Source organism: Bos indicus x Bos taurus, chromosome X (assembly GCF_003369695.1).
Source record: "Bos indicus x Bos taurus breed Angus x Brahman F1 hybrid chromosome X, Bos_hybrid_MaternalHap_v2.0, whole genome shotgun sequence".
NCBI lineage: Eukaryota > Metazoa > Chordata > Mammalia > Artiodactyla > Bovidae > Bos > Bos indicus x Bos taurus.
The window spans coordinates 145,964,363-146,092,946 of NC_040105.1; the positions used below are offsets into that span (position 1 = coordinate 145,964,363).

The 128,584-nt window shown below is 36.8% G+C and overlaps 1 protein-coding gene across 1 annotated transcript; it reads left to right on the plus strand.

Annotated features, from left to right (window-relative positions):
- The first annotated feature begins 3,505 nt into the window (after positions 1-3,505).
- KLHL4 (kelch like family member 4) lies at positions 3,506-106,843 on the plus strand. Its single transcript, XM_027534617.1, has 11 exons — positions 3,506-4,132; positions 44,497-44,664; positions 45,117-45,253; positions 50,691-50,887; positions 54,442-54,654; positions 57,114-57,300; positions 63,940-64,164; positions 69,129-69,291; positions 73,267-73,479; positions 105,008-105,179; positions 106,393-106,843. The coding sequence occupies exons 1-11, from the start codon at positions 3,714-3,716 to the stop codon at positions 106,450-106,452; spliced, it is 2,154 nt and encodes a 717-aa protein (XP_027390418.1). The 5' UTR covers positions 3,506-3,713; the 3' UTR covers positions 106,453-106,843.
- Positions 106,844-128,584: the final 21,741 nt, after the last annotated feature.

Here is a 128,584-nt window from a genome sequence, read left to right on the forward strand (position 1 = left end):
AATTACTGGAAAGAAGTAAAACTAAGTATTCCTAAGTACAGTTGGATAATGTTAACTATGGAGGTGCCCTAGTAGCTAACTAATTTAATTTGTTGGCCAGGATTTTACTCAGAATGCAGCATCATTAGCGCATATAGCTGCTAAGCTGGTGTGAGTTTTCAGTTGGTTTAAAGACTTGTTCCCCAACCTGTATAATTATTAATGATTTAGAAGGGTATTTTATTTTTTAATTTTTTTAAAATTTTATTTTATTTTTAAACTTTACATAATTGTATTAGTTCTGCCAAACATCAAAATGAATCCGCCACAGGTATACATGTGCTCCCCATCCCGAACCCTCCTCCCTCCCCACACCATCCCTCTGGGTCGTCCCAGTGCTCCAGCCCCAAGCATCCAGTATCATGCATTGAACCTGGCCATAGCCATTTTTGCATTTTCTTTTTAAAATTCCAGCACTTATTGAGATAATAAATTCTGTGATAATAAAATAATTTAGAATCTTTCATTCATTAGTTCTACTTGGTAATTATGAATATTGACTATTTAATATTTCATTAATTTCATGTATATTAAATAGTATTAATAGATAGCAAGTAGATAATAAGGAAATGATTAATAAAATATAATTCCTATCTTCACATACAACTTTATTTTTGTTTGAATATGCTTAAAGCTTTCTTTTATAATCAGAAACTTCAAAGGGACCCTCATGCTTCATAATGTATTATTCTTTTTATTTTCTAGATGATTTATATACTTTTTTAGTCATTCTAAAATTTTGTGTCCAAAAAAAAAATAAAATAAAATAAAAAATAAAATTTTGTGTCCAATATCTAAGAAAATGGTCATAATCTACATACTTTAAACAAACAAACAAAAAAAAACACTCTTGGTAGAATCATACAAAGTATTGTATTATCAGTGATTAGATTTTGACAAGTATTGTTTATAAAAGATACACAGGGAAATACACAATTATATCTGAATTGTTTACAAGCTCAGGAAATATATAAAAAATTAGGTTGCTGATTCTTAGTATCCAAGAAGATATTATTTAGAGCTACTTAGATGGCCAATGTAGTGATTCTTCTTGTGCTTACTACGTACTGTTTGCACTTCTATTGTAATACTTTATACATTCTGCTTGGTATTTGCAGTTTGTTTACCCTTTGTCCAATATTGTGTTTTAGGCATACTGGGGAATAAAAAGATCTTAAATATAAATCTTGACTCTAGGCATTTGTTTGGAATGTTATCTACCCAGATAAGAGAAAGGGAATTTATGTTTAGTTGTCAGGACTCACTGTGCCTGGGACTCATCAGAACTATTTGAGATTCCCTTCAATTATTTATATGTTAAATATCAGCAACTGACATTACACTCACCAAGAAGAGAGGATGATAGAACTAAAAATTGAGGTTTAAGGAGCCTATTGGAAAACGGATTGGGAAGTTGGAGAAAGGAGTAATGTGTTTGTAACTGGTACAAAAATCAGCTGTATATCTATCTGTGTATTTATTAATTTCTTAGTACTAGAAAAATATAAATAAATAAATTAATAGATATTGATTTATTATAAGGAATTGACTTGATTATGGAAGCTGACAGGTCAGTTTATCTTAATCAATCTTAATCAGCTTAAGATTGTAGTCAGCAAGTTGGAGACCCAAAAGAGCTGATGGTATAGTTCTAATCCAAAGGCCTTGCAGGCGTTGAGACCCAAGAAGAGTCAATATTTCAGTTTGAGTCTGAAGTCAGGGAAAAAAGATAGTGTCCCAGCTTGATGGCAGTCAGGCAAGGGAAATTCCCTCTTGTTTGGGGAAGTGTCAGCATTCTGTTTATTCAGGCTTTCAGCTGATTAGAAGAGGTCCACCCACATTATAGAACTTCCCTGGTGGCTCAATCAGTAAAGAAACCACCTGTAATGCAGGAGATAGCCTCCAATATAGGACACCAGGGTTCGGTCCCTGGGTCGGGAAGTTCCCCTGGAGAAGGAAATGGCAACCCACTCCAGTATTCTTACCTGGAAAATCCCATGGACAGAGGAGCCTGGCAGACTACAATCCATGGGATCACAAAGAATTGGACACGACTGAGCGTCTAAACCACAACCACCCACATTAGGGAGGACAATCTATTAGTCTATTGATTTAAATGTTAAACTCATTCAAAAATATGCTCACAGAAACACCCAAAACAATACTTGACCAAATAGCTAGGTATCCTGTAGCCCATTTAAATTGACACAGAAATTTACCACTATACATACACAAAAAAGAGGGGAAAGGAAATGGTATATTAGATTTACAGAAAACTGCATGTAAATTTTCTATTTATAAATTTTTAAAAATTCATTGTAAGTATAAACTTGGAAATTTGTTCAGCCACTCCATATTATATATTAAGAAACAGATACAAACAAGTAAATGACTTGTTCAAGATAATACAGTTCATTAACCATAAAACCTGAACTAGAGTCAAAACCTTATAATTTCAGCATTCTTTCTAAGGATACAGTGGTACAATTCCCCCTTATCACATGTGTGCATAACATGTAAGCTATAAAGTTCAAACTAAATTTCAAAATGGTATTGGTGAATATATTCTTTATACATTACTATTATAGAAACATTTACCCCTGTACAAAGTAGAGATTCTGAATCAGAGATCTCAAAGTACTTTGTGCACAGTTATTACTGAGATATGTGACAATTTGGAGTTACTTCAAAACATGCCTTTTGCGCATCCTCTCATACGAACTTTTGAACAAAGAAAATAGACCTTTAACACTGCCTGTGAGAGTAAAGAGCATGATAAGGAAATGTTTATACAGGCATGGAGCCAGAATAGACTATTCATTTTCAAATTTTGGTTCGTGAGAGAAGACATGTCTTCCTACCTATGAGCTTAGAAAAACACTGTTCTCTTCTTTCAGGTGTAGACTTAAAATACTGTTAATACATCCTTTAGTGTTTTTTAGCCATAGGTAACCAACACATTATGTTTCTGAAATTGTTCAGGTTTTCAAACAAATATCTCTATAAAGACAGTCACATTTTCAGACATTTTGTAAAGAATAACTATAAATGTGCATGAGGAGACTGGTGACAAGGTACTTTTTCTTAATGAACTACTTTCAAATTTTCCATAAGAACACCAAAATAGATCATAATGAATTCCTTGTTACAAATTCTCCTAGGACAAAATGTCACATTTTTAGAAGTGGGCTGCCAGGAAATAATATCTGACAGAGGGTGGGGTGAGTGGAATTTAGAAACAAGTGTTTTTAAACACTTTGCTTTTGTTCACTTGCTTGGACTTAAAAGCCAAAGCTACTATACTTCAGTTAGGAAAGAGCTGGGTTAGATATTTGCAAGTCCAGGCGGGAAGGCTGGGAGTTTGCAAATCTAGCAGCTGGAGTCTGTTGTGGTGGCTGCTTTCCTGTGCTAAGCTGATTTACTTGTTTAAGGTCTGACCTCATCATCCTGTCGGTATGGGGTCCCACCTACACTGTTAGCTGCCGCTTTCTGCTTCAGCTGGAAAGCTGGAAGTATTCGCAGTGTATCACAAACAGTGGGGGAGGGGGGGAACAAGAAAGACTGCTCTCGACACTTCTGCTTTTGTTAGTCCTACAGAAGAGGCAGAGAAACAAGAGATAACAAAGGCTGTTTCCTTTCTGTGAGAGAAGGCTTTCGTCTTTCCTCCTGCAACAATGTCAGTGTCTGGCAAGAAAGAGTTTGATGTAAAACAGATCCTAAGGCTACGCTGGAGATGGTTTAGTCATCCTTCTCAAGGCTCACCCAACACTGGAAACTGCCTTCAGCAGGAAGGATATGAGCATAGAGAGACCCCGGTTCAGGGCAGATTGAAGAACCACTCTTGGGACAGAAATGGACTGAAAAAAAGCAACAGTCCTGTCCACCACAGCATACTACTACCAGAGCCAGAATTGGCCCCTGCCCATCAAAGACCCCTTCAGAACTGGCACTCAGGAAAACTGATAGAACATCTTCGAGCAAATGAAGATACTCCTAAAGCAGTTTCATGGAATTTGTTCAAAGAAGCTTATAAGAAACACCCACACGATGTGGAGATGATGGCTGATGACAATACAGAAGATTCTACAGCAGGGTAGGAGTTTTTGAACACATAACAAAGTCATAGCTTAGATTAACTTATCCTCTAAAGTGCTCATTTAGTGTTTAAATAAAAGTTATAATAATTTCTGAATTTGTATTCAGCCAATCAGGGTGTTCAAGTAATCCCCTTATCTAAGTCTATAAAAGAATATAGTCATAGTACATACTTTTGGTAATTAAGGGGAAATATGCTTTAGAGTTGTGAGTTTAGTTTCTCTATTCCATTCTGATTCTGTTAAGAATTCTGTTTCAGTTTTTAGAGATTAGCAATTATTATAATTGTTACTTTTCTGTATATATCCTCTGTGGCTTGAATGTTCAGATTGTTGTGTTTCTTTCTTTCTTTGTAAAATTGTGATGAATTACCTAGAACTCTTTCTGACTTTGTCAGGCCAGCTCTGACTGCTCAGCACATCCTTGTCTATTCCTTAGTACATAGTTGCCATACTGATGCTTGATAAATATTATCTTTATGTGAGAGTATGGAAAAGTTTCTTTTGGCATTTGAGATTTATTTCAAGTAGTATTAGGTTCCATAGCTAGTTTGCATTTATGAAAATATTTTACATAAAACAAGTAATGAGATGCTGCTTATGGCAGTGAGATCTTAAAGTAGGAAATGGAACATATCAACTATTTTTAGAATATTAAAATATAATAAGAAATGATAATAAAGTATTGTGTAAGTATAGCTCATAAAATCTTTGACCTCATTTTTATTTTTGTGTCTACCAGTATTGTTTGATTCTATTTTATATTTTGGTTTTTTGGCCACAAGGCATGTGGGATCTTAGCTCCCAGACCAGGGATCAAATCCACACATCCTGCATTGAAAGGTGGAGTCTTAACCACTGGACCACCAGGGAAATCCCACACCAGTATTGTTTGAGTAGAAGAAAAGTATGTTCCCTCCTCTAATGCTGTCTAGCATAATTTAATCTAGTGTATTTTAACTTTATTTTCCTTTTTTCATTATCAGATTTTATTTCCTCAACATGTAGACACAACTAATGATTTTGATAATGTAATTACAGTGTAAAAGGCTATAGTAGAAAACATATTTTTGAAATGGCTTAAATTTTATAGCAGTTCAACATGAAGGTATGCGGATTTATTTAGAAATCTAGATATTTTGTATACTGTCTATAAGTGTGGGCTTCCCCTGTGGTTCAGATGGTAAAGAATCTGCTTGCAATGCAGGGGACACAGGTTTGATCCCTGGATTGGGAAGATCCCCTGGAGAAGGGCATGGCTACCCACTGCAGTATTCTTGCCTGGAGAATTCCATGGACAGAGGAGCCTGGTGGACTATGGTCTATGGCATCATAAGCGTAGATGAGAAAGACTGGCAAATTTGCTTCTAGATAAGTTTTTTCAGTACATCTACCTTGACAGTTCCGTGCTTCCATGATTTCTAAGTATAATGAATAGAAAAAACAACATAATAATATTATGACAAAAGGCAAAGCAACTGTGCAAAATGATGTTTTACAGGAACTCAGGCTTTCTATATGAAATGTAAATAACTGTGGGGGTTACAGGTTGTATTTAGTACAAATACTTAGACTTTGAAAATAATGTGTAGTCCATACTTTAGATGAAGGAGGTTTTCAAATTATCTCTCCTTATCATGAACAGCAATTTTAAAAACTTCTAAATTTGGAAGTTAATATTAAATACATCTGACTGTTCTGTGGGCTACCCTTATAGCTCAGTCGGTAATCTGCCTGCAATGCAGGAGACCTGGATTTGATTCCTGGGTAGGGAAGATCCCCTAGAGAAGGAAATAGCAATCCACTCCATTATTCTTGCCTGGAAAATCCTATGGACAGAGGAGCCTGGAGGGCTACAGTCCATGGGGTCGCAAGAGTCAGATACGACTTAGTGACTGTTATAGGGAAATTAAATTATCCACTGTGAATTCCCGACAAAATTTTTTTGAGGATCCTTAAATTGATTTTCCAGCATGAGAATATATTTATTAAGTTAAGTTAGATGCTAAATGAAAATGATAGATAAAATGTCAAATATAAAGTGTCAGCAAGTAATATTTTAAAAATATATTTCTCCTTTTATTCTTTACAGTGTTCATATTCTAAAAACCATCCATTAAATATTCTATGGTTACAGTGTAAAGTTAATATTTTATTAAAATAAATACAGGAAGTGGTTTTATAGATGTGCCAGGAATATTTTAAGCTGAAGAGAAGAGGTAAATTGAGCACTTAATTAATTGAAAATGATGGTTTATTAATCTATAATTACCCATTCTGAATTATTTCATCTTGGGTAAAAAAAGTTTGATAAGGAACTTTCTTATTTACCACTTCTCTAATGCCTCTTTTTAAGCAAAATTGGGGAGCAGGAAGAAAAGATCCTGCAAAGTTGGCAGCAACCTACTATCCCCTCAGTAGAACTCTTGTGGTTAAATAACAAACAAAAACGGCAGTGTGGAGAACACAAGGTGAGTTCTAACACTTGGGCAAAAGTAAGGGTCCTTAAGTCAACCTGCTTTCTACAAATATTGCAGGGAATAGAGAATGGACTAATTTACTAAAATATAATATAGTTGAATAACCTATAATTAAAAACAGATAGTAAAGCCAAGATATTAAAGTTATATTAGTACATTGGCTAGGGGATTTTAAAACTCAAATACTTGGGGCTAGTGCACTGGGACGACCCAGAGGGATGGTATGGGGAGGGAGGAGGGAGGAGGGTTCAGGATGGGGAACACATGTATACCTGTGGCGGATTCATTTTGATATTTGGCAAAACTAATACAATTATGTAAAGTTTAAAAATAAAATAAAATTAAAAAAAAAAAACCTCAAATACATTCTATGTAATTGAATTTTAAGTTTGTATTTCATTTAGGAGCAGCTCTGTATCATGGTCCCACACTGTGAGTATGCACATATCAGTATGCCTGTCATCAGAGGCCTAGGCTCAATTACCATCTCCTTTTTGCCCTCAGTTCAGTCAGTTCAGTTGCTCAGTCATGTATGACTCTTTTTGCCCTAGTTATGTACTAACTCTGCATCTTTGCTTCCCATAACAAGCTTGCTTGATGTCCTTTCTTTTCTTATATCATCCTTAGAATTCAAAAAATTATACTTTTTGACAGTGTATTATGATCATGATTTTATATGACAGAATATTGTTATACAGTTATATATATATAAACTGCTCATACAGAGATGATTGTGTAAGTACCCAGGAGTATAAAGTTGTTCAACTGCATTTGCTGAGACAAATGTGGTTATCTCTTCATTGTGCTTGAGAACATGGAATAAAATCCTGATGATCTGTGTATGGGCCCAGAACAACATGCCCTAGTACGAAGTTGAAGATTCACAAGGATGTTTAGTTTTAAGGAATTGACAGCAATCGGGATCCTACCCTCACCCTATATGTTTTTGTGTAATTTGTTATTTGTATGATCTATGATTTTGTGTATCTTTGGCAGTATTACTCTGTTAGACAAGCAACAAAATTCCCTCCATTTTACACCTTTTGGATTTTCAAGTGAGGTGTGCCTAAGGAACAACAAGAAAGATGTCACTATAAAATGTGATATCCTGAAGAAAGGGGTATTGAATGAATAAGACTTAGAATTCATTGATAATTCATTCCACAAATATTGAGCACCATTGTGTGCCAGGTATACTTCTACATACTGGAGATAAATCAGGATCAAAACAGAGAATATGTTTTCATAGAGTATACATTCTAATAAGGAGAGAAACAATAAAAACAAACCAAATGTAGTACTTTAGTAGTTGTAAGTAGTATGAGGAAAAAATAATTAGAAGGAAGAGAGAGAAGAAAGAATCCTACTTCAGATAGGGAAGGCCTTTCTGATGAGGTAACATTAGAGCAGAGATCTAAATGAAGTGAAAGGGCAGTCATGAGGATGTCTGACAGAAGTCAAAGCAAGTGAGAGGTTACTGCTGCTGTGCCACATGGGAGTCCATAACCTCCATTCATATTTTTACTTATTCAAATCAATACCACATTTCCTCACACAATCCACTGATTAATGTTTCAAACATTCTCAATTTAAGTGGTGAAATAAAAAATATGCCCTGCCTGCTGCTTATTACAGTGACTTTAAGATCACATGCATATCCTCATGGCCACAGAGGTGACTTTCCAGTCATCCTTTAACCATGGTGCCATTTTGTCCTCTGGGGATCTGGCTATTCAGCCAGTAGACTATATGCTTCAGGTACAGAGGCCCCATGCCCTTTGTGAAAATGGACACATGATGGTTTATTTGTTTTCTTCACAAAACAATCCAGATAGGTCCAAACTAAATGCATTATGTGTCTTCATCCTCAACACAAATCCACCTGTAATATGGAATATGCTTGGGGAATATTTATGCATAAAAGAAATCTTAAATAATGAAGCTTACTGTAATATCTTTTCTCATAAAGTAGGAAGTAAGGTATGTGAGTATTTACAGGGAGCACTTTCCAGAAAGACAGAACGGCAATTTCAAGAGCCTTGAAATGGAGTGTGCTTCATATGTTCAAACACAAGAAGGCTAGTGCAGCTGGAGGAGGGCTTTCAAATGGGAGGTTAATAGCAGATAGCTTTGAAAAAGCAACAATAACACAGCGTTAAAAATAATAAGCATCTTTTATGGACATTTACTGTGTGCCAAGCACTAAATACATATATTTTCTCATGTTCCCAAGAAAATTTTTGAATGCAAAGAATGTTCACGTCTTTCTCTTGGGTACTATTTTATTGCATATCTGTTATTGTTGCTTATCTTCTTTCAAGACAATATTATGTGGCTTTATAAAGTTCAGAGTTAGGCTTGCTTTACTTAATTTTACACTGCATTGCTGAGTAGAAACTGTTACTTCAAAGGAAAGAATAAGGAACAAACTACAATTTTATTGTTGTTTATATAAAGTTTAAGATTAAATCCCTTTGTCTATGGGTTAAAATGTACCATACAAAACTACACAAGTTATTCAATTGCTTTATTAAACTAACAGCATTTTTAGAGCATGTTAACACATGATTTAAATATAGTGCAATGTTTCCTAATATTCCTAATTTCTAATGGAACTTGTGTTGGTTGATTTTGAATCCTTGCTAGGCACAGCCCATTTACTGAGAGTGAGGCACCATGGTCTTCATAACTCATTCTTAGCAGTGTGGTATTGTGCATATATTTAAGTTAACATTAGTTAAAATGTATTTAATATTTGAGAAATTTGGGGCTCCTTTCTATCTAGGGATCTGGCAATATGTTAAGACCATGTTTCTTTAACTATTATGATTACACACCTATAGTTGTTATTTCTGATATTTGAAAGACAAGAATCAGTTTCCTTCTGCATTTGGAAATTTAAATAAAGAACTCAAAGTATCTGGTGCTACTTAATATGTGATTTCAAGAGCAACATATTGATTATATTGACCTGCTACACATTGCCTAAATGTTCAGACATTTAATACTTTTAGACTTAATTTTTTAAACTTGTATATCTCCTTTCTGACTTTCATTAAGACATCGACCCCTTAATACTAATATTTTTTCTTCTTTCCTATGACCTTATAATTAAAAATAGTTTCAATGCTATATATATATATATACACACACACACATACACACACACATACACATGTGTACACAAATATGTAATGTGTATGCATGTATGAAAAGGAAAAGTGTTAGTCACTGTTGTGCCCAACTCTTTGTAACCCCATGGACTGTAGCCTACCAGGCTCCTCCGTCCGAGGAATTCTCCAGAGAAGAATATTGGAGTGGGTTGCCATTCCCTTCTCCAGGGGATCTCCCTGACCCAGGGATTGAATCCGGGTTTCCTGCACTGCAGGTAGATTCTGTACTGTCTGAGCCACCAAGGAAGCCCTGTTTTACATGTATGTTATTGACATATATGTATAATATACACATGCACATATAGGCAAACATATATACATATATACATGTATGTGTATATGTATATCAGTGTGAAATTCTGACATTTGAAGGAGATAAAAACTAAAACCAAGGTGAAGGATTGGGAAACATTGAGTCCTTAATAAAGAAACATAAGTAAGTGCTCTATAAGCTGAACCTGAAACATCATGTTCCATAAAGTAGAAAATCCTCAAAAAAAATAGTCATGGGATTATGTTGAAGGGACACAGGAGCCAACTGAAAAAGCTCTCAATGGCCAAAGCTGGAACAATTTTAACAAACAAAAAAAGTATTATAAATCTAAGTGATAATAAACATTCATAAATCTGTATTGATATCGATCAATAACTAAATAAATTAGAGAAAAAACAAATCTCTTACACAGAAGAATTCCAAGTAATTTGTGTACATACTCTTCCTCAAGGAGGTGGAGCTGAATACTGTGCCTTACGTGTGGGCTGCACATAGTGATAGCTTTTTTTTTTTTTTTGAATATTCAACAAGTTTTAATAAAACAGGGAAACACTGGGATACAATAATAACTGCAAATTCCATAATATCATATTTCTATTCAGTGTGATTTTTTTTAGTTCTTTTTTTAAATATAAATTTATTTATTTTAATTGGAGGTTAATTACTTTACAATATTGTATTGGTTTTGCCATACATCAACATGCATCTGCCACAGGTATACACGTGTTCCCCCATCCTGAACCCCCCTCCCTCCTCCCTCCCCATACCATCCCTTTGGATCGTCCCAGTGCACCAGCCCCAAGCAACCAGTATCATGCATCGAATTTGGACTGGTGATTCATTTCATATATGATATTATACATGTTTCAATGTCATTCTCCCAAATCATCCCACCCTCTCCCTCTCCCACAGAGTCCAAAAGACCGTTCTATACTTCTGTGTCTCTTTTGCTGTCTCGCATACAGGGTTATCGTTACCATCTTTCTAAATTCCATATATATGCGTTAGTATACTGTATTGGTGTTTTTCTTTCTGGCTTACTTCACTCTATATAACAGGCTCCAGTTTCAGCTTTTTAAAAAGTGAGTATGGTCTGGAAGCGTTGTAGGGGAAGAATGCATTTACAGTGAAGAAACCTGAAGAATACTTGTCTCAGCCAGGTAATCTAGGTTAACATGAAAACTGCTTAGTCATGTTGACAATATATACACTTGGTATGATGTGATGAGAATGGTACTTAACTTCTGTCCTCTACCTCCAAAAACTCATCATTCCCATCCCAATCTAATCATGAGAATAACATTAGAAAGACCCAAAAGAGAGGACCTTAAAAAAAAAAAAATACCTGGTCTTTAGTACTTAAACTGTCAATGTCACCATAAACAAGGAAAGTCTGAGAAACAGAAACAACCAAGAGTAGCTTAGGAAGACATGGTGAATAAATGTGATACGGAACACAAAAAAGGACTTTAGATAAAAACTGAGGCAATATGAATAAAGAATGGACTTTAGATAATAATGATGTATGAAAATTTGTTAATTGTAACAAATGTTCAGACTAGTGTAAGATGTTAATAATAGGGGAAATTTGGTGTGTGCTTTATATCATTATACTATCACATGGTTTTTTAAAAATGTACAATATTTTAGGAAAGGATATCCTGTAAGGTAAGGGAGTTAGAGAAGGTGAGGTTCAGAAAAAGAATGAGACCAGCACTTTACAGGAACAGATCACCCTTAATGAGGTGAGAAGGGGCAGCAGTCAGATTAGCGAGGTGCTACACTTAACCATGGAGAAGGCAACGGCACCCCACTCCAGTACTCTTGCCTGGAAAACCCCATGGATGGAGGAGCCTGGTAGGCTGCAGTCCGTGGGGTCGTGAAGAGTCGGACACGACTGAGCGACTTCACTTTCACTTTTCACTTTTCATACATTGGAGAAGGAAATGGCAACTCACTCCAGTGTTCTTGCCTGGAGAATCCCAGGGACGGGGGAGCCTGGTGGACTGCCATCTATGGGGTTGCACAGAGTTGAACACGACTGAAGCGACTTACCAGCAGCAGCAGCACTTACCCAAGAAAAGAGTAAGTATATATAGGCATGTATGTGGAAAGTTACTGTCTTAAGGGGGCCTGTTCTTCTCCAAGGTTGTCCAGAGTAGTTATCTCTTAAACGGCTGGGGCAAGGAATTTTGGAGATCAGCCAGAGTCTGGACTGGCTGGGAGCTGGACATAATCAACCTTAATGTCCATTTCTTTTTGGGGGGCGGGTTGAGAGAGTTCTTTGTTTTCTGTAGAATGGTGGGGAAGACCTGGAGGGGAGTTTTAACTCCAGGCTATTTGGAGCCCATGTAACTTTCCTTCATATCCAATAAATAGATTTCATAAATGAATACTAGGAGACCACCCAATTATAAGAATTTAATACGTGTTGTTATTTGTTTTGCTTATTTTTGTTCTTTGGCAACTGATTAGAAGGATATCAAATCAGAATCAGTGGGCTGTTATTAAGTTGGTGCAAAAGTAACAGCAGTTTTGGACCCTGAATTTTAAATCATTATAACTAGGCTCAGATGCATCTTTATTAATCAAAATAGGAATCATTACAATCAACATATTTTTTCAATAAGAAATGTTCATGTATTCCTGTAGCAAAAAAAAAAAAAAAAAAAAATCCATGCTTTGAAATTTGGTGAACTCTTGGAAAGCATTTTCTATGTCCTGCTGGTTGTGGAAGCATTTTACCTGCAAAAAAGTTGTCAAGATGCTTGAAGAAATGGTAGTCAATTTATGAGAGATCAGATGAATATGGCAGATGAGGTACATGAACACACATGACACACATGTCATGGAGGAGAATTGGACCCTTTCTGTGGACCAGTGCCAGCTGCAGGTGTTACAGTTTTTGGTGCATCTCACCAATTTTCTGAGCATACCTCTCAGATGTAATAGTTTCACTGGGAAAGCTGTAGTGGATCAGGTGGGCAGCAGACCACCAAACAGTGACCATAATCTTTTTTTTGGTTCAAGTTTGGCTGGGAAGTGCTTTGGAGCTTCTTCTCAGTCCAGCCATTGAGCTGATTATTGCTGGGTTTTGTATAAAATCCACTTTTGGGCACACGTCACAATCTGATCGAGAAATGGTTCATTGTTGTGTAGAATAAGAGAAGATGACACTTCAAAATGACAGTTTTTTTTTATTTGCAGTCAGCTCAGGATGCACCCACTTTTTGATCTTTTTCACCTTTCCAATTTCCTTCAAATGCCAAATGACCATAGAATGATCAACATTGAGTTCTTGGGCAACTTCTTGTGTAGTTGTAAGAGGATCAGCTTCAATGATGTTCTCAGTTGGTCATCGTCAACTTCTGATGGCCGACCAATGTGTTCCTCACCTTCAGGGCTCTTGTCTCCTTTGCAAAACTTCTTGAACCACCACTGAACTGTACATTCATTAGCAGTTCCTGGGCTAAATGTGTTGTTGATGTTGCAAGTTGTCTCCACAGCTTTATGACCCATTTTGAATTAGAATAAGAAAAATGTTTGAATTTGCTTTTTCCTGACATCATTTCAATAGTATAAAATGCATACAAAGTAAACAGAAAGTAATAATTCATTAGCAAAACCATAAAGCAAGAAATGTGCATAAAATGATGTATAACATAACCACAGTCATTTAAGAATGTATTCCAGTATCAAATGGCAAAGTTCAACAATGCAAAACTAAAATTACTTTTGCACCAACATAATACCTCTTCTAAAGCCCCTTGATGAAAGTGAAAGTGGAGAGTGAAAAATTTGGCTTAAAGCTCAACATTCAGAAAATGAAGATCATGACATCCAGTCCCATCACTTCATGGGAAATAGATGAGGAAACAGTGGGAACAGTGTCAGACTTTATTTTTTTGAGCTCTAAAATCACTGCAGATGGTGACGGCAGCCATGAAATTAAAGGACACTTACTCCTTGGAAGGAAAGTTATGACCAACCTAGATAGCATATTGAAAAGCAGAGACATTACTTTGCCAACAAAGGTCCGTCTAGTCAAGGCTATGGTTTTTCCTGTGGTCATGTATGGATGTGAGAGTTGGACTGTGAAGAAGGCTGAGCACCGAAGAATTGATGCTTTTGAACTGTGGTATTGGAGAAGACTCTTGAGAGTCTCTTGGACTGCAAGGAGATCCAACCAGTCCATTCTGAAGGAGATCAGCCCTGGGATTTCTTTGGAAGGAATGATGCTAAAGCTGAAACTCCAGTACTTTGGCCACCTCATGCGAAGGGTTGACTCATTGGAAAAGACTCTGATGCTGGGAGGGATTGGGGGCAGGAGGAGAAGGGGACGACAGAGGATGAGATGGCTGGATGGCATCACTGACTCGATGGACGTGAGTCTGAGTGAACTCTGGGAGTTGGTGATGGACAGGGAGGCCTGGCATGCTGCGATTCATGGGGTCACAAAGAGTTGGACACGACTGAGTGACTGAACTGAACTGAATACCTCTTCTATGGAAAAATCCTATACATTGGCAACCAGATAATATCCTAAAGGCAATCCTAGGAAAATCAGCTAAAGTTATGATAAAAACTAAAAGAAATTTCAGTTCCTATCCCAATGATATTGATTATGTGTAACATTTGGTGTGGACCAACTTTTAAGGCCATCATAATTGATAAAGTCATAGTTGGAAACTCAGTCACTCCAGAATAAATGAATTAAAGTCAGTCAGTCAAGTCCAACTGTTTGTGGCCCCTTGGACTATCCAGTCCATGGAATTCTCCAGTCCAGAATACTGGAGGGGGCAGCCATTCCATTCTCCAGGGGATCTTCCCAACTCAGGGATCAAACCTGGGTCTCCTGCACGGCAGGCAGATTCTTTACCAACTGAGCTACCAGGGAAGTCCTTGAATCACTCCAGAACACCGTGGATACTAATGAAGTGGCATACATTTTTTGGTGCTTTCAAATAAAAACATAGTCTTCTATGTTTTTTCTATTTCTTTGTATTGCTGTCTGTGGTTTATATTTCCAAAGGAAAATAATGGTACACATAAAACACACTTCTATACATAAAAATCTTTACTATTCCATGCTAAAATGAAAGATACAGCTATTGAGTATATTTTATTCATGGTGATTATATCCCATTAAGATTATAAGTTCATTAAAGAGAGTGAAAATGTATATCCATTGTGACTAATAATTAAGATTTTTAAAATAGACTTTAAAAGAACTATCTAATAAAATGTAACCAAAAGTGAGAAAATCTAAATCAAATAGTTTTCATTGTCTAAAATTTTAGGATGGAACAAGTTATTACTGAAAATGTATCCCACATAAGCTTTTGCTCTGAAAACATTATAAAATATGCATTTCCAAAATCAATGTATAGATATAATACATACCACTAGCCTTTGCACTGACGGAGAACAATACCAGTGATCATATTATTGAAGATATCAGAAGTGAGTGCTTCATTACTCATGGTTAATCTTTCTTAGCCTGTTGCTGCCACCTGCTGCCAAGTCGCTTCAATCGTGTCCGACTCTGTGTGACCCCATGGACTGCAGCCTACCAGGCTTCTCTGTCCATGGGATTCTCCAGGCAAGAACACTGGAGTGGGTTGCTATTTCCTTCTCCAATGCATGAAAGTGGAAAGTGAAAGTGAAGTCACTCAGTCGTGTCTGACTCTTAGCGACCCCATGGACTGCAGCCCACCAGGCTCCTCTATCCATGGGATTTTCCAGGCAACAGTACTGGAGTGGGGTGCCATTGCCTTCTCCCTCTTAGCCTGTTACTGTTAGTCAAAGTGACTTATCCTTTGCATACTTTCAAATGTTGTTTGACAGAACGGAACTGTTGCCCTCCTCACGTACTGTCTATTGCTGTTGTTTCTTCAAGAGCCATACTAAACGCCTTGTCAATTTTTTCAGCGGTTCTTTAACATGGGTGATTTGTTCTTGGTCATTCCAGTGCTAGCTCAGTCAATAGAAGCTATCTGTTAAATATTTTTGTCCACATTTTCCCTGTAAAACTGTTAATAGATTGCTTCAACACAGTGGCATTTAAATGTCCTTTTTTGGTGAATGTTGATCATATTAGCTATAACAATTCCAATCAGCAATTACATGTTTAACAGATGATCACATAGCACTTTAGGGCAGCACAACTATTTAATTTGGCCTGAATTCTGTTGTAACGTTCAACAAATATTTGTTTAACTAAGATGTTGATATTTGTTTGTGTCTTCCATTCAGCAAGTGTTTATTGAACTGGCACTCTGAAGATGAAAGATAAGTAATAGAGGCTGACTCCCACTAGAGACTTACAATACTGTTGGGGAGATAAACTGCATCCACTTGGAAAGTTTTATGGCAATAAAAAAAGAGTGTATTGCAAAAATAGTTTAAGTTGATTGGTCATTAAGACCAATAGGCATTCAGAGACAAATAATTCTTTTCACCAGAGCAACTGTAGAAAGCTTCATGTAGGAACACCGTCTGAAATCAGTCTTAAGGATGGATAGCATTTTGATGCAGATATGGAAAAGAATTAATTCTAGGTAGGAGGACAAACACAATGCCTTGAAACAGGAATTGAAACATGGTGTGCTCAAATGGCAGATTTCACTTCAGTTTGGCTGAAGTGAATGATATATTTTGGAGAATAGCATAAAATTAAACAAGAAAGGAAAGTTAGGCATAGATTATGGAAGATCTTAAAAGACAGAAAAAGAATCATCTGGACTTTATCTTAGAGGTCTGGGTTTATTAACCTCCAAGAATTTACTGAAGTCTTTTGCATCTGTGAATAATTTTGCAAAGAAATTCCACTTGCTTTCTTCAGATTCTCCAACGTTCCATTACACCAGGGGAAAAAAAAAAAAAAAAAAGAACTATTAAAACATCTCCAGCTGGCACTGGAGCTGCAGCTGCATGGTGCTGGAGAGATTTTGAGGAGATACCCCACCTCCAAGGGCAAAGGAGAAGCCCCCAAAAGATGGCAGGAGGGGTGAAATCACATTTAGAATGAAACCCCATACACGCCAGAGATGCTCAAAGCGCTCAAACCTTGTTTGCACCAGGACCCAGAGACCCCATAGAGGCTGAGTTTGACTGTTTTGTGTTTGAGTGTCTCCTGTGGAGGTACAGGTCAGCAGCAGACTGCTGCAGGGACAGGGAGTCTGGGTACAGCAGACCTGGGTATGGCATAAGCCCTTTTGGAGGAGATCGCCATTAACCCCACCATAGAGTTGCCAGAACTTACATAGGACTGGGAATACAGATTCTTGGAGGGCACAAACAAAATTTTGTGTTCACCAGGACCCAGGAAAAAGGAGCAGTGACCCCAAAAGAAATTGATGCAGATTTGCCTGTGAGTATCCAGGAGACTCCGGTGGAGGCTTGGGTTGGTGGTGGCCTGCTACAGGGGTGGGGACACTGAGTGTAGCAGTGCATGCATGGAACATTTTGAAGGAGGTCGCCTTTATCTTCATTACCTCCACTGTAGTTTGGCCTCAGGTCAAATAACAGGGAGGGAACACAGCCCCACCCATCAACAGAAAATTGGATAAAAGATTTACATCAGAGGGCAGACAGAATGGAAACAACAATCACAGAAAACTAACCAATCTTATCACATGGATCGCAGCCTTGTCTAACTAAATAAAACTATGAGCCATGCCCTGTAGGACCACCCAAGATGGATGGATCCTGGTGGAGAGTTCTTACAAAACGTGGTCCACTGGAAAAGGGAATGGCAAACCACTTCAGTATTCTTGCTTTGAGAAACCCATGAACAGTATGAAAAGGCAAAAAGATAGGACACTGAAAGATGAACTCCCCAGGTCGGAAGGTGCCCAATATGCTACTGGAGATCAGTGGAGAAATAACTCCAGAAAGAATGAAGAGAAGGAGCCAAAGCAAAAACAACACTCAGCTGTGGATGTGACTGGTGATGGAAGTAAAGTCTGATGCTCTGAAGAGCAATATTACATAGGAACCTGGAATGTTAGGTCCATGAATAAAGGCAAATTGGAAGTGATCAAACAGGAGATGGCAAGAGTAAACATCGATATTTTAGGAATCAGTGAACCGAACTGGACTGGAATGGATTAATTTAACTCAGATGACCGTTACATCTACTGTGGGCAAGAATTCCTTAGAAGATGTGGAGTAGCCATCAGAGTTAACAAGAGTTGGAAATGCAGTACTTGGATGAAGTCTCAAAGAGGAGAGAATGATCTTTGCTCCTTTCAAGGCAAACAATTCAATATCAGAATATTCCAAGTCTATGCCCCGATAAGTAATGCTGAATAAGCTGAAGTTGATTGGTTCTATGAAGACCTACAAGACCTTCTAGAACTAATACCCAAAAAAGATGCCCTTTTCATTATAGGGGTGTGGAATACAAAAGTAGGAAGTCAAGAAATACGTGGAGTAACAGGCAAATTTGACCTTGGAGTACAGAAAGAAGCAGGGCAAAGGCTAAGAGAACACACCGGTCATTGCAAACACCCTCTTCCAACAACACAAGAGAAGACTCTACATATGGACATCACCAGATGGTCAATTCCAAAATCAGATTGATTATATTCTTTGCAGCCAAAGATGGAGAAGCTCTATACAGTCAGCAAAAACAAGACCAGAACCTGACTGTGGCTCAGATTATGAAATCCTTATTGCCAAATTCAGACTTAAATTGAAGAAAGTAGGGAAAACCACTAGACCATTCACGTATGACCTAAATCAAATCCCTCATGATTATACAGTGGAAGTGAAAAATTAATTCAAGGAATAAGATCTGATAGACAGAGTGCCTGAAGGACTATGGACAGGGGTTCATGACATTGTACGGGAGGTAGTGATCAAGACCATCCCCAAGAAAAAGAAAGCAAAAAGGTCTGAAGAGGCCTTACAAATAGCTGTGTAAAGAAGAGAAATGAAAGGCAAAGGAGTAAAGGAAAGATATACCCATTTGAATGCAGAGTTTCAAAGAATACCAAGGAGAGATAAGAAAACCTCAGTGATCAATGCAAAGAAATAGAGGAAAACAATAGAATGGGAAAGACTAGAGATCTCTTCAAGAAAATTAGAGATACCAATAAAACATTTCATGCAAAGAGGGGCACAATAAAGGACAGAAATGGCATGGACCTAACAAAAGCAGACGATTTTAAGAAATGGTGGCAAGGATAAACAGAGGAAATATACAGAAAAATATCTTCATGACCCAGGTTATCACGATGGTGTGATCACTCACCTAGAGCCAGTCATCCTGGAATGTGATGTTAAGTGGTTGTTATGAAGTATCACTATGAACAAAGCTAGTGGAGGTGATGGAATTCCAGTTGAGCTATTTCAAATCCTAAATGATGATGTTGTGAAAGTGCTGCACTCAATATGCCAGCAAATTTGGAAAACTCAGCAGTGGCCACAGGACAGGAAAAAGTCAGTTTTTATTCCAATCCCAAAGAAAGGCAATGCCAAAGAATTCTCAAACTACTACACATTTGCACTCATCTCACATGCTAGCAAAGTAATGCTCAAAATTCTCCAAACCAGGCTTCAACAGTTCGTGAACAATGAACTTCCAGATGTCCGAGCTGGATTTAGAAAATGCAGAGTAACAAGAGATCAAATTGGCAACATCCATTGGCCATTAAAAACAAACAAACAAACAAACAAGAGAGTTCCAGAAAAACATCTACTTCTGCTTTATGGACTATGCCAAAGCCTTTGATGGTGTTGATCATAACAAGCTGTGGAAAATTCTTCAAGAGATGGGAATACCAGACCACCAGACGTGCCTCCCGAGAAATCTATATTCGGGTAAAGAAGCAACAGTTAGAACTGGATGTGTAACTACAGACTGGTTCCAAATAGGGAAAGGAGTACGTCAAGTCTGAATTTTGTCACCCTGCTTATTTAACTTATATGCAGAGTACATCATGTGAAATGCCAGGCTGGATGAAGCACAAGCTAGAATTAAGTTTTCCAGGAGAAATAACAATAACCTCAGATATGCAGATGACACCACACTTATGGCAGAAAGAAAAAAAGAACTAAAGAGCCTCTTGATGAAAGTGAAAGAGGAAAGTGAAAAAATTAGCTTAAAACAACATTCAGAAAACTAAGATCATGTCATCTGGTCCCATCACTTCATGACAAATACATGGGGAAACAATGGAAACGGTGACAGACTTTATTTTGGGGGGCTCTAAAGTCACTGCAGGTGGTGACTGAAGCCATGAGATTAAAAGAGGCTTGCTCCTTGGAAGAAAAGTTATGACCAACCTAGCCAGCATGCTGAAAAGCAGAGGCATTAGTTTACCAACAAAGGTCTGTCTAGTCAAAGCTGTGGTTTTTCCAGTGGTCATGTATGGATGTGAGATGTGAACTATAAAGAAAGCTGAGCATAGAAGAATTGATGCTTTTGAACTGTGGTGTTGGAGAAGACTCTTGAGAGTCCCTTGGACTGCAAGGACATCCAACCAGTCCGTACTTAAAGGAGATCAATCCTGAGTATTCATTGGAAGGACTGATGCTGAACCTGAAACTCCAATACTTTGGCCTCCTGATGCAAAGAACTGACTCTTTTGAAAAGACCCTGATTCTGGGAAATATTGAAGGAGTGAGGAGAAGGGGAAAACAGAGGACGAGCTGGTTGGATGGCATGACTGACTCAATGGATATGAGTTTGAGTAAGCTCCGGGCGTTGGTGATGGCCAGGGAAGCCTGGCATGCTGCAGTACATGGGGTTGCAAAGAGTTGGACACGACTGAGCGACTGAACTAAACTGAACTGAGAACATAAAAACTATGATTTTTTTTTTTAATCAAGGTCTGGTTGAATGAAATTTCAGTACTCAACACTTCACTATATATTTGAGTTAGTGATTTTTAATTTCTAAAAATATCTTTTAGATTTATTTTATTTTTTATTGTGACAGGAACACAACATTGAGATCTATCTTTTAAGTACACAATAGAGTATAGACACAAAGTTGTACAGCAGATCTCTAGAACCTATTCTTGTTGTATTATTGAAACCATACCCACTGAACAGCACCTTTCCATTTCCTACTCCCTTCCAAATACCATTCTACTCTATATTTATGAGTTTGATTGTTTTTTGTACCTCATAAATTTGAAATAATAGTTTTGTCCTTTTGTGACTGGCTTATTTCACTTAGCATGATGTGCTCCTGATTTACTCATGTTGTTATATAAAGCCCAATTTCTCCAAGGTGAATAATACTCTATTGTGTGTCTATACATAATACAACACAGTAATACTCTACTACAATAATACTCTGTTGTATTGTATATAACACATTGTCTTTATGCTTTAATCCATCAGTGGACACTTAGGTTGTTTCCATGTCTTGGATATTGTGACTAATGATGCAATGAACACTGTAGTGAGGATACCTCCACAAGAAAGTAATTTCAACTTTTTTAAAGATATATATCCAGAAGTAGAATTGCTGGATCATGTGGTAGTTCTATTATTAATTTTGAGGGGGAAGTTCCAGACTGTTTTCTGTAACAGCTGCACCATTTTACATCTCCACCAACATTGTACAAAAGTTCCGATTTCTTCACATCCTCAACACTTGTTATCACTTTTGTTGTTGTTGTTCTTTTTATCATCATAGTCCTTCTAACAGATTTGAGATAGCTCATTGTGAGTTTGATTTATATTTCCCTGATGATTAGTAATGTTGAGCACCTTTTTATATACATGTTGGCCATTTGTATGTCTCCTTTGATGAAATGTCTATTTAAGTTCTTGGCCGATTTTTAAATTAGGTTATTTCTTTGCTATTGACATGTGAGTCACTTAGATAATTTAGATATTAACCCTTATCAAATAGATGGTTTATAAATATTTTCTTCCCTTATGTAGGTTACCTTTTGAGTCTTATTTCCTTTGCGATGTAGACACTTTTTAGTTTAATGTATTCCCACCCATCTTTTTTTTGGGTTTTGCTGGTGTTTTGGTATTATATCCACGAAATTATTGCCAATACCATTGTCATGAAGCTTTTCCTCCATGTTTTCTGCTAGCAATTTTATAGTTTCAGGTTTTCATTAAAATGTTTAATCCATTGAGATTTGATTTTTGTGTTTGGCATAAGGTCCAGTTTCATTATTTTGCAGGAAGATATCCAGTTTTTCCAACACCATTGTTAAAGAGGCTAGCCTTTTCCCAATGTAGGTTGCTGGCAGCCTTGTCAAAGATTAGTTAACCACATATGCGCGAATTTGTTTTCTTGGCTCTCCATTCTGTTTCATTGGCCTATAAGTCTGTTTATGCCAAAACCTATGCTGTTTTAATTGATGTTGCTTTGTAGTGTATTCTCAAATCAGGATGTGTGTTGCCTCCAGGTTTTGTTATTTCTCAAGATCTCTTTGGCTATTTGAGGTCTTTTGTAGTTCCATATGAATTTTAGGATTTTTTCCTATTCCTGTTAAAAAATTCCACTGGGATTTTGATAGAGATTGTACTGAATTTGTAGATAGCTTTGGATTTTATTGGCATTTTAACAGTTATTACTTTTTTTCCAATCTGTGAACATGGGATGTCCTTCCATTTCTTTGTCTTTAATTTGTTTCACGAATGTTTTATAATTCTCACTTTATTAATCTTTCATCTTCTTGATTAAATTTATTCCTAAATGTTTTATTCTTTTTGATACTTTCGTAAGTGGAATTATTTCTTAATTTACTTTTTAGGTAAGCTTTTGTTAGTGTAGAAACAAAGGACTTTTATATATTAATTTTTTATCCTGCAACTTTACTGAATTTGTTGATTAGTTCTACCAGTTGTTTTTTTGTTTTGTTTTGTTTTGTAAGAGTCTTTAGGTTTCTCTACATTTAAGAGCATGTTGTCTGCAAACATAAATACTTTTTCTTCTTCCTTTCTAATTGTGATTAATTTTATTTCTTTTTCTTCTTAATTGCTCTGGCTAGGACTTCCAGTATTATGTTGATTTTAATGGAGTGTGGGAGGCAAATCATTTTCAGAGATACTAGTTAAATGAGCTGTTCCTGAAGCAATTCTCTTTCCTCATAGTGCAAATAAGATATTGAACTTCACTGTGCCTAAGAATCTTCTGGGGAGCTTGTGAAAAATGTAGCTACTCAGTATCTACTATCAGAGTATTTAACTTACTTATTTCAATTGAGATTTAAGATTCTGAATTTTAACAAACTTCTGAACCAAACTTAAAAAAAAAAAAAAGACACTTGGTCAGCTCCTGCAAGCCCAATTTGTCAGAATTCCTACAGGATCCTAATATTTGATATATTAATAAACATGCAATAAACAAAAATGTTGACCAAGAAAATGTCTTTAAAATAGCCAACAGCATTAATTTAACCTTTTGTTCTTAATGTGTAATAAACTTTATTAATTTCTGTGAAAGGATGTCAAAGAAATAAAAACATAGATCCTACCCCTACAGAGTTTACAGTTGGAGTGAAAAAGTACACCCCCTCAATAAAAATGTTAAAAGCAATTACAAGGCAGCAGCTCAGTTCAGATCTCCTAGTGTTTAATATTGAAACTACGCAGGATAATGAAGATGGAAGTAGGATTGATGACTCAGGACATGTTGAAATGCAAACACAAAGTTTAATCCAAGAATAGAAACAAATTTCAACCACATGGAAATTTTTTTATTATTGTTAAGTTTTCAACCCAGAAACAAAATAACCAGTCACAATTTAACATCACTGTGGTCCCTCAACTCAGGTGAGCAATTTTGAAGGCTGGACAATGATTACTAATATAATGCTATATATACTATAGATACTTATTGAAAATACTGATTATATTTTGGAACATTACCTGCAGACTTGCCATCACCTGCTCATTCCCATAATTAATTCACTGCTCTTCTCTCTCTTTCTCCTCACATTTTTTTGGTACTTGAGAGTTGCTCTCTTCACCTTCTCTGTTACCTTTGCTCTCTGTATAAGCTAATACACTAAAAGTATGTAAGTCTAAAATTGTAACCCAAATTAAAGCAGTAAAAGGGAGAAATAAGGTTTTGTCATTTTAAATTATCTAGGAAATGAGATGAAAAATTAAGCATTTCTTCACAAATTATGAATCTGATTAAGATAATTTTAATAATAGATTTAGTAATCACCATTCAGACTATTTGGCTGATCTAAATATTTGGCTTGCTTAAGGATAAAGCAAATTTGATAGCAATTACCATACATCTTGATAATATATCAAGATAATTTTATTTCTATATTAAAGTGCTACATATGATCAAAACAAGTATATATGCTATAATTATTTTCATTTGTTATTTTCTTAACAATTTCATAATTACTTCATAACCATTTTCTGGAGAAAAAGGAAATTTATGCTCTGATTATTTTTATCCATTTTCAGCTGACTTAAGTGTCTATAATAATTGCACATTTACGTATATCAGGATTTTGGTTAGAAAGATCTTTAAATAAATGGACACTGTGAGAAAAACCTAAAACATAGAATGACTACAGCTCATTAGGGGCAAAATTGAAACAAGAAGTAAAATTTTCTGACTTCTGTACTTTAACCATTCTATTCTCTCATCAGCTTATTCAACCCCTTTCTTCTGGTAAGTCTGTGAGTGTCCAAACATCATTATAACTGATGTTTAAAAGTGTCAATGTAGTTTAAAGTAATTGGCCTCCAATTAAAATAAATAAATGTATATTAAAAAAAGTGTCAAGGTAAGGCTGATTACAGAATTTCTTATAATTAAATATGTGAAATAACGGTTACATTTTAAATCAGATAACTGCCACATCAAATACATCAGTTCAGTTCAGTCACTCAGTCATCTCTGACTTTTTGTAACCTCATGGACTGCATGCAGCAGGCCAGGCTTCCCTGTCCATCACCAACTCCCAAAGCTTGCTAAAATTCATATCCATTGAGTCGGTGATGCCATCCAACCATCTCATCCTCTGTCGTCCCTTTCTCCTCCTGCCTTCAACATTTCCCAGCATCAGGGTCTTTTGCAGTGAGTCAGTTCTTCACATCAGGTGGCCAAAGTATTGGAGTTTCAGCTTCAACATTAGTCCTTCCAATGAATATTCAGGACTGCTTTCCTTTAGGATGAACTGGTTGGATCTCCTTGCAGTCCAAGGGACTCTCAAGAGTCTTCTCCAACATCACATTCAAAAGCATCAATTTTTCAGCACTTATCTTTTTTTGTAGTCCAACTCTCACAACTATACATGACTACTGGAAAAAACATAGCTTTGACTAGACAGACATTTTTTGGCAAAGTAATATCTCTGCTTTTTATTATGCTAAGTTGGTCATAGCTTTTCTTCTAAGGAGCAAGTGCCTTTTAATTTCATGGCTGCAGTCACTATCTGCAGTGATTTTGGAGCCCCCCCCCAAAATAAAATGTGTCACTATTTCCATTGTTTCCCCATATATTTGGCATAAAATGATGGGACTGGATGCAATGATTTTACTTTTCTGAATATTGAGTTTTAAGCCAACTTTTTCCACTCTGCTTTTTCATTTTCATCAGGAGGCTCTTTAGTTCTTCTTCTCTTTCTGCTATAAGGGTGATATCATTTGTGTGTCTGAGGCTATTGATATTTCTCCTGGCAGTCTTGATTCCAGCTTGTGCTTCATCCAGCCTGGCATTTTGCATGATGTGCTCTGCATATAAGTTAAATAAGCAGGGTGACAACATACAGCCTTGACATAATCCTTTCCTAGTTTTGACCCAGTCTATTGTTCCATGTCTGGTTCTGTCACTTCTTGGCCTGAATAAAGTTTTCTAAGGGAGTAGGTAATGTGGTCTGGTATTTTCACCTCTTTAAGAATTTTCCAGGTTGCTGTGATTCACACAGTCAAGGGCTTTAGCATACTCAATGAAGGAGAGGTAGATGTTTTCCTGGAATTCCCTTGCTTTTTCTATGATCCAACATATGTTGGCAATTTGACCTCTGGTTCCTCTGCATTTTCTAAATCCAGCTTGAACATATGGAATTTCTTGGTTCATGTACTGTTGAAGCCTGGCTTGGAGAATTTGAGCATTACTTTGCTAGCATGTGAGATGAGTGCAAATGTGTGGTAGTTTGAACATTCTTTGGCATTGCCTTTCTTTGGGATTGAAATGAAAACTGACTTTTTCCAGCCCTGTGGCCACTGTTGGGTTTTCCAAATTTGTTGACATATTGAGTGCAGCACTTTCATAGCATCATCTTTTAGGATTTGAAATAGCTCAACTGGAATTCCATCACCTCCACTAGCTTTGTTCGTAGTGATGCTTCCTAAGGCCCACCTAACTTCACAATCCAGGATGTCTGGCTCTAGGTTAGTGATCACACCATCATGATTATCTGGGTCATGAAGATCTTTTTTTGTATAGTTCTGTGTATTCTTGCCACCTCTTCTTAATATCTTCTGCTTCTGTTAGGTCCATACCATTTCTGTCCTTTATTGTGCTCATCTTTGTATGAAATATTCCCTTGGTATCTCTAATTTTCTCGAGGAGATCTCTTGTCTTTCCCATTGTGTTGTTTTCCACTAGTTCTTTGCATTTATCCCTAAGGAAGACTTTCTTATTTCTGAGTTGTTTTATTGTGCAATCATCAGCTCTGGGCTTAAAGAAAAAAAGTTTGTCCTTTTCTCCCTTTTAAGAAGCCAAGACTCCTTTCTCCTCTAGGGCTCTGGACCCCTTTCTCCTCCTTGGGGACTTCTTATCAACTTACCAAGGAATTGAGCCTGTCATTCCTCCTCTTTTGTTTTAGGGGAATTATGTTGCCAAAGGAAAGGGTCATCGTTTTCATTCCATAACTACTTCCTGTTGTGATGTGGCACTGTCTCTGAACTGTTGAGGCAACATATTCTCCTAACACTCAAATTGAGGGGCCCCAAGTAATCGTTTGAGAAGGCTGTGGCACTTGTAGGAGCCTGGACAACCATTTGTAATCTAAAACCTTTCACATTGTTAGAAACAAACCCCATTATACAGTTAAAGATGTAAGGCAAAATAGTCATTAAAACAACTTAAAACCTAATCAAAATTAAGTCACATTATGTCCATAGTTCAGGTACAATGTGCTATATCAGTCTATCTTAGTATTGTTAGATGTCATCAGATCAAGAAGAAGCATCACATATGATTGTTGTTGGTGAAAGTATTCACAAAGTTGGAAAAAGTCCTTTTCTTGAAGTGGAGAAACCAGCCATGCAAAGCCTTTCCCTGAGGGGGAGGTTGAAAAGCTGAACACTGAGTCACATAGTTATTTCTAAGGTTTTAAGATCTATGACAATATTTGTGCACAAAAACAGTCTGAGACAGTCCCTTCTTCTTAGGGTCAGTTTGAGCCCTCATTAAAGCTATGGGGAAAACTTTAAACCCCAACTGTCTTGTGTTTCCTTAGTTAGCTTATGTAGATGCCTCTTAATAATATCGTTAGACTTTTTAACTTTTTCTAAGGTTGGGGTCTCCAAGAACAGTGTAAGTGATATTCTATTCCTAGAGCTTTCAACACCCCTTGGGTTACAGCAGCTTTAAAGACAGAGCCATTGTCACTCTGAACTTTAGGGTTTAAGATCCCAGTTACATAATGAGAAGTCAGTACAGTAAGATTTTGCACATTAGTAAACTTATGAGCTTTAGGCATTAGCAAAACAATGGTAGTAATTACCCTCAAGCAATGTGGTGGCCATAGCTTTTTTTTTTTTTTTTTAGTAACAAACAAACTAAACTGTGATCCTGCAGGCAAGCTCAAAGTTGGAGCCTGCAGGAGTTTGAAGAGCCTTTTGAGTCTCTGAGGACCAAACCAGCTTGTCAATTTAGGCCTGTTGAGTTTCAGTTATAAGTTTATATGACGGCCAGGCAAGTTCCCCATAACCCAGAATCCAAATGCTGCAATAGCCTGTAATGCCCAAGAATCCTCTCAATTGTCTTAAAGTCATAGGTAGAGGATGATTTAGTATAAGTTTAACTCTAAAAAGTATCCTTCAAATTAATGAGTGAAAAATATTTGGTTTATTCAGGAATTTCAGACAATAAAGTATAAGAAGTAAGTATTTATTATTTGTATATTTTGAACAAGTGTCCATTTACCATTTGACTATTTTACACCCAGAATAGGAGTTAGGACATTTTACATACTTTTGTACTATAAAACATAGTTAAATCATCTTGTTCATTCTGTTTGCAGAAAATATCTAAAACATTCAGTCAATTCAAGAATAGATGTTTGCTTTATATAATAAATTGTCTATCATCACACAGAGGCTTCACAGAACACTCAGTTGTGCAAGAACAAGACAAAGAGTATCTCTGGTCAAAGAATCATCTATTCCTTTGGCTTCTGCCCATTAGTAGTATGGGTAATCAAGAACTGAGATCATATTTATGTTGTTATTCTAAAGTACATCAAAAAATAAATAAATAAAGTACATCAATGTTGCAACTTTATTCAAAAATGAGGAGGTAATTAAAATAACAGTTTATCTGAAAGCTAACCAACAAATACACTAAAACAATTAGGTCTTATTCTCTTATTTTCCTCTGAGCAATATAAAATTTGTGATAAATATATCTATGTAAAACTTTCAAGATAATTTTTAAAGTTACACTGTAACTTTTTCTTCTTTAAGCCCAATTGTCAGAATTGACATAAAAGTCTTACAATACCCTTTCTTAGTTAGTCTTCTGTTGATGGCCATACAATTAGTAAGAGTTTGGTCATCACAGATTTTGTTTACTTTTGTATTGAAAGTGGCTTGCAAAAATAAATGGATAAAAATTGCTGGCTGTACTCAAAATTCTCTGCCATTAAAATGAGAAGAAAATACTGGGAAAAATATGAAAATTCATGAAACATCAGGTATTGCTTCCAGTCAAGCTCAAATAATAGGTATTTACCCTTAATAAAATTATTTCCTTTTATATTTACAGCATAACATGGATTTTTACATATGCATGAAAATTCCAGTCATCATTTAGCTAAAACATCAATCTGCTGAAGAGTGTGAAAAAGGCTCATGTGGGGGATATACTTGACAAAATTATTAAGCAGCATTTCTTTGTCTTTCATTTTGAATGATACACTGAGAGTCTTTCTAAGGTTCTATTACTCAGCCATTAAAAAAAATAAAATAATGCCATAAAAAAACTGTATAGACAGTTAATTAAGTCATTCTTAAATAGATTGATCACTTCATACTTTAAAAACATAGTTTAAAAGTATATGTAAAAGAATTTAAGCATATATGTACCTATTTATTAAAATTTTATACCAAATCACTTCTATGTTTTTATAAGTAAACAGAAACAATTTCTTTTGCTTGTTGAATGCTGATTGCTTAATTCTGAAAGTGTACCTAAGAAGCACTTATAAACTAATGGACTATTAATCATTTGTGATGATTAGACCATTTAAATCTTTAGTACTTTTAAGGTATTTCTTATTTTGTACTGATGTATGCAGTACCATTAGTGAAGGACACTGAAGGCTTGGGATACATGAGATGATTTATTGAGAGTAGTGAGAACAGTATGCATTGTGACATCAAAACACACTCTACTTATTGAATTCAAGACAGTTATTTAATTTCTTTGATTTGTAAAATATCTTTATGTTGAGAAATATCTTAATTACTCATCTTTGCTCCCACTGCTATAGTGCTAGACCCCAGAAGGCATGCTTTGACCCTTGTGTGCACACACACACAAAAAAAGAAACTTATTATATCTAACACAATAGTATGTCTTCTCCTCCCTACCTCCATCACCCTAAGAATAAGAATAGCTCTTGAATTTATAATAGCAGTGTTCAGATTAAAAAAAAAAAAAGAGCCATTAAGGTCAAGGTCTTACCTACACTGCTGAAAAATAGTCAAGTGAATATGTGTGTAACAGAGTAAATTAAATATTTCTAGATATTTTTCCAATTTTGCTGCTTTAGTTGATTTGTGGGAACCAGGACACCATTGATTTGGTGCAAGTTGTCCTTTAAAAATACAACTGTTTGACTACAAAAGAAAGATGCAATAAAACAAGATAGTTTTTATATATAATATTAATTGAGTTAGAAATAATATTTTTACCAGTGATTTGGGTTTTTTTTTAATATATTGTATATGATTTTCTAGTTTTTCAAATTTAAATGGAAATTCATGAATGACTATGATTTTCATCTCAAAGGTCCAATAATAGTGTTCAACTTACACACACACACACACACACACACTCACTCTCTGTCTCATACAAACACAAAAACACATGCCCTCTTCCCAGAAAAGGTCAAGCTTTCAAAAACTGTACCTCTTTTCAATATACAATTGAATAATATGATTTGTTTTACTCATAAATATTTAAATAAATCTTAACTAATTTCAGATTTTACTTGTCTTTTTAAAAAGTTGTTCAATATCTAATTATTTTTTCAATAGCTACAATCACTTTCTTCTCATTTAATGGAAACTAGAAGCACATTGCCAGAAAAAGAGAGCCATAGAAACATTTATAGTTTTTTGGTTTTTATGATTAATTCAAGTTTTCTAAGAATTGACTCCAGAGTGCTACAAAAGTCATCATGAATTAGAAAGACACTCTAATATGAGCCCCCAAATGTTCTGTCTGACTATATTATAAAGTCAGGGTTGGGTTCGGAACCAACTATGTAAAAAAGATAAAGCTTACCTGATTAGGTATGAATGGTGAGTAGTATTGGTAATGGCTAATTACCCATTATAATGAGTAAGTAATATTGATGTTAATTTCTGGAAACTACTGCATTTTGTTACTGTTCAGTCACTAAGTTATGTTTGAATCTGTGACCCCGTGGAATGCATCACCAAAGCTTCCCTGTCCTTCACTCTCTCCCAGAGTTTGCTCAAATTCATGTCCATTAAGTTGGTAATGCTTTCTAACCGCCTCATCCCCTGCTGCCACCTTCTCCTTTTGGCTTAAATATTTGTGACTCTTTGGAAAAGACCCTGATACTGGGAAAGATTGAAGGCAGAAGGAGAAGGGGACAACAGAGGATGAATGGTTGGATGGCATCACCGACTCATTGGACATGAGTTTGAGCAGGCTCCAGGAGTTGGTGATGGACAGGGAAGCCTGGTGTGCATGGGGTTGCAAAGACTCTGACACAACTGAGCTACTGAACTGAACTGAACTTTCCAGTATCAGGGTCTTTTCCAGAGTTAGCACTTCAAATTAGGTGGCCTAAATACTGGAGCTTCAGATTCAGCATTCAGTTCAGTTCAGTTCAGTCACTCAGTCATGTCCGACTCCTTGCAACCCCATGAATAGCAGCACGCCAGGCCTCGCTGTCTATCACCAACTCCCGGAGTTTACACAAACTCATGTCCATGGAGTCAGTGATGCCATCCAGCCATCTCATCCTCTGTTGTCCCCTTCTCCTCCTGCCCCCAATCTCTCCCAGCATCAGGGTCTTTTCCAATGAGTCAACTCTTCGCATGAGATGGCCAAAGTATTGGAGTTTCAGCTTCAGCATCAGTCCTTCCAACGAACACCCAGGACTGATATCCCCCAGGATGGACTGGTTGGATCTCCTTGCAGTCCAAGGGACTCGCAAGAGTCTTCTCCAACACCACAGTTCAAAAGCATCAATTCTTCGGTGCTCAGCTTTCTTCACAGTCCAACTCTCATATCCATACATGACCACTAGAAAAACCATAGCCTGGACTAGATGGACCTTTGTTGACAAAGTAATGTCTGCTTTTTAATATGCTATCTAAATCGGTCATAACTTTCCTTCCAAGGAGTAAGCATATTTTAATTTCATGGCTGCAGTCACCATCTGCAGTGATTTTGGAGCCCCAAAAAAGAAAGTCTGACACTGTTTCCACTGTTTCCTCATCTATTTCCCATGAAGTGATGGGACCAGATGCCATGATCTTAGTTTTCTGAATGTTGAGATTTAAGCCAACTTTTTCACTCTCCTCTTTCACTTTCATCAAGAGGCTTTTTAGTTCCTCTTCACTTTCTGCCATAACGTGTCATCTGCATATCTGAAGTTATTGATATTTCTCCCGGCAGTCTTGATTACAGCTTGTGCTTCTTCCAGCCCAGCGTTTCTCATGATGTACTCTGCATATAAGTTAAATAAGCAGGGTGACAATATACAGCCTTGACATACTCCTTTTTGTATTTGGAACCAGTCTATTGTTCCATGGATAAGTCCTTCCAATGAATATCCAGGGTTGATTTCCTTTAGAATTGACTGATTTTCTGTCCTTGTATACCAAGGAACTCTCAAGACTCTTCTCCAGTACCACAGTTTGAAAGCATCAATTCTTTTACTCTCAGTCTTCTTTATGGTCCAAATCTCACATCAATACATAACTACTGGAAAAACCATATCTTTGACTGTATGGACCTTTGTTGGCCGAGTGATGTCTCTGCTTTTTAATATGCTGTCTAGGTTTGTGATAGCTTTCCTTCCAAGGAGTAAACATCCTTTAATTTCATGGCTTCAGCCACAGTCTGCAGTGATTTTGGAGCCCCCAAAATTAAAATCTGTCACCTCTTCCATTTTTTCCCCTTCTATTTGCCATGAAGTGATGGGATCAAATTCCATAGTCTTTATTTTTTTATTGTTGAGTTTTAAGTCAGCTTTTTAACTCTCATCTTTCACCTTCATCAAGAGGGGTGTTTAGTTCTTATTCATTTTCTGCCATTAGCGTGGTACTACCTGCATATCTGAGGTCCTTGATATTTTTCCAAGCAATCATGATTCCAGCTTGTGATTCATTCAGCTCAGCATTTCACATGGGGTCCTTCCTCTGCATAGAAGTAAAATAAACAGGGTGACAATATATAGTCTTGACATATTCAGTTCCAAATTTTGAACCAGTTCATTGTTCTATGTCCGTTCTGTTGCTTCTTGACCCATATAAAAGTTTCTCAGGAGGCAGGTAAGGTGGTCTGGTATTCCCATCTCTTTAAGAATTTTCCAGTTTGCTGTGATCCACACAGTCAAAGGCTTTAGTGTAGTCAATGAAGCAAAAGTACATTTTTTTTTCTGGGATTCCCTTTCTTTTTCTATGATCCAAAGAATGTTGGCAACTTGATCTCTGGTTCCTCTGCCTTTTCTAAACCCAATTGTACATCTGTAAGTTATTGGTTTACATACTGCTGAAGTCTACCTTGAAGGAGTTGAATACAACTTCACTAGCATGTGAAATGAGAGCAACTGTATGGTAGTTTGAACATTTTTTTGGCATTGCTCTTCTTTGGGAATGGCACGAAAACTGAAGCTTTCCAATCACAAGGCCACTGCTGAGTTTTCTAAATTTGCTGAAATATTCAGTGCATCACTTTAACAGCATCATCTTTTAGGATTTGAAATAGCTCAGCTGGAATTCCATCACCTTCACTAGCTTTGTTCATAGCAATGCTTCTTAAAGCCCACTTGACACTCCAGAATGTTTGTCTGACTCTAGGTGAGTGGCCACACTGTTGTGATTATCCTAGTAATTAAGATCCTTATTTATTTATTTATTTTTGTATAGTTGTTCTGTGTATTCTTGGGCTCCCCAGATGGCTCAAATAGTAAAGAATCTGCCTGCAATGCAGGAGACCCAGGGCTAATCCCTGAATTGGAGAAGATCTCCTGGAGCCAGAAATGGCTACTCACTCCAGTATTCTTGCCTGGAGAATTCCTTGAAGAGAGGAGTCTGGTGGACTACAATCCATGGGGTGGCAAGAAGTTGGACATGACTGAGTGACTAACACTTTAACTTTTTTTTTTCTTGTGTATTCTTGCCACCTCTTCTTAGTCTCTTCTGATTCTGTTAGGTCCTTACTGTTTCTGTCCTTTATCTTGCATGAAATATTCCGTTGATCTCTCCAATTTTCTTGAAAATATGTATTGTCTTTCCCACTGTATTGTTTTCCTCAGTTCCCTTGCATTGTTCACTTAAGAAATCCTCCTTATCTTTCCTTGCTATTCTCAGGAACTTTACATTAAGTTGGGTTATATTTATCCCTTTCTCCCTTGCTTTTCACTTCTCTTCTTTCCTCAGCTATTTGTAAGGCATCCTCAGACAACCACTTTGACTTCTTGCATTTCTTTTTCTTTTGGATGGTTTTTATCACTGCCTCCTGTACAATGTTATGAACCTATGCCCATAGTTCTTCAGGTACTCTGTTTACCAGATCTAATCTCCTGAATCTATTCGTCACATCTACTCGATAATAATAAAGATTTACTTTAGATCACACTTGAATGGTTGAATGGCCTAGTGGTTTTCCCTACTTTCTTCGATTTGAGCCTGAATTTTGCAATAATGAGTTCATGATCTGAGCCACAGTCAGCTCCCAGTCTTGTTTTGGCTGACTGTATAGAGCTTCTCCATCTTTGGCTGCAAAGAAGATGATCAATCTGATTTTGGAATTGGCCATCTGGTGATGTCCATGTGTAGAGTCTTCTCTTGTGTTGTTGGAAGAGGGTGTTTCCTATGACCAGTGTGCTCTCTTGACACATATATTTTGAACCTAGAAAGATGGTATTGATGAAATTATTTGCAGAGCAACAATGGAGATGCAGACAGAGAACCAACTTGTCAACATAGTAGAAGAAGAGGGTAGCATGAATAGAGAGTAGCATTGAAACATATACTTTACCATATGTGAAATAGATAGCTGGTGGGAATTTGCTGCATGACTTAGGGAGCTCAAAGCTGGTGCTTTGTGACATTCTAGAGGGGTGGGATGGGATGAGAGGTGGGAGACAGGTTCAAGAAGGAGGGGGCATATGTGTACTTATGGCTGATTCATGTTGATGCATGGAAGAAACCAGCCCAATATGTAAAGTAATTAAAAATAAAATTTTTGTTTTTAAATAAAATTAAATTAATGATAAATTTTTATTTATTTAATTTATCCAATTAAAAATAAAAAGATTTTTAAAAAATCAGTGAATGTTAATTATTGCTTTCACTTTTGTTTCATATGTAATCTGTATATCCCAATGAAGGTAGTCAAATGCTAGTGCTGAACATGCTGTGCACTTTTCTACTGCCAGGCTTCTGGCTCAAAATTGCTATTACTTCACTCAGGGAAGACCTTCAAAAAGGGTCTCACTACAACCAAATGCTAACTACTTTCATTTTCTTTGTCAAGTCACTGTCAGGTGAAGTCTAGAACTGCCCTTCAGACTAACTCTGAGCAACTTCTTCCCAATGACTCAGTTCCCAAGTGCAGATTTCTCTTTTCTCAGTTTTCATTCCCCATACCAGGTTTTGTAAATGGCCTATGATTTTACTGGTGTTTAACTTTTATTCCTAGTCTACATTTTACTTTGCTACTTCTACCTTCCTTCTAACACGTTATGAGAAGTTTAGCTAGGCAAAATAACAGCAGTACAACACTTACAAACTTTTGTTCACCTTGTTCTCCATTCCTAAAATGTCTTTCTCATTCTTTTCTGTTCAGCCAGGCCATGTCCATCCTTCAAGGCTAAGCTCACCTGTATTCTTACTGTATCCTTCTAAAGCTATCCTATTTTTTTTTTCTGCTGCTTTCAGTGATCATTGTAGTACTAGATAGTGATTATCATAATGAAATTATTATGATTGTAGTGTCAGTGCTGGTGCTTTTGGTGACTATGATAGCTAATATTTAATGAGTACTTCCTGTTGCATCATTTTAAGAAAATCTTTGGAGTTGGCACTATTTTACAGATAAGAGGAGTTGGATGACCCAGAGGAATGGTATGGGAAGGGAGGTGGGAGAGGGGTTCAGGATGGGGAACACATGTACACCCATGGCGGATGCATGTTGATGTATGGCAAAACCAATAAAATATTGTAAAGTAAAAAAAAATAATAAGTAAATAAAATAAATAAATAAATAAAATAAAAAAATTAAAAAAAGAAGAGTTGAGCATTAGGGAAGATTAGTAACTGTCTTAAAGTAATTAATTAAGTATTGGAATGGAAATTAAGACTTTATTTGAGTAAAAGGTCTAAGTTCTTAATGACTACACTACATTGCTTCCTCTCAAATTTTATTAATTTTTAAAACGAAATTGATGTAATTAATATTTAATAAGTTGTTGACATCTCTTGTGATTTTGTCATTTATTATTATTAAATGCATGTAGTTTCTTTCAGCAAATGTTTATAAGCTAATGGCAAAAAGAACCTGACATTATCATATTCAATTTTATATATGGCTTACATTACTTTTCTAGGACTGCCATAATGAAATACCACAGACTTGGTTATTTAAACAATACAAGTGTCAGTTCAGTTCAGTTCAGTCGCTCAGTCATGTCCGACTCTTTGCAACCCCATGAATCACAGCACACCAGGCCTCCCTGTCCATCACCAACTCCTGGAGTTCACTCAAACTCACGTCCATCGAGTCGGTGATGACATCCAGCCATCTCATCCTCTGTCGTTCCCTTTTCTTCCTGCCCCCAATCCCTCCCAGCATCAGAATACTTTTTCATAATTCTGAAAGCTAGAAATCCAAGAGCAAATAAATTTTAGAATCTCAGATGAAAGTGATTTCGACTTTGATGCATCATTTATAATAATTAAATAACAACAAAATTTTGAAATATATTGTCTGAAATATTAACAACTGATAAGCCTTCATATATGGCAAATGTTTTGGATTGAATGGAAATATTTTAGTCTCTTGTTTTATATGATCTATATATAATATTTCTTTATAAATAACAATTTCAGTAATTTACAACAGATAATATCTTAAAATATGATCACATATGATATTGGGCTCACCAAAAATTCGTTCAGGTTTTCCCATAACATTGTACAAAAACCTGAATGAACTTTTGGGCCAACCCAATATATTAAAAGACTTATTTGACTTGACACAAAAGAATGCATCATTTCTCCAGAGAAAAATCTACTACTTACTACAGATTTAAAATTTTGCTTAATTTACATCACTCAAAATTATGATATCTGCATGACTACAAGGTTATATAATGTGCATAGCTATCTTAGAAATAAGAAGTTTTAAGTTTGTGATTTGCTGTTGAGATTTAATTTATCCACTTCCAAGACTCCAAATATAGTAAAGTTCAAGCTGTGTTTGTGCTCAGTCACTTCAGGTATGTCAGATTCTTTGTGATCCTATGGACTGTAGCCTGCCAGGCTCCTCTATCCATAGGATTCTCCAGGAAAGAATACTGGAGCGGGTTGCCGTGCCCTCCTTCAGGGGATCTTTCCGACCTAGGGACTGAACCTGTGTCTCTTACGTCTTCTGCATTGGCAGGTGGGTTCTTTATCACTAGAAAGTTCAAGCTACAATAGCATTTAAAAAGTGCATAAATTATACCTTCATCAGACATTTACTGAATGCCTTCTATTTGCCAGGAAAAGCACATGGATGAAGCTTTAAAGCTCTCTAAAAGAGTCAGTACAAATATTTTATTTAAGGAATAAGGTTGTCCCCTGGATATAAGAGAACAACTTTTAGTATGTACAAGCATTACCATATACAGAAAAATATAGAAGTTAATTTTTCTCTGCAGTTTTATATTACCTCAGTATGAAAATGACCTTTTCTATGATGAGTTTTAGGAACTAAAGCAACACCATTAGAAGACATTTTAGGAGCTAAGGCAGCACCATTATAAGAAGGCTAAGTTGCCATTTAATTTCCATGGCTCACTTGAAAAGTAGAACTTACAAAAGAAAAACAAAAAGTATGAAGATACTTGTGAAATACTTAAATATTAATTTATGCACTCTGTTAGCACCACCTGGTTCTTTTTTTTTTAACCTTTTTTTTTAATGTGGATCATTTTTAAAGCTTTTATTGAATTTGTTGCAATTTGGTTTTTGTTTTATGTTCTGGTTTCTTGGCTGTAATCGAACCCATACCCCTTGCATTGTAAGGCAAAGTCGTAACCATTGGACCACTAGGGAAGTTCCTTGCTCTGTGTTATCACAGCATTTGAACTATAGTAAAAGACACATTCTCTAAAATAACTACATTCAGATTTTCAACTTAAAACTCAGAAGCTTGCCAGTAATGTCTTTACAAAGTATACTTTCATTTTTTAAAGTTTATATTTCCAAACAGCTTTTCAAAGTGGCCACCAAAATTATCACACCCTCACCATTTTTTAAGATACTGCTTTTCATTTGTTCTTAAAGTAATATTTTACAAAAGAGCTTTGCAGCAAAAATCTCAAAGTTTTATTTTTCTGATATCTATTTTACTGCTAATCAGAAAAATAGGGAATTAAAGTATTCTTTTTTAAAATATAAATTTATTTATTTTAATTGGAGGCTAATTACTTTACAATATTGTATTGGTTTTGCCATACATCAACATGAATCTGCCACGGGTGTACACGTGTTCCGCATCCTGAAATTAAATAAAAATCATATTGTAAAGCTTCTGTGATGTCAGCACAATGATGAGTTAAGAAGCTCCAGACCTTTGTCCTCTATGTAAATATCAAGTAAACAATTACAGATTGATTTAAAAGGCTTTTGGGGAGCTTTGGAAGGAAATCAAGGATATACAGCAGTCAAGCACATCCATAAAAAGTCATATTCAAATCAATAGGAAATTTCATTGCATTTACACTTGCTCTTGTACCAGGGTGGCACAACACAACTGGACGTAGGCAGCTTATTTCTTGATTTCTCCCTCAAGTTACAAGAAATATGTGAACTTTTTTGCTACATTCTTCCCTATCCACAAGATATGCAACAAACTGATTTCAGTATTGCCTAACTCAGTGTTCAGATGAGAATACCAGTGTGGTTTGAATTCCAGGTTAGAAGTCACAGAAAGTAGTGGCAGATACCCATCTCACATGCATGTGAAAAATGTAGAAAGACTATAGACCCGTGGAAACCGGGGGGCAAGAGATTATAGGCAAAGGAATATGGTAGAATATTTAAGGCCCAACAAAGAAGCAGAGATGAGACTTAGAGAAATTAAGACATGTATAAGCAGGTGTGTGTATGCGAGATTGGTATTAAAATGCGCATATGCAAGTCCACAGATATACATTCTCAAAAAAGGCCTGAAAAAACTTCATCCTTCATGCTGGGCAGATTAGTGAAAGACATTCCCCACACTGAACTATCATGCAAAGATTAGGAAAAGTGGCTGTTTTTCCAAACACCCAGTTTTAACAAAAGATCATAAGACATGCAAAGAAACATGGAAACATAGCTGATTCAAAAGGAGCAAAATAAATATCCAGAAACTGACCTTAAAAAGTCACATGTTTTAAAATTTCTAGACAAATAACTTAAACAACTTTCTTAAGTATCTTCAAAGAGCTAAAGGAAAACACAGAAAAATAATTTAAAGTCAGAAAAGCAATATATAAACAAAATAAAGATATCAAGAAAGAAATAGAAATTAACAAAAAAAAAGCAAACAAACAGAAATTCTGGACCTGAAAAATACAATACTGAATTGGAGAATTTACTAGAGAACTTCAATAACAGACTTGAACTTGCAGGAAAAAGATCTGTGAATTTGAAGAGAATTTATATGAACTTGTGATCATAAGACCAGTTAAATGAACAAGTTATATGAATTTGTGAGTCCTTACAATTATACAGTGGAAGTGACAAATAGATTCAAGGAATTAGATCTGATAGAGTGCCTAGAAATATGGACAGAGGTTCATGACATTGTACATGAGGCGGTGATCAAGACCATATCCAAGAAAAAGAAATGCAAAAAGGCAAAATGGTTGTCTGTGGAGGTTGTCTGAGGAGGTCTTTCAAAAAGCTGAGAAAAGAAGAGAAGCTAAAGGTAAAGGAGAAAAGGAAAGATACATCCATGTGAATGCTGAGTTCCAAAGAATAGCATGAAAAGATAAGAAAAGCTTCCTAAGTGGTCAATGCAAAGAAATAGAGGAAAACAATAGAATGGGAAAGACTAGAGTTCACTTTAAGCGAATTAGAGATACCAAGGGAACATTTCATGTAAAGATGGGCACAATAAAGGACAGAAATGGTATAGACCTAACAAAAGCAAAAAATATTAGTAAAATGTGGTGAAAATACACAGAAGAATTACACAAAAAATATCTTCATGACCCAGATAACCATGACGATGTGGTCACTCACCTAGAGCTAGACATCATGGAACCCAAAGTCAAGTGGGCCTTAGGAAGAATCACTACAAGCAAAGCTATTGGAGGTGATGGAACTCCAGTTGAGCTATTTTGAATCCTGAAAGATGATGCTGTTAAGGTGTTGTGCTCAATATGCCAGCAAATTTGGAAAACTCAGCAGTGGCCACAGGACTGGAAAAGGTCAGTTTTCATTCCAATCCCAAAGAAGGGCAATACCAAATAATGTTCAAATTACCACACAATGGCACCCATCTCACATGCTAGTTAAGTAATGCTCAAAATTCCCCAAGCCAGGCTTCAACAGCACTTGGACCAAGAACTTCCAGATGTTCAACTTGGATTTAGAAAAGGCAGAAGAACCAGAGATCATATTGCCAACATCCACTGGGTCCTAGGTAAAGCAAGAGAGCTCCAGAAAGACATCTACTTCTGCCTTATTAACTATGCCAAAGCCATTGGCTGTGTGGATCACAACAAATTGTGGAAAATTATTCAAGAGATTTGAATACCAGATCATCTGACCTGTCTTCTGAGAAATCTATACGCAGGTCAAGAAGCAACAGTTAGGTTCCAAATTGGGAAAGAAGTTTGTCAAGGATGTATATTGTCACCCTCCTTACTTAACTTATATTCAGAGTACATCATGCGAAATGCTGGGCTGGGTGAAGCACAAGCTGGAATCAAGGTTGTCAGGAGAAATATCAATAACCTCAGATATGCAGATGACACCACCCTTATGGCAGAAAGTGAAGAGGAACTGAAGAGCTTCTTGATGAAAGTATAAGAGGAAAGTGAAAGGGCTGGCTTAAGATGCAACCTCCAAAAAGACTAAGATCATGGCATTTGGTCCCATTACTTCATGGCAAATAGATGGTGAAATAATGGAAACAGTGAGAGACTTTATTTTCTTGGGCTCCAAAATCACTACAGATGGTGACTGCAGCCATAAAATTAAGACACTTTTCCTTGGAAGAAAAGCTATGACCAACCTAGACAGCATATTAAAAGGTAGAAACATTACTTTGCTGACAAAGATCCTTCTAGTCAAAGTTATGGTTTTTGCAGTAGTCATGTATGGATGTGAGAGTTGGACCATAATGAAAGCTGAGCACCAAAGAACTGAGGCTTTTGAACTGTGGTGTTGGAGAAGACTCTTGAGAATCCCTTGGACTTCAAGGGATCAAACCAGACAATCCTGAAGGAAATCAATCCTGAACATTCATTGGAAGGACTGATGCTGAAGCTGCAGCTCCAATACTTTTGGCTACCTAATGTGAAGAACTGACTCATTGGAAAAGACCCTGATGCTGGGAAAGATCGAAGGCAGGAGGAGAAGGTGATGACAGAGGATGAGATTGTTGGATGGCATTACCGACTCGATGGATATGAGTTTGAGAAAGTTCCTGGAGTTGATAATGGACAGGGAAGCCTGGCGTGCTGCAGTCAATTGTGTCACAAAGAGTCAGACATGACTGAGCAACTGAAGTGAATTGAACTGGTATGAACTTATCAAATCTCAGAAACACAAAGAAAAAAGTGAAAACTGTGAATGGAACCTTAGAGAATTAAGACTATCATCAAACAGAACAATATATTCAGAACTAAAATCCCAGATGGAGAAAAGAGAGAAAATGGGCAGAAAGTTTCTTAGAACACTTAATAGGGTCTTGGACATATGTTATCAATGAATACTTGAATGGAAAGGTGTTTAAAATGTTTCACAGTATCATACCATATATTGTTCATTTACACACACAAAAAAAAATGTACTTTAAGTAAACAAAAATCTGGCAGTTACCATCTTAAACAAGTAATCAATCATCTTAGCATCACCAGCAGTGGGGCAGCTTGATATTCTGTATCTCTACTGATGCACTAAGAGATGCACCACAGAGTGAGAAATTGTAATTTAAATCTACTAAGAAAAGAAAAACAAACAGAAAAATCCAAGTTTTATGACATTATACAAGAATTCAGAATGGTTGAAAAAGCTAAAGGTCATAATGGAAAAAAATGCCAGAAAGAAGTATTCCTTATTAAATTAAGAGGAAAGACAAAATAAAAAAGAAAGAGAGAAAGAGAGAGAGAGAGAAAAGACATAACCTGATGGATGTATAAATTTTGACTAGATCCTCGATGAGGAAAAAAAAAGTTTTAAAAGACATATTAGAACTATAGGGGCAATTATTCCATATAAATCTATCATATTAGATTTTACTGAGCTATTCATCTCAGGTGTTGCAATGGCACACCTTAAGATGTGAAGTGAAGTGAAGTGACTCAGTCGTGTCGGACTCTTTGTGACCCTGAGGGCTGTAGCCCACCAGGCTCCTCCATAATATGTAGAATATTCTTATTCCTAGTAATAGCTATGGTGAATGATGTTGGATTTGTGATCCCTGAAGAAGATTTAGCTTTGGGACCAGGGACCAGGCTTGATCACTCAAAAGCTTTTGTGTAGCAGAGTTTTATTAAAGTATAAAAAGAGATAGAGAAAGCTTCTGACATAGACATCAGAAGGGGGATGGCAAGTGCCTCCAGTCACTAGTCTTATCAAAACCTTATATACTTATATCAGACCCACTCCCACAACATACATCTTAAATTATCAAGATTAGAACTAACAATAGAAAGGTCTTACCAGACCCACTCCCACAATATAATTTTAAGATAACAGGATTAGTCAGAATGTTCTTAAGAAGGAGAAACATGTCCTTGAGCAGGATACATTGTTGCGATATAGTTTAAGATGAGTTGTTGTGTTGTGTAATCATTAGCTCTGAGCTGAGAGAAAATAATGTCTTATGTGACTAAGACAAAGCAATGTGGAAAAATTGTCCTTTTCCCCTCCTTGAGAGCACTGTGCCCCTTTCTCCTCCTCAGGGACCCTGGACTTCTTATCAACCTACCTAAGAATTTACTCTTTCACTAGGAGATAAATGCTTATATATTCAGGGATGAAGTGTCATATTGTCATAACTTACTTTCAAATGATTCAGTAAAACAGATAAAGTACTTGTGGTAACAGTTAAAAGTTTGTGGGTCTTGGGGGACATTATATTTTCATTCTTTCCCTTCAATTTTTCTGCATATTTAAAAATTTCAGTGTCAAATATTTTCTAAATTCTTGACATTTGTCAAAACCATTAGCATAAATTCATCTCTTCTATGATTGTGATTTGTGAAAATACAAAGTTGTAACCAGTCAATTAGTAAATATTTATTGTGCTCCTACTTATATACTTAAAAAAGAAGAAATAATGGTAGTGAATTCCCAAAATTTGAGGAGAGATATAGATTTGAAATACAAGTATCTAAATGAACTTTTTTTAGGATAAACCAAAGACACCCAGACAAACTATAATGAAACTGTAAAGGACAGAGTTGTCTAGAAAGCAGCAAGAAAGAAGCGACTCAGTACATACAAGGAATTATCAATAAAATTATCAATAATTTTCTGAGAAGAAACCTTGCAAGACAGAAGGCAGTGGTATGATATACATTTGTCCCTCAGTATCCATGGAGAATTGATTCCAGGACCCACCACAGATACAAAAATCTGTGGATGGGTTCAATCCATGGATATAAAGGGCTTACTCTAAATAAAGTGCTGAAAGAAAAAAAAATCTTGAATATTCTGTATCTGTAAAAGTGGTCCCTTTTACATGTGGCTCAGTGGTAAAGAATCCACCTTCCAATGCAGGAGACACAGCACACACTGTGATGTCAATAAAATTTTTTAAATGTGGTTTGTATTTTGAAATTTATGTTTGTGCATATAAAATTAGCATGACGTCTGCAGCTGTACTACACATAACTACATCCATGGTTACATTCCAGATATAAATACTAACCATGACACTTCACTTTAATGGAGGTTGCTGCTAAGTCACTTCAGTCGTGTCCAACTCTGTGCGACCCCATAGATAGCAGCCCACCAGGTTCCCCCGTCCCTGTGATTCTCCAGGCAAGAACACTGGAGTGGGTTGCCATTTCCTTCTCCAATGCATGAAAGTGAAAAGTGAAAGTGAAGTTGCTCAGTCGTGTCTGACCCTCAGCGACCCCATGGACTGCAGCCCACCAGGCTCCTCCATCCATGGGATTTTCCAGGCAAGAGTACTGGAGTGGGGTGCCATTGCCTTCTCCATAATGGAAGTTATGGAGCAATAATAGTAAAATACTGAGAATTGGTGGGCAAATATTGTTTACTTTAATTCAATTTATTTCTTTTAGGAGTGATGTACCTAAATTTCCACTGGATATTTGCACACTCACTAGGAGAAACAAACCATATTCTCACACTTATGCCCCTTTCAGACTGGCTACACAGCATGCTGAAGACATGAGTGTTAGCAGATTTGAGGAGCAGTTCCATGCTGTAAACCATGCACAACAAACTCTTCAAAAAATGGAGAACTACTTGAAAGAGAAACAACTGTGTGATGTGTTACTCATTGCTGGACATCTCCGGATTCCAGCCCATCGGTAAGTATACTGAGTATAGCAAGTATGAATGAGAAAGTATCAGTCCATTGATTACAAATTGGAGCTTTGAGGAAAATAGATTTTTATGTCATTATATTAAAAATGCATTAGCCCATATGATCCATGTCACCCTGTGATATTTAGAAGAGCTAAACATAGAGAAATTAATGAAGAAAAGCAGCACAAATTATCTGCATTAGCCCATATGATCCATGTCACCCTGTGATATTTAGAAGAGCTAAACATAGAGAAATTAATGAAGAAAAGCAGCACAAATTATCTACAGAAAATAAACTTAATTTACTTTTCTAATTTCACTATAATTTGCTGAAATATGAAATATATACACAGAAAGCATTCTTATCAGTATTACACATTTACTGACTGTATTTCATGCTTTTCAGTGAGATTATGGACTGTTTTAAGTTCCTATGAAACATTCCTATTTCTAGGTTGGTTCTTAGTGCAGTGTCTGATTATTTTGCTGCGATGTTTACTAATGATGTGCTTGAAGCCAAACAAAAAGAGGTCAAGATGGAAGGAATTGATCCTAATGCACTTAATTCCTTGGTGCAGTATGCTTACACAGGTAAGTGCTTGGTATGTATTAACTCATTCAATCCTCACAATATCTCTGTATCTTATAACTCACATTATTATTAGCCTGTGAGTCTATTATTAGTTAGTGAGAAAACTGAAGGATAGACCAGTTAAGTAAATTTCCTAAGATAGTAAGTGACAGAGTCAGCATTTAAATTCAATAGTATAAAAGAGGAAGAGGTAAATAATATGCTATAAAATTTGGGGCCATGAGAAAATATAGCTATATTAACACAAAGAGCATGTCTGTCTGTCTCTCTCTGTGTCTCATGTTGTGGATACATTCTCATTTGTAAAACTAAGAGTGGAAATGGAATATTCTACCTCTATAGATTTAGTTTCATTTCTTGAAATAATAATGTCATATTTACTCAAACCATAAAACAAAGGTAACAGGAACAGTTTGGGGGCCAAGAAACATTTATTCATTCATTCATTCCAAATTTATTGAGGAATGATTGACAAATATAATCATATATATTTAAAGTATACAACTTGATGATTATATATACATAGGGCTTCCCTGGTGGCTCAGACAGAAAAGAATCCACCTGCAAAGTGGGAGTCCCAGGTTCAATCCCTGGGTTAGGAAGATCCCTGGAGAAGGGAATGGCTACCCACTCCAGTATTCTTTTCTGGAGAATCCCATAGACAGAGGAGCCTGGCATGCTATAGTCCATGGGGTTTCAGAGTCGAATATGACAGAGCAACAAATACATGCACACACATATACATCAATTCAGTTCAGTTCAGTTCAGTCACTCAGTCGTGTCCGACTCTGTGACCCCATGAAGTGCAGCACACCAGGCGTCCCTGTCCATCACCAACCCCGGGTGTCCACACAAACCCAGGTCCATTGAGTTGGTGATCCCATCCAACCATCTCATCCTCTGTGATTCCCTTCTCCTCCTGCCCTCAATATTTCCCAGCATAAGGGTCTTTTCAAATGAGTCAGATCTGGTGGCCAAAATATTGGAGTTTCAGTTTCAACATCAGTCCTTCCAATGAACATTCAGGACTGATCTCCTGGTTGGATCTCCTTGCAGTCCAAGGGACTCTCAAGCATCTTCTCCAACACCACAGTACAAAAGCATCAATTCTTCAGCACTAAGCTTTCTTTACAGTCGAACTCTCACATCCATACATGAGCACTGGAAAAACCATAGCCTTTTTAGACAGACCTTTGTTGACAATGTAATGTCTCTGCTTTTTAATATGCTGTCTATGTTGGTCATAACTTTCCTTCCAAGGAGTAAGGGTCTTTTAATTTCATGGCTGCAATCACCATCTGCAGTGATTTTGGAGCCCAAAAAGCAAAGTCAGTGGCTGTTTCCACTGTTTCCCCATCTATTTGCCATGAAGTGATGGGACCAGATGCCATGGTCTTCGTTTTCTGAATGTTGAGCTTTAAGCCAATTTTTTCACTCTTCTCTTTCACTTTCATCAAGAGGCTTTTTAGTTCCTCTTCACTTTCTGCCATAAAGGTGGTGTCATCTGCATATCTGAGGTTATTGATATTTCTCCCGGCAATCTTGATTCCAGCTTGTGCGTCTTCCAGTCCAGCATTTCTCATGATGTACTCTGCATAGAAGTTAAATAAACAGGGTGACAATATACAGCCTTGACATACTTCTTTTCCTATTTGGAACCAGTCTGTTGTTCCATGTCCAGTTCTAACTGTTGCTTCCTGACCTCCATATAGGTTTCTCAAGAGGCAGGTCAGGTGGTCTGGTATTCCCATCTCTTTCAGAATCTTCCACAGTTTATTGTGATCAACTCAATCAAAGGCTTTGGCATAGTCAATATAGCAGATATAGAGGCTTTTCTGGAACTTTCTTGCTTTTTTGATGATCCAGCAGATGTTGGCAATTTGATCTCTTGTTCTTCTGCCTTTTCTAAAACCAGCTTGAACATCTGGAAGTTCACGGTTCATGTATTGCTGAAGCCTGGCTTGGAGAATTTTGAGCATTACTTTACTAGCGTGTGAGATGAGTGCAATTGTGTGGTAGTTTGAGCATTCCTTGACATTGCCTTTCTTTGGGATTGGAAGGAAAACGGACCTTTTCCAGTCCTGTGGCCACTGTTGAGTTTTCCAAATTTGCTGTCATATTGAGTGCAGCACTTTCACAGCATCATCTTTCAGGATTTGAAATAGCTCAACTGGAATTCCATAACCTCCACTAGCTTTGTTTGTAGAGATGCTTCCTAAGGCCGACTTGACTTCACATTCCAGGATATCCGCCTCTAGGTGAGTGATCAAACCATCGTGATTATCTTGGTCATGAAGATCTTTTTTGTACAGTTCTTCTGTGTATTCTTTCCACCTCTTCTTAATATCTTCTGCTTCTGTTAGGTCCATACCATTTCTGTCCTTTATTGAACCCATCTTTCTTGAAATAGACTAGAGATCTCTTCAAGAATGATGGGCTCAATAAAGGACAGAAATGGTATGGACCTAACACATATACACACCTACCCATATAATGGAATGATTATCAAGATCAAGGTAATTCACACATCTCATATAGTTAACCCTTTTTCTGTTGTTTTGTTGGTGAGACCACTTAATATACACTTTTACCAACTTTCAAGTATGCTGTACCCAATGCTAAGTTGCTTCAGTTGTGTCCAACTCTTTGCAACCTTAGGGACTGTAGCCTTGCAGGCTCCTCTTGTCCCTGGGATTCTCCAGGCAAGAATACTGCAGTGGGTTGTGTGCCCCCTTCCAGGGGATCTTTGTGATCCAGGGATCAAACCTTCATATTCTATGTCTCCTGCATTGTCTGATGGATTCTTTCCCACTAGCAACACCTGGGAAGCCCATAGTACCCAATACCATACTATTAACTATAATCACCATGCTGTACTTCATATCCTAGAACTTGTTATAACTGAAAGTTTGTACCCATTAATCTACATTTCCCCATCTTCCCTTCATACCTCTATTTCATATACAAGTGATACCATATAGTATTTTTCTTTCTTTATCTTATTTCAGTTAGCATAATGTTCTCCAGTTTTATCCATGTTGTCACAAATGGCAGAATTTCCATCTTTCTCATGGTTGAATATTATTCTTGAGTGTGTGTATCACTTTGTATTAATTCACTAATCTGTCAATGGACATTTAAGTCATTTCCATATTTTGTGAATAATGCTGAATAAACATAGCAGTTCATGGGGCCGCAAAGAGTCAGACACGATTTAGTGACTAAAGAAAAACAACAAAACATGGGAGAGCAGCTACCCCTTTAAGACCCAGTTTTTCTTTCCTTTGGAGTGGAATTACTGGACCCCATGGTAGTTATTTGGCCACCTGATGCGAAGAACTGACTCATTTGAAAAGACCCTAATGCTGGGAAAGCTTGAAGGCGAGACAAGAAGGAGATGACAGAGGATGAGATGGTTGGATGGCATCACCAACTCAATGGACATGAGTTTGAGTAAGCTCTGGGAGTTGGTGATGGACAGGGAGGCCTGGTGTGCTGCAGTCCATGTGGTCACAAAGAGTTGGACATGACTAAGCGACTGAACTGAACTGAACTGATGGTAGTTCTAATCTTTATTTTTTTTTAAAGAGCCTCCTTACTGTTTACCATAATGGTTGACCCAGTTTATATTTTCACCAACAATGTACGAGGGTTCTCTTTTCTCCAAAGCCTCACCAACATTAACTGTCTCCTCTCATTTTGATAATAGCCATCCTAACAGGTGTGAGGTGATATCTCGTGGTTTTAATTTGCATTTCCCTGATGCTTAGTGATGTTAAGCATCTTTTAATGTATCTGTTTGTTATTTGTATGTCTTCTTTGGGAAAAAAAAATGTCTATCCAGATTCTTTGCCCATTTTTAATTGTATTATTTGCTTTTGTGCTATTGAGTTGCAGATATTTTCTCTCATTCTGCATGTTTCTTCTCAATTTATTTTTGTATCCTTTGTTGTGGAGAAGTTCTCTAGTTTGATGTAGTGTCACTTGTTTGTTTTAGCTTTTTCCCCTGTGCTTATGGTCTCTTACCCAAGAAATTATAGTCAAGACCAAGGAGCTTTTATGCTGTTTTCTTCTATGGGTTTTATGGTTTCACTCATTGAGAAATGAATATCATTCTTTATAACCAGGCCAAGTTTCAATGTCTATGACAGGTGAAACTTTATATCTGATTCAGAGAATAGTTTGTACTTCTGAGTTTCATGAGATAGAGGCAGGGCTCTCCTTTCAAAATCCAGATAGGAAACAATACAAGAAAGTCTGCTAATGGACTGGATCCTTTTACAACATATTTTAAAGGTTGAACCAAATACTGTAATATTATATTTTATAGTTATGCAAATAGATAGCATCCATATTATGGTATTTTATAAAGCAAAATTATAAAATAATAATTCATAGTTTATATAACCCATATGAAATATTATTTACAACTTCTCTAAGCATGGCTAAAACAAAAATATAGAAATATAACCTATCAAAATAGTATAACATTTACAATGATTCATCAGTAATTCTTGCTTAAAAATAATGATACATCAATAAAAATTAAACAGCTTAAATTGCTCTGATCTAGATTTTTAAAAATCTTTATGGGTATTTTAGCAGAATCTGTTTTTGTACCTAAGAAAATAATCATATAAGCAGTTCTTTATCTGAGGACACTTGGCAGCATTTTCTTTCTTTTAAAGAAGTGCTAGTGATTAATTCCAGGCATAATATTTGAGCAAAGTCACCCTAATAGGCTAATAAATGCAGATGCAAAAAAAATTGACATATAAGCTTAATGTTCTTATATACCAAGACATTTTCCCACACAAATGACAGATACCTGTATAGTCCATCATATGATCCTTATGTGAAAGTGAAAGTTTAGTATCTCAGTCGTGTCCAACTCTTTGCCACACCATGGACTGTAGTCCGCCAGGCTCCTCCATCCATGGGATTCTCCAGGCAAGTGTACTGGAGTGGGTTGCCATGTCCTTCTCCAGGGTATCTTCCCGACCCAGAGATTGAACCCAGGTCTCCCACATTGCAGGCAGATGCTTTACTGTCTGAGCACCAGGGAAGCCCCATGATCCTTATTTAATGTATCATAAAGTTTCTTGAGTCCTAGTGTAGACAATATTTGATATTAGATTTATATACAGGTCTAAGATGGTATATAAACCAGAAATTGCTGTTCTTTGCAATGATGATACTCACAGTTCATTTGCTCCTGTTGTTTTTTATAATCTTGCTCCTTTCAGCCATCTTGTTAGTGTTTGTACAGACTCACTTGCATATATTCACCTCAAAAGGCATTCCCTAAATAGTCACTGTACGCTAGAAAAAAAATAACCTTATTAATGAGATAAATTGAAATTTTTAGCTCTCTAGCATATTTGTGTCTTTCTTTATGGAATATATAATCATTCTTTAACTTTTCAAACAATCTAGGTATCCTGCAATTGAAAGAAGATACTATTGAAAGTTTGCTGGCTGCAGCTTGTCTCCTGCAGCTGACTCAAGTCATTGAAGTCTGCTCCAATTTTCTTATAAAGCAGCTCCACCCTTCAAACTGCTTAGGGATTCTATCATTTGGAGATGCCCAAGGCTGTACAAAGCTCCTAAATGTGGCATATAGATACACAATGGTAACATCAATTGATTCATGTTGTATTTATAATATATTAACACAATATCTAACCTAATGAAATGTTTACTGATATGTATGTTTAGAACCATTCCAAGGTAAAGATTATAAGGTTGGGATAACATTAAAAAGCAATATAGATTTACATAATTTTCAAATTACTTGCATATAATAAATATTAGGTAAAAATATCGGTCTGGTTGATCTGTATACAAACAAATTTCACATTTTTTAAGCTAAAAAGATTTAATTAAACCTCAGAACTTTGAGAAGTGAAAATATTAGCAATAATTAAACTGGACAAGTATATATTTCAAGTAGAATCCACAGTAATAAGATTAATAATTTCTGTGATGTTTTTATATTATTAGAACTGCATAAAGTTGTACAAATTATTATTTCTAATGAAATTTATATATCATTCAATATGTAAAAAGGAAATTTTAATGGCTCAGTGTTAACTGGAGGAGCTTAAAAACTGTCTAAATTAGTAAGTCAGACCATCCTATTGAATGAACTTTTTATTTTCCAATTAAAACATGTATTTTGGTTTAAAACAATTCACAGTTCAATTCCTTAATTAACTTAAAGTCCCTCTCAATTCTACTAGTAATTATAATAAACTAAATCAACATGTTTAATGTTAATTCTTTAAAAGTTGCATTGGATAAGACTACCTTTATTCAGTCAAGTGACAGTGACATGAAATATAGATTATCTGTAGGGAGACAAGTAGACAGAGGATATTAAATAAATCCTTACCATTCATGCTAAATCAAATTAAAAGATAAAATTTCAAGCTAAGAAATAGCTACATTTATTTAAGATTCAAAAATCAAAGACAAGTACATAAAAGTGAACAATAAAGAATCACAACTAAAAGCAACAATAAAATTAATATTACAATTCTATAATTCATATATATATAATTAAAAAGTATTTCTAGAGTTTTATATAGACCTTAAAATTTTCAAACTTGCAATATTTAGATTCTCTAAAAAAGTTCTTGTAAAACTTCCCCACTGGTGTTCCCACCCTTGGTCATTTTTCAATATTTGAAGTTTTAAACATGTTCCTGAAATGATACCTTTATATCGAGAATCATATTATAAAGGATTGACGTTTTAACATGTTATTTAATTATGCTATTTATATTCATATGTCCTAAATAGAGATGCCACATAAACTATAGAACAGCAGTTCAAAGGTTAATCCTACTACAAAAGCCAAACATGAAAACTTCCTGTTAAATTACTTAAATTCTTGAACTATGTATTAACAGTTTCCTGTCTGGTGTCTTACTCTTGCTGACAAAACACATTCTGATAAACAGCTTGAATTATTTTTGTTGCTCAAAATGAACTTGTCTTCCTTTGCCTATTATGTGACTGAAACTGAATGCTAAAGCAGGATGTACATAAAAATGCAATAATGTTGTCTCCTTTAATCCCTCTTTAGTTATTTTAGTGTCTATTATAAATTTGGTAAAATATGCCAAGATCATGCTATAATAATGATTTTATAATACTGTATTGATAATATAAAATGCAAATAACTTTAATGTCTAAGAATAATATTAACTTCTAAGAATTTAGTCATTTGAACCATAGACTGAATAAACAGATTGTCTTCTCTAATGTGAGTGGGCCTCATCCAGAAATATCCTCACAGACACACCTAGAATAATGTTTGGCCAGAAGACTCCAGTGCTGAGTCAAGTCGACACATAAAATTGACCATCACAGTCATATAAATAGTAGTCTGCATTGATGAAACATTCAGGAAATAGGCTATATTAATTTAATATGATTTAACACAATGTAATTGTGGATTTTAAAAGATGAATACCAAATCAAGGGCACACACATACACACACAAAAGACACTTTGGAATGTGATTAGAAGAAAGCATTTACCTTGAAATTAGGAGTAAAATAAAACAATTTAAAATTAATCTTTAAGCTTGACTAAATATCTGTTTTATAGTACTGGATATTTCAGTGCCATATGTATATCATTTAATTAGCCATTGAGGTTTTATATACTAGGCTAATCTTCCTCTTTTTTTTTTCTCTCTCTCTCTATTTTTATTTTCTTTCATCAGACAGTAGATAGAAAGGAGAACGAGATATGGGATCATGCATAATAGTTATACAACTTCAAAGTTTACATACACTACCAGTAATAGGTAGCCATAAGTTTTGGAGTGTTTTATCTTTTTCTTAACCCTTTCATAAAAATTATGTCATTTATGAAAGTCAGTTGCAGTATCAAATAAAATGAAGTAGACCTGAAGGCATAGATATGAGTCCACACTTAGCCATTTACTGTGCAGGAGATCAAACCAATTCACAGCCTGTTATCTCATCACAGTAATTACACTTTCCACAAGATTGCATTGGTGATGACTTAATGTTTCTAAAAGAAATTTGTAAAGTATGAAGTGCTGTACAAGTGTAATGAATTATTAGTTTTAGTACTAAAGTCACCACTGTGCTATAGGTGAGAAGGTTTTCAACAAGGAACATCTGCTATAGTAAAATCACCAGTTCTCCCCCTGGTGCTTGCCTTAGTCACAAGGAGGATCTTTGTCGAAAAAGGCAAGTCAACTTGGAATTTAAGGTCTTAGAGCCTCCTGTTGGGACTATCAAGCTTGATGATTGATGTATGGAGAATTTTGTTATTAGGTTAACTAAGTTTCACAATGAATAAACTCAAGGGGATAAGTGGTTCATTGGCAGAAGTCTCATCTCCCACAATGACTAAACTCAGAATGGAGATGAAAGAGTGATCTGGTTTATCCAGATCCCCCAGTTATAAAGAGACTGTCTTAAGCTGCTTCCAAAATATCAATGTACTAGGCAATATAAGTTACCAACTAAACAGCTACATGCAAAATAATGAGATAAGAATATTCCTTCATATCAATTTCAAAAATATATTTTACTGCATTTAAACTTAAGATCTTCACGATGAAAAATATTCAAAATGCTAATTGTGTTGTCAAGTAAATATGTATAATATTATAAATAGGAAAAACATAGTAGTGTTTTTATTTAAAAAGTTGAAACATAACTGCCTGAGATTTGATACTTGACAAAAATACAGCACAAATGACAGAAGAGAGAATTAAGGTAAAATATATAAAAATTGAAAGATAGCCCCACTATCCCTCAACAAACAACTTCATAAGAGTCACTTTCAGATAAACCTTAACTTGTAGATCTTTATTCATTGTAAAATATACCTTTTCCTTGATTAATCGTGTTTTTTTCACAAGAGGAAGGAGTTTTTAATTGACCTCTTTTTCTCATCATGAAATAATTCAGTATGTTGCCCCATCAAATGCACAGCCTCCCCCAGGCCTTCTTTGGTTCCTCAGCTTCAGAAGGCACATCCGACCCCCCTCTCATGGCCGGCAATAGTATCTATTTTTTTATAAATGCGTATATCTGTCTCTCTGATTTTTCTGAAGTTTAACAAAGTAAAATGCTTTGATAAGCTTATTTTGTTAAGAAGTTAAAGTACAAAATTTCAGTAGATCTCTCTTTTCTAGGAACACTTCATCGAGGTAATACAGAACCAAGAATTCCTCCTCCTTCCAGCTAATGAGATTTCAAAACTTTTGTGCAGTGATGACATTAATGTGCCTGATGAAGAAACCATTTTCCATGCTCTAATGCTGTGGGTGGGGCATGATGTGCAGGCTAGGCAACAAGACCTAGCAATGCTGCTTTCTTACATCAGATTGCCGTTACTTCCACCACAGGTATGGAAACTTACCCAGGTAATGGAAATTATAGTTCTAAATGACAACTGGACATTAATCTATTCCTTATCTGTTTTATATGGAGAATTTCTAGTACAGGATTTGTTTCACAGAAGGACAAATACAGCCTTCAGTTAGCAATATTAATAATGATAGGAGAGAGGGGAAAGAAGTTTTAATGAAAGACCTACAAATAGTCTCCAAACTTCAGTGTACTCATTAGTTTCAGTTTTCTCTCACCAAACAGCACTTGTAACAAACAGGAGAAATGACTAAAGCTAACTCTTTTTCTTTTCCTACCACCCTCTAGGAAAGGTGATAGTAATTATTACAGTAGCATCCCAGAGGAGACTCTAGGAAGGAGTTAGTTTCTGGATAAAACCTACTAACTAATATGAGCAATTAACTGCTATGATTGAAACCATATTAAAGAGTTTCAGATGCACTAGAGCATCATTATAGTCAGTAATCAACTTTTATTGAAATACATAACAATGCTATGTTAGTTTCAAGTGTATGGCAGATTATATATATATATATATATGTATATATATATATGTATAAACTGAGCATAACACACTCCAGGACCATCCATGTTATTGCAAATGGGAATTTTTTTAATGGCTGAATAGTACTCCAGTGTGTGTGTGTATACACCACATCTTCTGGTGAGTAGGCTTATGTCTCTTCTCAGTTAGTTGTTTCACCTGAGGCATCCCAGGATTAGTGCCTGTAGTCTATTTGATAGGGGCAGGTCTGGCTGCTATTAAGCTAAAGGGAAGTTTCCAAAATGGCCCTTGCTAGCACCAGTGTCCACATGGTAGAATGAACTCTCACAACGGTTGCTGCCCATGTCTGATTCTAAGGTGAGCTGTCTATTGCCTTTCCTGGTGACTCTAAAATCAGCTAGTAGCTCCTTTCAAGTTCCTGTTTTTTCCCTGGATCCCAAACCATGTGAAACTTTGTGTGTTCCCTTTAAGTATAGAGTCACTATTTTCCACAGCCCTCTGAGTTTCCTGAATGTAAACCTTGCTGACCTTCAAAGCTAAATAGTCTGGAGTCTTCCTGGTACAGGACACCTGGACTAGGGAGCCCAATGTGGGCTTAGAGCCCTCACTCTTTTGAGGGGTTGTAATTATTTTCTTGTTTGTGAGTCACCCACCATAGGATTCTGGGTCTTGACTACCAAGGTTTTATCTCTCCTATCCAACTTGTGGTTCCTTCTTTACATCTTTAGTTGTAAATGATCTTTACTGGTAGGTTCTGGTCTTTTTTTAAATCAATAGTTATCCTGGAAATAGTTGTAATTTTCATGTGCCCGGGAGAAGAGATGAGTTCAGAGTCTTTATTCTCTACCATCTTTGGAACTCCCAGTATATATTTACTTTTAAGACTGGAAGCTTGTTTGAAACTCAGCTTCTCAGGCCCCCACCACAAACCTACTGAAGCAATTTATGCAGCTGAAGCCAAGGAATCTGTATTTTAGCAAGTTTTTCAGATGACTCTTAAAAATTTGAGGTGCACTGGTATACAGGTTCAGAAGCCCTTAATTTTATACTTCATAAAGAGGTACCTGGAATCTCACCAGCCAAGTCAAAACAGTGATCCATCAGAGATAACAAGTGGGGTGAGAACACAGCTGAGGTTAACCAGTGCATCACAGGAAACTTCAGGGAAGTTTTATGGGGTAAGATTAGTTCCTCCTTTCCAACAACCTGCTTGCTGTTCCTGACAATGCCCTATGATAATGTGGGCTCCAAACTTCTAAGAACCAATCTAAATGACCCTTGGAAAAATTCTAAAAAGGCTAGTAACTTCTCCTCAACTAGTCTCAGGAAGAATACTTTACCTAGATTTTATTTCATTCAATTGGGATCATATTACCTGTCAGGCAACATTGGTTAGAAAAGATGGATATCATATACTACTGATGATGAATCACCTAATTACTAATACATGTACTTTACCTGTGTATACATGTACATATATAGATAAAAAACACCTGCTTTGTGCTTTGATTTGATGATAAAGATGCAGCCCCCATGGTGATATTACTTTAATTGGTCATGTTTACTCTACCTCCCTTAAATCAACCAAAAATTTGATTGTTTCTCTAGCTACATGCAGTAGGACAGGAGATGCTTGCTTTGTGCAGACACAGCCATTTACTTCACTTTCAGTAACACATTTTATGAGTGCTTTTTCACTTTTACTCCTGGAGATTGTATGCAAAATACATATTCAAATGAGGAATGGTATGTCAAAAAAATTTTCATTAATAAATTAGTTGCTACCATGAGGGTTTTAGTCATAAAATATGTTATTTAAGTAACTTAAAATATTAAATAATAACACATGCATTAGAATTAGCTTGAGTTTCCTCCAAAATTATATAAGTGAAGATGTTACTTCTAATGATCTGCTCTTTACTTCATATACCATGTATCATTACTTCTCAGTTACTGGCTGATCTTGAAAACAGCTCCATGTTTACTGGTGATCTTGAATGTCAGAAACTCCTGATGGAAGCTATGAAGTATCATCTCTTACCTGAGAGAAGACCCATGATGCAAAGTCCTAGGACAAGGCCTAGAAAATCAACGATGGGAGCACTTTATGCTGTAGGAGGCATGGATGCTATGAAAGGTAACAGAAGCAAATTAATTACTCTTGCTGCTGCTAAGTCACGTCAGTCGTGTCTGACTCTGTGCAACCCCATAGATGGCAGCCCACCAGGCTCCCCCGTCCCTGGGATTCTCCAGGCAAGACCACTGGAGTGGGTTGCCATTTCCTTCTCCAATGCATGAAAGTGAAAAGTGAAAGGGAAGTCGCTCAGTCATGTCTGACTCTTAGCGACCCCAGGGACTGCAGCCTACCAGGCTCCTCTGTCCATGGGACTCATAATTACTCTTAACACCCTCCAAATTGTGAGGGTGGTATTAAAGCCATGTTGAAATGTGTGCATCTAAAGCTAATTTTTATAAATAAAGTAATATAAATTTTCTGATACTTTTTTTTTTTTACAATTGCCTTATGGGATATAAGCCTTTCATTAGAGTTCATTAACTGATAATAGGTACTTTTTCTCTTATGAGGGCAATTTTTTTTCTATGATAAATTTAATTTCTTTATATTGAAGTATAGACTTATTATATTAGTTTCAGGTGTACACCATGGTGATTCAGTATTTTTTTAGATGATATTCTAAGTTATTACAAGATAATGGCTCTGATCCTTGCTACTTGTCCATTTTATTAACAGTAGGTTGTATCTGTTAATCCCATACCCCTAATTTGTCCTTCCCTCCTTCCCTCTCATTTTTAGTAACCACAAAAATGTTTTCTATAATGTATGTGTGTATCCCTTTCTGTATTTGATATACATTCATTTTTGGGGGGATTTCACATATAAGTGATATCATGTACAGATTTATATTTGTCTGACTTACTTCACTAAGCGTAATATGTCTAGGCCCATCAATGTTACTGTAAATGGCAGAATTTCCCTCTTTTTTGGCAGAATAATATTTTACTGTGTGTGTGTGTGTGACACACACAATGAAATATTATGCTAAAGAATGCTCAAACTACCCCACAATTACATTCATCTCACACGCCAGTAAAGTAATGCTCAAAATTCTCCAAGCCAGGCTTCAGCAGTATGTGAACCATGAACTTCCAGACGTTCAAGCTGGTTTTAGAAAAGGCAGAGGAAGCAGAGATCAAATTGCCAACATCCGCTGGATCATTGAAAAAGCAAGAGAGTTCCAGAAAAACATGTATTTCTGCTTTATTGACTATGTCAAAGCCTTTGACTGTGTGGATCACAATAAACTGTGGAAAATTCTGAAAGAGATGGGAATACCAGACCACCTGATCTGCCTCTTGAGAAACCTATATGCAGGCCAGGAAGCAACAGTTAGAACTGGACATGGAACAACAGACTGGTTCCAAATAGGAAAAGGAGTATGTCAAGGCTATATATTGTCACCCTGTTTATTTAACTTATATGCAGAGTACATCATGAGAAACGCTGGCCTGGAAGAATCACAAGCTGGCATCAAGATTGCTGGGAGAAATATCAATAACCTCAGATATGCAGATGACACTATCCTTATGGCAGAAAGTGAAAAGGAACTAAAAAGCCTCTTGGTGAAAGTGCAAGAAGAGAGTGAAAAAGTTGGCTTAAAGCTCAACATTCAGAAAACGAAGATCATGGCATCTGGTCCCATTAATTCATGGCAAATAGATGGGGAAACAATGGAAACAGTGTCAGACTTTATTTTTCTGGGGCTCCAAAATCAGTGCAGATGGTGATTGCAGCCATGAAATTAAAAGACGCTTACTCTGTAGAAAGAAAGGTATGACCAACCTAGATAGCATATTCAAAAGCAGAGACATTACTTTGTCAACAAAGGTCCATCTAGTCAAGGCTATGGTTTTTCCAATGGTCATGTATGGACTGTGAAGAAAGCTGAGCACCAAAGAATTGATGCTTTTGAACTGTGGTGTTGGAGAAGACTCTTGAGAGTCCCTTGGACTGCAAGGAGATCCAACCAGTCCATTCCAAAGGTGATCTGTCCTGGGTGTTCTTTGGAAGGAATGATGGTCAAGCTGAAACTCCAGTACTTTGGCCACCTCATGCGAAGAGTTGACTCATTGGAAAAGACTCTGATGTTGGGAGGGATTGGGGGCAGGAGGAGAAGGGGACAACAGAGGATGAGAAAGCTGGATGGCATCACCGACTCAATGGATGGGAGTTTGAGTACACTCTGGGAGCTGGTGATGGACAGGGAGGACTGGCGTGCTGCAGTTCATGGGGTCGAAAAGAGTCGGACACAACTCAGTGACTGAACTGAACTGATAGCATCTTTTTCATCCATTTGTTTGTTGATGACACTTGGGTTGCTTCCATGTCTTGAGTATTGTGTATGGTTCTCCTGTGAACATTGTGCTGCCAAGTTGCTTCAGTCGTGTCTGACTCTGTGCGACCGCATGGACTGCAGCCTACCAGGCTTCTTTGTCCATGGGATTCTCCAGGCAAGAACACTGGAGTGGGTTGCCATTTCCTTCTCCATGAACATTGTAGTGGATATATAATTTTGATTTAGCGTTTTGGTTTTTTGGTATATACACCCCAATAGTGGGATTTCTGGATCATATGATAGTTATATTTTTAGTTTTTGAGGAACCTTCATACCGTTTTCCATAGTGGTTATACCGATTTATATTCCGAACAGTAGCGTACAAGGGTTCCCTTTTATCCACATCCTTTCCATCATTTGTTATTTGGAAACTTTTTGATGATAGTTAACTGATAGGTGTGAAGTGATATCTCATTGTGTTTTTTATTACCTTTCTTTAATAATTAGCAATGCTAAGCATCTTTTCATTTGCCAGTTACCTATTTGTCTTCTTTAGAAAAATGTCTATTCTGTTCTTCTACCCATTTTTTATTTTTTTTATATTGAATGTATGGGCTATTTACATATTTTGGATATTGACCTCTTGTATTTCACATCATTTGCAAACATTTTCTTTATTCCATAGGATGCCTTTTCATTTTGTTGGTATTTTCCTAATTATTTTTCTAATTAAGCTTTTAAATTTAATTAGACCCCTTGTTTATTTTTTGCTTTTATTTATTTTGCCTTAAGAGATGGAACCAAAAATTATTGCTGTGATTTATGTCAAGTAGTGTTTTGCTTTTTTTTCTAGGAGTTTTATGGTATCAGATCTTACATTTAGGTCTTTAAACCATTTTGATTTTATTTTTGTATATGGTATGAAGGAATGTTCTTTTCTCATTATTTTGCATGTAGCTGTTTAGTTTTCGAAGCACCACTTGTTGAAGACTATATTTTCTCCATTGTATATGCTTGCCTCCTTTGTCATAGATTAATTGACCGTGTGTGGGGGCTTATTTCTGTACTTTCTATTCTGTACCATTGATCTTTGTATGTGTTTTGGTGCTAGTTCCATGCTCTTTTGATGACTTTAGCTTTGTGGTATAGTCTGAAGTCTGGGAAGGTGATACATCCAGCTTTGCTTCCTTTTTCCACAAGGTTGTGTTGGCAATTTGGGGTATTTTGTGACTCTTATGGCAGCATTTTTTTTTTATTTGAGTATTTGCTTTGCAACCTAAGATCTTTTCAGGGAGAACTTACAGCTTTATCATAAGTGGAAGGGATGAGGTCCTCCAAATTTGCTTTTTGACAGAAATAGGAGAATGACTTCTAATTTCTTGCTGTCAGTTTCCTGATAGATGACCAAAGACCATTTACAAATAAACTTGAAGCATTGATAACAAGATCAGCAATTCAATTCTGGAATAAAAATAATGATTTTACAAAAGAATTGTTTTCAATAGGAATAGGGAAAAATTTCTGAAGCCATCATGTCTACCTTGAATACTTCTTAAAATATTTTTTTCCCACAGTTCTGTTTCTTTACATTGATTTCTACCTATAGAACCATGTTGCCAAAACAATGAGGCAAGGATTTTGTAATTAAGAATTGGCTGTGTAGGAACTAAAATCAACTCACTTAAAAAATACATGGAAATGTTTTGACACCTTGTAGACAATGATGCAAAAATCAAAGTTCTATGCTTCTGGAAAACTATTTTTTCTTTTGGTATGTGTAATTGGAAATTGGAAGACCATATAGGAGATATGTCAATTAATAATAAACCTGTATAACAGGAGTTTGCAACTGCAATTATTTTACAAAGTTGTAGAGTAACTTCACAGAACTAGTGTTCTTCAGAAAATAACAAATACAGTAAAATGTTATAATAGACTTTAAGTCTAACAACTTGATATTTTACTGCATTTTGTTGAATAGAAAGAACAGGCACAGAATTTAAAAGGTGTCTTGTTTGATATTAAATCAAAAGGGTATTAAGTATAAAATGTAAACATGGCTATCTATAATATTTGATTTTAAAAATGTCCAACTAGCGGAGTGAGAAATGGGAAAATTTGTGTTTATTTGTTTGGTTTTTGTGTTTATTTACTGTTTTTGTTATTTTTTCAGGTTCTTGTCTTTCACGTTAACATTACACAAATGAATATATTACACAAGATGGTAATATGTATCTTCAACTCCTTAATAGCTTACAAAAATGAATGAAATGTGAGCCTATAATCCTTGACTCTGCTACCACAGTTTGATATGGAAAGAAGTAAAGCCATCATTTTGAGACTCTTGAAATACCTAGTATATGAAAATATAAAAAGCTTTATGGGAAATTACAGAAAACTACAATAATAGTAAATATAATTATTTTTGAATACTTGATCCTTGATTGGCATTTTGCAGACATCATTTCTAATCCTCACAGTAATGCTACAAGATAGATTTTTATTACCTTAATTTTGGAGATGAGGAAACTAAGGCTCTTAAGGTTAGATAGCCATGCCAAGGGCAAGCATCGTAGAACTACTGGACTGGGAATTATTACTCAAATTTTGTGTTCTTTGTTGCTATATTGCCACTATCTTAGATGAAAGAGCAGCAACAACAAAACTGACCCCTCTCTTTGAGGGTCTTAGAATTGAAAAACCAGATTGAACACATAGGAGCAAAAAAAGAAAGAAAAAAAAAAACCTACATAAAGCAAAAATATTAAGGTGATAACATTTATCTATGTGAATCAGTATTGCATTTAAAAACATACCAATTTACATTCTTAAAATGTTTTCTATATGCATGCCTTTTCTTACAATGTGTAGTTTTATTTATCTTTTTAAGATACTTTTTGAACTTTCACCTTTTGATATTTAGGAAATACAGTACTTCCTCAGTCTTTAATTTCCTTTTGACTCATACAATTAACTTGGAATTAGTTGCTAAATATAGGTACCACACAAGTGGCTGTAATTAACTATAACCCCTACCGTGTATATTAAAAGAGTCATCAAAAAGTTGTCAGTATGATCACACAGTCAAAATTTTTAAATGGTTGAATGCTAAACTTCAGGCTTTTGTGTATGCCACGTATTCAGTAAATTTTAACTTACTAAAATAATGAATTCTGAGAGACAGTATGGCAGGGAACAAATAAGGGCTAATATAGTGATTTTTAAGTTCATTAAAAAAAAAAGATGGAGGAAATAACTAAATTATATATATTCACGACTGCAGGAACTATTGTTCTAAACAATACCAAAAAGTTTAGTTGATTTTGTTCACCCTTGAATAGATCATAAGTGAGAGCTGAATAGGAACTTTGAAATGAAGTAAGAAGCAATATTTGCCACATTTTAGGGCAGAAAATTAATAAACACAGAAAAAAATGTGAAGTGAGTCCCAAAGAAAAAGATTAGTTAAAAAAAGGAAAACTCTTTTTCAATCAAATACAGAGTTGCCATAATAAGCCAGCTAGATGATCTACATTTTGATTAGTAGGAAAATGGGCTAAAGACATTTCAGAATTAAAGATACAAAACTATCAGTCATATATGTTCATAGATGCAGATAAGAGATATAGAGTAAATTCATCTTTTATATTTTATTTAATGTTTGGAAAAAATAACTTGGCTTTAAGCAGATTTCTACATCATTTTAATGTAAGTCTTCTATATATAGTTGATTAATGTAGCTTGGTATAATTTCCTACTTACTTCATCATTAATACCTCCATAATTTTAGTAATCAGTGCAACCTAGCTTTCATTTCAAGAAGATCTCTTCAAGAAAATTAGAGATATCAAGGGAACATTTCATGCAAAGATGGGCACAATAAAGGACAAAAATGTTATTATGTGAATAATGTGAATTAACACTGAAGGCCCATTTAAAAGGAATTTTCTTTTCTGTTCCTTTAGTCATTTGTTTTTTAAATAAACACACACATACAGACCAAATTGAGTAAAATAAAAGGGCGTAAATTAGTACATTGAATGTTCATAGTCAAGTAAAACCATAATGGGTGTGTAAACAGTTAGTAATACATTCCAAAGCAGTTTTTGTTGTAAAATATGGTGTCTGGAACCTGTGTTAGTACTAACAATAGCATATTATAGCCAAAGAAGTCATGATAAACATATAAACCATATATATTAAATAAACTATTTTATTCTCACTTTTCCATTTGGATTCAGAAGTGGTGAAATATTATCCTTGCCTTGTCATACAGGTTGGAGAATTATCTGGACTACTTATTTTAATTTGAACTGCAATCACTGATTCTATACTATAAATATAGATACATAAATATAATATAAATGATTAAAACATTTTGCACAAGTAGTTTTTAGTATTGTTTAATATCCCTTTAACAGGTACCACTACAATTGAAAAATATGACCTCCGAACCAACCGCTGGCTACATATTGGCACCATGAATGGGCGTAGGCTTCAGTTTGGAGTTGCTGTTATTGATAACAAACTCTATGTTGTGGGAGGAAGAGATGGTTTAAAAACTTTGAATACTGTGGAATGTTTTAATCCAGTTGGCAAAATCTGGACAGTGATGCCTCCCATGTCAACACACAGGCATGGTTTAGGTAAGAGCTTAATGTTGTATAGTTTCTAAAGACTGTACATTTACTAGAGCTTAAATAAGTGCATATCATTGAGATTTAGTCATACTCATATTCAAAATGTCTGAAAATTCTGAAAAGCTTAAATAAATGGTAAAAGCATGTGAAAGTTTTTCCTTGTTTCATGTGTCATACTTGTTGTAACTGTACCTCCATTCCAATGGTATTTTAAAGGGGTCCCACTTCAGGAAGGGTAAAACCTTTTAGAAAGAATATATTGTTGAGGAGCATGCAACTACAAGTTTTCTTCTAAGGTCAGTTTAGAGAAAAGAACACTTGCTAATGGAGAGACACTGTGTTTCTAGTTACTAGTGTCCCTTCCCATAAGAATCAAATCTATATTTAGGCAAAAGCCTTTGGATGCAGTTTGAAGGCAGGGCTATTTAGAAAACCACTTTCCTTGAGAGCAGCCCTAATTTATACTTAAGTCAGAGGTTCCCAAGAAGCTTAAGAAAGAATAGAGACTTCTTGAACAGTGAAGAACTTTGATTCTCCTGATGGCTTGTCAAGATCTGCTTCTCTTAGTGCTAGACTCCATATGTTTCAATACTACAGAGTTTGTTTTTTTAAGAAAAGAATAATTGCATTGCTTTTAAAGAACCAAATTTTACACAGCTAAAGTGTGACATATCCAAGATGGGTATTGTTTGCCTCAATGTAACTGATAAATTGTATCAAATGATAGACTATGTAATTATTCAGCTCAGTTCTGTATGTGTGATTTTTTAGAAAACATATCTTACAGAGACACTGAAGCAAATTTTAAAACTCTTAATTGCTATTGCTAAAGAGATAGGAGAGGTAGTGTGGATGGCAAATTGAGATGGTGAAGAAGGCAGCAGGAGGAACCAGTAACGTGAATTCCCAGAGCAGATGAGAAACACAAAGGAGCTATTCATAGAATCCAATAGAAAAAATAAGATTTATTATATTCTTGCAGCCAAACATGGAGAAGCCCTATACAGTCAGCAAAAACAAAACTGGGGGCATACTATGGTTCAGATCATGAACTCATTATTGCCAAATTCAGACTTAATTGAAGAAAGTAGGGAAACCCACTAGACCATTCAGGCACAACCTAAATAAAATCCCTTATGATTATACAGTGGAAGAGACAAATAAATTCAAGGGATTACATCTGATAGAGTGCCTGAAGAACAAAGGACGGAGGTTCATGACATTGTACAGGAGGCAAGGATCAAGACAATCCCCAAGAAAGAGAAATGCAAAAAGGCAACATGGTTGTCTGATGAAGCCTTACAAATAGCTATGAAAAGAAGAGATCAGATCAGATCAGTTGCTCAGTCGTGTCCGACTCTTTGCGACCCCATGAATCACAGCACGCCAGGCCTCCCTGTCCACTACCAAATCCCGGAGTTCACTCAAATTCACAACCGTCGAGTCAGTGATTCCATCCAGCCATCTCATCCTCTGTCGTCCCCTTCTCTTCCTGCCCCCAATCCCTCCCAGCATCAGAATCTTTTCCAATGAGTCAATTCTTCTCATGAGGTGGCCAAAGTACTGGAGTTTCAGCTTTAGCATCATTCCTTCCAAAGAAATCCCAGGGCTGATCTTCAGAGTGGACTGGTTGGATCTCCTTGCAGTCCAAGGGACTCTCAAGAGTCTTCTCCAACACCACAGTTCAAAAGCATCAGTTCTTCAGCACTCAGCCTTCACAGTCCAACTCTCACATCCATACATGACCACAGGAAAAGACATAGCCTTGACTAGATGAGTCTTTGTTGGCAAAGTAATGGCTCCGCTTTTGAATATGCTATCTAGGTTGGTCATAGCTTTCCTTCCAAGGAGTAAGCGTCTTTTAATTTCATGGCTGCAGTCACCATCTGCAGTGATTTTGGAGCCCAGAAAAATAAAGCCTGACACTGTTTCCACTGTTTCCCCATCTATTTCCCATGAAGTGATGGGACCAGATGCCATGGTCTTCGTTTTCTGAATGTTGAGCTTTAAGCCAACTTTTTCACTCTGCACTTTCACTTTCATCAAGAGGTTTTTTAGTTCCTCTTCACTTTCTGCCATAAGGGTGGTCTCATCTACATATCTGAGGTTATTGATATTTCTCCCAGAAATCTTGATTCCAGCTTGTGTTTCTTCCAGTCCAGCGTTTCTCATGATGTACTCTGCATATAAATTAAATAAACAGGGTGACAAAATACAGCCTTGACGTACTCCTTTTCCTATTTGGAACCAGTCTGTTGTTCCATGTCCAGTTCTAACTGTTGCTTCGTGACCTGCATACAAATTTCTCAAGAGGCAGATCAGGTGGTCTGGTATTCCCATCTCTTTCAGAATTTTCCACAGTTTATTGTGATCCACACAGTCAAAGGCTTTGGCAGAAAAGAAGAGAAGGGAAAGACAAAGGAGAAAAGGAAAGATATACCCATTTGGATGAAGAGTAGCAAAGAAGAGCAAGGAGAGATAAGAAAGCCTTCCTCAGTAATCAATGCAAAGGAATAGAGGAAAATAATAGAATAAGAAAGACTAGAGATCTCTTCAAGAAAATGAGAGATACCAAGTGGAGGGCAGAAGATATTAAGAAAAGGTGGCAAGAATACACAGAAGAACTACACAAAAAGATCTTTATGACCCAGATAATCATCATGGTGTGATCACTCTCCTAGAGCCAGACATTCTAGAATGTGAAGTCAAGGGGGCCTTAGGAAGCATCACTTTGAACAAAGCTAGTAGAGCTTATGGAATTCCAGTTGAGTTATTTCAAATCCTAAAGACAATGCTGTGAAATGGCTGCACTCAATATGCCAGCAAATTTTGAAAATGCAGCCTGGCCACAGGACTGGAAAAGTTTGGTTTTCATTCCAATCCCAAAGAAAGGCAATGACAAAGAATGCTCAAACTACCTCATCATTGCACTCATCTCACATGCTAATAAAGTAATGCTCAAAATTCTCCAAGCCAGGCTTCAACAATACGTGAACCATGAACTTCCAGATGTTCAAGCTGGATTTAGAAAAGGCAGAGGAATCAGAGATCAAATTGCCAACATCCACTGTATCATAGAAAAAGCAAAAGAGTTCCAGAAAAACACCTACTTCTGCTTTATTGATTATACCAGAGCCTTTGACTCTGTGGATCACAATAATCTGTGGAAAATTCCTCAAGAGATGGGAATAGCAGACCATCTGACCTGCCTCTTGAGAAATCTACATGCAGGTTAAGAAGCAACAGTTAGAACCGGATATGGAACAACAAACTGATTCCAAATCGGGAAAGGGGTATGACAAAGCTGTATATTGTCATCCTGCTTATTGAACTTATATTCAGAGTACATCATGGGAAATGCTGAGCTGGATGAAGCACAAGCTGGAATCAAGATTTACAGGAGAAATATCAATAACCTCAGATATGCAGCTGACACCACCCTTATGGCAGAAATTGAAGAAGAACTAAAGAGCCTCTTGATGAAAGTGAAAGAGGAGAGTGAAAAAGTTGGCTTAAAACTCAACATTCGAAAAACTAAAATCATGGCATCTGGTCGCATCACTTCATGGCAAATAGATGAGGAAACAGTGGAAACAGTGACAGATTTTATTTTGGGGAGCTCCAAAATCACTGCAGATGGTGACTGCAGCCATGAAATTAAAAGATGCTTGCTCTTGGAAGCAAAGTTATGACCAACCTAGACAGCGTATTAAAAACCAGAGACATTACTTTGCCAACAAAGGTCTGTCTAGTCAAAGCTGTGGTTTTTCCCGTAGTCATGTATGATATGAGAGTTGGAATATAATGAAAGCTGAGCATGGAAGAACTGATACTTTTGAACTGTGGTATTGCCGAAGACTCTTGAGAGTCTCTTGGACAGCATGGAGATCCAACCAGTCCATCCTAAAGGAAATCAATCCTGAATATTCATTGGAACGACTGATGCTGAAGCTGAAACTTCCAGTACTTGGCCAACTGATTTGAACCACTGACACATTTGAAAAGACCCTGATGCTGGGAAAGATTTAAAGGTGGATGGAGAAGGGGACGACAGAGGACGAGATAGTTGGATGTCATCACCGACTCAATGGACATGAGTTTGAGTAAACTCCAGAGTTGGTGATGGACAGGGAGGCCTGGCTTGCTGCAGTCCATGGGGTTGCAAAGAGCTGGACATGACTGAGCAACTGAACTGAATAGAACAAATTTCTAACTAAACTTCAAAAACCCCTGTTTACTGAGATGTCTTATGGGAATCATTTGTATCCCTTTAATAAAAATAAAGGATTAAAAAGATCTATCAGACTTAGCCAACAGTTCTGCTGCTGCTGCCAAGTCGCTTCAGTCGTGTCCGACTCTGTGCGACCCCATAGACGGCAGCCCACCAGGCTCCCCCGTCCCTGGGATTCTCCAGGCAAGAACACTGGAATGGGTTGCCATTTCCTTCTCCAATGCATGAAAGTGAAAAGTGAAAGTGAAGTCACTCAGTCCTGTCCGACTCTTCGCGACCCCATGGACTGCAGCCTACAAGGCTCCTCCATCCATGGGATTTTCCAGGCAAGAATACTGGAGTGGGGTGCCATTGCCTTCTCCGAGCCAACAGTTCTAGTATTTATCTAAGATTCAGTATCATATCTCATCTACCTTTTATATTTGAAAAATGACATTGAAACTGTGACAGAGAAAAATCATCTTCCCATTTCTGTTAATTGCAAGAAATGGTGTGTTCATCTACTTTCTATGTCCTTAGCATTATAACCATGATACCCTTCCATGATATTTTCTAGGATTAAAAGACCATATTTAGTTTTAGTTTCAAATCACGATTGGCAAATTATTCACTAAATGGCTATTTACAAAACCATTAATAGATAAAAATCAAGTTTTTAAGTAGTCACTTCCTTATAAAATGAAATATCTATTATATATGCCCTACCTAGGTGAGCTCTCATGCTATTTTTATCCTTTAGGTGTAGCCACACTTGAAGGACCAATGTATGCTGTTGGTGGCCATGATGGATGGAGTTATCTAAATACTGTAGAAAGATGGGACCCTGAAGGACGTCAGTGGAATTACGTGGCCAGTATGTCAACTCCTAGAAGCACAGTTGGTGTAGTCACATTAAACAATAAGTGAGTAGAGCCAAACATGCATGCTTTTGCTCCCATTTCTTGTAGTACAGCACTTCAGTGATGTGTTACACCTGACAATAAGCATTCCCAGTGACTAGGACATCCTACTAATGGATTGTAAAAGGCCTTTGTTGGAACTCTCCTTTCATTATGATGGAAAATATTTATCTAAAATGAATAATTAATTAAATATCCTGAGACCAGCAGTAACATTACTACCTGAGGTCTATTTAGAAATGCTGAATCTTAACCCCGTCCCAGATCAGATCAGATCACATCAGTCGCTCAGTCATGTCCGACTCTTTGTAACCCCGTGAATCACAGCATGCCAGGCCTCCCTGTCCATCACCAACTCCCGGAGTTCACCTAGACTCATGTCCATCGAGTCAGTGATGCCATCCAGCCATCTCATCCTCTGTCGTCCCCTTCTCCTCCTGCTCCCAATCCCTCCCAGCATCAGAGTCTTTTCCAATGAGTCAACCCTTCGCTTGAGGTGGCCAAAGTACTGGAGTCTCAGCCTTAGCATCATTCCTTCCAAAGAAATCCCAGGGCTGATCTCCTTTAGAATGGACTGGTTGGATCTCCTTGCAGTCCAAGGGACTCGCAAGAGTCTTCTCCAACATCACAGTTCAAAAGCATCAATTCTTCGGTGCTCAGCCTTCTTCACAGTCCAACTCTCACATCCATACATGACCACAGGAAAAACCATAGCCTTGACTAGACGAACCTTTATTGGCAAAGTAATGTCTCTGCTTTTGAATATGCTATCTAGGTTGGTCATAACTTTCCTTCCAAGGAGTAAGCATCTTTTAATTTCATGGCTGCAGTCATCATCTGTAGTGATTTTGGAGCCCAGAAAAATAAAGTCTGACACTGAATAAACCCGATCCCAGACCTCCTGAATCAGAATAGACATTTTAAGAAGATCCTCAAGTAACTTGTATTACACATTAAATTTGAGAAGCACTTTTGTAGGCAAGCCAGTTTCAATCTTACCCTCAAGAAGCTACCATTTTTTGGTTATAACTTTTTCTTGACTTATCAAAACTTCATTCTGTTTTTGTAATTTGCCAAGTCTTTTTTTCTCTTTAAACGCACTCTCCTAAGTGTTCTAGAATTATAGCTAGTCTCATCTTTCTGAATCTTTCTTACTTTCTGATCACTTTCTTATGAGAGAAAATAATAGATTGAAACTTGATATTATTAGACGTTTCTACAAGCTTGAATTATTCTTCTTGCAGGTAACTTGTAATTGTGTTCTTTCTGAAAAGGGATCTTTGGAGATAATGACAAGCATATAGGAGGAACATGAATGATGAAAATTTCAGACACCAGGATGACAGTCTTGTGTGTCTGTATTGATTATTCATAAAATCAGTATCTCATCATATAACTGGGTTCAATATAAATTTTTATGCAGCTGTTTTTAGCACCTTGTGCATAAAGTAAGTGGAGAAAGCAATGGCAACCCACTCCAATACTCTTGCCTGGAAAATTCCATGGGTGGAGGAGCCTGGTAGGCTGCAGTCCATGGGGTTGTGAAGAGTCAGACATGACTGAGCAACTTCACTTTCACTTCTCACCTTCATGCATTGGAGAAAGAAATGGCAACCCACTCCAGTGTTCTTGCCTGGAGAATCCCAGGGATGGTGGAGCCTGGTGGGCTGCTGTCTATGGGGTCGCACAAAGTCAGACACGACTGAAGAGACTTAGCGGCAACAGCATAAAGTAAGAAGTGTCTGTTGGTTAACAGGAAACCCAGACTTATAGTGTTTTCAGGTTTAAAATTCTCCTAAATCTGATTATCTCTAGCCTAACCTTAATGATATCCAGTGACTGAGTAGTGATCTCCTATCTATTACAGAAGAAGCTGAAATAATTGAATTTAAATAATTTAATTTTGTCTTGCTAACTTGCTATTGTTCACAGCTGAGTGTGAAGGGCAGTTATAGGCATATAGTTTAATAAATGTTGATCTTCTCTATTGATTGGGATTAAATTTAAATTAGGCTAAAAATAATGTCAGAAAAACATCTATTTCTGATTCACTGGCTACACAAAAGTCTTTGTGTGGATCACAACAACTGTAGACAATTCTTAAAGAGGTAAGAATACCAGACCACCTTACCTGCCTCCTGAGAAACCTGTATGCAGGTCAAGAAGCAACAGTTAGAACAGACATGGAACAATGGACTGGTTCAAAATTGAGAAAGGAGTATGTCAAGGCTGTGTATTGTCACCCTGCTTATTTGACTTCTGTGCAGAGTGAAGTGAAAGTCGTTCAGTCATGTCTGACTTTTTGTGACCCTGTAGAATGTAGCCTGTCAGGCTCCTCTGTCTATAGAATTATCCAGGCAATTCTACTGGAGTGGGTCTCCTGCATTGCGGGATGATTCTTACAAGCTGAGCTATCAGGAAAGCCCCCTCTATACAGAGTATGTCATGCAAAATGCTGGGCTGGATGAATCACAAGCTGGAATCAAGATTGCTGGGAGAAATATCAACAACCTCAGATGTGCAGATGATAGCACTCTAATGGCAGAAAGCAAACAGGAACTAAAGGGCCTCTTGATGAGGGTGAAAGAGGAGATTGAAAAACTGGCTTAAAACTCAGCATTTAAAGAATGAAGATCATGGCATCTGATCCCATCACTTCATGGCAAATAGGTGAGGAAAAAATGGAAACAGTAACAAACTTCATTTTGGGGGGCTCCAAAGTCACTATGGATGGTGACTGCAGCCACGAAATTAAAAGAAACTTGCTCCTTGAAAGGAAAGCTATGACACAACTAGACAGCATATTAAAAAACAGAGACATCATTTTGCTGACAAAGATCTGTATAGTCAAAGCTATGGTTTTTCCAGTAATCATATACAGTTGTGAGAGTTGGTACATTAAAAAAGGCTGAGTACCAAAGAATTGATGCTTTTGAACTGTGGGGCTGGAGAAGAGTGTCCCTTGGACATCAAGGAGATCCAACCAAGCCTAAAAGAAATCAACCCCGAATACTCATTGGAAGAACTGATGCTGAAGCTGAAACTCCAATACTTTGGCCGCCTGATGTGAAGAGCTGGCTCACTGGAAAAGACCCTGATGCTGGGAAAGATTGAAGGCAGGAGGAGAAGGGAACGACAGAGGAGGAGATGGTTGGATGGCATCAGTGGCTCAATGGACATGAGTTTGAGTGGACTCCAGGAGATAGTGAAGGACAGGGAAGCCTGGTGTACTACAGTCCATAGAGTCACAAAGAGTAGGCCACAAAAGAGTTGAACAACAATAACAAATTAAAAACACTGCTAATCCACCCGTGGTGGATTCATATTAATGTATGGCAAAACCAATACAATATTGTAAAGTAATTAGCCTCCAATTAAAATAAATTTATATTAAAAAAATAAAAATACATACAAAAAAAATTGGCATTTTAAAATTTATGAGAAATGTTATAGATAATACATCTTCCTAGGAAAAAAATCTGGTTTTAGGTTTTATCCTATTCCCGTAGTTATTTGTTAAATTAATATCTTCTTAGTTACAAATGTTTTTTACACTAAATAAAATAGTTCACTAAAGCAATAGAGAGTTTAATGCTAGGCAATTAAATCTAGCTAAAATTGTAAGGTTCCTGGATTTGGGTTTTGGAAAGATCTTACCATCTTTAAAAATGTTCAGCTTTATTGTGGTTTAGTAGATAAATACTACCAATGCTTTTGTTATCTCTTTCCTTTCTCTGTAGTTTATTTCCTATATAAACCTTTAATCTATTACATAAAAGAAACTTTCAAAAAAATTATGAAGCAGGTAGGCTTGGGGTAAGGTAGACTTTAACAAATGCCTTCACAAATTCAGGCCTTTTGCTATAAAATCCTGAGGGAGTAGAATACACAGTTCAATGCTGTGTGTGGTATATTTTCACTTTAATTCTATGCACAAATATACACACACACACACACATACTTCTGTCTTTATTCTAGGCTATATGCTATTGGTGGACGTGATGGAAGTTCCTGCCTCAAATCTATGGAATATTTTGACCCACACACTAACAGATGGAGTCTGTGTGCTCCAATGTCCAAAAGACGTGGAGGTGTAGGAGTTGCAACATACAATGGATTTTTATATGTGGTTGGGGGTCATGATGCCCCTGCTTCTAACCATTGCTCCAGACTTTCTGCCTGTGTCGAACGGTAAAATATTTTTATTTATTCATTATTTATTCCGTTATTTGTTTTTTTCAGAAATGAGAAGGATTTTTAAGCTGCCAAAATGTAGTCTTCCAAATAAGTGTTAATTCTTTCAGAGGTTTAATTTTTTTTTTAAACTTTATCCTTACTCCTAGGCTCAAAATATTTTGAAGAAATCTTGCATATGCATTCCAGATTCATCATGAGAAGTGTATGAAAAGAATACATTGTTTTATCATTTAATAGTCACTCTATAAAGTGAGACAGAAGTAAGAATAAATGTATTTTTATTACAAGCTATATCACTCAACTATTCACTGGCTCAAATCACAACTTCACGGTTTCAAAAACTGAATCAGTTCTCTAAGAAAAAAGGCTGCAGTTCAGTTCAGTTCAGTTCAGTCACTCAGTCATGTCTGACTCTTTGCAACCCCATGAATTGCAGCATGCCAGGCCTCCCTGTCCATCACCAACTCCAAGGCTTATCACTGCAAAATAAACAGAAACAAATATCCCAAAGAGAGGTGTTTATGATGTTCTGAACAATGACTGTATTGCATTAAGTATTTAATTCCTCACAGGTAGCTTCTTTGAATGGGAGACATTAATCTGGATGAACAAAGTGTGCTACATTTTTTGTCAGTCATATTACTTTGTAGCTTTATCACTCATGTTCTATTCCTAAATTGGGAAGATCCCTTAGAGAAGGGAATGGCTATACACCCCAGTATTCTTGCCTGGAAAATTCCATGGACAAAGGAGACTGGCAGGCTACAGTTCACTGGATCACAAAGTCAGACACGACTGAGCAACTGAGCACTGGATCACAAAGTCAGACACAACTGAGCAACTATATATATACACACACACACACATATATATACATATGTATAAAGTGAAGTGAAGTCACTCACTAATGTTTGACTCTTTGTGACCCCATAGACTGTAGCCTGCCATGCTCCTCTGTCCGTGAGGTATTCCAAGCAAGAGTACTGGAGTGGGTTGGCATTTCTTTCTCCAGAGGATCTTCCTGACCCAGGGATCGAACCCGGGTCTCCTACATTGTAGGCAGATGCTTTACTGTCTGAGCCACCAGGGAAGTCCTATATATATGTATATATACACACACACATAGCAGTTGATAATAGCCTAAGTCCAAGTGACAAATTTTCAGTCAGTTAAGTTATCAGAATTCAAAAGACAGATCAGTATGGATGGCATCTTTCAAGAGAAATTCATGAACCAGGTAGAATGTGAACTTTGTAGGCATAAAAAAGAATGGAGAGAATTTCAGGTCTAGAAAAAAAACACAACCCAAACCATGAAAGTAAAGGAGAAAGCTTCATAAATATGAGCAGAGACATTAAACTTAAAGGTATTTGGAAGAGCAATTAAAAACTCAATTACATACCAGATTTTTGATAGCCAAAAATGTCAAGATGAAAACTTTTGGATTTTATCTCGCAGACAAAAGGGTAATTAAATTTTGGAGAAATGGAATATTACAATGAAAAATAGTTTGGAGAAAATTGATTTAACAGTGATATATAGTTTGCATTCCCACCAACAATGTAAGAGGGTTCCCTTTTCTCCACACCCTCTCCAGCATTTATTATTTGTAGACTTTTGGATCACAGCCATTCTGACTGGTGTGAAATGGTACCTCATAGTGGGTTTGATTTGCATTTCTCTGATAATGAGTGATGTTGAGCATCTTTTCATGTGTTTGTTAGCCATCTGTATGTCTTCTTTGGAGAAATGTCTATTTAGTTCTTTGGCCCATTTTTTGATTGGGTTGTTTATTTTTCTGGAGTTGAGCTGTAGGAGTTGCTTGTATATTTTTGAGATTAGTTGTTTGTCAGTTGCTTCATTTGCTATTATTTTCTCCCATTCTGAAGGCTGCCTTTTCACCTTGCTAATAGTTTCCTTTGATGTGCAGAAGCTTTTAAGGTTAATTAGGTCCCATTTGTTAACAGTGTGGAGATTCCTTAAAAAACTGGAAATAGAACTGCCTTATGATCCAGCAATCCCACTGCTGGGCATACACACTGAGGAAACCAGAAGGGAAAGAGACACGTGTACCCCAATGTTCATCGCAGCACTGTTTATAATAGCCAGGACATGGAAGCAACCTAGATGTCCATCAGCAGATGAATGGATAAGAAAGCTGTGGTACATATACACAATGGAGTATTACTCAGCCATTAAAAAGAATACATTTGAATCAGTTCTAATGAGGTGGATGAAACTGGAGCCTATTATACAGAGTGAAGTAAGCCAGAAGGAAAAACATCAATACAGTATACTAACGCATATATATGGAATTTAGAAAGATGGTAACAATAACCCTGTGTATGAGACAGCAAAAGAGACACTGATGTATAGAACAGTCTTATGGACTCTGTGGGAGAGGGAGAGGGTGGGAAGATTTGAGAGAATGACATTGAAACATGTAAAATATCATGTAAGAAACGAGTTGCCAGTCCAGGTTCGATACATGATACTGGATGCTTGGGGCTAGTGCACTGGGACGACCTAGAGGGATGGTATGGGGAGGGAGGAGGGAGGAGGGTTCAGGATGGGGAACACATGTATACCTGTGGTGGATTCATTTTGATATTTGGCAAAACTAATACAATTATGTAAAGTTTAAAAATAAAATAAAATTAAAAAAAAATAAAACAAACAAACAAAAAAAACAGTGATATATAGGATAAAATGTAGGCAGAAAAGACTAAAGGAAAGCGTACAAATACTATTATTTTTCTTCTGAAAGGCATAATTGATAGTGATAATACTTTGTTTCTTACAGGGAATAATTGATTTTTGGTAGTTTTTTTTTTTTTTCCCCCTTAAGTTTAATCCTAAATGATTAGCTCCCTGCTACTCAGTGTATATCTGGAATGCTTTTCAAGAGATTGGTTCCTAACAGATGCAAACAAATTTTAAGAATTATGCAAAACATAAAGAAGGTCAATTACTGTCTCAAATGTTCAGTTCAGTTCAGTCACTCAGCCATGTACCACTCTTTGAGACCCCATGGACTGCAGCATGCCAAGCTTCCCTGTCCATCACCAACTCCTGGAGCTTGCTCAACCTCAGGTCCATGGAATTGGTGATGCCATCCAACCATCGTATTCTCTGTTATCCCCTTCTCCTCCTACCTTCAATCTTTCCCAGTATTAGGGTCTTTTCCAATGAGTCAGTTCTTCACATCAGGTGGCCAAAGTATTGGATATTATAGTTAAATATATGTGGGCTTTCCTGGTTGCTCAGAAGGTAAAGTGTCTGCCTGCAATGTGGGAGACCTGGGTTCGATCCCTGGGTCAGGAAGATCCCCTGGAGAAGGAAATGGCAACCCACTGGAGTACTCTTGCCTGGAAAATTCCACGGATAGAGGAACCTGTTAGGCTACAGTTCATGGCATCGCAAAGAGTCAGACATGACTGAGTGACTCAAATGAGTCAGTTCTTCACATCTGGCGGCCAAAGTATTGGATATTATAGTTAGACATATGTAAAAGGGAGCTTTTTCATATCAGTTTTCTCCAGAGTTAGCAAAGTAATAATTGATCACCTGTTCATTATGCCAGATTATTTTTTTAGGTTGGCAAAATATATATAACATAAAATTTATCATTTTAAGCATTTTTAAGTGCACAGTTCAGTATCATTAAGTACATTCACATTGTTGTGAAACATTATCATCATCCACCTCCAGAACTTTTTTCACTTCCTCAGATTGAAACTCTATCCTCATTAAACAATAAATCCCCATTCCTTCCTCACCTCAGTCCCTGGAAACCACCATTTTACTTTTTCTATGAATTTCATAATTCTAGGTACCTAATAAAAGTGGAGTCATAAATAATCCTTTTGTGTCTGGCTTATTTTACTGAGCCTTATAATTCTTCAAGTTTCATAAAAGTTATAGCATTTATCTGAATTTCCTTTCCTTTTGAAAGCTGAAAAATATGACATTATATGTACATACCACATCATTTTCTTTATCCACTCATTCATCAATTTACAATTGGAGTCGCTTCACTTTTTGACTACTATGAAAAATGCTGCTAGAATATACGTGTACAGATATCTGTTTGAACCTCTGCTTTCAATTATTTTGGGTATACATAGAAGTAGAGTTTCTTTATCATAAATTCTATTTTTAAATGTTTAAGGAACCTCCATACTGTTTTCCACTGAAGCTGTACTATTTTATATTCCCACCAGCAAAGCAAAAGGAATTCTATTACTGTACATCCTCACCAACACTGATTTGTTTTTCATAGCTCTCCCAATGGATTTGAAGTGGTATCTCTTTGTGTTTGTGATTTAGGTTTCTCTATTGGTTAGCTTTGTTGAGCATCTTAACGTGTGCTATTAGTCATTTGTACATCTTCTTTATAGAAATGTCTATTGCAGTTCTTTGCCCATTTTTATTTGGGTTGTTTGTCTTTTTGCTGTCAAGTTATAGGAGTTCCTTATATATTCTGTATATTAACCTCTAGTCAAATATGTGATTTGCACATCATTACTTTCATTCCATGGGTTGCTTTTGCACTCTGATAATAGCACCCTTTGATGTGCAAATGTTTTTAATATTGAATCCAATTTTTCTTCATAGTTTGTGCTTTTGGGGTCATATCCAAAAGATCTTTGCCAAATTCAATGTCATAAAACATTTCCCCTATGTTTTCTTATAAGAGTTCCATAGTTCTAGCTCTTATGTTCAGGCCTTTGATCCATTTGAGTTAATTTTTGTATATGGAGTAAGGTAAAAATACAACTTCATTATTTTACAGGTGGATATCCATTTTTCCTATGAATATGTGTTGAAAAGACTGTCCTTTCCTCATTGAATGGTCTTGGCCTCATTCACAAAAATTATTTTACAATGTATGTGAGGGTATATTTCTGGCTCTGTATTCTATATCGTTTGTAATTACATCTGTCACTGTGCCAGCACCACACTCTTTATTATTGTAGCTTTCTAGTAAGTTTTGAAATAAAGAAGTATTAAACCTCAATCTTTGTTCATCTTTTTTCAAAATTATTTTGGCTGCTCTGGATCCCCAAGATTCAATATAGGTTTATAATGGATATCTCTATTCCTGCAAAAAAAGTTGCTGGGGTTTTCATAGACATTGCATAGATTCTGTAGATCACTTTGGTGATATTGACATCTTAATAATATTGTGTCTGCTAATCCAGGAATATGAGATATTTTTCTCCCTCATGGTATCTTCTTTAATTTCTTCTTTTCCAGTGTGTTTGCATTTTATTTCTCTATGTTGAATAGAAGTGGTGAAAATTCCTATTATTGTCTTGTTCTTGATCTCAGAGAGAAAGCCTTCAGTCTTTCCTCATTAAGTATGATAGATCTGGGTTTTCTATATCTGGCCTTTATTATGTTAAGTTGGTTTTATTCTGTTCCTACTTTGGTTACTGCTTTTATCATTAAAAGATGATTGAAAGTATTTTGTTACATACTTTTTGTGCATTAGGTGAGAGAATATGTGTTTTTTTCCTCTTCTTTCTGCCAGTGTAGTGTATTCAGTTCAGTTCAGTTTAGTCCAGTGGCTCAGTCGTGTCTGACTCTTTGTGACCCCATGGACTGAAGCACGCCAGGCTTCCCTGTCCATCACCAACTCCAGGAGCTTTCTCAAACTCAGGTCCATCGAGTTGGTGATGCCATCCAACCATCTCATCCTCTGTTGTTCCCTTGTCCTCCTGCCTTCAATCTTTCACAACATTAGGGTCTTTTGCAATGAGTCAGCTCTTCGCATCAGATGGCCAAAGTACTGGAGTTTCAGCTTCAGCATCAGTCCTTCCAATAAATATTAAGGACTGATTTCCTTTAGGATTGACTGGTTTGATCTCCTTGCAGTCCAAGGGACTCTCAAGAGTCTTCTCCAACACGACAGTTCAAAAGCCTCAGTTGTTCAGCTCTCAGCTTTCCTTATGGTCCAACTCTCATATCCATAGATGACTACTGGAAAAACCATAGCTTTAACTAGATGGAATTCTGTTGGCAAAGTAATGTCTCTGCCCTTTAATATGTTGTCTAGGTTTGTCATAGCTTTTCTTCCAAGGAGCAAGCATATTTTAATTTCATGGCTGCAGTCACCATCTGCAGTGATTTTGGAGCCCCCAAAAATAAAGTCTCTTGCTGTTTCCATTGTTTAACCATCTATTTTCCATGAAGTGATAGGGCCAGATGCCATGATCTAAATTTTTTGAATGTTGAGTTTTAAGCCAACATTTTCACTCTCCTCTTTCACTTTCATCAATAAGCTCTTTAGTTCTTCAATTTCTGCCATAAGGGTAGTGTCAGCTGCCTCTCTGAGGTTATTGATACTTCTCCAGGCAGTCTTGATTCCAGCTTGTGTTTCATCCAACCTGGAATTTTGCATGATGTACTCTGCATATAAGTTAAATAAGCAGGGTGACAATATACAGCCTTGATGTACTCCTTTCCCAATTTGGAACCAGGCCCTTGTTCCATGTCCATTTCTAACTGCTGCTTCTTGATCTGCATACCAATTTCTCAGGAGGCAAGTAAGGTGGTCTGGTATTCCCATCTCTTGAAGAATTTTCCATGGTATGTTGTGATCTACACAGTCAAAGGCTTTGGTGTAGTCAATAAAGCAGAAGTAGATGTTTTTCTGAAACTCTCTTGCTTTTTCTATGATCCAATGGATGTTGGCAATTTGATCTCTTGTTCTTCTGCCTTTTCCAAAACCAGCTTGAATATCTGGAAGTTCTTGGTTCATGTATAGTATATAGTGTATTACTTGGATTGATTTTTATATGATAACCCATTGTTTCATTCCAGGAAGAAATCCCACTTTATTATGATATATAATCATATTAATAATCTGATGAATTCAATTTGCTAGTATTATGTTGAAAATTTTTGCATTCAGTATTTATTAGGAATATCGGTGTGTAGTTTTTTTTTTATAGTGTCATTGTGTGGTTTTTGTTACTTCTTCAATATTTTGAAAGATTTTTGAGAAGGATTAGTGTTAATTCTTCTCTAAATATATGAGAAAATTCACCAGTGAAGCCATCTGACCTTTGTCTTTTCTTTGTTGTGAGATTTTTCACTACAGTTGATCCTAAGGCAACATCAGTATGAACTGCACAAATCCACTTGTGTGGATTTTTTTTTCAATAAATATGTACTACAGTACTACTGGGTTCAGTGAAGCACAGGCTGGAATCAAGATTGCTGGGAGAAGTATCAACAACCTCAGATATGCAGATGACATCATCCTTATGCCAGAAAGTGAAGAGGAACTAAAGAGCCTGTTAATGAAGGTGAAATAGGAATGTGAAAAATCTGGCTTAAAACTCAACATTCAAAAAACAAAGATCATGGCATCTGGTCCTACCAGTTCATGGCAAACAGATGGTCAAACAATGGAAACAGTGAGAGACCTTATTTTCTTGGACTCCAAAATCACTGCAGATGGTGACTGCAACTATGAAATTAAAAGATGCTTGCTCCTTGGTATAAAAGTTATGACATGCCTCTTAAAAAGGCATATGACATGGCATATTAAAAAGCAGAGATATCACTTTGCCAACAAAGGTCTGTATAGTCAATGCTATGATTTTTCCAAAGGTCATGTGTGGGTGTGAGTGTTGGACCATATAGAAGGCTAAGCACTGAAGAATTGATGCTTTCAAACTGTTGTGCTGGAGAAGACACTTGAGAGTCCCATGGACTGCAAGGAGAACAAATCAGTTAATCCTAAAGGAAATCAGTCCTGAATATTCATTGGAAGGACTGATGATGAACCTGAAGTTCCAAAGCTTTGGCCACCTGATGTGAAGCACCAACTCATTGGAAAAGACCCTGATGCTGGGAAAGATTGAAGGCAGGAGGAGAACGGGATGGCAGAGGAAAAGATTGTTAGATGGCATCACTGACTCAGTGGACATGACTTTGAGCAAGGTCCAGGAAATGGTGAAAGACTGCCAAGCCTTGCATACTGCATTCCATGGTATGGCAAAGAGTCAGACATGACTGAGCAACTGAAAAACTGTTCTATAGTAAATACATGAATCCACTGATACAGAACCATGGATATGGAGGGATGACTGTAAAGTTTTACACAAACTTTCAACTGTACAGGGATCCTCTATCACTCACACCGTTCAAGGATCAACTGTAATTTGTTAGGAAACCTTTGATTTCCTTACAATTATAGATTTATAATGGTTTAATCTTGATGAGTTGTGAGTTTCTAGAAATGTGTCCATTTCATCAAGGTTAATCAAATTGTTAGTGAACAATTTTTCATAGTACTTTTATCATCTTCTCTTTTTCATAAAAGCAGTATTAATTTCCACATCATTTGATTTTATATGTGTTTTGTCCTTTTCTCAAACTTAATCTACCTAAAGGTTTATCAATTTTGATATTTTGTAGAACCAACTCTTGATTTCATTGTTTTTTTTTCTATTGTCTTTATATCTTTGTATTACTTATTTATGCTATAACCTCTATTATTTCCTACCTTATGCTAACTTTGGGTTTAGTTACTCTTCCTTTTCAAAGTGTAAAGTTAGGTTTTTGATTTGCAATTTTTTTCCTTTCATATGTAAACCTTTTACAGTTATAGACTCCTATCATTGTTTTCTTTGCATTCCATAAGACACTTGTGAGTCATGTTTTCATTTTCACTTGCTTCAAGATATTTTCTAATTTCCCTTATAATGTATTCTTTGACTTGTTTAAATGTGTATTCTTTCACTTCTATCTATGTGCGGACATATCTCTTTTCCTTCTGTTGTTGATTTAGAGTTTCATTCCACTGTGAAAAGACTGCATGTTTTCAGTCTTTTGAATTTATTAAGACTTGTTTTATGGCCTAAAATATGCTTTATCTTGGATAATGTTTCTTGCTTGCTCATGAAAAATGTATCTTCTGAGTTTTAGAGGAGTAGGTCCAATTGGCCTATAATTGTTCATCTTTCATGTACTTACTGATCTTCTGTCTAATTTATTCTATTCATTATTGTAAGTGGGGAATTGAATTCTACTAGTACTATAGAACCATATCTTCTTGATCTTCCACACCTCCTCTTCCTTCCTTTCTTCTTCTTCTCTTTCTGTTTCCACTTCTTCTCCTAGAATGTGTGTATTAACTCACTTGATGTCATCTCAGAATGCCCTTAGACTTAGTTCACTTTTCTTCATTTTTTTTCCTCCTCAGACTTGATCATTTTCAAAAGACTTGTCTTCAAGTTCACTTATTCTTCCTTCTGCTTGCTCAAGTCTCCAATTAAACCTTCTAGTAAGGTTTTAAATTCAGTCATTTCATCTTTCAGAGCCAGAATTTCTATTTTTTCTTCTTTATAAGTTATTTCCTCTGTTGACATTCTTTTTTTGTTCATTTATCATTTTCCTGTTTCCTTTAGTTTTTTGCCTGTTTTTCTTTTTGCTTTTTGAGAATATATGGCAGTTCTCTTAATATCTTTCTCTAGTAAGACAGATGCCTATATTTTTAACAAAAATGGCTCTGGAGGTTTATTTTGTTCTTTTGAGTAATATTCATTTTCCTATTTATTTGTATGTTTTGGGATATTTGTTGAAAACTGGATATTTTTAAATATCCTTGCCGATTGGCTCCATGCATAGGAAGATTGTCACTAATTAATCACTAATTATGTTCTGTGCTTGAGATCAACCTAGCATTAAGACTTGAGGTCTTCTCAGACCTTTACTAAATTCGTCTTTTTCCTGGGTGTGTGTGTGTGTGTGATTCTCTGTGTACATGGCTGCTTTTAAATGCCTTACTTTTCTTAAAAAAAAATATTTATTTTAATTGGAGGATAATTACTTTACAATATTGTATTGGTTTTGCCATTCATCTTTCTAAGAGTCTTGGCCCTGCTGTCTTTCAGGGCCTTAGCTTTCTATTGGAACAACCAGCAGTTTTGTAGTATCAGTAATCTCTTTTCTAAGTTGTCAGTGCATCTGTAATCTCCCCTCAATTTTCAGGAACTATGTGCACTACTTCTCATGGCTTTTCCTAGCCTGATATATGAACTATGCCACATTAGACTGTCTGAGCTCTGAGCTAGGTAACACAGAAAATAACCTCTTTGGGAACAATTGAGATGGGTTAGATTGTAGATTATTAGCTTTGCTCTTCTCTCTCTGATTCAGGAAAAGGAACTGAAGGAGCTGGGGCTGAGCTACTGCTTTCTCAAATACAAACCATGTCTTTCTAGGAGGGAGTTGGGTAACAGCAAGTAAGAATTTCACAAAATTGTCTACTTCTTTTTCTTTTTTTTTTAAATTTTATTTTATTTTTAAACTTTACAATATTGTATTAGTTTTGCCAAATATAGAAATGAATCCGCCACAGGTATACCCGTGTTCCCCATCCTGAACCCTCCTCCCTCCTCCCTCCCCTCCCCTCCCTCTCGGTCGTCACAGTGCACCAGCCCAAAGCATCCAGTACCGTGCATCGAACCTGGACTGCCGACTCGTTTCATACATGATATTATACATGTTTCAATGCTATTCTCCCAAATCTCCCCACCCTCTCCCTCTCCCACAGAGTCCATAAGACTGATCTATACATCAGTGTCTCTTTTGCTGTCTTGTACACAGGGTTATTGTTACCATCTTTCTAAATTCCATATATATGCGTTAGTATACTGTATTGGTGTTTTTCTTTCTGGCTTACTTCACTCTGTATAATAGGGTCCAGTTTCATCCATCTCATTAGAACTGATTCAAATGTATTCTTTTTAATGGCTGAGTAATACTCCATTGTGTATATGTACCACAGCTTTCTTATCCATTCATCTGCTGATGGGCATCTAGGTTGCTTCCATGTCCTGGCTATTATAAACAGTGCTGCGATGAACATTGGGGTACACATGTCTCTTTCCCTTCTGGTTTCCTCAGTGTGTATGCCCAGCAGTGGGATTGCTGGATCATAAGGCAGTTCTATTTCCAGTTTTTTAAGGAATCTCCACACTGTTCTCCATAGTGGCTGTACTAGTTTGCATTCCCACCAACAGTGTAAGAGAGTTCCCTTTTCTCCACACCCTCTCCAGCATTTATTGCTTGTAGACTTTTGGATCGCAGCCATTCTGACTGGCGTGAAATGGTACCTCATAGTGGTTTTGATTTGCATTTCTCTGATAATGAGTGATGTTGAGCATCTTTTCATGTGTTTGTTAGCCATCTGTATGTCTTCTTTGGAGAAATGTCTATTTAGTTCTTTGGCCCATTTTTTGATTGGGTCATTTATTTTTCTGGAGTTGAGCTGTAGGAGTTGCTTGTATATTTTTGAGATTAGTTGTTTGTCCATTGCTTCATTTGCTATTATTTTCTCCCATTCTGAAGGCTGCCTTTTCACCTTGCTAATAGTTTCCTTTGTTGTGCAGAAGCTTTTAAGTTTAATTAGGTCCCATTTGTTTATTTTTGCTTTTATTTCCAATATTCTGGCAGGTGGGTCATAGAAGATCCTGCTGTGATGTATGTCGGAGAGTGTTTTGCCTATGTTCTCCTCTAGGAGTTTTCTAGTTTCTGGTCTTACGTTTAGATCTTTAATCCATTTTGAGTTTATTTTTGTGTAAGGTGTTAGAAAGTGTTCTAGTTTCATTCTTTTACAAGTGGTTGACCAGTTTTCCAGCACCACTTGTTAAAGAGATTGTCTTTAATCCATTGTATATTCTTGCCTCCTTTGTCAAAGATAAGGTGTCCATATGTGTGTGGATTTATCTCTGGGCTTTCTATTTTGTTCCATTGATCAATATTTCTGTCTTTGTGCCAGTACCATACTGTCTTGACAACTGTGCCTTTGTAATAGAGCCTGAAGTCAGGTAGGTTGATTCCTCCAGTTCCATTCTTCTTTCTCAAGATAGCTTTGGCTATTCGAGGTTTTTTGTATTTCCATACAAATTGTGAAATTATTTGTTCTAGCTCTGTGAAGAATACCGTTGGTAGCTTGATAGGGATTGCATTGAATCTATAAATTGCTTTGGGTAGAATACTCATTTTCACTATATTGATTCTTCTAATCCATGAACATGGTATATTTCTCCATCTATTAGTGTCCTCTTTGATTTATTTCACCAGCGTTTTATAGTTTTCTATATATAGGTCTTTAGTTTCTTTAGGTAGATATATTCCTAAGTATTTTATTCTTTCTGTTGCAATGGTGAATGGAATTGTTTCCTTAATTTCTCTTTCAGTTTTCTCATTATTAGTGTATAGGAATGCAAGGGATTTCTGTGTGTTGATTTTATATCTGGCAACTTTACTATAATCATTGATTAGTTCTACAAATTTTCTGGTGGAGTCTTTAGGGTTTTCTATGTAAAGGATCATGTCATCTGCAAACAGTGAGAGTTTTACTTCTTCTTTTCCAATTTGGATTCCTTTTATTTCTTTTTCTGCTCTGATTGCTGTGGCCAAACTTCCAAAACTATGTTCAATAGTAATGGTGAAAGTGGGCACCCTTGTCTTGTTCCTGACTTTAGAGGAAATGCTTTCAATTTTTCACCATTGAGGATAATGTTTGCTGTGGGTTTGTCATATATAGCTTTTATTATGTTGAGGTATGTTCCTTCTATTCCTGCTTTCTGGAGAGTTCTTATCATAAATGGATGTTGAATTTTGTCAAAGGCTTTCTCTGCATCTATTGAGATAATCATATGGTTTTTGTTTTTCAATTTGTTAATGTGGTGTATTACATTGATTGATTTGTGGATATTGAAGAATCCTTGCATCCCTGGGATAAAGCCCACTTGGTCATGGTGTATGATCTTTTTAATGTGTTGTTGGATTCTGATTGCTAGAATTTTGTTAAGGATTTTTGCATCTATGTTCATCAGTGATATTGGCCTGTAGTTTTCTTTTTTTGTGGCATCTTTGTCAGGTTTTGGTATTAGGGTGATGGTGGCCTCATAGAATGAGTTTGGAAGTTTACCTTCCTCTGCAATTTTCTGGAAGAGTTTGAGCAGGATAGGTGTTAGCTCTTCTCTAAATTTTTGATAGAATTCAGCTGTGAAGCCATCTGGACCTGGGCTTTTGTTTGCTGGAAGATTTTTGATTACAGTTTCAATTTCCGTGCCTGTGATGGGTCTGTTAAGATTTTCTATTTCTTCCTGGTCCCGTTTTGGAAAGTTGTACTTTTCTAGGAATTTGTCCATTTCTTCCACGTTGTCCGTTTTATTGGCATATAATTGTTGATAGTAGTGTCTTATGATCCTTTGTATTTCTGTGTTGTCTGTTGTGATCTCTCCATTTTCATTTCTAATTTTATTGATTTGATTTTTCTCCCTTTGTTTCTTGATGAGTCTGGCTAATGGTTTGTCAATTTTATTTATCCTTTCAAAGAACCAGCTTTTGGCTTTGTTGATTTTTGGTATGGTCTCTTTTGTTTCTTTTGCATTTATTTCTGCCCTAATTTTGAAGATTTCTTTCCTTCTACTAACCCTGGGGTTCTTCATTTCTTCCTTTTCTAGTTGCTTTAGGTGTAGGGTTAGGTTATTTATTTGACTTTTTTCTTGTTTCTTGAGGTATGCCTGTATTGCTATGAACTTTCCCCTTAGGACTGCTTTTAAAGTGTCCCACAGGTTTTGAGTTGTTGTGTTTTCATTTTCATTAGTTTCTATGCAAATTTTGATTTCTTTTTTGATTTCTTCTGTGATTTGTTGGTTATTCAGCAGGGTGTTGTTCATCCTCCATATGTTGGAATTTTTAATAGTTTTTCTCCTGTAATTGAGGTCTAATCTTACTGCATTGTGGTCAGAAAAGATGCTTGGAATGATTTCTATTTTTTTGAATTTACCAAGGCTAGATTTATGGCCCAGGATGTGATCTAACCTGGAGAAGGTTCCATGTGCGCTTGAGAAAAAGGTGAAATTCATTGTTTTGGGATGAAATGTCCTATAGATATCAATTAGGTCTAACTGGTCTATTGTATTGTTTAATGTTTGTGTTTCCTTGTTAATTTTCTGTTTAGTTGATCTATCCATAGGTGTGAGTGAAGTATTAAAGTCTCCCACTATTATTGTGTTGTTGTTAATTTCTCCTTTCATACTTGTTAGCATTTGTCTTACATATTGTGGTGCTCCCGTGTTGGGTGCATATAAATTTATAATTGTTATATCTTCTTCTTGGATTGATCCTTTGGTCATTAGGTAATGACCATCTTTGTCTCTTTTCACAGCCTTTGTTTTAAAGTCTATTTTATCTGATATAAGTATTGCTACTCCTGCTTTCTTTTGGTCCCTATTTGCATGGAAAATCTTTTTCCAGCCCTTCACTTTCAGTCTGTATGCATCCCCTGTTTTGAGGTGGGTCTCTTGTAGACAACATATGTAGGGGTCTTGTTTTTGTATCCATTCAGCCAGTCTTTGTCTTTTGGTTGGGGCATTCAACCCATTTACATTTAAGGTAATTACTGATAAGTATGGTCCCGTTGGCATTTACTCTATTGTTTTGGGTTCAAGTTTATACACCCTTTTTGTGTTTCCTGTCTAGAGAATATCCTTTAGTATTTGTTGGAGAGCTGGTTTGATGGTGCTGAATTCTCTCAGCTTTTGCTTGTCTGAGAAGCTTTTGATTTCTCCTTCATACTTGAATGAGATCCTTGCTGGGTACAATAATCTGGGCTGTAGGTTATTTTCTTTCATCACTTTAAGTATGTCTTGCCATTTCCTCCTGGCTTGAAGAGTTTCTATTGAAAGATCAGCTGTTATCCTAATGGGAATTCCCTTGTGTGTTATTTGTTGTTTTTCCCTTGCTGCTTTTAATATTTGTTCTTTGTGTTTGATCTTTGTTAATTTGATTAATATGTGTCTTGGGGTGTTTCGCCTTGGGTTTATCCTGTTTGGGACTCTCTGGGTTTCTTGGACTTGGGTGATTATTTCCTTCCCAATTTTAGGGAAGTTTTCAACTATTATCTCCTCAAGTATTTTCTCATGGTCTTTCTTTTTGTTTTCTTCTTCTGGGACCCCTATGATTCGAATGCTGTAGCGTTTAATATTGTCCTGGAGGTCCCTGAGATTGTCCTCATTTCTTTTAATTCGTTTTTCTTTTGTCCTCTCTGATTCATTTATTTCTACCATTCTATCTTCTAATTCACTAATCCTATCTTCTGCCTCTGTTAGTCTACTATTTGTTGCCTCCAGAGTGTTTTTAATTTCATTTATTGCATTATTCATTTTATATTGACTCTCTTTTATTTCTTCTAGGTCCTTGTTAAACCTTTCTTGCATCTTCTCAATCTTTGTCTCCAAGCTATTTATCTGTGATTCCATTTTGATTTCAAGATTTTGGATCAATTTCACTATCATTATTCAGAATTCTTTATCAGGTAGATTCCCTATCTCTTCCTCTTTTGTTTGGTTTGGTGGGCTTTTATCCTGTTCCTTTATCTGCTGGGTATTCCTCTGTCTGTTCATCTTGTTTAAATTGCTGAGTTTGGGGTGTCCTTTCTGTATTCTGGCAGTTTATGGAGTTCTCTTTATTGTGGCATTCCCTCACTCTGTGTGGGTTTGTACAGGTGGCTTGTCAAGGTTTCTTGGTTAGGGAAGCTTGTGTCGGTGTTCTGGGGGGGGGGGGTGTAGCTGTATTTCTTCTCTCTGGAGTGCAATGAAATGTCCAGTAATGAGTTATGGGATGTCTATGGTTTTGGGGTGACTTTGGGCTGTCTGTATCTTGGAGCTCAGGGCTGTGTTCCTTGCTGCTGGAGAATTTGCTTGGTATGTCTTGCCCTGAAACTTGTTTCACCCAGAGAGGTTTACAGCGTTATATGGAGAAGAGAAGAGTGAGGAGGGAGTTAGAGGTGACCCGAATGAGATGAGGTGGAGTCAATAGAGGAGAGAGTGGGCTATTCAGTAATCTCTTCCTTATGTGCACTCCACAACTGGACCGCTCAGAGTTGTTCACAGAGTTATACAGAGAAGAGAAGAAGGAAGAAGGTGGCAGAGGTGGCCAGGAGGATAAATGGGGGGAATGAAAAGGAGGGAGACAGATCCAGCCAGTAATCAGTTCCCTAAGTGTTCTACACCATCTGGAACACACAGAAATTCACAGAGTTGGGTAGAGTAGAGAGGGGTTAGGGAGGAGACACAGGCGACCTAGTGGAGAAAAAGGAGAGTTCAAAGGGAGAGAGAGCAGTTAAGCCAGTAATCTCGCTCCCTAGTGAAAAATGGGTACTGAAGATTGGGTTCTTAAAGGTACAAAATTGGTAACAAATACATAAAAGCAAAAATTAAAAATCTAGAGTAGAGTTTGGAATTTCAAAAACACGATGTTAAAGAAAAGAAGAAGGAAAAGAAAGAGAGAAAAAACAAACATACAAAAACAAACAAGGTCGCAAAAATTATAAAGAAAATATAGGTACAAAATTGATAACTAATACCAAAAAGCAAAGTAGAGTGTGGAATTTCAAAAATACAGTGTTAAAAAAAGAAGAAGAAAAAGAAAGAGAGAGAAAAAAAAACAAACAAGAACAAACAAGGTCACATAAATTATATATATAAAAAAAAATACAGGTACAAAATTGATAACAAATACCAAAAAGCATAAATTAAAAATCTAGAATAGAGTTTGGAATTTCAGATATATAATGTTATTTAAAAGAAGAAGAGAAAGAAACAGAGAAAAAGAAAAAGAAAAAAGAAAAAAGGGTCACAGAAATTATATAAAAAAAAAACTATAGGTACAAAATTGATAACAAATACTAAAAAGCTAAAATTAAAAATCTAGAGTAGAGTTTGGAATTTCAAAAATACAATGTTAAAGAAAAGAAGGAAAAAGAAAAAAAAAGGTCAAAAAATTATTAAAAAAAATAGGATGGGGAACACATGTATACCTGTGGTGGATTCATTTTGATGTTTGGCAAAACTAATACAATTATATAAAGTTTAATATATATATATATATATATATATATATATATATATATATGAAGTTTGCCTTAAAAAAATAGGGTTTTTTTTTTTTTTTTTTTTTTGCAAAGTAATCGGTTATAAAAGTGGAAATTAAAGGAATAATAGAGGACTTAAATTTTTTTTTTTTAATAGGCTCACTTGTTCAGTCACACTGAGGGGAGGTAGGGAGGGATGCTGCAAACAAATAACACTGGCGTGTGCTCGCAGTGCCTCAGCCACACTGGGTCTGCCCCCAGTTCACGGCGCGTGTAGCCTCTCTGCCCACGCTGCTCAGGCTCTAGGTTGCTCCGCCGCGAGCCATCCGCGGCCCGCCCTGGCCTGTCTGTACTTTCCAGGTCCAAGCCGCTCAAGTTCAGGCACTCGGGTAGTCCTCAGAGGCGCAGACTCTCAGTTGGGCCTGCGTTTTGTGCCCTTCCCAGATCCAAGCAGCTCAGGTGATGTGTTTTGCGCGTGCGATTGCTGCGACTTATCGCCTCCCCGCAGCTCGGTTATCTAGTTGTGCACCGGCACACCTTCTCAGGCAGATGTTGACCGTCCAGACCCCCAAGAAGTTTTAGTTAACAAAGAAGCCTGCTTACAGTTTTATAGATAATGTCTCTCTGGGGCTGCGATTGTCCCCTTCCGGCTCTGGCTGCCTATCACCGGAGGGGGATGGTCTGCCGCCGGCTCTCTCTGTTCAGTCCTTTATTCCGTGCGCGGGCCTGACGATGTCATAAGTTAGGGCTGGCTTTTCGCGTGGTAGATATCCCGCAGTCTGGTTTGCTAGCCCAAATTATTTCGCTCAGATAGTGCTCGGGGTATTCAGGCCAGATTCTTGCGATGCAGCCCGCACCGCGCCGTGCCTCCCTGCCCAGCCCCCGCTTGCTAATGGCGTATGCAGGCGTCTGTGCTGCTTCTCCGCTGGGGGAGTTACCGTAGGGCTCGCAATGTGCGGGTTTTAATTATTTATTTTTCCTCCCTGTTATGTTGCCCTCTGTGTTTCCAAGGCTCCGCACAGATTCGGCAGTGAGAAGGTTTCCTGGTGTTTGGAAACTTCTCTCTTTTTAAGACTCCCTTCCCAGGACGGAACTCCGTCCCTCCCTCTTTTGTCCCTTTTTTTGTCTTTTATATTTTTCCCTACCTCCTTTCGAAGACTTGGGTTGCTTTTCTGGGTACCTGATGTCCTCTGCCGGCTTTCAGAAGTTATTTTGTGGAATTTACTCAGTGTTTAAATGTTCTTTTGATGAATTTGTGGGGAGAAAGTGTTCTCCCCGTCCTACTCCTCCGCCATCTTAGCTCCTCCTGCTACTTCATTTTCTTAAATGAGCATGGAATTTATTTCTTTGGATCTTGACTGGTTTCCAAAACTGCTGCAAAGTTATCTGGGCCCATTTCTGTTGGTTTATTCCATAACTTTTTGTGCTAGAATAAGATACTAGAACTTACTAGCCTACTGTCTTGCTGGTATTACTCCCTAGTTATGCAACATTGAAAACAAAATTAAAAAAACACATGAAAATCACCTTGAGTTGGTTGTATATTTAAAAAGTAGAGCTGAACCTGTTCTTCCCTTTAAATAAATGTCCAGAAGCACAATAATGAAATTACATATAACTACAAATGGAAAGGACCTTGAAAATCTAGTATATTCCTGTCATCTTACAGAAGTGGAAGTTGAAACCCTCTATGGTTAACTGACAAATAGTGGCTAAAGGATTTTTTTGTCATATAAGTGGAGTTTGTAAAAGATTGGAAACCTGTCATATTTGACTTTCCAATTTATTATAAAACCAAAAGTTCACTATAGTACACTCAGTACTATCGGTAGGATTAAACGTCAATATTTCCTGTTTTATTAATACAGAATTTCATTGTGTATACCAAATTCTAAGCATTTACTCAGCACTTGTGTATATATACTTGATGGGAATCATGTTTCACTTTTAGAAAGGCCAAAGGAATATGGTACATGCAAGACTTGTTAAAGTTCACTGTAAGAAGTTGAGAAAATTATAGATTTATTGGAGTTTTAAATTGCCTAGATAATTTATTGATGCTTTCTAGAGAACACCAAAAATTATGGAGAGCACACAATTCACAAAAGATTAGACTCACCTGTCTGTGAATGTATATATACTCTCAACTCATATTTGTATTCAAAAAAAGTAAGTGTAATACCAGAAACTATAAAACTCAGAGGAAAACATACATAGAACACTCTTTGACATAAACCACAGCAAGATCCTCTATGACCCACCTCCTACAATAATGGAAATTAAAAACAAAAGTAAATAAATGGGACCTAATTAAACTTAAAAGCTTTTGCACAGCAAAGGAAACCATAAACGAGATGAAAAAAATCCTCAGAATGGGAGAAATTAATTGCAAATGTTCATATTATTCATGAGGTTCTCAAGGCAAGAATATCGAAGTGATTTGCCATTCCCTTCTCCAATGGACCACATTTGTCAGAATTCTCCACCATGACCTGTCTGTCTTGGGTGGCCCTATAGGGCATGGCTCATAGTTTCATTGAGTTAGACAAGGCTGTGGTCCGTGTGATTAGATTGGTTATTTTACTGTGACAGTGGTTTTCATTCTGCCCTCTGATGGAGAAGGATAAAAGGCTTATGAAAGCTTCCTGATGGGAGAGACTGACTAGGGGGAAACTGAGTCTTATTCTGATGAGTGGGGCCATGCTCAGTAAATCTTTAATCCAATTATCTGTTGATGGGTGGGGCTGTGTTCCCTCCCTGTTCTGTGACTTGAGACCAAACTATGGTGGAGGTAATGAAGGTAATGGCGACCTTCTTCAAAAGGTCCCATACAGGTACTGCTGCACTCAGTGCCTCCAACCCTGCAGCAGGCCACTGCTGAACAGTATGAAAAGGCAAAAAGATACAATACTGAAAGATGAACTCCGCAGGAGGGTAGGTGGAGATCAGTGGAGAAATAACTTCAGAAAGAATGAAGATATGGAGAAAAGAAAAAAAAAGCACAGAGTTGTGGATGTGACTGGTGATGGCAGTAAAGTCCAATGTTGTAAAGAGCAATAATGCATAGGAACACGGAATGTTAGGTCCATGAATCAAGCAAATTGGAAGTGGTCAAACAGGAGATGGCAAGAGTGAACATTGACATTTTAGGAATCAGCAAACTAAAATGGACGGGAATATGTGAATTTAACTCAGATGACCATTATATCTACTACTGTGGGCAGGAATCCCTTAGAAGAAATGGAGTAGCCATCATGGTCAACAAAAGAGTCTAAAATACAATACTTGGATGCAATCTCAAAAATGACAGAGTAATCTATGTTTGTTTCCAAGACAAACCATACAGTATCACAGTAATCCAAGTCTATTCCCCGACCAGTAATGCAGAAGTTAAATGATTCTCTAGAACTAACACCGAAAAAAGATGTCCTTTTCAATATAGGATGCTGGAATGCAAAAGTAGGTAGTCAAGAGACACCTGGAATAACAGACAAATTTGGTCTTGGAGTACAAAACAAAGCAGGTCAAAGGCTAATAGAGTTTTCCCAAAAGAATTCACTGGTCATAGCAAACACCCTCATCCAACAACATAAGAGAAGACTCTACAGATGGACATCACCAGATGGTGAATACCAAAATCATATTGATTATATTCTCTTTAGCCAAAGATGGAGAAGCTCTATACAGTCAGCAAAATCAAGACTGGGAGCTGACTGTGGCTCAAATCATGAACTTCTTTTTGCCAAATACAGACTTCAACTGACAAAAATAGAGAAAACCACTAGACCTTTCAGGCGTGATCTAAATCAAATCCTTACAATGATACAGTGGAAGTGCCAAATAGATTCCCGGGATTAGATCTGATAGATACAGTGCCTGAAGAACTATGGATGGAGGTTCATGACATTGTACAGGAGACAGTGATAAAGATCATCCCCCCAAAAAAGAAATACAAAAAGGCGAAATGGTTGTTCAAGGAGGCCTTACAAATAGTTGAGAAAAGAAAAAATGTGAAATCAAAGGGAAAATGAAATACATACCCATTTGAATGGAGAGTTCCAAAGAATAGCAAGGAGAGAGAAGAAAGACTGCCTCAACGATCAGTGCAAAGAAATAGAGGAAAACAGTAGAATTGGAAAGACTAGAGAACGCTTCAAGAAAATTAGAGATACCAAGGGAAATTTTCATGCAAAGATGGGCACATCTGTTAGGTTCACTGGACCTAACAGAAGCAAAAGATATTAAGAAGTGGCAAGAATACACAGAAGAACTATATAAAAAAAAAAATCTTCATGACCCAGATAACCATGATGGTGTTATCACTCACCTAGAGCCAAGCATACTGGAATGTGAAGTCAAGTGGGCCTTAGGAAGCATCACTATGAACAAAGCTAGTGGATGGACTTCCAGTTGAGCTATTTCAAATCTTAAAAGATGATGCTGTGAAAGTGCTACACTCAATACACCAGCAAATTTGGAAAACTCATCAGTGGCCACAAGACTGGAAAAGATCACTGTTCATTCCAATCCCAAAGAAAGGCAATGCCAAAGAATGTTCAAACTACTGCACAATTGCACTCATCTCACATGTGAGTAAAGTAAGCCTCAAAATTTGCCAAGCCACCCTTCAATAGTACATGAACCATGAACTTCCAGGTGTTCAAGCTTGTTTTAGAAAAGACAGAGGAACCAGAGATGAAATTGCTGACATCTGCTGGATCATAGAGAGAGTTTCAGAAAAACATCTACTTCTGCTTTAATGACTATGTTAGAGCCTTTGACTGTGTGGATCACAAAAAACTGTGGAAAATTCTACAAGGGATGGGAATACAAGACTACCTGACCTGCCTCTTGAGAAATCTATATTCAGGTCAAGAAGTAACGATTAGAACTTGACATGTAACAATGGACGGGTTCCAAATCGGGAAAGGAGTACGTCAAGGTTGTATATTGTCACCGTGCTTATTTAACTTAAATGCAGAGTACATCATGAGAAACGCTGGGCTGGATGAAGCACAAGCTGGAATCAAGATTGTATGGAGAAATATCAATAACCTCAGATATGCAAATAACACCACTCTTATGGCAGAAAGTGAAGAGAACTAAAGCGCCTCTTGATGAAAGTGAAAGAGGAGAGTGAAAAACTTGGCTTAAAACTCAACATTCAGAAGGCTAAGATCATGGCATCTGGTCCCATCATTTCATTGCAAATGATAGAGAAACAGTGGAAACAGTGACATACTTTATTTGGGGGGCTCCAATATCACTGCAGATGGTGACTGCAGTCATGAAATTAAAAGATGCTTGCTCCTTAGAAGAAAAGTTAAGGCCAACCTAGACAACGTATTAAAAAGCAGAGACATTACTTTGCCAACAAAAGTCTGTCTAGTCAAAGCTATGGTTTTCCCAGTAGTCATGTATGGATGTGAGAATTGGACTATAAAGAAAGCTGAGATCCAAAGAGTTGATGCTCTTGAACTGTGGTGTTGGGGAAGACTCTAGAGAGTCCCTTGGACTGCAAGGAGATCCAACAGTCAATCCTAAAGGAAATCAGTCCTGAATATTCATTGGAAGGGCTGATGCTCATGGTGAGACTCCAATACTTTGGACCCTGATGTAAAGAACTGACTCATTGGACAAGACCCTGATGCTGGGAAAGATTGAAAGTGGGAAGAAAAGGGGACGACAGAGGATATGATGGTTGGATGACATCACTGACTCAATGGACATGAGTTTTTTTTTTTTAATTTTATATAATTTTTAAACTTTACATAATTGTATTAGTTTTGCCAAATATCAAAATGAATCCACCACGGGTATACATGTGTTCCCCATCCCGAACCCTCCTCCCTCCTCCCTCCCCATACCATCCCTCTGGGTCGTCCCAGTGCACTAGCCCCAAGCATCCAGTATTGTGCATCGAACCTGGTCTGGCATCTCGTTTCATACATGATATTTTACATGTTTCAATGCCATTCTCTCAAATCTTCCCACCCTCTCCCTCTCCCACAGAGTCCATAAGACTGTTCTATACATCAGTGTCTCTTTTGCTGTCTCGTACACAGGGTTATTGTTACCATCTTTCTAAATTCCATATATATGCGTTAGTATACTGTATTGATGTTTTTCCTTCTGGCTTACTTCACTCTGTATAATAGGCTCCAGTTTCATCCACCTCACCAGAACTGATTCAAATGTATTCTTTTTAATGGCTGAGTAATACTCCATTGAGTATATGTACCACAGCTTTCTTATCCATTCATCTGCTGATGGGCATCTAGGTTGCTTCCATGTCCTGGCTATTATAAACAGTGCTGCGATGAACATTGGGGTACACGTGTCTCTTTCCCTTCTGGTTTCCTCAGTGTGTATGTCCAGCAGTGGGATTGCTGGATCATGGATATGAGTTTGAATAATCTCCAGCAGTTGGTGATGGACAGGAAGCCTGGTGTTCATGGGTTCACAAAGTGTACCACATGACTGATTGAACGGAATTGGAAATAAAGTAACTGACAAATGATTAATCTCCAAAATATGCAAGCACCTCATGGAGCTGAATGTCACAAAAACAGAAAACCCAATCAAAAATTGGGCAGAAAACCCAAACAGGTATTTCTCCAAAGAAGACCTTCAAATGGATAACAAATATATGAAAAAAAGTGCTCAGAATTGTTTATTATTAGAGAAATGCAAAACAGAACTATGATGTTTCATTTCACACTGGTCAGAATGGCCATCAGCAGAAATCTACCAACAATAAATTATGGAGAGAATATGGAGAAAAGGGAATCCACTTGCAATATTTTGGGGAATGCAAATTGATACTGCCTCTATGGAGAAATGTATGGATATTTCTCTTAAAAAATAGGACTAAAACTACCATATGACCCAGAGAATCCCACTATTGGGCATATACCCTGAGGAAACCATAATTGAAAAGACACATGTATGAAAAGACACATGTACCCCCACTATTCATTGTAGCACTATTTATGATAGCCAGGACATGGAAGAAACCTATATGCCCATCAACAAATGAATAAATAAAGAAGACGTGGTACATATATACAATGGCATATTACCCAAACATAAAAAGGGATGAATTTGAGTAAATTCTAGTCAGATATGTGAACCTAGAGTTGTTATACGAGTGAAGTAAGTTAGAAATAAAAAACAAGTATTGTATATTAATACATATATATATATTATATATATTATATATATATATATATAGAATCTAGAAAAATGTTATGATGAAACTATTTGCAAGGCAGGAATAGAAACTCAGGTAGAGAACAGCCTTATGGACACAGTGGTATAAGGAGAGGGTGGGTTGAATTGGGAGAATAGCACTGAAATATATATATTCAGTTCAGTTCAGTCACTCAGAAGTGTCTGACTCTTTGCGACTCCATGAACTGCAGCACGCCAGGCCTCCCTGACCATCATCAACTCCCGGAACCTACCCAAACTCATGTCCATGGAGTTAGTGATGCCATCCAACCATCTCATCCTCTGTCGTCCTCTTCTCCTACCCTCAGTCTTTCCCAGCATCAGGGTCTTTTCAAATGAGTCAGTTCTTTGCATCAGGTAGCCAAAGTATTGGAGTTTCATCTTCAATATCAGTCCTTCCAATGTATACCCAGAACTGATCTCCTGACTGGTTGGATCTCCTTGCAGTCCAAGAGACTTTCAAAAGTCTTCTCCAACACCACAGTTCAAAAGCATCAATTCTTCAGCGCTAAGCTTTCTTTAGACTCCAACAGTCACATCCATACATGACTACTTGAAAAACCATAGCCTTGACTAAACACACCTTTGTTGGCAAAGTAATGTCTCTGCTTTTGAATATGCTATCTAGGTTGGTCATAACTTTCCTTGCAAGGAGTAAGCATCTTTTAATTTCATGGCTGCAATCACCATCTGCAGTGATTTTGGAGCCAAAATTAAATAAATAAATAAAGTAAGTAAGCAAGCCACTGTTTCCACTGTATCCTATCTATTTGTCATGAAGTGCTGGGACAAGTTGCAGTGATCTTAGCCTTCTGAATGTTGAGCTTTAAGCCAAATTTTTCACTCTCCTCTTTCACTTACATCAAGAGGCGCTTTAGTTCTCTTCACTTTCGGCCATAAGGGTGGTGTCATCTGCATATCTGAGCTTATTGATATTTCTCCATGCAATCTTGATTCCAGTTTGTGCTTTATCCAGCCCAGCATTTCTAATGATATATCCTGCATATAAGTTAAATAAGCATGGTGACAATATACAGCCTTGACGTACTCCTTTTCCTATTTGGAACCTGTCTGTTGTTCCATGTCCAGTTCTAACTGTTGCTTCCTGACATGCATACAGGTTTTTCAAGAAGCAGGTCAGGTGATCTGGTATTCCCATCTCTTTCAGAATTTTCTACAGTTTATTGTGATCCACACAATCAAAGGATTTGGCATAGTCAATAAAGCAGAAATAAATGTTTTTCTGGAACTCTCTTGCTATTTTAATGATCCAGCAGATGTTGGAAATTTGATGTCTGATTCCTCAGCCTTTTCTAAAACAAGCTTGAACATCTGCAAATGCACAGTTCATGTATTATTGAAGCCTGGCTTGGAGAATTTTGAGGATTACTTTATTAGCATGTGAGATGAGTACAATTGTGTGGGAGTGTGAACATTCCTTGGTATTTCCTTTCTTAGGGATTGGAATGAAAACTGACCTTTTCCAGTCCTGTGGCCACTGCTGAGTTTTCCAAATTTGCTGACATATTGAGTGCAGCACTTTCACAGCATCATCTTTCAGGATTTGAATTAGCTCAACTGGAGTTCCATCACCTCCACTAGCTTTGTTCATAGTGGTGCTTCCTAAGGCCTAGTTGACTTCACATTCCAGAATGTTTGACTCTAGGTCAGGGATCTCACCATCGTGGTTAACTGGGTCTTGAATATCTTTTTTGTATAGTTCTTCTATGTATTTTTGCCACCTCTTCTTAATATCTTATGCTTCTATCAGGCCCATACCATTTCTGTCCTTTATTGAGCCCATCTTTGCATGAAAAGTTCCCTTGGTCTCTCTAATTTTTTTGAAGAGATCTCTAGTCTTTCCCATTCTATTGCTTTCCCCTATTTCTTTACACTGATTACTGAGGAAGCCTTTCTTATCTCTCCTTGCTATTTTTTGCAACTCTGCATTCAAATGATTATATCTTTCCTTTTCTTCTTTGCTTTTGGCTTCTTTTCACAGCTATTTGTAAGGCCTCCTCAGAGAGCCATTTTAATTTTTTGCATTTCTTTTCCTTGGGGATGGTCTTGACCCCTGTCTCCTGTACAATGTCACGAACTTCTGTCCATAGTTCATCAGGCACCTTGTCTATCAGATCTAGTCTCTTAAATCTATTTCTCATTTCCACTGTATAATCTGTATACACTGTATAAGGGATTTGATTTAGGTCATACCTGAATGGCTTATTGGTTTTCTCCACTTTCTTCAATTTAGGTCCGAATGTGGCTATAAGGAGTTCATCATCTGAGCCACAGTCCACTCCCAGTCTTGTTTTTGCTGACTGTATAGAGCTTCTCTATTTTGGCTGCAAAAATATGATCAATCTGATTTTGGTGTTGGCCTTCTGGTGATGTCCATGTGTAGAGTCTTCTCTTGTGTTGTTGGAAGAAGGTCTTTGCTATAACGAGTGTGTTCTCTTGGCAAAACTCTATTAGTCTCTGTCCTGCTTCATTCTGTTCTCCAAGGCCAAATTTGCCTGTTTTTCCATGTTTTTCTTGACTTCCTACTTTTGCGTCCCAATACCCTATAATGGGAGAAGGTGATGGCACCCCACTCCAGTACTCTTGCCTGGCAAATCCCGTGGATGTAGGAGCCTGATAGGCTGTAGTCCATGGGATCGCTGGAAGTCGGACACGACTGAGCGACTTCACTTTCACTTTTCACTTTCATGCATTGGAGAAGGAAATGGCAACCCACTCCAGTGTTCTTGCCTGGAGAATCCCAGGGACGGGGGAGCCCGGTGGGCTGCCGTCTATGGGGTCGCACAGAGTTGGACATGACTGAAGCGACTTAGCAGCAGCAGCAGCAGCACCCTATAATGAAAAGGACATCTTTTTGGGGTGTTAGTTCTCAAAGGTCTTGCGGGTCTTCATAGAACCATTCAACTTCAGCTTCTTCAGTGTTACTGGTTGGGGCATAGATGTGGATTACTGTGATACTGAATGGTTTGCCTTGTAACAAAGATCATTCTTCGTTTTTGAGATTACCGTGTGTAAAATAGATAGATAATAGGAAGTTGCTATACAACACAGGAGGAGCTCAGCCTGGTGCTTTGTGACAGCTTAGAAGACTGGGATGGGGTGGGAGGTCGGAGGGAGATTCAAGATGGAGGGGACATGTGGCTGATTCATTTTGATGTATGACAAGTCAAGTCAGTATTGTAAAGCAATTTTCTTTCAATTAAAAACAAATAAATTTTAAAGAAATAAAAATTTTAGTAAAGGTAAGTTTACCTAAGTGCAGCTTTCATTTTAAGGAAGAGTATCTAGGCATTGAATTTTATCCTTACAGTTGTAAAACTATGTATTTTTCTGTATCTAAGAATAAACATAGCTTCTTCTTTACATGACAGTTGATAATATGAAAGACTATATCACCTCCTATATGATAGACAGTGTCAGTAATTATTATATTTGGGAAAACTTGGTTTAATCAAATGTACAAAGAAACCCATGTAAAAGTAATTATTCTTTCTCAAATTCCATTAATACTTAAGTTATATTGGAGTAGTAAATTCACAAGGAGAGGTCAAATAGTGATACTGATATAATAAATTCATACTGTTCTTTACCATAGTATGAAAAGTTGTCTAGAAGGGTTTTATACAAAATAAGCAATACTATGCAAAATTATATCTAGTAAATAAAAAGTAATGAAGGTTTGTCACTACGAAAATCAAACCTGACTTCACAAAAATTTCATCTGAAATGAAAGTTAAATCATATATAATTGTATATATGTACATATATTGTATATATGTACATATATATGTATATTGTATATATGATTATACAATTATATACAAGTACAAGTAATACTCCCAGCTCTTATAATAACCATTTTCTCTTAATAAATTCAAATTAGTGAGAGATTTTCTTTCTGGAATACTAAAGTCTTATGTTTTTGTCTATTTCAGTGTTGGAGGCTTTTTGTTTTCACTTAGTGGTTTAGCTTGTGTTGCAATTACTTGGTTTCTTATATTTAAAGGTATTGGATTATGAAATTAGCTTTAGTCTATAAAGCATACATTTCATAAGGAAAAAAATTTAGAATACATAAAAAAGTTTAATTAAATCACCTTCCTCTCTTTCATTATTATGCCAGCATTTTCCTGGCTTTACTTAGAATGCCTGTGATTGTGTAATTCTATGTTGAGACCTGAAAAAGAGAGTAATTTGTCTGCATTTTAGCACTGTAGAGTGTTCACCATGAAATTAGCCTTACAATAATATGAGGTGTCTAAACCAATTTCAATAGGCATTTACACATACAACTAGGAAAATATAAACTCATGGGAGGAAGCTGATTATACAGTTCATAATTCAGGCTACAAAATTAGTTACCAACATATCCTAATAACTAATTTTTATTTATTGATATAATTATATTTCCAAATATACCACTTTTAATTTAATTTTTAATGGGAAAAAAGCACTTCATGCATATCAAAACTTGTATAGTATACTAGTTAAAAGCACCAAATTTGGAGTCAGAAAAATCTGGGTGTAAATCCCAGATCTGTTATTTGCAAGTTATGGGACTTTGACCCAGTTACTTTATACCTCTAAACAGTTTCCTCATGTGAAAAGTGGGAATAATCAACTTCATAGGGTATAGAATAATAAGTGTGTTGCCTGGAACATATTAAGTACTTAATGGTAGCTAGTTGCTGGTGTTATTTTGTTTGCATTATTTTATAATAATTATTATTATTATTATCATTATCCCCTTATTGACATTTTCTTTGTAAAGATATTGAAGAAATAATTAGTGCTAAAGTATAATTTTTGAAAAGTTATGCCTTTGATACAAATATGAGTAACATGTCAAATGTTTTGTGTAATTCATTAATTAATGTGGTAACTCATAAGGTATTAAAATTATTTCAAAAAACCTTTGAAGAAAATACATAAAAACAGTTAGGAAAATGCTGAAAAATGCTGTAAAAATTGTTCATAGATGCAAGAGTAGTTAGTATCCTATAGAGAATAAAACAATACTTGGGAAGGTCATCATTTGGGGTTAGAAATTAATTCTATCTCTATCAAGCAAAATTTATTTTATTGTTATGTATAGGAATCACAAGAAAATTCAGTTTTCTACAACTTAATTTCTACACTTATAGAGTTGTAAAATAGTCTTGTCAGTAGAAAGTCAACAATGTACATTCTATGAAATTAGATAATTCTCATTTCCATGTCCTAGACAACATTCCTGAAACTCTTTTTCTACTCAAACATCAACAGCTTACCATAGGAGTCTCATCCAGTTAATTAAGATAATCATTTAAAGTTTTCTAAAACCATCACATAAACTTATGATGGCTGGGTCAGGGATTATCATTTCTATAATGTTGATGAGAAAATTGTGGCAAAGAAGTCAAGCAAATTATCCATAATTACACCAAGTGGAGGAATAACTATATACTTATAACCAAAGTAAGAAGAAACCAAAAAGCAAAAGAGAAACAGAATGGGAGAAACAGGTGCTGTTTAATTTGAAGGTGATGTAGTGGTTAACTTTTTTTTTAATAACTGCTCCTGTGTGTCCTTACAGATAATAACCAAGGTGACAATTTTCTTTCTTCAAAAGATTCTACATTCTCCAAACCTCTCTTGTTAATCAAGCAGTGTCCAGATATTATTAGCGTTAACCAGATTTTTGAACATTTATTATCATGTATATGCAGAAAAAATCTTGGGCTCTGGATGCCAATCTGTAAAAGAATCCTGTGAGCCCTGGTTCACCAGTCATACGTGTGTGTACTTGTATGAGTGTACTCTGTTAGCTGAATGCAGCATCAATTAATAATAGCAATTGTGTTGAAGATTCAATTTAGCTAAAACACATAGCTGTGGATCTTCTGGTTGTGGGTTTCAGTATAACATCATAATTTAAGGTGAAATCCTTCATGACATTCAACAATATGTGATGGATATTAAGGATATCTTAATTATTGTTGATTTCAGATATTATTGAAAATATTACTGGATGTGAAGACCAAGTTCAAGTGAAAGCTGGGGTTTATGATTTAGATTATGATTAAACAAAGAAAAACAGAAATCAGATGAGTAATACAAATATAAGGAAATTAACAGGTGGTAATAAATGAAAATATCTTTTGTAAAATAAATGTTTTCATTGGAATTTACAAATAGGACAGTATAAGATCAGAGAGAATTTACACATATATCTGTATAAGTTTTTTTGTTCACTGTTTTTTAAAACTATTTAAAAATTTTTTCTATAATAGAGAACCTTTTTTAAAATTTAGTTTAATTTGTTTATTTAATTTTGGCTGTATTGGGTATTCTTTGTTGAACACGAGCTAGTTGTGGAGGTTGGGAGCTGCTCTTCATTGTGGTGCGCTGGCTTCTCGTTGCAGTAGTTTCTCTTGTGTGGAAGCACAGGCTCCAGTCTCGAGGGCTTCAGTAGTTGCAGCATGTGAATTTCAGTAGTTGTGGCTCCTGGGTCCTAGAGCTCAAGCTCCGTAGTTGTGTACCATGAGCTTGATTGCCCCATGTCATGTGAAATCTTCCCAGACTTGGAGATCAAACCGGTGTCCCCTACACTGGCACGTGGATTCTTAACCACTGGGACCATGAGGGAAGTTCTGTTCTCTTGTTTTAGATTTTATTATTATGTATTTGGTTCAAATTTTAGTAAATAATTCCTGGAGAAGATTTTAATTAATACTGATTACTGAGTGCTCTGTCATTTTGCTTACAAAATATATTTGGAGATGAGGAATCAACTTCAAATTAAAATGTAAATAAAAATCCCAGGGTCCTGTGAAGATGAATAAGAACTTTCATGGAAGAAAGAATAAGAATAAGAAAAATAATAAGACTGTGGTCACTGTAACCACAAACAGTATTAAAACCATGGTAACCATAGTTTATTTAACAAAAAGGCAATTATATTCTGATTTACTTAAAATGTGAGCTCTCATAAACAAGATCAGGCATCACATGTATAACTTTGATAAAGAATAAGAGAAAAATGCGTTCCAACCATCATACTAAATGCCAAAGAGGGCATTTTTCACATAACGTTAAGATGCCAATGTGTGAAATTTCCTCAGAAAATCTGAGAACTGATCAAAGAAATGCATGGCATTTTTTAAAGGAAATTCACTTTCACTATGCTTTGAGTGCCCTCTGGTGGCTGAAGAGAATTCTGTCATAGCCTTAATATTTATTACTCTGATTACATTTGCTATTTATACGGTATTTTTAAATTTCTTTTTATTAGATAAGTATATATTTTATTAATTTATATTATTTTTAATTTTAACACTGTATAACTTTCTTTTCAATTGTCTGCCTGAACTTCTTAAGGTATGATCCAAAAAATGATTCATGGTCAACTGTGGCACCTCTGAGTGTTCCTCGAGATGCTGTTGCTGTATGTCCCCTTGGAGACAGACTCTATGTGGTTGGAGGATATGATGGACATACTTATTTGCACACTGTTGAATCGTATGATGCACAGAAAGATGAATGGAGAGAGGTACTCTTAATTTAAGTATCCAAATTGATATATTTCAGGGTTTAACTCAAAATTAAAATATATATTTGGAATTCATCCCATTCTCTTCTAGGGCTGAATCAAATTACTTTAGTGAAATTTATTGCATGTGCTTTATTTAGCTATATAGAATTATTAATTGAGCTGTTTGATCATTAGTAGAATCCATCAGTATTTATATAAAGTGAGGACAAGACATTTTCTAAGCTTCATGGACTCATTCCTTTTATAGAAAAGTGAATCAGATTCAATAATCCAAGAGCTTTACTCTCTAACCAACTTTTTATGTATGTATTTTGACTTGAGAAGCAAGGAATAATATCTTTATCTACAAGTGTCTGTCCCTTCTTATCGACTGGTGCCCAGGAGAAAAATCTTTCAGTCTCCTCCTTATAGAGATTCTACAAATTGCAACACTCTTAAGTACTAATAAGTTATTCATGGATTTGGTGCACAGTAAAAGACTGGAATTAAACCCTATAAAGAGTTCTGGGTATCAACAGAAGAAATTCTAAGGAAAATATTAATATAAGAAGTGGCACAGAAATAACATGGGTTTCTATCTCTTTACTCCAACAATATGATTCATTATGACCCTCAGAAATACTCAAGTTCTGCCATATAGTTAGCTCTTAAATTTACAATGATTAAGACCAGCTTAGTAACGGAAAGAAATATTTGGCAAACAAGGATATTGGTCAAATATGATAAAAAATGTTTTTCTAACATTGTGTAAATTATTTTTCAGAAAATTATAGACAACTAGTTAAGAGATATAGATTCTATTCCAGGTATTTCACTGTTTCATTGTGTGACCTTGCAAAGGGTGAAAGAGAACAACTAGATAAACAGATTATAACTCCTATATCCCTAATTATTTTCATTCATTTTCTTGCTTACCCCTAACAAAAACATTGAAGGATAAGTATTATTAGTTTCAATTTTTTAAGTGAGAAATTACAAAGGCGGTGAAACTTAACCAAGATCAGCTGTCCTTCAAACTCAGATCTACTGCATCTTAAAGACTATGCTGTCTCCACATTGGAATGTTATCTGGGCTGCATTTTCCATTATCTTTATACAAGATGAAGGCTGGGCCAGAATAGCTGAGGATTTTTTCAGCTCCAATATATTATGCCAAAGACAGAGTTCATTCAAACAGCATTTCTTTCTTTATTTTTGTTTTCTGCATTAGGAAGTTCCTGTTAACATTGGAAGAGCTGGTACATGTGTTGTGGTGGTGAAGCTACCATAAACTATCTTTATCAAAGGGGAGAAAACCGTATAATTTCAAGAAATGAAGTAGGAAGAGAAGAGGAAGAAGAAACATGTCCTTTCCTTCGATTAGTAATCAACATGAAAATTCTTGTGTCATTTTAATGTATAGTTATAAATGCTCTCATTTGTGAAGCCAAAGTAAGTTTTTGAACATAAATTACATATGGGTGTTTAGTGTATATGTTGTTACAGTTGATATAAATGAAAAGCCAGTAGTCTAGGTTTAGCCTTATTATTTTAAAATGTTAAAAATGCTTCAGGGAAATTGATAGTGACCAAAGTATTAAAGGTTATAAAAGTATGGATAATTTTAAGTTAAGAGTCTGATAAGTTAAGAATATTTTCTATTTCCAAAAAAAAAAAAAAAAGCATCCTATCATTTGGAACATAACTAATATAAAAGATCTAAAGCTTAAATTATAACATTTGATTTTTAGTAAAACATCATCCTCATATTCAAATAGTATCCCAAATAGCTAAATAGTACCTCACATTTACCAAGAGGTAAAAAATAGGTTAAAAAAAAAGCTCAGACATTATTTGTTATGCTGATCACAGCATGTTAAAATTTTCACAGACATTCTTTTTATAGTACCATCTTTAAAAGCACACATACAGATTTGGTAATTCCTTAACATGTTGTCATGTTAGATTTCTTACCAGTAAAATATTATTGTAATTTCATATACACAATCTATACAATATAGTGGTGACTATCTATCATAATGATACAAACTTTGATGTTAGCTTTTGAGTGTCAGGGCCTCACTTATATACACATTAATATTAGCCTTAAATATTTCTGCAAACTCTTGTAACACCTGTCATTGTAAACAAGTTTTCAAAATCAAAGCAGTTTTTAAACAGTAGTAAAATTGAGGTGTTCTGCAATATTAACACATGGAAACACCAAAATATTCAACATCCGTGGTTAATTCTATATCTTTTACGTACAAGTACATGCTTTTGTGTTAATTTTGTATTTATCCCGTAAAGAATGTTAAGGATATACATACTCAAAAAGTATTTAAATTAAAAAACAACAAAAAAACCTAACTGGGTAGTATTTTACTTTTAAATTCTTACTTCCATGTTCAATTATAAAAAATATTTAAGAAAATATTTAAAAAAAAAACCTTCTTTATGACAGTAACTTTTCAAGTAAATTACAATTTTAGAATTTCTGCAATATGTTCTTTTAAATGGATGTTGTATTGTAGTATGTGAAACCAACAAATAAAATCCAGAGATGCTTATAAAATGTACTACCTTTTAAGTTTTTTTAAAATATAAATTTATTTATTTTAATTGGAGGTTAATTACTTTACAATATTGTATTGGTTTTGCCATACATCAACATGAATCTGCCACAGGTATACACGTGTTCCCCATCCCGAACCCCCCTCCCTCCTTCCTCCCCATACCATCCCTCTGGGTCGTCCCAGTGCACCGGCCCCAAGCAACCAATATCATGCATCAAACTTGGACTGGTGATTCGTTTCATATATGATATTATACATGTTTCAATTCCATTCTCCCAAATCATCCCACCCTCTCCCTCACCAACAGAGTCCAAAAGACTGTTCTATACATCTGTGTCTCTTTTGCTGTCTCACATACAGGGTTATTGTCACCATCTTTCTAAGTTCCATATATATGCATTAGTATATTGTATTGGTGTTTTTCTTTCTGGCTTACTTCACTCTGTATAATAGGCTCCAGTTTCATCCACCTCGTTGGAGCAACATAAATGTATGAAGATATTTGTGCTTTGACAAACTGAATTTAAATAAAATCTATTTCCTCTGGTTATAAAGAGTGTGACTTTAAATTATGTCAAATGCACCTTTAATTGGCCTTTTAATATTTAAAGTTCCAATAGCTAAAATATTTAAATATGAAAATAAAATTCTCCTGTTTTGTTTCTTATTCCTGCCATTCAGTGTCTTTAATTCTAAATAAAGAGCTATAGACATCTTGAGTTCTAAGGGTAGAGATGGAAGCACAGAGATGCTATAAAACACACACACACACCACAGAGTTCTGTTGGATTTTAAATTCATACCTTATCAAAATCAATGCAGAGGTAGAGTTATTTTTATCTGCAGAGCAAAGTTTAACCTGTCAAGTTAAATTGGAATATGAGCCAGAGGGAAAAAAAAAAAAAGATCAAAGGACCTATCATAGCCAGTGGTGATGCTCCACTTCTGGGACTATATTCAAAGGAAATGAAAACTCTAACTTGAAAAGATATCTGCATCCTCATGTTCAGAGCAGCATTAATTACAATGGCCAAGATATGGAAACAACCTAAGTGTCCATTGATGGATGAATGGATAAAGACACTGGGGTCTGTCTACCTACCCCACTGGAATATTATTTTGCCATAACAATGAGGAAATCCTACCATTTCAATAACATGGATAAATCTAGAAAGCATTATGCTGAGTGAAATAAGTCAGAGAAAAACAAATATTACTTTATGATCTCACGTGTGGAGTCTAAGAAAAAAGAGACAAAAAAGCCAAACTTATAGGAAAATATATCAGACATGTGGTTACTAAAGGCAGAGGGTGGATGAAAGAGGAATTGGAGGAAGGTGGTCAAAAAGTACAATTTTCCAGTTAAGATGTATTTGTATGTTAGATACTCATTTGTGTCCGACTCTTTGTTTCCCTGTGGAATGTAGCTTGCCAAGCTCCTCTGTACATGGAATTCTCCAAGTAAGAATACTGGAGTGGGTACCCATTCCCTTCTTCAGGGGATCTTCCCAACCCAGAGATTGAGCTTGCATCTCCTGCATTGCAGGCGAATTCTTCATGAGCTACCAGGGAAGTCCCAGTTATAATATAAATAAGTACTAAGACTATAATGTACAATGCAATGATTATAGTTAACACTTTTTAATGTAATACATAGGAAAGTTTTTAAGAAGTTAAGTCCTGTGTTCTCACACAAGGAAAAAAAATTTTTTTCTTTTTCTTCTTTATTTTCTCTTTATTATATTTATTTGAAATGATGAATGTTAGCTGAGCCATTGCAATAATCATTTCACAATATATATAAATTAAGTCATCATGCAGTATGCCTTAAACTTATACAGTGATGTATTCATTATGTATCAATAAGACTAGAAAAAATATTGTGCTTGGGCCTCTATGGCTTAGTTGGGTTGCTAAAATGTGAGCAGATCTGAGCAGTCAGAATGGAGAGCTGCAGAGGCTCAGAGTACTAAGGCGCAAATTCACCTGCTTCAGTCAAATCTAGTTGGAGAAGGGAGTCACAGCGGCAGCCTCTTGCTACCATGACATGATGGAAATGACCTATCAGTCTGGTTTAAGGTAACACAGATAAGAAAGGGAATTACTAATTTATAAACGCTCTCAGGAAGTGTAAGCACTGATACATCTAGATATTATACTCATATTGGAAAGAAAATATTGATTTTTCTTTAATCACTATAACCTTACTCTCAGGTTACCACACTCTGCAGCTCTCAGCCTATATTATGATGACTCTCCAGACAGCTACTTTCTCATTATTTCTACAAGGAATGCATGAACTTCTAAATATCTTCTATATTGCATAGGAGCTGAAGGAGACTCTAGGGCACTAAACTCAGGTCCTCTCTCTGCATAACTATGCCATCCATCAACTTGATTCAGATTTGGTAGCTGGTACAATTTAATATCGAGGGAACACTGAAAAGAAGTCTTTCCCATAGTCCCAAACGGAGTAGAGAACTAAAACTAATTTCGGATTTTCTCTTAAACTCTCTAACAAGTTTCTCACCCCAAGATCCTATTCTGAGAAAAGAAAAGAAGACTATAAAACATACATTTCTTCAGCTGTCATCTTTGTCTTACCACAGGTACCTGAAATAATTAAGCTGAAGAAGAGGGACAGATTTTTCAGTTACTTTTGCATTCCTGTTATAATCCTAATCTGCTCCCTTTACAGACACACACGCACACACACACACATTGCATATACAAACAATGGGAGAAATGAGTATATCTAGCAAAATACTGGAATCTCACACATGATAAATGTTAAAAGGTAAAACACATTAATAGCCTTCAAAAATAATACTCCAGTGTCACAAATATTTATTAAGGATCTACTGTGTCTTAAGCCCTAGTAATATACATATTAATTAGGACTAAGTAAATGGCAGCCCACTTCAGTATTCTTGCCTGGAAAATCCCATGGACCGTGGAGCCTGGTAGGTTACAGTCGATGGGGTCGCAAAGAGTCGGACATGATGGAGTGACTTCACTTTCACTTTCTATGAAATCTCTACCAAATCCAGGTCCATATAACTTATATTATATTCTAAGTAATGGACAATCAGTATTTGATGGTCTTTCCTCTACAAAGGCAACTGAAATTTCCAAATTCACGTATCATCTAAGGTCATGGAGATCCTCATACCAACAGCCTGATTCCACAAGGTATATTCAGTATCTATCTGAGTGGTTAAATAATCCTATCTGTATCATAATTAACTAGACCTTGCCAGAATATGTACAGGCTCTGGCCCTTGGAGAACAACTAGTCTTACTGAAGAACAGCCCTGAAAATACATAATCAGAAGATTTTGAGAAAATGATGTAAATAAAATGGTGGCATAGGAATATCTGCTACATCCAAGGAGTGGTAGCTGCATGGGCGCAGGAGGGCCTAGAGGAGCTATCCCACATTGAAGGTCAGGAAGGGTGGCAGTGAGGAGATACCCCTCGTCCAAGGTAAGGAGCAGCGGCTGTGCTTTGCTGGAGCAGGTGTGAAGAGATACCCCACACCCAAGGTAAGAGAAACCCAAGTAAGACGGTAGGTATTGCAAGAGGGCGTCAGAGGGTAGACACACTGAAACCATACTCACAGAAAACTAGTCAATCTAATCACACTAGGACCACAGGCTAGTCTAACTCAATGAAACTAAGCCATGCCTGTGGGGCAATTCAAGATGGGCGGGTCATGGTGAAGAGATCTGACAGAATGTGGTCCACTGGAGAAGGAAATGGCAAACCACTTCAGTATTCTTGCCTTGAGAACCTCATGAACAGTATGAAAAGGCAAAATGATAGGATACTGAAAGAGAAACTCCCCAGGTCAGTAGGTGCCCAATATGCTACTGGAGATCAGTGGAGAAATGACTCCAGAAAGAATGAAGGGATGGAGCCAAAGCAAAAATAGTACCCAGCTGTGGATGTGACTGGTGACAGAAGCAAGGTCCGATGCTGTAAAGAGCAATATTGCATAGGAAACTGGAATGTCAGGTCCATGAATCAAGGCAAATTGGAAGTGGTCAAACAAGAGATGGCAAGAGTGAATGTCAACATTCTAGGAATCCGCAAACTCAAATGGACTGGAATGGGTGAATTTAACTCATATGACCATTATATCTACTACTGCAGGCAGGAATCCCTCAGAAGAAATGGAGTAGCCATCATGGTCAACAAAAGAGTCCGAAATTCAGTACTTGGATGCAATCTCAAAAACGACAGAATGATCTCTGTTCGTTTCCAAGGCAAACCATTCAATATCACAGTAATCCAAGTCTATGCCCCAACCAGTAATGCTGAAGAAGCTGAAGTTGAACTATGAAGACCTACAAGACCTTTTAGAACTAACACCCAAAAAAGATGTCCTTTTCATTATAGGGGACGGGAATGCAAAAGTAGGTAGTCAAGAAACATCTGGAGTAACAGGCAAATTTGGCCTTGGAATACAGAATGAAGCAGGGCAAAGACTAATAGAGTTTTGCCAAGAAAATGCACTGGTCATAGCAAACACCCTCTCCCAACAACACAAGAGAAGACTCTACACATGGACATCACCACATGGTCAACACCAAAATCAGATTTATTATATTCTTTACAGCCAAAGATGGAGAAGCTCTATACAGTCAACAACAACAACAACAACAAAAAGACCAGGAGCTGACTGTGGCTCAGATCATGAACTCCTCATTGCCAAATTCAGACTGAAGTTGAAGAAAGTAGGGAAAACCACTAGACCATTCAGGTATGACCTTAATCAAATCCCTTATGAGTAAACAGTGGAAGTGAGAAGCAGATTTAAGGGCCTAGATCTGATAGATAGAGTGCCTGATGAACTATGGAATGAGGTTCGTGACATTGTACAGGAGACAGGGATCAAGACTATCCCCATGGAAAAGAAATGCAAAAATGCAAAATGGCTGTCTGGGGAGGTCTTACAAATAGCTGTGAAAAGAAGAGAGGCGAAAAGCAAAGGAGAAAAGGAAAGATATAAGCATCTGAATGTAGAGTTCCAAAGAATAGCAAGAAGAGATAAGAAAGCCTTCCTTAGCAATCAATGCAAAGAAATAGAGAAGGGGAAAGGCTAGAGATCTCTTCAAGAAAATTAGAGATACCAAGGGAATATTTCATGCAAAAATGGGCTCGATAAAGGACAGAAATGGTATGGACCTAACAGAAGCAGAAGATATTAAGAGGAGGTGGCAAGAATACACAGAAGAACTGTACAAAAAAATCTTCATGACCCCGATAATCACAATGGTGTGATCACTCATCTAGAGCCATACATCCTGAAATATGAAGTCAAGTGGGCCTTAGAGGCATCCCTACGAACAAAGCTAGTGGAGGTGATGGAATTCCAGTTGAGCTATTTCAAACCCTGAAAGATGATGCTGTGAAAGTGCTGCACTCAATATGCCAGCAAATTTGGAAAACTCAGCAGTGGCCACAGGACTGGAAAAGGTCCATTTTCATTCCAATCCCAAAGAAAGGCAATGCCAAAGAACGCTCAGACTACTGCACAATTGCACTCATCTCACATGCCAGTAAAGTAATGCTCAAGATTCTCCAAGCCAGGCTTCAGCAATACATGAACCATGAACTTCCTGATGTTCAAGATGGTTTTAGAAAAGGCAGAGGAACCAGATATCAAATTGCCAACATCCACTGGATCATGAAAACAGCAAGAGAGTTTCAGAAAAACATCTATTTCTGTTTTATTGACTATGCCAAAGCCTTTGACTGTGTGGATCACAATAAACTGTGGAAAATTCTGAAAGAGATGGGAATACCAGACCACCTGATCTGCCTCTTGAGAAATCTGTATGCAGGTCAGGAAGCAAAAGTTAGAACTGGACATGGAATAACAGACTGGTTCCAAATAGGAAAAGGAATACGTCAAGGCTGTATATTATCACCCTGCTTATTTAACTTATATGCAGAGTACATCATGAGAAATGCTGGACTGAAAGAAGCACAAGCTGGCATCAAGATTGCTGGGAGAAATATCAATAACCTCAGATATGCAGATGACACCACCCTTATGGCAGAAAGTGAAGAGGAACTCAAAAGCCTCTTGATGAAAGTGAAAGTGGAGAGTGAAAAAGTTGGCTTAAAGCTCAACATTCAGAAAACGAAGATCATGGCATCTGGTCCCATTAATTCATGGGAAGTAGATGGGGAAACAGTAGAAACTGTGTCAGACTTTATTTTTTTTGGGCTCCAAAATCACTGCAGATGGTGACTGCAGCCATGAAATTAAAATATGCTTACTCCTTGGAAGGAAAGTTATGACCAATCTAGATAGCATATTCAAAAGCAGAGACATTACTTTACCAACAAAAGTCCATGTAGTCAAAGCCACGGTTTCTCCAGTAGTCATGTATGGATATGAAAGTTGGATCATAAATAAAGCTGAACCCTGAAGAATTGATGCTTTTGAACGGTGATGTTGCAAAAGACTTGAGAATCCCTTGGACTGCAATGACATCCAACCAGTCCTTCCTAAAGGAAATCAGACCTGAATATTCTTTGGGTGGACTGATTTTGAATTGAAACTCTAATACTTTGGCCACCTGATGTGAAGAGCTGACTCATTTGAAAAGACCCTGATGATGGGAAAAATTGAAGGCAGGAGGAGAAAGGTATGACAGAGGATGAGATGGTTGGATCACATCACCGACTTAATGGACATGAGTTTGATTAAACTCTGGCAGTTGGTGATGGACAGGAAGGCCTGGCGTGCTGCAGTCCATGGGGTCGCAAAGAGTTGGACACAACTGATCGACTGAACTCAACTGAACTGTGCCCAGCAGTCCCAGACAGCATCCATTACCTCAGGCAGCTTTTTTTGGCTCCCGGTTACTAGAAGGCCCTTTTGAACTCAGTTCTCTACCAGGAAACTGGCCAGTTCCAGTGGTTCCAGGTGACTGGTGGCCACAAGTGATTGTTTCTCTCCAGGAAGCTTCTTTGTCTTCACACTTCCACATGCTTCCATGAGTCAAAGCCCTCAATGCACTCTGGCACCTGCTGGCTCCCACAGACTTAGGCATCTCCAGTGTGGATCTGGGGACAACCCACCAAGGTGACAGCTGAATCTCTTGGAACCAAATTCCTAACAAACTGTCGTGAATACATGCTCTCAGCTTACCCCAGCATAAGTTGGCTCCTATGGCATCAGGTAGCTCATGTAGCAACAGATTTCAATTGTGCCCCAGTATATTCCAGTAGTGGCTGGATTCTACTGCCCTGCGTGGCTCTTGTAGCCTCAGGTTCCCAATCAGTGCCAGAGACAAAGGATTAAGAGAGAATCCAGCAGGGACCATTGCCAAACTAATTACCCTATCAGAGGCTTTCATAACCCATTTCAGCACCATGGAATTCAAGGTCTCCAGCAAGGAGGAGAAAACAATCCCAAACTCATTTTACAAGACCGTCTTTACCCAGATACCAAATCCAGATAAGAATCCCACAAGACAAGAGAAATACAGGCCAATATTACTATGAATATAAACACACACACACACACAAAATCAGCCTTAAAGAAGAAGTAAATTCTGATACTTGCTACAACATGGATGAAACTATGCTAAGTCGGCTTACAAAAACACAAAGGCTGCATGATTCCACTTATATGAAGTATTTAAAATAACAGAATTCATAAAGACAGAAAGTAGAGTAGTGGTTAGCAGGGATTTGGAGCCAGGGATAATAGAAAATTAATGTTTAATGGGCACAGAGTTTCAGTTTAGGATGATGAAAATGTTCTGGTAGTGATGATGGCTACACAACAAAGTAAATATAGTCAGTGCTGCTAAATTGTTGTTATTTTTCAGTCACTAAGGTCCTGTCCAACTTTTTGCAATCCCATGGACTGTAGCATGCCAGGCTCCTCTGTTCTCCACTATATCCTGGAATTTGCCAATTACACTTAATTTTTAATGTTAACTTTATGTCATGCATATTTTACTACAATAAAAACAGAAAAGTTAATGGATCATAGACCTTAATGTAAGACCCTAATCCAAGAGGGTTGTGTAAAACATTATTAACCCTCTTAGATTAAAATTTAGGAGTTAATTTGCATGAACTCTGATAATGTTTTCTTAGAAATGGCTCCAAAGGCATGGTGATAAAAGACAAAATAAATAAATTATACTTTATCAAAATTAAAAGTATTGGTGTTTTAAAAGACACTATCAAAAAACTAAATGGGATAAACTTGATATCTGGTAAGTGGTTTGCATCCAGAAGTTTTTTAAAAAATAACTCATTAATTAAATGATACATAATCCAATTTTAAAATGTACAAAGAATTTTAATAGGTATTTCTCCAAAAAAAGATATATGGATGTCCAATAAACACATGAAAACAAGCTCAAAATCATTAACTATCAGAAAGGGTGCACACAGAGTCACAGAAGATACTGAGTTAGACTGGCTCACTGAAGATACCATAATTCAAATATCCCAGTCAATTAGCCTTGGATGTGACCCAAGAGGGAAAAACATAAAAAACTTTCATAAGACTCTGCACAATTTGTTCTAACTATATATGACATTCAAAGTAGGTAGAAAGTTTTAATTTAGACAATTAAGAGATTAAAGAAATTTCAATTGTACATCAAAAAAGAGCCTTTGTAGAGCAGGGTCACAAGGTATTCAAAAGGAATATCCTAATTCAGTTCAACCCTTCTTATGTACCTTACACTTTTCCTCAGTGTTAATAGTCTATAGTAAATCAAATCCCTTACAATTATACAGTGGAAGTAACAAATAGATTCAAGGGGTTACATCTGATAGACAGAGTGCCTGAAGAACTATGGATGGAGGTTTGTGACACTGTACAGGAGACAGGGATCAAGACCATTCCCAAGGAAAAGAAATGCAAAAAGGCAGAATGGTTGTCTGAGGAGGCCTTACAAATAGCTGTGAATAGAAGAGAAGCAAAAGGCAAAGGAGAAAAAGAAAGATATACCCATTTAAATGTAGAATTCTAAAGAATAACAAGGAGAGATAAGAAAGCCTTAGTGATCAATGCAAACAAATAGAGGAAGACAATAGAATGGGGAAATCTAGAGATCTCTTCAAAAAAAAATTAGAGATACCAAGGGAACATTTCATGCAAAGATGGGCCCAATAAAGGACAGAAATGGTATGGATGAAACAGAAGATCATATTAAGAAGAGGTGACAAGATACATAGAAGAACTATACAAAAAAAGATCTTCATGACCTAGATAATCATGGTGTGATCACTCACCTAGAGCCAGATATCCTGGAATGTGAAGTCAAGTGGGCCTTAGGAAGCATCACAATGAACAAAGCTAGTGGAGGTGATGAAATTCCAGTTGAGCTATTTCAAATACTAAAAGAAGATGCTGTGAAAGTGTTACACTCACGTGCCAGCACGTTTGGAAAACTCCGCAGTGGTCACAGGACAGGAAAAGGTCAGATTTCATTCCAATTCCAAAGAAAGGCATTGCCAAAGAATGTTCAAACTACTGCACAATTGCACATATCTCACACACTAGCAAAGTAATGATCAAAATTCTCCAAGGCAGGCTTCAACAGTTCGTGAACTATGAACTTTCAAATGTTCAAGCTGTATTTAGAAAAGGCATAGGAACCAGAGATCAAATTGCCAACATCTGTTGGATCATCATAAAAGCAAGAGAGTTCCAGAAAAACATCTATTTCTACTTTATTGACTATGCCAAAGCCTTTGACTGCATGGATCACAACAAACTAAGGGAAATTCTTAAAGAGATGAAAATACCAGGCCACCTGACCTGCCTGTTGAGAAACCTGTATGCAGGTCAGGAGGCAACAGTTAGAACTGGACATGGAACAACAGACTGTTTCCAAATAGGAAAAGGAGTACGTCAAGGCTGTATATTATCACCCTGCTTATTTAACTTATATGCAGAATACATCATGAGAAACGCTGGGCTGGAAGAAGCACAAGTTGGCATCAAGATTGCTGGGAGAAATATCAATAACCTCAGATATGCAGATGACACCACCCTTATGGCAGAAAGTGAAGAGGAACTCAAAAGCCTCTTGATGAAAGTGAAAGTGGAGAGTGAAAAAGTTGGCTTAAAGCTCAACATTCAAAAAACGAAGATCATGGCATTTGGTCCCATCACTTCATGGGAAATATATGGGGAAATAGTGGAAACATTGGCTGACTTTATTTTTTTGGGTTCCAAAATCACAGCAGATGGTGATTGCAGCCATGAAATTAAAAGACGCTTGCTCCTTGGAAAAAAAAAGTCATGACCAACCTAGACAGTATATTAAAAAGTAATATAAAGTATATTAAAAGTATACAATGTATACTTAAATAATGTATATTAAAAGTATTCAATAGATATGAAAAAGTAATATAATTACTTTGCCAACAAACATCTGACCAATCAAAGCTATGGTTTTTTCCCGTAGTCATGTATGGATATGAGAGTTGGACTATAAAGAAAACTGAGTTCCAAAGACTTGATACTTTTGAACTGTGATGTTGGAGAAGACTCTTCAGATCCAACCTGTCCATATTAAAGGAAATCTGTCCTGAGTATTCACTGGAAAGACTGATGCTGAAGCTGAAACTCCAATACTTAGGTCGCTTGATTCAAAGAACTGACTCATCTGAAAAGACCCTGACGTTAGGAAAATAGAAGGTGGGAGGAGAAGGGGATGACAGAGGATGAGATGGTTGGATGGCATCACCGACAAGATGGGTGTGAGTTTGAGTAAACTCCAGAAGTTGGTGATGGACAGGGAGGCCTGTCATGCTGCAGTCTATGGGGTCGCAAAGAGTTGGACACGACTGAGCGACTGAGTGAACTGAATAGTCTATGGATCTATGATACTTTGAAATCATCAAACTAATATGTGATAAAGCTAATAAGGATGAAATACATATTACCTGACACTATTCTAATGCTTTTCCTACAAGGTCACAGAAAGAGTTGGCAAAATAAGGGATATAGGAGTAAAATTAAGAGAGGAAGAGCCTATTGAGATAAAGCTTACATGTGGTTTTAATCCCATAAAGATTTTATATTTTTCTCTTAAATACAATTTAAACTCACTAAAATATGCTAGTTTAAGTGTAAAAGTTTATTGGACTTTTAAATTTTAATTTATTTTTTATTGAAGCATAGTTGCTTTATGTTAATTAGATTTTAAAAATTGAACTATAGCCCTAGTAAAAGTACAGAAAATTTCCAACACCCAGCAAACTTCCATTTTCCTGCTTTTACTAAATCTCAACTCACATAGGCAAACACTCATCTTATTTCTTTTTTTTTAATTTTATTTTTAATTTTATTTTTTAAATTTACAATATTGTATTGGTTTTGCCATATATCACCATGAATCCGCCACAGGTATACACGTGTTCCCTGTCCTGAACCCTCCTCCCTCCTTTCTCCCTCTGTACATTCCTCTGGGTCGTCCCAGTGCACGAGCCCCTAGCATCCAGTATCGTGCATTGAACCTGGACTGGTGACTTGTTTCATATATGATATTATACATGTTTCAATGCCATTCTCCTAAATCATCCCACCCTCTCCCTCTCCCACAGAGTCCAAAAGACTGTTCTATACATCTGTGTCTCTTTTGCTGTCTTGTATACAGGGTTACTGTTACCATCTTTCTGAATTCCATATATATGCATTAGTATACTGTACTGGTGTTTTTCTTTCTGCCTTACTTCACTCTGTATAATAGGGTCCAGTTTCATCCACCTAATTAGAACTGATTCAAATGTATTCTTTTTAATGGCTGAGTAATACTCCATTGTGTATATGTACCACAGCTTTCTTATCCATTCATCTGCTGATGGACGTCTAGGTTGTTTCCATGTCCTGGCTATTATAAACAGTGCTGTGATGAACATTGGGGTACACGTGTCTGTTTCAATTCTGGTTTCCTTCGTGTGTATGCCCAGCAGTGGGATTGCTGGGTCATAAGGCAGTTCTAGTTCCAGTTTTTAAGGAATTGCCACACTTCTCCATAGTGGCTGTACTAGTTTTCATTCCCACCAACAGTGTAAGAATGTTCCCTTTTCTTCACACCCTCTCCAGCATTTATTGCTTGTAGACTTTTGGGTCGCAGCCATTCTGACTGGTGTGAAATGGTACCTCATAGTGGTTTTGATGTGCATTTCTCTGATAATGAGTGATGCTGAGCATCTTTTAAGAGCAGGGAGAGGTTTTACTTGTTCCTGAGTCTCATAAAAGTGAAGTCATTTAGTGCGTAGAATTTTGTACCTTGCTTTATTCACTCAGCATAATGTTCAAATAGCTGTGAAAAGAAGAAAAGTGAAAAGCAAAGGACAAAAGAAAAAATATATCCATGTGAATGCAGAGTTACAAAGAATAACAAAGATAAGAAAGCATTTCTCAGCAACCAATGCAAAGAAATAGAGGAAAACAATAGAATGGGAAAGACTAGAGATCTCTTCAAAAAAATTAGAGAGACCAAGGGAACTTTTCATGCAAAGATGGGCTCAATAAAGGACAGAAATGGTATGGGCCTGATAGAAGCATAAGATATTAAGAAGAGGTGGCAAAAATACATAGAAGAACTATACAAAAAAGATATTCAAGACCCAGTTAACCATGATGGTGAGATCCCTGACCTAGAGTCAAACATTCTGGAATGTGAAGTCAACTAGGCCTTAGGAAGCACCACTATGAACAAAGCTAGTGGAGGTGATGGAACTCCAGTTGAGCTAATTCAAATCCTGAAAGATGATGCTGTGAAAGTGCTGCACTCAATATGTCAGCAAATTTGGAAAACTCAGCAGTGGCCACAGGGCTGTAAAATGTCAGTTTTCATTCCAATCTCAAAGAAAGGCAATGCCAAAGAATACTCAAACTACCACTACTATAATTGCACTCATCTCACACGCTAGTAAAGTAATGCTCAAAATTCTCCAAGCCAGGCTTCAGCAATATGTGAACCGTGAACTTCCTGATGTTCAAGCTGGTTTTAGAAAAGGCAGAGGAACCAGAGATTAAATGGCCAACATCCGCTGGATCATCAAAAAAGCAAGAGAGTTGCAGAAAAACATCTATTTCGGCTTTATTGACTATGCCAAAGCCTTTGACTGTGTGGATCACAATAAACTGTGGAAAATTCTGAAAGAGATGGGAATACCAGACCACCTGACCTTCCTCTTGAGGAACCTGTATGCAGGTCAGGAAGCAACAGTTAGAACTGGACATGGAACAACAGACTGGTTCCAAATAGGAAAAGGAGTACATCAAAGCTGTATATTGTCACCCTGCTTATTTAACTTATATGCAGAGTATATCATGAGAAACGCTGTGCTGGAGGAAGCACAAGCTGAAATCAAGATTGCTGGGAGAAATGTCAATAACCTCATATATGCAGATGACACCACCCTTATGGCAGAAGTGAAGAAGAACTAAAGAACCTCTTGATGAAAGTGAAAGAGGAGAGTGTTGGGTTAAAACTCAACACTCAAAAAACGAAGATCATGGCATCTGGTCCCATCACTTAATGGCAAATAGATGGGGAAACAATGGAAATATTGGCTGACTTTATTCTTGGGGGCACCAAAATCACTGAAAATGGTGATTGCAGCCATGAAATTATAAGATGCTTACTCCTTGGAAGGAAAGTTATGACCAACCTAGAAAGCATATTAAAAAGCAGAGACATTACTTTGCCAACAAAGGTTCGTCTCGTCAAGGCTATGATTTTTCCATTAGTCATGTGTGGATGTGAGAGTTGGACTGTGAAGAAAGCTGAGGGCCAAAGAATTGATGCTTTTGAACTGTGGTGTTGGAGAATACTGTTGAGAGTCCCTTGGGCTGCAAGGAGATCCAGCCAGTCATCTCTAAAGGAAATCAGTCCTGGATATTCATTGGAAGGACTGATGCTGAAGCTAAAACTCCAATACTTTGGCCACCTGATGCGAAGAGCTGACTCATTTGAAAAGACCCTGATGCTGGGAAAGATTGAGGGTAGGAGGAAAAGGAGACGCCAGAGGATGAGATCATTGGATGGCATCACCAACGCAATGGACATGTGTTTGTGTAGGCTCTGGGATTTGGTGTTGGACAGGGACGCCTGGCGTGCTACAGCTCATGGGGTCACAAAGAGTCAGACACGACTGAGTGACTGAATTGAACTGAACTGAATGTTCAAAGATGACCATGTTTTGCTGCTGCTGCTGCTGCTGCTTCATCGCTTTAGTCGTGTCTGACTCTGTGCGACCCCATAGACGGCAGCCCACCAGGCTCCCCCGTCCCTGGGATTCTCCAGGCAAGAACACTGGAGTGGGTTACCATTTCCTTCTACAATGCATGAAAGTGAAAAGTAAAAGTGAAGTCGCTCTGTGGTGTCCAACTCTAGCGACCCCATGGTCTGCAGCCTACCAGGCTCCTCTGTCCATGGGATTTTCTAGGCAAAAGTACTGGAGTGGGGATGCTTTGCTATCTAACAATAATTTACATTTTTTTCTTTTTTGAAGAATCTCTTTACCTATTGTCCTGAGTCAATAAGTAGAACTACTGTGTATTGTTTAACTTTACAAGTAATTATAAAAACCTTTGTGAAACAGACTGTGTGATTTTCCAATCCTACCAGCAATATGTGGTCAGATCAGATCAGATCAGTTGCTCAGTCATGTCTGACTCTTTGCGACTCCATGAATCCCAGCACGCCAGGCCTCCCTGTCCAACACCAACTCCCGGAGTTCACTGAGACTCACGTCCATCGAGTTAGTGATGCCATCCAGCCATCTCATCCTCTGTCGTCCCCTTCTCCTCTTGCCCCCAATCCCTCCCAGCATCAGAGTCTTTTCCAATGAGTCAACTCTTCACATGAGGTGGCCAAAGTACTGGAGTTTCAGCTTTAGAATCATTCCTTCCAAAGAAATCACGTGGTAGTCCCATTTAATTCACATTTTAAACATTTGGTGTTTGCCGACCTTGCAAATTTTAGCCATTTTAGTAGGTATGAAATCATATCTCATATAGATTTTAATTTGCATTGGACTGCTGAATAATAATAATATGCACCTTTTCATGTCTTTAATCATCATTTTACATCTCCTTTTCAAAGTGTCTATTTAGGCTTTTTTTTAATTTAAATTTATTTATTTTTATTATAAGAACTACCTTTTTATTTTTTCAAGTTGTAGCAATATTTATTTATTTTTTAAAATTTAAATTTATTTATTTTAATTGGAGGCTAATTACTTTACAATACTGTATTGGTTTTGACATACATCAACATGAATCTGCCACGGGTGTACATGTGCTCCCCATCCTGAACACCCCTCCCACCTCCCTCCCTATACCATCCCTCTGGGTCATCCCAGTCCACCAGCCCCAAGCATCCTGTATCCTGCATCGAACCTGGACTGGCAATTCATTTCTTATATGATATTATAGATGTTTCAATGCCATTCTGCCAAATCATCCCACCCTCTCCGTCTCCCACAGACTCCAAAAGACTGTTCTATACATCAGTGTCTCTTTTGCTGTCTCGCATACAAGTTTATCATTACCATCTTTCTAAATTCCATATATATGTGTTAGTGTACTGTATTGGTGTTTTTCTTTCTGGCTTACTTCACTCTGTATAATAGGCTCCAGTTTCATCCATCTCATTAGAACTGACTCAAATGTTCATTTTAACGGCTGAGTAATACTCCACTGTGTATATGTATCACAGCTTTTTTATCCATTCGTCTGCTGATGGACATCTAGGTTGCTCCCATGTCCTGGCTATTATAAACAGTGCTGTGATGAACATTGGGGTACACGTGTCTCTTTCAATTCTGGTTTCCTTGGTGTGTATGCCCAGCAGTGGGATTGCTGGGTCATAAGGCAGTTCTATTTCCAGTTTTTTAAGGAATCTCCACACTGTTCTCCATAGTGGCTGTACTAGTTTGCATTCCCACCAACAGTGTAAGAGAGTTCCCTTTTCTCCACACCGTCTCCAGCATTTATTGCTTGTAGACTTTTGGATAGTAGCCATTCTGATTGGCGTGAAATGGTACCTCATTGTGGTTTTGATTTGCATTTCTCTGATAATGAGTGATGTTGAGCATCTTTCCATGTGTTTCTTAGCCATCTGTATGTCTTCTTTGAAGAAATGTCTGTTTAGTTCTTTGGCCCATTTTTTGATTGGGTCGTTTATTTTTCTGGCATTGAACTGTAGGAGTTGCTTGTATATTTTTGAGATTAGTTGTTTGTCCATTGCTTCATTTGCTATTACTTTCTCCCATTCTGAAGGCTGTCTTTTCACCTTGCTTATAGTTTCCTTTGTTGTGCAGAAGCTTTTAAGTTTAATTAGGTCCCATTTGTTTATTTTTGCTTTTACTTTCAATATTCTTGGAGGTGGGTCATAGAGGATCCTGCTGTGATTTATGTCAGAGAGTGTTTTGCCTATGTTCTCCTCTAGGAGTTTTCTAGTTTCTGGTCTTACGTTTAGATCTTTAATCCATTTTGAGTTTATTTTTGTGTAGGGTTTTAGAAAGTGTTCTTGTTTCATTCTTTTACAAGTGGTTGGCCAGTTTTCCCAGCACCAATTGTAAAAGAGATTGTCTTTTCTCCATTGTATATTCTTGCCTCCTTTGTCAAAGATAAGGTGTCCATAGGTGCGTGGGTTTATCTCTGGGCTTTCTATTTTGTTCCATTGATCTATATTTCTGTCTTTGTGCCAGTAACATACTGTCTTGATGACTGTGGCTTTGTAGTAGAGCCTGAAGTCAGGCAAGTTGATTCCTCCAGTTCCATTCTTCTTTCTCAAGATTGCTTTGGCTATTCGAGGTTTTTTAATTTCCATACAAATTGTGAAATTATTTGTTCTAGCTCTGTGAAAAATACTGTTGGTAGTTTGATAGGGATTACATTGAATCTATAGATTGCTTTGGGTAGTATACTCATTAAGCATTTTTCTTTTGATTATTATTGACTTGTAAGTGTTCCTCATATATCTTGCAATAAGTTATTTGTCACATATATGTACTAAAATTTATTTTCAATCTCTGGTTTTCCTATTCATTTCTTAAACTTTTAAAAATTGATGTATAATTGATTTTTAGCATATTCATTACATGTTACTTTTGTACACATTGCAAAATTATCAGTACAGTAAATCTAGTTAACATGTCACCTTACATAAAAAAATGAGAAGTCTCAAATTTACTCTTTTAGGAACTTTCAATTATGCCATACATTATTATCAACTATATTTACTGTGCCGTATGTTATATCACCATGGTTTATTTATTTTATAACTGGAATTTTATAACTTTTGACCCCCTTAGCCCATTTCACCCAATCTCCACCCTCAACTAAGGCAACCACCAGTCTTTTCACTGTATCTATGAGTTTGTTTTGGTTTTGTATTGTATTCTATACTCCACATATAAGTGAGGTCATTTGTCTTTCTCTTTCTGACATATTTTACTTAGCATAATAGCCTTAAGGCCCATTCATGTGTCACAAATGGAAAGATTTCTTCCCTCTTTATGACTGACTAGCATTCCATTGTGTGTTTGTTTGTATAAATATATATAAACATACATACCACATTTTTATCCATTGGTCTAACGATGGACTTGTAGGTTGTTTCTAAGTTCCTGCTGTCTGGAGCAATGCATATAAGTTGGGATAAATAATAGGCTAGTCAAAAGCTTGGTAGGAAAGACTGAGGAATGAGATGTTTTGCTGACAAGTGCTTTGTAAAACTCTGAAACATTACTAATAATCTAGAAGGACCCACATGCCCAGGACTGTGTACATGCTCAGGAGAGGTCTAAAAAGCATTAGGCTTCCACTCTGTTTAACTTAAAGGGTCTGTACAAATAAGAAATGAGAGTCAAGGCATAGTAATAAACCAAAAGACTGAATGCTGAGGATGTACCCTAACATGTATACAGAACATCTCAGCACTGGGAAACTTATTAGTCCCAAGTGTTTAAGGAAGTCTCTGTGGAATCATTAGGTGACCACTAGGCTAACTGTGTAGACTTCAGACAGAAGAATCACTGACCTTGAAGACAGGTCAATTGAGATTATGCAGTCAGAGGAGCAGAAAAAAACAGAATGAACACAAATGACTAGGACCTCAGAAACCTTTGGAACAATATCAAACATATAAATACTGCATCATAGAAGTTCCAGGAGAGAGAAAAAAAAAAAAAAAGAGTGTAGCTAATATTTGATGAAACAATGGCCAAAATATTCCCAAAGTTGATTAAAAATTTTAATCTATATATCCAAGAAGCCTAATGGAATTCATTTACAATAAAATCAAAGATAGGCCAAAAAAATGTAAAAGCCAAAAATAAACAAAATCATTAATGCAGCAAAAGAAAAAAAAATTACTCATTGCTTACAAGGGAAACTCAATAATTATAATGGCTTATTTCTCAATAGAAATAATGAAGACCAGAAAGAAATTGAATAATATCTTAATAGTGGGGAAAAATATTAACAAAAATGAAGAGATATGCTTTAGATGCAAAGGCACAAGCAGTTCAAAAGTGAAAGGATAGAAAAAGATGTTACAAGCAAATAATGATAAAAAAAGTGCTAGACTGATCACAGTAATATCAGACAAAAGAAGTTTTAAGATAAAATTATTATGTGAGGAAAAGGACATGTTATAACAATAAAAGTGTCAATCCATCAAGAAGACCTAACAACTATAAACATGGGTAATCAACAACAAAACCCAAAATTACATGAAGAAAAACTGAAACAATTCAGAGGAAAATAAGACAACTCAGTGATAGTTGGAGACTCTCATTTGTGATAACCGAGAGGAAAACCAGACAGAAGAATAGCAAGAAAATAGAAGACACTAGCAAAGCTGTAAACCAAGTAGATCTAACAGAAAACTGTAGAATACTCCACCCCAAAATAGCAGGATATACATTTTTTCTGAAGTATACACTATAGGATAAGCCATATAGTAGGCAAAATACCTTTCAATACATTAAAAATATACTTCATACAAAGTATGTGCTCTATCTGCAACAAAATTAAATTAGAAGTAAATAACAGAAGGAAATCTGGAAGGCAGCCAAGCTCACCACTATACCACCAACAGATAACAGAAGGAAATTGGGGAAATTCACAGATACATGGGCATTAAAGAACACTCTTAAAAGTAACTGATATGTCAAAAGAGAAATCACAAAAGAAATTAGTATATACTTTCAGATGAATGTGAAGACAAAGACAACCAACTAAAACTTACAAGATGAAGCAAAAACAATACAATGGTGGAAATTTATAGCTATTAATATCTACACACACACACACAATCAGTGTCCCCCTCTATATAATGTCTTTCTTCTCTGACTGCCTTTGAGATATTCTATTTATTATTAGCCTTTAGTTCTTTGAATATGATGTGAATAGGTATGGATTTATTAATATTTATTCTTCTTTTTAAAATTTTTATTTTTGAATTGAAGGATAACTGCTTTAAAAAATTTTCTTGTTTTATGTCAAATCTCAGCATGAATCAGCCATAGGTATGCATATATCCCCTCCCTTTTGAACCTCTCTCCCATATCCTTCCCCAACCTACTCCTGTAGGTTGATTCAGAGCCCCTGTTTGGCTTTCCTGAGCCATACAGCAAATTACCGGTTGGCTATCTCTTTTACATATGGTAATGTAAGTTTCCATGTTACTCTTCCCATATACCTCACCCCCTCCTTCCTTCTTTCCATGTCCATAAGTCTATTCTCTATCTATATTGCTCCATTGCTGCCCTGCAAATCAATTTTTCAGGACTATTTTTCTAGATTATGTATATATGCATTAAAATACAAATTTCTCTTTCTCTTTCTGACTTACTTTACTCTGTATACTAGGTTCTAGGTTCATCCACCTCATTAGAAGTGACTCAAATTCATTCCTTTTTATATTCCATTTCGTATATGTACCACTGCTTCTTTGCCCATTCATCTGTTGATGGACATCTAGGTTGGTTCCATGTTCTGACTAATGTAAATAGTACTGCAATGAACAATGGAAGTCTTTTTTCAATTTTGGTTTCCTCAGGGTATATGCCTAGGTGGGATTGCTGTGTCATATGGTGGTTTTATTCCTAGTTTTTTTTTTAAGGAATCTCCATACCGTCTTCCATAGCGGCTGTGTCAATTTACATCCCCAAAAACAGCACAAGAAATTTCCCTTTTCTCTACACCCTTTCCAGCATTTATTGTCTGTAGATTTTTTGATAATCGCCATTCTGACTGGTGTGAGGTGATATCTCATTGTGGTTTTGATTTGCATTTCTCTAATAATGAGCATCTTTTCATGAGTTTATTTGTTAGCCATCTGTATGTCTTCTTTGGAGAAATGTCTGTTTAGCTCTGTTTAGGGTTCGGGTTCGGGGTTAGGGTTGGGGGTCAGGGGTTAGGGGTCAGGGTCAGGGTTAGGGGTCAGGGTCAGGGTTAGGGGTCAGGGTCAGGGGTCAGGGTCAGGGGTTAGGGGTCAGGGTCAGGGGTTAGGGGTCAGGGTCAGGGGTTAGGGGTCAGGGGTCAGGGGTCAGGGTTAGGGGGTCAGGGGTCAGGGTTAGGGGGGTCAGGGTTAGGGTCAGGGGTCAGGGGTCAGGGTCAGGGTTAGGGGTCAGGGTCAGGGTCAGGGTCAGGGTTAGGGTCAGGGTTAGGGTTAGGGGTCAGGGTCAGGGTCAGGGTTAGGGGTCAGGGTCAGGGTCAGGGTCAGGGTCAGGGTCAGGGTCAGGGTCAGGGTCAGGGTCAGGGTCAGGGTCAGGGTCAGGTCAGGGTCAGGGTCAGGGTCAGGGTCAGGGTCAGGGTCAGGG

What these genes read in the sequence shown, in the direction of transcription:
- KLHL4 (XM_027534617.1), top strand. Translation starts at nt 3,714, where the DNA reads ATGTCAGTGTCTGGCAAGAAAGAGTTTGATGTAAAACAGATCCTAAGG. An exon ending in ACAGAAGATTCTACAGCAGG is followed by an intron (nt 4,133 to 44,496) that starts GTAGGAGTTTTT and finishes TGCCCCTTTCAG; the next exon opens with ACTGGCTACACAGCATGCTG. An exon ending in TGGCATATAGATACACAATG is followed by an intron (nt 50,888 to 54,441) that starts GTAACATCAATT and finishes TCTCTTTTCTAG; the next exon opens with GAACACTTCATCGAGGTAAT.